Raw genomic sequence first — 144,179 nt, forward strand, 5'->3', positions numbered from 1 at the left:
ACATACAATAATAAGAAATATTAACTGTTGGAATTAGATATATGAATAACTTGCGATATGTATTTTAAAACGTGTTTTGAAAATATATATTTAACAATACGATAAAATATAATATTAACTTGGTTATAAAAACGAATTGTTATTATATATATATTAACAAATAGCGAGACGATGATTTATAGAAGTAAATGACCAAAATACTCGAAAGTTTAAGATATACTTTGAGTGTTATAGTTTAGGGATAATTTAAGGCTATATTTTGACAAAGGTACGTGACACAAAACGTAAAATGCAAGTTTTCTCAGCGTACGAAAGGACATTTAAAAAACCGGAACCGGGACATAAGTCGAGTGATGACGTACGACTTATCAAAATAAAAATTACAAGTCAACTATGCATGTGAATTTAATATAATATATAATTAATTATATAAATTAAATATATTATATATATAATATAAAATTATGTCGACAAACAAGAAGTTAAAAATTTGTGAGCTGTCCCAGGGTGTCATGCGATCGCATGGCCTTGAAGCACAAATCCCATGCGATCGCATGGGGTACTTTTTCAGAAAAGGTTCTATAATTTGATCGAGTTCTGGCTTAATTCATACACACACATATTTATCTATATTACTCCGTATTATATTTATTATTTATTATTATTATTATTATTATTATTATTATTATTATTATTATTAAGATTAATATTAATATTATTATTATTAATCTTAATCTTATTATTATTATTATTAAGATTAATATTATTATTATTATTAATCTTAATTAGTAGTATTAGTATTATACATAAAATATTACGACAAGGTTATGAGCGTGTCACTTTCAAAATGGGTTTTCAAGCGGGATAGAGCTAAGGAAATTATGGGTAATGTTCGGGGGTATATTTATGAATCAAACATAGTGTTTATCATCTCCGTTACGTCTACGTACTTTTCTGAAATATTGAATCACAATATTGATACGTAAGCATTTATATTTTATCTTTTATATACTAATAGTGTATCCATGTCTAGTGCTCGAGTATATATATTTATACAAGCTTGTATGCTAAATTTCGTCGTTAAACAGTTTATGATGAATCACGAATTAAATACATATATTACTGGTAAAAGGTATATGATATACATGTTTTTGGAAAGCTGGCGAAAAATCAATAACTTTTCTTTTAGACACCGAATAGTTTCGATAAACGGATTAAAAGATATGATCAACTGAATTATGATTGACGTTAATTGAAATTGCTTTTGAATCTGCAATTAAGATTTAAACAACTTGTTTACGAGATTGATAAAATGGATTTTTGAATATTACCAACCGAGTAAATGAATCCTTATATAAGGTACGTCTCGTTTTGTTGAACTACTGTCAAAATTGACTTTTTGAAACGACTTTGGATAACTTTTGTATGTCGATCTCGAGCATTAGGATTGTGATACACTATGACCTGACCTAGCTTGATAGACATTTATTGACCAACATATGTTATCTAGGTTGAGATCTACGATTATTTGGTAATCCGAGTTTCGGTCACATTATGATGAACAACTTTATGTGCTGCTAAGGTGAGTTTCATTTGCTCCCTTTTTAATTGCTTTGCAATATATATTTTTGGGCTGAGAATACATGCAATATATTTTAAACGCAATGGATACAAGTACATACTTAATTCTACACTGAGTTTGAACCGAAAATCCCTTAGCTTTGGTAACTAGTAACTGCCGGTTATAAGAACTGGTGGGCGTGAATAGTGGTATATGGATTCATAGGGCTTGACATCCCCGTCTGAGCTAGAGCACTAGCCTTTTAACGGACGTATGCTATTTGAGAAGCGTACACATTGGTTTGCGTGTATTATTAAGATGATTATACAAAGGGTACAAATTATATATACGTTAAGTTTAGTTACCAGGGTGCTCAATTTCGTAGAATATTTTGATAAACGTTTCTGGATGGAACAACTGAAATCTTGTGATCCACTTTTATATACAGATTATGCGAAACACTAAAACTATGAACTCACCAACCTTTGTGTTAACACTTGTTAGCATGTTTATTCTCAGGTTTCCTAGAAGTCTTCTGCTGTTTGCTTATAAGTTAGACAAGCTATGTGCATGGAGTCGTACATGGCATATTTTTCAAGGAAACGTTGCATTCACCAAATCATCACCATGTATCTTATTTTGACTGCATTGTCAACGGAAGTACTATTGTAAACTATTATTTACGGTGATTGTCTATATGTAGAAATCATCAGATGTCGAAAACCTTTGATTTAAATATTCATTTATGGTGTGCGTTTTCAAAAGAATGCAATGTTTACAAAACGTATCATATAGAGGTCAAATACCTCGCAATGAAATCGATGAATGACGTGTTCGTCCATATGGATTTGGAGCGATTGTCATAGTTGGTATCAGAGCGTTGGTCCTAGCGAACCAGGTCTTGCATGAGTGTGTCTAACTGATAGTTGTTAGGATGCATTAGTAAGTATGGACTTCGACCGTGTCTGCATGTCAAAAGTTTTGCTTATCATTTCTTGTCGGAAATTACCTGCTTATCATTCCTAGTCTAGACACGTTTTACTGCATTGATTGCATGAATAGTGTATAGACAAAATTCATATCTTAGCGTATCTGTTACTGTAAACTTTTTCTGACATCTTCCGAAAATTTCTCCGTGATTTATGGAATTTGGTATTATATATACATATGTAAATTATGTATTGAAGAATACCAAACTAAATTCTATAATCTAATTCATATCAAAAATCACCTCCCTAATTATACAAGATGGATCCCGTATCTAGTTCAAATTCCTTAAACTCTGACAGCTATTCCGATATGGATATTCACCTGAATTCTGAAGACAGTATAACCGGAATGGATCAACCAATTAGCCATCATCTATTCTGGATGAATTGGGGATGGGTTCGTAGCCTACTTAATTATTGGATACAAAAAGAAGGTGATCCCTTCCATCCACCACATTCACCTCTTGGTGAAGAACCTGAAGCACTTACCGGCGAACCCGTTCGTAACACCATTTTCACCCTCATTTCCAGAACAGCTCGCAACGACTACGTAATATCCAATATTCTAAATCTTATTCATCCGCTTGTCCGAACCACCAATCATCCAAGTATAATAGAAGAAGTCAACGAGCTTCGCGCTCGGGTAGTGGCTTTGGAGAATATGGTGCAAGGATTACAAATACCAGCAGTAGCACCAGCAGCATAACCAGTATCACCATCAACAACACCCACAGTACCATTACCACCACCAACAACAACATCCACATCACACGCTTCAACATCACAATCTGTACCTCGGATATCAACATCATACGCACCATAGGTACCAAGGAGTACCAACAATAATAAATGATGAAGTATTGATTCATAACTTCATCGGAGAAACATTCTACGACAACTATGTAATTTCTAAAGTTTAGAGATTATCTATTCTAGCCTTAACCATAAATCAGATAGAGTAGAAACCCTGATCGGAATGGCGTATGATTTACAAGCTAGACTTGTTATATCACAATATCAACAGTACCGTCAGCATCATCAGCACCGTCAGTACTGTCAACGTCGCCTCTAACATCACGAGCTCCGTCAGTTCAAGAAAGCACTGTGAACATCATTACGAATCAACAACGAGTATATCGTATCAATGAGTTATGAAGTGATAACTCAATTCCTCTAAAGAATTTATATGTATATCTTATATATATAAATTGTAAAACCATCGTAAATCTTTTCGTACTAAGCAATTATGTATGAATTGAAAAAGGGTAAATATTACTCGGTTAAATTCATATTATTAATATGCTATGATGTACATCCTTCGTTAACAACTTAACCTTCATTAACTACAATCTCTGTTTCAACTTAATGAATTCCATTTCATAATAAACCAAGTGTATTATTTAATTACATAATTGATTTTACATTTTCATTTTCAATGTACTCCAAACTTTCCAGAAAACATCATATGTGCCTTGTAAGGTTCACAATGATTCCACAAGCATCAACATCCTTCACCGAGAAATAAGAATAAATAATGAAGTATCGATTACATTAGCGAAATACTCCGCAAAGATTATGTAATCTTTAATGTTTTAGAGATTATTCATTTCTAATTCAAGCCAAAAATCAAATGAGCTTACTATGATCCGAATTACACCCGAAGAAAATATACATACATATATTTTCATAAAGACTGTAATGAAAAATTCTTTTGTACAAAATATTACTTGTGAAATCTTTAACGGGTAGGTAATACTCGGGAAATATATAAGTTCACAATTAATATGTTACACTGTACATTCTTCAACTTTGATTCAAAAATTATTAACAATGCTCGCAACGATATACAATCGTTTTCATACAAATTCAATTACATATTCTGATACTGACGGATCAGAATCCAAGTCATAACTCTAAACCGGTGACATCATTCTTAGATCTCTACATCTTTCAAAGCTATACTTTGACTTCAAAACTGTGCAAGATCCTTTAGTACTGTTTTTGCCGAAAATAACTTTGCAATCTCTTTTCAAAGTATCCAGTTTTATCACACATCCAAATAGTCAACTTCGACTTTTCAGATTAGTCTTATTATAACCTTGATATATACGTTTTTGTTACTGAGGAACCTTTTATGTTCCACCACATTAGCAGTAAATTTACCAACAAATTCATTGATCCTTGACCTTCCGAAAAATCCTTATACTCATTGAAACCCTATCATGTACTCATCTACATCTTCTAACGATAATTGTCATACCAACTACCGGGAATTAGCAATCAGTATTTTGAATTTCGCAGCAATTCTACGCCAACAGTTATATATAAACATATAATGTCTATCTCCTAGACTTATTTACTCCGAATGTGAAGTTTCTGAAAAACATCCCAAACTATGAACTAGTTCTCTGAAATTGGAACAATGCTGATGAAGTAGCAAAAAAACTGTAAACGACCTTAACAGTCAAAAGTTTGATGATAAAGAATAGTATGGTGGTAAAGCTGAGAAAAAGAGAAGGTTTGAAACTGGAAAACGGATTGAGCAAACCATAAAGGAGGCTTTGGACAAATCACAAGGACAAAATCTACCTTCAAAGGATCCAAATGATTCTGTGTCTGCTAAAATCGTTAGCAAACACCTTACTCCTCATTCTAAACCTTCACAGATAGATTTTCCGCATCATCCTCTGATATTAGAAATTCTAAGATATCATCGTATCTTTCATTATAAAAATCCTCGATATTTCTGGAGATATCTTCATAACTATTCTTATCTGAAATCATTCATCTCTTCGCGCTATCTGTATTACATCATAAAAGAAACTATTTTAGTTTCTAAATTCTGAAACCTTCAAGTTTAAAATATGAATGTTTTGAAGTAGTGTTGGGAACTGAAGCATGAATTAGTATAATATAATGACACTTGATCAACGTGATTATATTATAGTAAGTCATGCTGAATTTCTAATGGAACGTGATAAAGGTTCACAGATCACGCCCTCATCATGAACCATGTTACATAACTCTTTCATTCTATTTAACCTCTAAACATATCAAGAAAATATTTTCTTGATGATTCGGTCTTTTCCGGATATTCTGGTAATTTGACAAATCAAGATCATGTCATTACAATTCCCTTCTTAGAACATTAACTATGTTCATCCAAAACTCCATACCTACGAATTCTGGACCATTATTCGCTTGACTTGAAGGCGGGAAGAGAGAACGAAAGCATGAAGCTTCGAAATATAAAGGAGAATATAATCCCGATAACAAACCCGAAATTTACAAACCATGTATATCAATGCGTATAGCAATATAAAGATACGGGAGAACTAAAAATACTATAAAGCCAAGAGTATAGTAAAAGTGAATAGATTCCTCCGGCGGCAGATGAAAAAGAAGAATGATAGATATGAAAGGATCATTAGGAGTATATCAAGAATCAGAACTGGATGAAGCATTTTCACAATCTATTAAGAAGTATTAAATAAGGAACAAGATTATAGGAGTGATGAAAACAAATGAAACGGAAGAGGTCAATTTATAGCGAAATATCAGACATAACAATCGAGGCAGATTACGCATTTAATCAAAGAAAATCCTAATTTCCGCAAATTTCGAAGAATCAAATCTTAATTAGATAATGAAGATTTTCTATTCCTTAAATTCCGAAAATCAATCGTTACTACGTCAACAGTGATTTAACTTCAATTCACTATTTTACGATAACTTCCCTCATACGCTTCGAGTAATCGAATTGTTTTATCCATATTATTCAACGGTGATAAAAATTCTATTTATCAACTCATATTCATCATGAAAACATTTTTATTGTTAGCCATGACGACCTCACTCAAATTTCGGGACGAAATTTCTTTAACGGGGAGGTACTGTGATGACCCGGAAATTTCTGACCAAATTTAAACTTAATCTTTAACGTTTCTGACACGATAAGCAAAGTCTATGAAGTTGAATCCTAAAATTCTTGAACTATTCAGTTACCCTTCGATTGTTCTCAACGATTCGCGAACAATTATATGTAAATAGATACATATACTATAACTTGAAAACGTAACAAAGTGTTAAGTAAACGATACTGTGCATTAAACTTATTGGTTTGATTATCTGATTGATATATTCAACTACGGAGTTAAAAGATTATGCCAAACGATTGAATTAAAAGATATTTATTGAATCCCTTAAGAATTATAATATTATTACGAGTCTCTGTTGTGAGGTCCACGTTGATTTGGGAAATCATTCATTCTTAACGGTATTCGGAATAAATGGTAAAGTGTTTGTTTAAATAACGTAATTTGGACACATACAATAATAAGGAATATTAACTGTTGGAATTAGATATATGAATAACTTGCGATATGTATTTTAAAACGTGTTTTGAAAATATATATTTAACAATACGATAAAATATAATATTAACTTGGTCATTAAAACGAATTGTTATTATATATATATTAACAAATAGCGAGACGATGATTTATAGAAGTAAATGACCAAAATACTCGAAAGTTTAAGATATACTTTGAGTGGTATAGTTTAGGGATAATTTAAGGCTATATTTTGACAAAGGTACGTGACACGAAACGTAAAATGCAAGTTTTCTCAGCGTACGAAAGGACATTTGAAAAACCGGAACCGGGAAATAAGTCGAGTGATGACGTACGACTTATCAGAACAAAAATTACAAGTCAACTAAGCATGTGAATTTAATATAATATATAATTAATTATATAAATTAAATATATTATATATAATATAAAATTATGTCGACAAACAAGAAGTTAAAAATTTGTGAGCTGTCCCAGGGTGCCATGCGATCGCATGGCCTTGAAGCACAAATCCCATGCGATCGCATGGGGTACTTTTTCAGAAAAGGTTCTATAAATTGATCGAGTTCTGGCTTAATTCATACACACACATATTTATCTATATTACTCCGTATTATATTTATTATTATTATTATTATTATTATTATTATTATTATTATTATTATTATTATTATTATTATTATTATTATTATTATTATTAAGATTAATATTATTATTATTAATCTTATTATTATTATTATTATTATTAAGATTAATATTATTATTATTATTATTATTATTAAATTATTAATCTTAATTAGTAGTATTAGTATTATACATAAAATATTACGATGAGGTTATGAGCGTGTCACTTTCAAAATGGGTTTTCAAGCGGGATAGAGCTAAGGAAATTATGGGTAATGTTCGGGGGTATATTTATGAATCAAACCTAGTGTTTATCATCTCCGTTACGTCTACGTACTTTTCTGAAATATTGAATCACAATATTGATACGTAAGCATTTATATTTTATATTTTATATACTAATAGTGTATCTATGTCTAGTGCTCGAGTATATATATTTATACAAGCTTGTATGCTAAATTTCGTCGTTAAACAGTTTATGATGAATCACGAATTAAATATATATTACTGGTAAAAGGTATATGATATACATGTTTTTGGAAAGCTGGCGAAAAATCAATAACTTTTCTTTTAGACACCGAATAGTTTCGATAAACGGATTAAAAGATATGATCAACTGAATTATGATTGACGTTAATTGAAATTGCTTTTGAATCTGCAATTAAGATTTAAACAACTTGTTTACGAGATTGATAAAATGGATTTTTGAATATTACCAACCGAGTAAATGAATCCTTATATAAGGTACGTCTCGTTTTGTTGAGCTACTGTCAAAATTGACTTTTTGAAACGACTTTGGATAACTTTTGTATGTCGATCTCGAGCATTAGGATTGTGATACACTATGACCTGACCTAGCTTGATAGACATTTATTGACCAACATATGTTCTCTAGGTTGAGATCTACGATTATTTGGTAATCCGAGTTTCGGTCACATTATGATGAACAACTTTATGTGCTGCTAAGGTGAGTTTCATTTGCTCCCTTTTTAATTGCTTTTGCAATATATATTTTTGGGCTGAGAATACATGCAATATATTTTAAACGCAATGGATACAAGTACATACTTAATTCTACACTGAGTTTGAACCGAAAATCCCTTAGCTTTGGTAACTAGTAACTGCCGGTTATAAGAACTGGTGGGCGCGAATAGTGGTATATGGATCCATAGGGCTTGACATCCCCGTTCGAGCTAGAGCACTAGCCTTTTAACGGACGTATGCTATTTGAGAAGCGTACACGTTGGTTTGCGTGTATTATTAAGATGATTATACAAAGGGTACAAATTATATATACGTTAAGTTTAGTTACCAGGGTGCTCAATTTTTTTCGTAGAATATTTTGATAAACGTTTCTGGATGGAACAACTGAAATCTTGTGATCCACTTTTATATACAGATTATGCGAAACACTAAAACTATGAACTCACCAACCTTTGTGTTGACACTTGTTAGCATGTTTATTCTCAGGTTTCCTAGAAGTCTTCCGATGTTTGCTTATATGTTAGACAAGCTATGTGCATGGAGTCATACATGGCATATTTTTCAAGGAAACGTTGCATTCACCAAATCATCACCATGTATCTTATTTTGACTGCATTGTCAACGGAAGTACTATTGTAAACTATTATTTACGGTGATTGTCTATATGTAGAAATCATCAGATGTCGAAAACCTTTGATTTAAATATTCATTTATGGTGTGCGTTTTCAAAAGAATGCAATGCTTACAAAACGTATCATATAGAGGTCAAATACCTCGCAATGAAATCGATGAATGACGTGTTCGTCCATATGGATTTGGAGCGATTGTCACATGTGCAATGCTCAAAAAATGTTAGTTTTGAGCAAAAGGAACCTGTGGATAATGATGATGGTTTTAAACAAGTCAAAAAGAAATTGGGTAAAAGCATCGTGAAGGGTAAGAGTCAAAAAGATGGTTTTCATGTAGGAAAGCAAAAAGAAAAATGGGTCTACAAAACAATTGGAAAGAACACACTAGGTGTGGAACCTACAAGGAAAAAGAATGAAGTTGAAATAAAAAAACAAGGTTGAGACCTCCAACATGAATATGGGAACGAGCACAAAACAGGAAGGAACAAAGGTTAATAATTCGTTTGGAGTTCTTATTGATGAATCAAGCGATGTAGAATCTGACGAAGATGAAATGACAACCTTTATGGCAGGAAAAAAAATACTACCAAGACAACAGCCCCGTTTGGTATGAAATCGGGCTGGTTGTAGTTGGAATTATAGGTCCCGGTCTATGTGTGTCGTAGGTAATTTTAGTTTTGCTAGTCCTGTTTTGGTGGGTTCTAGCTTGGTTTTTATTGGTTGTTTGTGAGGTCTCAAGGCGAGCTTGTGATCGTTGTTCTTTTCTTGTATGTTTTTATTATTTTTCATAAATAATATTTACCGGGTAAAACCCATTACTAAAAAAAAAAAAAAAAAAGTAATGTGGTAATCGTATAACTAAGTATCACAAAGTAATGCTAAACTTTCCAAGAAACCAAATTATGTGAAACCCATTTAACCATTTGCATTAAAATGTTGCTTGTTTCACTTGGTTTAAAATAGATTTGCGTAGTTTAAAGTTCCATTAACTGCCATAAATGTTTGTGTGATGTTAAACAATCAAATTGTCGAATTTTGACATTTGCCTTCCAGATGTTTCTAGGCTTCCTAGCTTAGGAACCTCTATGTAGAAACTACCACTTAAAACATATCAATTATTATGTTTCATCTTTCACGTAGATTGATTAATAGGATGGACAGAGCGAGACTCGAACACATGACGTAAACGGCTAAACCCTAAGCCCCACACACCTTGTTGGAGGATACCACTGAGGCAAGCCGACTCTACTAACTTTACATTCACTCAAATTCCTTTTGTGTGAACCAAGACATCCATTCGTATAAAAACACACCTTTCAAACATATGATAGTTTTTCAACATCATGTTTCGATGTTTATTTTGAGTGAAAACACGAAGATCGGACAAAATCGCACATTTCAAATATGCGATAGTTTTACAACATCATGTGTCAATGTTTATTTTGAGTGTAAACATGAATTTCGGACAAAACCGCACCTTTCATAGAACAGTTTATTTGGTAAAAGCTCCTTGAGGTATCCAACTAATGAAGGAGTTAGATCATAACCGCCCAATAATATATATATATATATATATATATATATATATATATATATATATATATATATATATATATATATATATATATATATATAGTAGAGGGATCATATGAGAACTTTTTTTGTGTGTGAATCCTGAAAACTCCAAAAAACACCAAAATACACTGAAATTCGAGCAAAAAAAGTGGCGGGCGAGCAAAAAACAAGGAATTCGAGCTAAAATGGGGAAATTCGAGCTAAAATGGGGAAATTCGAACAAAAAAAAGGCGGGCGAACAAAAAAATGGCGGGCGAACAAAAATTGTGAAATTCGAACAAAAATGTGTTCTACATTTTTGAAATTCGAACAAAAAAATGTAGAACACGTGATAGTCGAACAAAAATGTGTGCTACATTTTTGAAAATCGAAAAAAAAAGGCGGGCGAACAAAAATTGTGAAATCGAACAAAAATGTGTTCTACATTTTTGAAATTCGAACAAAAAAATGAAGAACACATGATAGTAGAACAAAAATGTGTTCTACATTTTTGAAATTCGAAAAAAAAAAAATTTGCTCGACTGTGAATTTTTGTTCGTCCGTGTTTTTTATTTTTGCTCGAATTTCCTTTTTTTTGCTCGCCCGCCACTTTTTTGCTCGAATTTTAGTGTATTTGGAATGTATTTGAAGTTCCTAGAGTTCTCACACTAAAAAAGTTCTCATTGGATCCTCTCCCACATATATATATATATATATATATATATATATATATATATATATATATATATATATATATATATATATATATATATATATATATATATATATATATATATATATATATAGGATTTAGGGAGAACTAAGGGTGGGAGAGAACCCAAAGAACCAACACACGATCTGTAGACTGACCTTCGATCTGTAGGCAAATTGAGCTTTGATCTGTAGCAGATTGAACTTACAAATTGAATTTTTTTTTTTACTTGACACATTTATATCGGTCTGCAACATATTGGTTCAATCTGTGTACAGATTGCACAGACTGAACTCAATTTTTATACAGATTGAACCCATATTGAACACTCAACTTACGGATTGAACTCGATATTGAACATTCAACTTGCAGATTAAACTCCAGAGTCCAGACTGAGATGAAAAGCAGATGCATTTAGTAGATGCATCTCACAAAAATCAAGTCATGATCAAAATTAAAAACGCATATATGTTAGATTCTAACTATTAGATTCGAGCTCGAATTTGTGAGTCAAAGATGTGGAGAAAAAAAGTCAACAATTTCTTCATGATTCAAATTCATAATCTATATGATGTTTCAACTTAAATTGACGATTGGCGAGCATTAGATGCAACATTTTAAACAACTTTCATGTTGGAATCATCTAAAACGCCTTGGATTGATAAATCAAATTCATGTTCGTCGTTCATCATAGCGGGTTTATGTTTTTACTTTGTTTCGTTAAGTTCGTTGTTACCCTTGGTTCGCAAAGGAACCCTTCACTATCATTATACTCTATCCTTTATTTAGCATGTTTTCACTAATCAGTAGGGGTGCTGTGAGAATGTGTATTGCATAAATTATTTAATTCTTGTGTTTTTTAAATACATATAAACGTTAGGTGAAAAAGTGACAGTTACTCGAGAGAAAACACAGTTTTGAAAAGCAATGTTAAAAAAGAGATTGAAACACTTTCAAAGCACCGATATAAGACGGTAAAAACTATTTTAAAATGCAGTTTTAAACACCCTCTTACAGCACAGAAGTGTGTATATATATATATATATATATATATATATATATATATATATATATATATATATATATATATATATAAAGGAAAACTTGACATTCTTCTTAAAGTACTCCGTATTTGGTTACTAAAAGCTTCCCAACAACTTAATAATGACTAAAAATTAACAATGTGGATAGAGAACTCACGAGATAAGTTCCTATACTTTCATCAAAAATAAAGGCAAGGAAGACCAAATGGTTAAATTGGAAGTCAACAAATTAATTGCATTTGCATTTCTTTAAAGGTAACCAATCAGTGGTAAAAAAAGTGTCAATGGTAACAACAATTGCACCTTACAAGTAAATTTTGGTGCAAGTAAAACTCATCTACTGAAGCATACAAGCTCTCTAAAAGAGATAATGAAAACGTTTAACGCACCAAGGAACAACACAACAAAAAGAATTACCTATGAATGGTAAAGAATGGCCCAAAATGTTGGCGAGTTGTTAATGATTTCAGAATTAGCATCTTGTAAATAAATTATCAAGCGAGCTTCTTTGCACGACCAGTAGATGGACCCGTGTCTTCTCTTTTAGAACCAGCGGACTCGGGCTTCTTAGCCCAGGCTGGAGCCCTATCTGGTTCGTAACGGTAGTCGTAGAACAGTTCTTCCCCAGCACATATTCTTTCTTTAGCAAATATACCAACCCTGTGATCTCCAGCCACCATTATAACCTGACCAAAAACTGCTAAGTCCCCGAATAATACATATATATCCTTACATAATTTTGCATCATTTCACCAAATGGTATATATTTGTATATGTGATTTATAATTGTCCTAATTCAGGGAAAAATATGATCTTTAGACCCAGTTGAGCTTGTTAGTTATAGTTAATTCCTAATATCAAGTCAAAGAGCTGGTGACCCTTAAAGTCCAAGTATCTCTGTGTGTGTGTGTGTGTGTGTGTGTGTGTGTGTGTGTGTGTGTGTGTGTGTGTGTGTGTGTTGTAATACTGATAGATTTGAAGAAGATACCTTAGCATAACAGTTAGGAACCGGGGAATGATTAGCAAACTTCAATTTATCACCCTTACGATACGCATCAAGAACATACTGCATGATAAAAAACGATACACAATGTTTCTAAGGAATGATTTTGGGAAAAGTAGCAAACGGGTCAAATAAAGGAAGTTGTGTATTACTTACTTGGTCATTAAGGTTAAAGAGAAAGGATGAATTTTCACGATCATATATCTTTCCACGCTTATCAGCTTCACGATGTGAGATCAGTTCTCCGGTGTACTCACCCAGATATTCATGTTTAGATACACTATTCTGCAGACCAGCAGTTAAAGGTGAGTTGCTTCAAAGGACAAAACTATACCAAACTATATACCTATATATGGGTAAGGTTTATACAAGAACCATAAAAAAGGTGCAGAATTGCGAGAACTTTTTAATTGGATAATTTATATGCATTTAAATGCAACAAGTCACATATTAATGTTATTTAATTCTAATATCATTGACAAATAAAAGTTCAAAACCACAAATTACATGTTTTAATTGTAAATTATATGAAATGTTCTTAAACACATGACATGTGAACGATAAATTATACATTTGATTATTAACCATCAAGGGAGAATATCATATATCCCCCTACTAAACATTAAAATAGCATATTTACCCAACTAAACATTCAAATATCATATATACCCACCTTAAACCACAAATTTCCTCAAATTTACCCATTTCTTTATTTAATCATTATTAATACATTTAAATGCCTTTAATTCCAAATCCGTTTACCATTATATCATTCTCTTTGAGCCAAACAAATGTATGGTCATATAAAACATAAATATGCATATCCAGATCGACATCATGACACGGATGTTTCAACATAATGAATGTTTTAACGAAGAAAAAAATATATTAACAAAATGCTTTTTCATTTAATAAAAAGTATTAAATACAATTATATCCTTCATATCGATGCACTTGAATCATATCTTTCATTTGATTCATCTAAAATCTAAAACTGAATCCAATTGCATTTTGGTTCTTTCGTTTCACACATATACATACAATTATACTACCAGTAGGAATATTATTAAGTAATTTAATTTAATTTTCACATCTATCTATATCTAACTGTAATTGTATATATGTGTATTGTGTCTGTATATATGTACTTCATTTGTATATATCTATCTGTATATAACCATGAATTTGTTCGGCTCAAATGAAAGGCTATAATGGTAGATTAGTTTAGAATAAAAACGTTTAAATGTATTAACAATGATTAAATAAAGAAAATGGGTAAATTTGAGGAGATCTGATATTTAAGTTGGGGATATATGATATTTGAATGTTTAGTTGGGTAAATATGTTATTTTAATGTTTAATAGGGGGATATATGATAATCACCCCATTATGGAAGGTAAATTAGAGGTTTTCTCAAAGTATTTTATGTCCAATCTTGATCTCTATCAACATTCATAAGTGATTTATCCTAATCACATGTGAAAATCCTTGTAATTTATAAGTTCTAGCAGTTCTGCACATTTTTTGTTTCTCGTTTGAACTTTTGACACACACACACACACACACACACACAAAAACTAGTCTTGCATACCTTTAAGAACGCTCCCCAACCTGAGACATCTGACCTTCCAAGTAAAACCTGGGTATATAAGGATACCAAACACCATCATAATCAAGAACGTCGTATCAAAGTCATGTAAAACAACATAGAAACCTTCAAGATCAGGTATGGGAACAAAAGATAACGAAAAAGATAACTATTTAACTACCCGTTGTTGTTGTTTGAGAAGAAGCTTCATGTTTCTACATTCATAATTATCACCTCTTTGGCCAGGAATACCCAGAGTGCCATCACCACACCTGCAAAGTCAAACAAACATGTTTCAACGAAAGTACAGGGGCACCGTTTTGATCTTTGAAAATCCTGAAGTTATAACACAAAATGAATCTGTGGATATCAAGATTGATCGTTGTTGTTATTCACATGTTCCGGTTATGATTAATAACTCAATGGACTACATGTTTAAAACAATTTGTAGTAGAAATGAAAGTTCAATTGCATAATAAATGAAGTCTTGTTATGTGTATATGGTTGAACTATATCACAATAAAATAAAGGAAAACCAATTAAACATATCTCACCCAATCCAGCAATTCCGGCACACGTCTGGGTCACATTCTCTACCCGCAGCAAAGCATGGGCATTGACGACTTCTACACTGGCTTTTAGCACAATGGCATCCTCTAAAACGATTTTTGCACGTTTTTGGACATCTATACGACATAAATTCAATAAAAAAATAATCTTTAAAAAAAAAAAATTAAAATAAATTGTACAAGTGGTATACCCGCAGTACTTCTCACAGCAGGTCCCGCTCACAAGGCAAGAACACTCCTTACCACAGGCAGTTTGACAGCCACATGGATTGTATTGGCGACAAGGCAACTCTTTTTTATCAGAAATACGTTTTCGCATTGAATGGTATCCAGCAGACTTCCATGAATACTTTAACCGACGAATTTTCCCTCTTCTGCGCAAGAATCTTGATCTTCTTCGTAATGCAGTACCCTGATATATGCATATATTTACAGTCAGAAAAACAATCAATTGTTCTGATTAGTAAGTAATGCCATTGTCATTAAAGCAACATAAAGAACATGACATCACTAACCCCTTACTCATTATTAGATCTTCTGATCTACTCTATATTATAATGTTAATTACAGTTTTCGCAACAAAAAAAAAAAAAAAAAAAAAAAAGAACTGACCCCATTCTCATTGCTATCGACTCTGGATCCATCACCTAGAAAACTTGAGCAGTCTCCACCATTAGAAGATAACTTATTCTCAGAGCAATTCATAGCATGAAACACCTCTGCACATGTCTTCATACCGTTCATAAGATTCCTGGCTATTAGACAGCTGCAACAACATATGACACATATTATGAAAAATTACATGATGAAAAACAATTCATTTCATGATTAAATCATGATATCATCGCTACAAAAATTAGTATAACATGAAAGAAGGTAAATACAATTCTAACATAGACATGGAAAAATGGTGATTTAGAACATTTTTTATCCAAAAATTTATCTCGTTGCAAACAAATTATAGGTACATCTAACATGATTACTAGAATTATACATAATTAATCTTATTGCAAATTTTGTATTAAGCCCTATCCGTTTCCTATATAGCTAAATGTAAGAAACCGTATTCCTATACAGCTCATCTGTTAACTTTGTAATAGTTCTTAGATCATACAGTTATAGGTAAAACTGACCTGTTTCTCCCAAAAATCTCCAAACCTTTCTCAAAAAGAGATTTTTCAATGGTTTTCCAACTTTTGAATTCGATCACTTCTTGTTTCCCAATACTCTCGTCCACAAATTCTTCTTTCGAAGGATGGGCACTGATGATCTCCTTAGAGTCAGGAACCAATAACTTTTTTGGCCTACCCCTTTTGGCATTCAAAGGTTTAGCATTCAGAGAACATGAACTTGCTTCTTCATTTTCCTTATGTGAATTGGATCGGGCCCCGATATCTTTTGAACCAAGACTACCACTTGCAACAGAGTCGGAATCAGAAGCAGCTGTAGCCAGTTTCTTTTGTCTTTTTTTGACTGTAACCATTACATGATCGGCTATACGTTTGCTATTCCTTTGACGGGTCCCACGTTTTTTAAGTGGTCTAGTGTCTGAATCGCTACTTTCTGACATGTTTTTAGTGTTTTCACTCTGGGAAGACTTTAACCTCCTAAGTAAGGACCGACTAATGGATTTCTTTTTTGATGCCTGAACACAATTACCATCTGATGAAGGGGGATCTTTTTGTTCACTATTAGGCTGAATAGAAGATGTTAACATGTTTCCCTCCAGCTTTTGGACCTAATAAAAGCCATGTACAAGGTCCAACATTAGCTTTTTCTAATAACTAACACTCTTGAGATAATAATATAACCTTCAAAATATATATCGTATAATGATAACTAACGTATGCTTGTTTATAGCTCCTATGCATCCTTAAGGATATAATAGAACTGGTAGTGGTAGTTACCTGGCGATAACAATTTGGACCGCAGGGTACCTTCTCTTCATCAATGCGGTTCAAAGTAGAGTGTTTTTCGGCCTACATAGTAGATATAATTAGTTACTCATTGAAACCATAAATTCCTTAATCCCATATTTCCATTGAGAAGAAAGATAAAATTCTCCACTTTAAGATATAGATTGCTACCCAAACTCTAGATTCGTCTTAGCTTAAAATTTCAAAATGGGTTTGCTTTTGATGACAAAAAATTTGTTAAGTGGGCCTTTTATTAGAAAATGAGGTGTTGGAAGGAGTAAAGTGAACTTACAGGAAATATAAGGTCCTGAGAACATCCATGTAATTTACAGTCAAATACCTGTCGATAGAAAACAAATGAGCAGCTTGATGTGAGCCCACATGTCACATACATACCGGGATTTGCAAATTCTAAATGATTATAATCACATGAGTGGGTTAATCTACGCATGTGTCTATATCTACACGTCTAAACCGAAACTAACAATAAAAGGGGTTATGTTACAATCCATACATTAGAATTAAATTTAATATTAAGTATGAAAGACTTTGCCTGCTGGCTCACCCTATTTGGTTTTACTAAGTAAAAAATATATATATATATATTATCAAGGTGAAATAATCTCCCTTCTTGCACTCATGAAGCTATCCGTTATGACACTCAAATCAATAAACGTTATCTCTCCCAATTTTTCTACGACTTACCGAAAATTAAACTCCCACATCTCCCCAATTTCATATAATGTGTTCATACTGGAAAAATGAACCACAACTCAAAAATTTACAGCCTCTTAAAAACTTCCTATTTAACTACATAACCATGCACCCAATAAGTATGATAACAATGCTTACAAGACATCGGCGACAAAACAGGTTGTCAAACGAATCCAGTGCTGCTTCAAGGTCTTTATCGTACAATGAACTCATATCAAACTCAACATTTCCTGGTTTACAGCCTTCAACATCATTCTCTCTATTAACAAGGACTTCATATCTTGCCTGTATGAGATATTCGATAGTGGGTGAAATAAACACAAAGAAAAAGAATAACAAACCTGCAATAACATGTACACTATGCCTAGTCCCAAATAAATTTTTTTTAAAACACACACACATAACATTATAAAACAAAACAAAATGATACGTGAGTGTTTACCTTGAGTTCAGAAGGCTTTCTAGACAACCTCTGTGCCAGTAAGTCCGAAACAACATCAGATGAGCCAAGTTGTTGAATGGTCATTCTGGAATCATTGAAACATAAGAGTGTGTAATATTAACTACATAGTTATCAGATATCTAAAATTTCAATATCAATACTGATATTAAGATCATAATATAAGAAGGGTATGCATCATAAAAAACTAAGGCTGTTGGTAAACAATCAAACTACTAAAACAAAAACAACATATAAGTGATTGATTCAGGTGTGATTCAATAGTATTCACAGCTGGGAAATTCCTTAGTCAATAGTGAACATGTTTTTAAAACTGAAAGAAAAACTATAATTATGTATGCAATTGCACTGAATTGACTCAAGGAATGTTATATGAGTAAATGTTAGAAGGGTAACTGCTTCAAGAAGATAGAATAGTCTGTCAAACAATAACGTGAGTTGAAAAGATCATACGAATATATAAAAAAAGTGCACCAACCTGATGATATAATCTTCAGCTTCCAAAAACTCTCTTTTTTCCTCTTCTTCATCAATTGCTTCCTCTTCACTGTCACTAGCAATTAGTGCTTCACCCCCATTTTGATCATAATAAATTCTCCTGCGACCTACTACAGACTGGTCTTCGGTCATTCTTTGATTTCTGTATTGTTCAATTTTAAAAAAAGAGAACAATATTAATTTAAAAAATAAAAAAAAACAAAAACAAAAACAAAAAAAAACAAAAAAATAACTTATAAAGCAAAGTAGACCCATATGTTGGGTGTCACCAGATATGCAATAAGAATAGCAATGTACAACAAGTCCTCACCTTTTTAGAAGAACTATCGCCTTATAGCCAAAATAGAAAAACCTTAATACATAAATACGAACTAACTTGGCTACTCTCATGTTCACTTGCAGATTAGAAGCAGAAAACAGTAATGACTAAATAAATGTTCTAACTGAGTTGTCCGAATAAGCGATCAATGATCCATTATAAGGTCAGTGAAACCAAATTACACGTACAGCAAGGAAATCATCAAGAAGATAAGCTTTAAAAAAAGAACTATCAAACTGTTGCTACATCAATTTTTTAGCAGCTACTGTTACCAATTATTGGGGTAACAAAATTGCAAATATATAGACTGGGTGATTGACAAAGAGAGCACTATCAAAACACCCAACACCCCTTCACCAGTGGCCAGTAACCTTAAATAAACCGCCTGATAAATGCTTAGATATAACATCTTAGAGTAGGAAACATCTTGCAGTAAGGTGTTACCTAATTAAGAAGAAAATACTAATAGGCAAGTGGAAACAAGCTGTTACGCAATTAATTATTAATTAATATTAATATACTAATAAAAATCGAAAACATGTATCTAAATACAGAGCAAGATTACCTATCCAAGAAGATCCATGTGGTATAAGGAGGCAACTTCTTCACTTCTGGAAGCTTTATAGGCCTGACAGCATTTTTTACAGCAATGCTAGATCCTAACAGAACAGCTGAAGCATGTCCATCTTCCTGAGAACTCGTGCTGTCACTGTCACCATCGCTTGCATTGACACCATTTTGCATATCAATTGCATCTTTTTGCCGCTTTGTCAGCAAATCAACCGGTTGATCTGCACCAGTAGTCCTTAAGTTTTGACTCTCCAACGACAGCTTGTGATGGTTGTTCGTGACTTCAGCCAGCTTCATCCTGTTCTCTTCCATCCTTTTCTGTGAAAAAAATCAAATACACATGAAAGCCTAATGATGAACCAAGCCAAGGAAATTTTTGCATTATGCTGTTTTCAAATTAACCTTGATATAAACACAGCGATCAGCATCAACTTTCTTCTTCAACGAGTCAATAACCATCGTAACTTCCGACGGAGCAATAGCTGCTCCATGTACCACAATCTGAAAAACGAGAATATTAGTTCAGTTTCCAGCTTCTAATTTACGATTCAACAGTAACTAGTAAACTCAATGTAAAATCGACAACGAAAAACTTGTCCTGCTGCATAAACATTTCACTACTTTCACTCTCAAGGTGTCAATAGCCTCCTTATAATGTAAAATTTGTTCTAACACACATATATTCAGAAGAAGAAAGGAAACAGCAGGTTTAAAAACGCGAATCTACTTCCGAAAAGCTGAGAGAAATTGAGAGTGGTAACAAGTGATCAAAAGCATGATTTCTGCATCAATAATTTATACAATTCTCTATCTAACAACACAATGTTGCTACAAATTTACAATGCAAGTCCTCAAAACTAACAATTCTGCATCAACAAGAGCATTTGCAATACATTCCACAACATACATATAAACTATAGATACAGACAGAAGTTAAAAAGCTACAAACAAGCTAATAAAGAAACACATTAATATTGAACAAGGTACCGTAGATACATCAGGAGACTCCGATCTGACAGCGACGGCGGATGAATGATTAGAGACCTTCGGTGAAGACATTTACCGCCGTCGAGTATGAGCTGAGTAGAAGCACAAACCGGCGACAAAGGCTGTACGGGATCGGATTCATGCAAATGCGAAGGAGATTCGATTGAAAAAATTGGTGAATTTGGGGGTTTGAAACCCTAGGTTGGGTGATTTTGGGGGAGCGCGGCGTTAGTTAAGATAGTATTTGATTTGAACTAACGTGATTAATGAGGATAGAGCTGAATCAATCAAGTCACGAATAATTTATTATAGTCGTTAGCTTAATCTGACTGCATATAGAAAGTGAATGAGTGATTTCCTAATATAGTCGCTTTCTATTTCATTGTCACCATCGATGCATTTGTTTGTAACATCATAATCATTCATCACTAAATATTGAACTGGTTACATCTAATGCGTTTGTTTGTGACATCTTGTGAAATTATATATAAAAGTGTTGAGATATTAGAAGTTGAAAACCTTTTCACCCATAAAACAAGTCATGTGAGCTCCAAAGGATGCATTTCAGGTGTTGAACAAGGTTTTAGGTCCAAAGTTAAGAAGAATGATAAGAAGAAAGCGACAGGTAATGACATGCCGTTTATTTTGCGGGATCAAGAAGATGAGCTCAATTTCGGGGAGGCAGATCAAAATCTTTTCAGTGACGATCTTAATGGTGGTTCGTTTGCTGGATTGTCTGGTTTGGATCATGATGTGCGCACCTCAAAGACGATTCCTCTCGGATCGTCAAAAGTTTACTCTTTTACCTCAAGAATTAGCAAGGCGGTGATTTTCGAGCAAGTGGTAGGAAAACTTAAAGACAGATTTGAAAGTCGAAAAGCCTCTTTTGTGGTTGGTAAGTTAGGTATTAGCTGATTGATCGGTCCTTTTTATTTTGTATTGTTTGCGTGTTTGTTGACGTTTAGTTTTAGCTTGAGTTTTATTTGTCTAGGTTTTGTTACAAAGTTCGATCGGTTTTTGTGGTTTGAAAATGTCCAATTTTAGATAGCGTTTTGTTTGTTAGATTTGTTTCGTCAAGGCTTCTTTGTTCGTTTTCTAGCTTCTTTGTTCGTTTTCTAGCTTCGAGGCTTGTCGGGTTATCTCTTACATTTCGTTTTGATAGGTTTCTTTCATCCTTCGATTAAAGTAAATCTAGCTATGGATAAGTTTTTCGCAACTAAAGTAAAAAAGTAGTGATTCGAGACGTACCCGAAAACTAGTAACAGAAGCAGGAAGATCGATATTTAAATCATCGGTCGGGAAAAGCAATCACAAACGAAAAGTTTTCGAGGTTTACCCTCTAAGATTCTTTGTAACGGCCTAACTTTTTCGTTATGGTTTTCTATTAAGTAGTTAACTAAACTTAAACTTAGTATCGAGTCCCAAGCTATCTGAAGTAAACTATAAACAATACCAGTTACGAAACCGAGACTAGGTCACTTGAGAACGACATTAGAAGGTTAAGCGGGGGATGGACTTGGTGTGAAATCGGTTGCATATAACGCACATTATATGGAAATTGATAGGGTACTAAAAGGTCAAGGGTTTGTTAACAAAAAAGGAAATTGAACGAGATCGCGAATGTTGTTTCGGTGGTGGATGCTTTTCAACCGAATAGTTTGGAGACGAGTGGGTTGTTAAACAATTTGGCTTTTATAGCTATGGTTAATAGTGCGGGTAGGAAGTTTTGTATTTGTCCGGACACGAAGTGTGAAGTTTTTGTCGGGGTTGGTTTACACATTCGAGTAAATTTCGTGTGCCCGGAGTGAAGAGTTATGGTGCAGAAGATAAGGTGAAGGATAAAAAAAAAAAGATGATGAGTAAATGTTTTTGTCTGGGTTGATTAACGCATCCGAGTAAATTTCGTGGGCTAGGGGATAAATCGTTTAGGCTACGAGATACCATTGATGATGTTGAAGATGGGGATGCGATGCAAAATATTTTAAAGGTGCTCAGGAGGTCAGGGCTTGTAAGTGGTCTTACGTAGGTTCGAGTTCGAGTCACTCGTTAGTCAAAGGGGGCTTTTTTGATGAGTTTGCAAAGAATGGTTTTTCTAGAACTACCATTGGTGATTGGACCGGAAATGCTTCGTCTTTATCTTTTAAGGCTGATGCGGGCAATGTTGTTGACAACAGCATCGGAATTGAGGATTACTTTTTCTGTCGGTTAGTGGGTTTTGGTGTTTGTTATTTTGTAGATGTCACTATCTTTAGGTAGTGTGTTTATGTTCGTGTAGTTCAATGCCTTTAATTTGTTTGTCTTTTGATCGTTGATTTGTGACGAGACTCGGGTTTAGTTAGCTTTTGTTCAGGGTGTGTTGTTGGTTTTAGTTTACTATTTTCGAGTTTCGTCCGTGATATCCGTTTTGTATCTTGTTTTGTTCCTTTTCTTTTTCTTTTTTTTTTTTCCGAGAAAAGATTTAGTTATATAGTTTCTTTTTTTTAGGCAAAAAAAAAAAAAAAAAAAAAAAAAAATTTCGGGTGGAAGGCAGCCCGAGTCACTGTCCTAACATACTGCAATACATATATGCATCTTGTTTTATCCACAGGCGCCTTGGTTGTGGACTCATTTCTGCTTCAAATCAAACTCAAACTCTTAATTAAATATATTATTAATAATTAATTTATTTAATCCAAACCAATGAAAGCCGGTGGTGGATTGGTGTTCGGAGTTCCACGCGCCGCTGCTCTCCCCACTCTCTTCCTCAATCGCCGCCGCAGTACCACATTTCGATGCTACTCTTCTTCTTCTTCTTCTTCATCCGGTACTCTACTTCTACTCAGTGCTCAATTCATTCATTTACCTATCAATTATCATAATTAATTTTTACAATTAATTTCTCCAATGAATGTATACATATTGCTGTACGAACATTGAAAATGCATTGCACTATTCCATCCATAGATTTATTATAACCGCTGTTATTTTGTGTCTATATTGGTAATTATAGTCATTTATGATTTTATCCTAGGGCTTATTGCTGAAATAATTTTATCACTTCTTGTTGCTGCTGTATAGTTTATAAATATTAGTAATTAGTGAAAAACTGCATATTGGTTATATAGTTGCCTGATGCCTAATGGCTTATATAATAACATGTAGCGATATGAGATAATAATTCGATAAGTTTTCTTTCTGTATCGGTTTAATATGCAGATCACGTTTCGTTTATTAAAGATGTGGCTGTAGCTCAACCACCTGAGCACTTGCATCACCTTCTAAAGATGCTTCAGGTGAGAGGTAAAACCTTAATGGAATCATTAACCTGTTTCAAGTTTTATCATCAAAGTGTTTCATCGTATCTAAATACCGTCGTGTTGTGACAGGTGAATCGATAATCTCCCCTGCCATGAAGCAAGGGATGATTCCTCTAGCAGTTCCTCTGTCAAAAAACAGCTCAGGTTCATAATATCTGTTAATTTAGAAGTGAAAAGCTTACATACAGTTCATAATCTTGTATTCACTGTACTGGTTTTGTAGGTTCTGTCACAGCATTGTTGAGATGGCCAACTGCTCCACCTGGGTAAACAAGTTTAAACTTTTTCTCATCTTTGTGGGTAGAATCGTATAGGTGGAAAATTTGACCCATTTACCCATAAATGGGTTGATGTATACTAAGTTTGTTCTCTATGTGTCCAATGGGTTGAAAGTTGGTGTGATTTTCTAATGTTTAAAACTTCCTAAGTAAAGCTTATTTCAGTAAGTTGGATTATTATCTATTATTCAAGTTTTACAACTTCTGTAATCAAATCTAAAACTAACTAATTTTCGAACCCTCGCTTCGCGCCGGGGTTCGGTTTTCAATGTATTTTATTGCGTTTAGTTTGTAAAAGTGTTTCGTGGCTAACGATGATGTCGTTGAAGCGCAACTCGAGTCGAACTAAAAGGTATAACCCGTGAAATATTTAAATGTTATTTTAAATTAACAATATATGTGCATCTCCGTGTTTCGCTATGAAATGTCGACTTATAAAAATTTAACGCAAAATCAACGTGTATGAAAAGTACCCCAAATATTTAGCGTTTTTTAAAAAAGAATCCGTTTTGCGTATAGTTAGTGATGTTGTATTCGTAAAATTATTTCGAGTTTAACGATGATGCCGGAAAAGTTTAACTCGTTGCGAGCGAGAAGATATGACCTGTTGAATATTTGGGTGGAGTTTATTTAAGATTTTTTATGAAAATGTTGATTAGGCACTTTACGCCCTTGTTTGGGGGGCCGGTTTTAATGTTTGAATAAAGTGTGGGGGGGTTTGTTGGCAAAGTGGAAGTTAGTTAAAGAAAAAGAAGGCGAAATGACGAAAATACCCCTGGTACTATTCATCATTTTTGTCTAATAGTTAATATGATGCCGGAAAAGTTTAACTCGTTGCGAGCGAGAAGATATGACCTGTTGAATATTTGGGTGGAGTTTATTTAAGATTTTTTATGAAAATGTTGATTTGGCACTTTACCCCTTGTTTGGGGGGCCGGTTTTAATGTTTAAATAAAGTGTGGGAGGGTTTGTTGGCAAAGTGGAAGTTAGTTAAAGAAAAAGAAGGCGGAATGACGAAAATACCCCTGGGACTATTCATCATTTTTGTCTAATAGCTAATATGGTAATTCCTTCCAAGAAAAATAAAAGTTTTGGACAAAATGTGTTCTTGGTCGACCTGATATAACTTGTACCAACAATTACCCATTTTGACTATTTGACCCGTTACCCAACCCACCCGTTGTGCCTGATCTACTGTGGGGATTGTTCTCTTAGCATGATCTGGTTTCTTCTCTACAGGATGGAGATGCCAGTGGTGGAGGTTCGGAGTTACGGAGTGTGGCTTTTGGCCAAGAATGTGAGTTTTACAATTTAATATCATCTAAGTTGAATCTTAAACTTAGCGATATTAACAACCTAAATTATGTATGATGATTTCAGGTAGACCAATATATTCATAGAATCCTCGTCGAAGAGGATGCTAACATGTCTCCACAGGGCATTGATGAACTGTTTCAAGCTTCAGGTGACGCTGGTGAAAAACTGTACACAAAGGGTGACTTTGCTAAATCCGGCAAATCAAATTTGGACGTGTACCTACTCCAGAAGGTACTTGAATGAATCTGTGCTCGTTTTTGTTACATTATAGATCGTCTTATGAACATTACAACTATAAGGGCAAAGATGGGTGTATTAAGCAAGTTGGGTGATGAGTCAAAATGATTTCTCGTTAAAACTTATATATTTTAGTAAGGTTTCAGCCTTACGGGTCGACCCACTAATACCATTTTGTGCATTTATAAATGCTGTTTATAAATAATTAATTAATGCAACCCTCCCTGTTAATCTCATCCATTTACCCGTCTATATATAACTAATGTGGAAATAATCATTACAAAAATAGTTTCATTACCTATTTCTAATAATAACCACCTAATATATAATTGAATATAAATAGTTAGCAGTGTTCATTAAAATTAGACCTTGGGAATTTATAATCCGTTCGATCTGTTCCCCTATTAGCAATTTTTAAATTTAAACCATTTGATCTGTTTGTGACAGGTTGGTCTGTTTCCTGACATATTGGAACGCAAAGTGATGGACCATTTTAAGAAAGGAGACGATGTGAGATAACCTTAAACTTTTGGTCTTGTCTGCAATTATTCTGAACTGATTATGTTTGCCTAATTGCTAATCATCATCTACATATGTTTTTGAAAGGTTTCAGCCATGGTGACTGGAGAATTCTATACCAAAAAGGAGCATTTTCCTGGATTTGGACGGCCTTTTGTTTTTAACGCCAAGATTCTTCTCAAGTACGAAAATTTCTAAGTTTTAGTTACACAGGCTGTGTTTAAATTCTCGTGTTTTGCTTAAGCTGTTTGAGAAAACTTGTAGGGTTGGGCGTAAGCCAGAAGCTAAAGATGCTGCAAGAGGGGCATTAAAGTCGCCATGGTGGACTTTAGGTTGTCCATATCAGGTGTGTTCGTTAGTATTGATTATTGATTATCGATTGCACGAAATTAAAAAAAAACGATGTACATAATTGTAGTTTTATTGTTTTTTATTTAGGAAGTTGCTGATATGGCTGAATGGGACGATGAACAAATCGAATTTATAAAGGAAAAGGTGTCTGAAGAAGGGAAACAAGAAGATTTGTTGAAAGGGAAGGATGCTGCGCAGGTGATAATATCATTATCGATATCAGTTTACTGTGCTTATTCCACTGCTACTAATTTTCTTTCTTATTAATAAAAAAAACAGATTTCGTTAGATGAAGCTGCTTTTCTGTTGGACTTGGCATCGATTGAAGGGGCATGGGATGAACATTTGGAACGAATTGCCGATTGTTATGAGAAAGGTGGGCTCCCAGAAATTGCTAAATTTCTCAAATACAGTGATTGATGATTACAATTCAGAGGATCAACACTACCAAACAATCTTTGTAGATTTCTGTTTTTCGCATCGGAGTCTATAATAGATTGAGCAAATGCCCCAAATTCAAGTTTTTCGGAGCTTAATACGAAAACAAATCATGTGTTATTGAAACTTTCTATATTTAGTGCATCAGAAAATATTAAAAAAACTTTATGAAAAAGCAAATACCAGTACTTTTGGTTACAGTTATATATGCACAAGTCACATAGGCACAAAAATCCCTTTTTCACTCTTTTCTAAGGATTTGAATATTTACAAAAATCACATTATTCCCACACTACTACACATTTTTTATTGTTTTTTATTTTTATTTTTTTATACATCAAACCATATATGATCAAGAAGAAACATGTCATTTACTTGCTAGTACTTTTTTTCTTTCTCCAAAGCAATTTCCCCAACATTCCACCTTTTTTCTTCTTAGCCGGTACAATCGACAAGAAATTGACTAAAGCATCTTCATCTTCTTGATGTTTAATTCCATTTATACTTAAGAAAGTCACAGGGGACTTCACATTATGATCATTACCATCCATGATGTCACCGGGCGACATCATGGTACATGTAACCTCGTTAGTTTTAGTCGTTTGGAGATCCCGCGCTGCGTCCTCTGCCATCATTTTGTCGAGTAGAGAAATTCGCGGCTGTTTTGTTTTGTCGGGTACGGGTGATGTTGGAGATACACGTGCCGGGCTAGAAGTAGTTATGAAAGGAACATGTGTGTTGTTTGGTGAAGCTAATGCCTTAAACTGCTTCCCCAAGTTTAAAATGGTTTCTTGGCACTTCGCTAACTTTTCTGAAGCTGCAATTATCTCATGATCCTGCATACACATGTTAAGTAATAAATTGCAACACCCACAAAAATTGGATATGTGAATGTTAGGATGTATTTGATAAAACATAATGATCAAGCGTTGGATGATTCAAAATCTGAATGATTCTAAGGTTCTGTTTAACTTAGTTCTGAATGAAAATAACATGTTCAATGAACTCTAGGAGTGTAAAATTAATGTTTTAACCTTTAAATGAATAAATAAAATAATATAATTGTTTGATAAGTGTTCTGCATATAGTTTAAGAAAAATGAAGGTGTTGAATGGTTAAAAGTCTGAATGGTTCAACGGTTCAACAGAGATTGCTTAATGGTTTAGCATCATTAGATGTCAATCACAAACGCACCGAATGATGAATGATCAAAAATTCAGTGCCGAACGCCGAACCATTCAATTAAGACTTAAGAGGCAATAGTGAACGGGAACTTACATTTTGAAGCCTCTTTTCTTCATCCTCCACCTTGCACTCTTGTATATCGCGCTCTGTCACACTGAAATAATGGTAATTATATCTGAATATTTAGAACCCTTTTCGCTTTAAAAATATTACAACTACATGAATTATAAGCTATCAAAAGTAACAGTAACCATTACCTTTCTTGCAAAACAGTTTCATTAAGATCCCTGGCCTCCATTTCTCTACCAAAGCTACTGTTATTACTTCGTTGTTCCTCAAGAGACGATATTATATGCGCTTCACTATACTCACCAATCGCCTCAATCAGCTGTTCATCAAGATCTTCTTTCACTTTCATTCCAACTTCCATTTTATCTTCAAACATATGCTTCTCGTGTTTCAAAGATTCCACCTCCGTTCGCAAACCGTCAAGCGTTTTCTCTGATTCCTCAAGTCGACTAATCAAAGACTCACTTCTAGAAACTTCCAACTGCAGTTTCCGTTCCAAATCTAATTTTATCGATTCCATACTATCCAAATCGTCTGTCAGTTTCTTACCTTCATCCCAGTCGAAGTTCTTCTCCATTTCGCACCTCATGCTTGATACATCCTGAAGCGAAAAACAGTGGTTCACAATCCATTCAAAAGTCAAAGTCAACTCTTTAGTAAAGTTCTCCAAATCTGCCTTCTTGTTAACCAAATTAGTACAACTTCGAAGAAACGCATCTAAAACAGCGCCAAGTTCAGACGTTTTCCACTGAAGTACACGAACCGTGTAGCCCGTAGAAGAATTATCATTATCATCCTTGAAACACAATCTAATCCCTTCTATAAGTTGGATTAGCTTCTGTATCGATCCAATCATATCAGAATTCAACGTTTCGTTGTTCATTTCATAACTATTTGCATCGATTGTATCTGTAGATACACGAGGATTTTGGTTACCGTTTTGTGTCAGAGCAACCGTTATATCTTCCACTATGTCTCTAGAACGTCGTTGTGTTACTCTAGAATGTTCCGAAATCGCTTTCAGTATATTTTCAACCCAATCGGAGTGATTATCGGATACAGCTGTAAATGGTTTCTTTACTGAAACTATTGCCAACTTTTCCATTTCGACAAAATCGTCCATCAGATCGATGTCAGAAGTTCCAACCGTCTTGCAAGACGGGGCCCACGATTCAGCCATACTCGCCTTTTCATCGCTACCAATGTCAGACATCGTAAAATCATGACACGAAATAAGATTCCGAGGTGTTTGACTTTTTGACTTTTCATTTGTTTTTCGATTAATGAATTCCTTCAGAACTCTGTTCTCCTCTTCAAGTAAACACAACTGCTCGGTCAAAAAGTCAACTTGTTTCCCCAAAGTATCCTTTGAAGCAACCGGAAACGGGTTCGAACTTCTTCTTGAAGCTTCTGTCGGATCTCTTCCAAGCATTTCAACTTCACTCTTCATTTTCGCCAAGTCTGCGGGACCCGGGAGCCGTTTCTTAACGAGCAACCGCAATCTTTGCACCTCAGTTTCTAACTTTGCGATTTTTTTCACTCTCTCCAGGTGTCGTTTGTGTGACACGTCAGCAGTTCGTCGATTAAAATCTCTTTCTTCATTCCTAATCTCAAGCTCTTTCTCCAACACTCGAACTTCGTAACTCAAAGAACCGTTATCTCTTTCTATCGACTCCAATCTACTCATAACAGCCCTTAAATCAGAATCTAATCGACTCCTAACAGAACGTAGCTCATCGATCGTGTTTTCTTTCACTAAAAGAGCCTTATTCAATTGATTATTCTCGGAAGTTATTTTCGAGAGCGTTTTATTCGAATCCGATAACTTCTCTTCTAGAAGTATTATCGTTTTTTCATATTCTTGTGACGTTTTCATCACTGCATCGTGAATCCGTTTTTCATGTTCTTCACGAACAAAACGCAGCTGCTGCATGCACTCCTTTAAAGCTGCATCAACAACGTATAACCTCTCCTTGCTCGCTATTGTCTGTTGTGTACGTTTATCTAATTCTTGCTTTAACGATAAGACCTCTGCTTCTGCCTTCTCCCATCCTGTACAGTTGAAATAATTTTGGTCAAAATAAGTAAAAGTCAAAAGTCAACTTCTACTCAAAGTTTTAAACTGTAAATGGATCAAAAATGACCTTGAATGGCTTCTCGTGCAATGTTTGTTTGCTTCTTTGCCACGTCATCTTTAGCGTTGATTTCAGAAAGCGCTGAGGCAAGCTTCTCATTTGAGACATTCAAGTTCCTCTCCAATTCGGCTTCGTAAGTTAAAACTCCCTGCAACTAAAAGTAAGAGTACTGTTATAATTCTTGGTACACAGCTTCAATTATCAGTCCAATCCCCAAAAGAAAAAACGTTTTTTTTTATTTATGATGTAGCCTGTCCCGTTTCGAACAAAAACGTCAATAAGTCTGTCAACACTATAAAATCGGGTCAATGTCGGTCAAATTCGGTCTGAGTCGGTCAAAGTCAAGGTTGGTCAAAGTTACATCAAAATTTTACTCCCTCTGTCCCATATTGATAGTTCGGTATTCAATTTTCGGTTGTCCTAAAGTAATACTCCTTTCCATAAATAGATAATAGATAAGAATAATAATGTAAAGTTCTTTAATGCCCTTAACTTTATTGCATATAAGACAAAAATATAGGTAAAAAGTAAAAGAGTAAAAGAGTAAAACTGTAAACTGGACGGAAGGAGTAATATTTTTTATACGCAGATTTTGTGCCCTAAACATATGTTTGAAATATTACTAAAAGTCAACATTAGTCAACATCCGACTCGACCTTGACTCGAGCGACTAGTCGTTTCAAGGTCAACGTTATCTACCTCATCTTCATTCCCTCGGTTTGCCTTGTCTGCTGCAATCATAGTCTTCTCAATTGACTTTTTCTTCCAAATCCATGATTTATGATCCATTTATTATGTTGAATAATGTAAGGTAACTCAATACATATAGAACCTAGCACAATACAGATGGAATACTCATTATAAACCTCCATTAAGGATCTAATATCTAATTCTAATACAATTTCAAAAAAAAAGTAAAAACACTAAACTTGCTACCCCATAAACAAAAGGTAAACACACAAATTCAGAGCCAAGTATACAAAATATACACAAATATTGGTTACCTTAGAAAACACTAATTGTTTATAGCCCATAAAATACTAAACTTTCATAGATGCATTTAGAGGGTGAGTACAAAGTTTATTGTGTATTTGCTGGATCCAATAACCACTTTTTAAGTGCTTGGATAATGCTGCAGTTTAGCTTATTTTAGAGAGAAAAAAACACCTTTTTAAGCTAGTGGAGTGATATTTATAACAAACACATTTTTTAAGCCTTAATAAGTTATAAACTGATCAATGTGTACCCAACTAACTACATATACACCTGTTTCATAACTAACTTATGCACTAATTACTCAAATTCATATTCATACTAGGTACTCATGTGTTAATGGCTTCACTGCCAAATCACACTTGAATGTACCTGATAACAAAAATACATATATATATATATATATATATATATATATATATATATATATATATATATATATATATATATATATATATATATATATAGTGGTAGGATTAAGAGGGAAGTAACCATTCGGGGGGAAGCGGGGGGAAGCAAAAACTTTTTTTTTTTTCGTTTTTTGAAAAAACTTTATTCACGAACATTATAGATGAGATGAAAATATGAACATTTAGTAGAGACACTTTGTGATAAATGTTTTTATTTTGGCGGGAAAACGCTCGAAGAAGTAATATATAACAATTATCGTGTTTTTCGAGCGTATTTTGAGTTTTTAGCTATTGGGGTTTAGATATTAGGGTTTATAGGGTTTAGATATTAGGGTTTAGAAATTTAGGGTTTAGGGTTTAGATTTAGGATTTAGATTGAGTTTTTAACACGAACGGTTTAGAGTTTAGGGTTTAGGGTTTAGGGTTTGGTGTTTTGGGTTTATGGAATAAACCCAAAACACCAAACCCTAAACCCTAAACCCTAAACCCTAAACTCTAAACCGGGCTAAATTTTACTTCACAAAACATGAAAAAAAACCTTCATATTCTTCACGAACAATATTATCTTGAATGTTATTTTTGTCGATCGTTTTCCCGCCTAAATAATAACATTCATCACGAAGTGTCTCTTCTAAATGTTCATATTTTCGTGTGATCTTGATGCCGGAAAAAAAAAATTCAAAAAAAAACGAATTTTTTTTTTTTGCTTCCCCCGTTTCCCCCCGATTGGTTACTTCCCCCATTGATCCTGCCCTATATATATATATATAATTTAATCATTAGCATTAATTAAAAACTAGGTTTAAAGAGTAAAAAAGAATTAATTCAAGCTTCGGATATTAGCTTTTTTCCTCAATAGAATAAATACAGAAATAAATAGTAAGTTAACACTACACAGCAGAATAAAATAAAATCTAATAGAAACTATAAGTTACTGAAAAAAATAATGAAAGGATAACAGATCAAGCAAAAACATTCATGATCATCATAACTAGTAAAAACAATGAATCTTCATTCATCGATCATTACTTTTCCAATATAATAAAAGTTAAAGTTAAATCTGAAGTATAAAAATTAACAAGTAGAAATGAATTAGAAAATGAACATGCATATTGATTGAGGAGTATAAGCATAAACCTACTTAATAAATTGTAAATAAAATAAAAGTAAAAAAGTAATTACGAAAATAAAAGAAAATGTGAGAGTGAGTAGCGATGTTACCGACGGTCAGGAGACAGCGCACCGACGGGAGCATTAATTAATTAGTGAGGAAATTAATAAAAGCAGAGTGGAAGATAAGAATAGTGATAGTGAGAGTAAATGAAGAAGAAGCCGCAACAACTGGAGCTGGTTTCTGCATAAAAAGAAAAAGAGAAAGTTGCAACTTGATTTTCTAATAGACAACCACCATTCATTGTGAATGTGACCGTAAACGCTGTATTCTCGATTTTTTTATTTTTTTCGAGCTGAAAAAAATAAGAAAGAAAGGACCTGAGAGTTCTCTAAATATGAGCGGAGAGTGTTATTAACAAAATAGACAAAATTACTCAAGTCGTCCTTAAACTTATACCAAAATCGCTGGCGTCGTCCTTAAAGTTTTTTTTTTGCTGGGGTCGTCCCTTTACTTTAAAAAAAATAACGCTCGTCGTCCTTCCGTATAGTTGCCGTCTCTTTTTCCGTTAAGCTGAAGTCATGTGCCAAACATGTGAGGGTAATTCCGTCATTTAGTCTCCTTTTTAGTTTTCTGTCATCTGAGCGAACAACTTCAGATCTGGGAATTTTTTGCTTCTTTTTGATTCGGTTGAACGATCAAATAGATCGAACAAGTGATAACGAAAACGGATCTGATCTCAGATTTAACTTTGATCTTCAAAATAGGAGATGCCTAATTTAGAGCTTGAAGATGAAGAACGAAGGTGATGATGATGGTTCCATTTTTGTTTATAAATCTGATGCAGTTTATTATGATTTTGTAAGATTTGAAGAAGTTTGAATGATGTTGATGATTAACGATGAGAGAGATGATCGATATTGAATATGTTGTTGTTTGATTGTAGGTGATGGATAAGATGATGTTGTATTTTGGATTTTAATTTAATGATCATAGGTGGGGAAGAAAAGATATTAAAAAGAGTAAAAAAAACAAGAAAAAGACAAAAATATCCTCACATGTCTAGCACATGCTTCAGCTTAACGGAAAAATGGAAGGAAAGTAGACGGAAGGACGTCGAACGTTACTTTTTGAAAGTAAAGGGATGACCTCAGCAAAAAAAAAACTTTAAGGACGACGCTAGTGATTTAGATACAAATTCAAGGACGACGTGAGTAATTTTGTCTAACAAAATATTAATGTACTATCCTTTCTAATCATCCACTCTACTTTCCTTTCCGCTTAAAATAAAAAATTGAGAATCACTATTATTTTTTACTCCGTCTATTTCTTTTTCTTTCTTTAAAAAAAAAATCTCGAGAATGCAGCGTGAAAGACGAGTGATAGAAAGATAAAAAAAAGTGAAGTTTTTTAAATGAGCGTATCAAATTGAATGTTAAATTTGTAACGGATGATGTAAAACATTATTTATAATTGAGTATAAAATATATAAATTATTAACATATAAAAGTTATTGTAAAATCTGATTGGCTGGAGGGGATTTGAACTTTTTTTCCTCCACCCTTATAACTAACGCCTCATTTCCGTCAACTCTGACACCCCATTAAAGGTAAGGGGCGTCAGAGCGTGATCGGGTCTTAAACGCCGATCACTATTGATGTTAAGAGGTGAATTTTATGTGTATATTTGAGGTTTAAAAAGTTTTTTCATGAGGTTTTTATAATGAGTAACGATTTGGGACGAGAACGCGAAAACGGGGGTTAAAAACAAGAAAAAATGAAAAAACTGAAGCCCAGCCGCATGTAGGCGCCTGATGGGTGCCAAAAACACTTTCAGGTGGAAAACTGACAAAAGGAGGCGGCTGGTTTTTGCTTATTTTTGCATATCGTTACTCATTATAAAAACCCCATGAAATAATTTTTTAAACCTCAAATATACACATAAAATTCACCTCTTAACATCAATAATGATCGGCGTTTAAGACCCGATCAACTCCCCCACACTTATCATTGTTTGTCCTCAAACAATCTCAAACAAAATCTTCGACTCGAACCTTTAATTAAGCTTTTTAACAACTGATAAATCTTCAAAGGATTGTATAAAACCGCAACGTCTTGAACTCAATGTGGAACATAAATTCTTCCGACATGGCTCTCACTTAATCAACTTTAACTTCTCGATTATGTGAACATCTCGTCTCGAGCAAATACTTCAAAAATGTAACAAAACTTCAAACTTGGTGATCTTCAAATAAAACATAAGTCAAGTGAGAGCCATCCGCCATATGAACTAGAAAAAAGAACCATATACCGTCAATTTCATATTTTGTTTTAAAGGTTGGTGTGCCAGAGTGTCCGAAGACACCCCTTTTTGGTTCTCCCGGTGTTTTAGGATCACGACACTCATCTCATGCCCCAACAACTCCTCCGGTTACTCTCGGAGCAGGGTGGACAATCGACGAAGGGTCGTGGAATTTAAGTCCCACGTGACTTATAATGAGAAATAATTTTTATGGATTTAGCCCCATCTAGCTCTATTTTCAGCGGTATTATACGCCCCAACAAGGCTCTCGTGTAGGAATATTTTATCCAGCCCCTATACTGGCTGTTTTATGAATTTGGCTCCATCTAGCTCTCGTTTTGTGATTTTAGCCCCAAGCATGGCTCTCGTGTAGGAATATTTATCCAGCCCCTATACTGGCTGTTTTGCAGCGAACTGCGGGTATGGCTAGTGTCATCCACAGCTAATCCTGGTTTTGGATAGCGACACAGAACAAGTCCAAGCACTAGCATTTGTTCCCAGTATCGAAACAAGATGTGAATGAACAGGAAATGACATTTTGTACCTTTCACTTTCGTCAATTCATGGGTAAAAAGCTGCACTAAAAAGTGCCTGCGAAGCGTAAATTGAAAGACTTTACTTTCTTTTTGAAAACACCTTGATAACTCAACTAAGAAGACTTTACTTCTTAACTTGACCACTTTGAAACTTTTTTGTTTAATTTAGATGTTTACAACCAACTTTTTCTTAATACCCATTAATACCATACCACTTCACTTATTCTTTCAACTCTTTTTCACAAAAATCACACTTGGTTTGTTATAAAATTATGATAAAAATTTTGTTCAACTTTAATAACTATAATGTTTTACTCACTTTAAGCTTCAAACCAAGTAATGTATCCAAAAAAAAATTTAAAATTTCCCTTCTCCCCCACACTTGAAGCATGCTACGCCCTCGTACGCATGTTTAGAATATTACAATACTTATGTGAAAAGAAAAAGGGGGAAATTTAACGCATTACCGAGATACTCGCAAGTTCACCATCCAATAGTAACCATCGCACATCATTTTGATTCATCATCACGCATTCCATTCGATTACATTTATCCTTCCATTACAACTTAAAAAAAAAAACAAAAGAAAAAGTGTAAAATCTAACTAGCCCACTTTCGGAGGGATCCGCTTTAAACCACCCGATTCCCTCGGGTGGACGAGTTTTGTCTCGTGAGGGCTTGCTGTTGTGACGACCCGGAAATTTCCGACCAAATTTAAACTTAACCTTTATATGTTTCTGACACGATAAGCAGAATTTGTAATGTTGAATCTCAAAAAGTTTGGAACTACATTCATGTAATCAATTACCCTTTGACCGTGTTCGACGATTCACGAACAATTATGTGTATATAGATATGTATATATAATATATAATATTAACTAAAAACATTAACAAAATATTATATATATGATACTTTACATAAACATATTTGTTTCGATATATTTATCGACAGAATTAAGAGATAATATCAAATGATTGAATTATCAGATACATTATGATATGATTACGGGCCTATGTTATGAGGTCCACTGTGATTTAAGAAATCTATTTTTTTTTACAACTCATTACTTAACCAGTATGATAAAGATAACGATATTTATATTTTATTTTATTAAATATATATATATATATACTTAGTATTATTTCAAGATATTATTAGTATACATAAAATACTACGACGGAGTTATATTCAGACGATTTCAAAATAAGTTTTCAAATGGGATAGAGCTAAGGAAATTATGGGTTATAGCTATGAAGGTTATGGGTATTGATCGAGGGTATTGCTCGTGAGGTCAACCTAACGTTTATCATTTTCGTTGCGTCTACGTACTTTCCTGCAATATTGAATCACAATATTGATACGTGAGCATTCATATCTTATCTTTTATATATTAATAGTGTATCCCTGACTAGTGCTCGAGTATATATGATTATGCATGTTTGTATGCTTAGTTTCGTCGTTAAATAGTTTATGATAAATCACGAATTTGATACATATGCTACTGAGATAAGTTATATGATATGCATGTCGTTGAAAATCTGAAGAAAAAATTAATAACTTTTCATTTAGAAATCGTGTGGTTTCGATGAACGGATTAAAAGATATGGTCAACTGAATTATCATTAATTTTAATATTATTATTAAAACGATTATTATAACTGTTATCAGTTGATGTTATTACTAAAATTATCTTTATTACTAAAAATTAATATTTTTATTGAAACTATCATTTTATTATTTTTATCATTATTATTATTATCAATATTATTTTATCAAATAAATATGCGTACAAAGATATTTTTACCACACGTAATGTAATTACATTAATAATACATACCACTATATTTTTATGATATTAAGTGAATTTTATAAATTTTATTATTTGAGATATATAAAAGTATATTTTTATCATATATGAATTTTAATATAAATTTTTATTTATTAATAAATGACTTGTATTATTTAGTATAATAAGATCTGATAAATATATTTAAATATATAAAACTACTATATATAAGTTATATAATAAACATGTATAGATTTTGGAAGTCATTTTGGGTCAAGTTGACTTTTGTTGACTTTTGCATGTCGGTCTCGAGCATTAGGATTGTGATACACTACTACCTGACCTAAATTGTTAGACAGATATTGACCAACATATAAATATATATACTTAATATAGGTTCGTGAATCCGAGACAAACACTGCACTTGTTCAGTGCCGTCATATACATAATTGCTACGAAATACAGTATTGTGAGTTTCATTTGCTCCCTTTTTATATATATTTTTGGGCTGAGAATACATGCGCTGATTTATAAATGTTTTACGAAATAGGCACAAGTACTAAAACTAATTCTATGTGGGTTTAAACCAGAAATATACCCTTAGCTTGGTAACATTAAACTACTTGTCTATGTACGGTAGGCGCGAATCCTAAAGATAGATCTATTGGGTCTGACAAACCCCATCCTGACTATGGGATGCTTTAGTACTTCGAGGTTATTTTAAACACACCTGATTTGGTGTACTTCAGAGGGTAAAACATTAACGTTAAAGCTTGTTACCGGGTGCCTACAACTTATAGAATACTTTTATACACTTGCTAGTGTACGGATATTTATAGAAACTGAAATCTTGTGGTCTATTACTATTAGGGAAATGATGGATTATGATAAACTAATGAACTCACCAACTTTTTGGTTGACACTTTAAAGCATGTTTATTCTCAGGTATTAAAGAATTCTTCCGCTGTGCATTAGCTCATTTTAAGGATATTACTTGGAGTCATTCAAGACATACTTTGAAAGACGTTGCATTCGAGTCGTTGAGTTCATCAAGATTAATATTAAGTCAATTATATTTGGATGTAATATGAAATGGTATGCATGCCGTCAATTTTTGATGTAAAGAAAGTTTGTCTTTTAAAAACGAATGCAATGTTTGTAAAACGTATCATATAGAGGTCAAATACCACGCGATGTAATCAACTATTGTGAATCGTTTATAATGTATATGAACGGGTCCTTTCAGCTGTGAACATACCCACAAAGTTCATTTACCTACTAAATAAGAAAAAAAAAAAAATAAAAGAAAAGAAAAGAAAATTGTACATACGGATTTTATTACACACGGAGCACCGGGCCTGAATTGAATCAGTGAGGCTCATCCCGTCCTATGATCGGGACCAAATACACTTTCGAAGATGCTCTTGGACAATGCCGACATGTCAAACACACTCTTCCTTCCTTCCTCTCTAGCACGCTCCATATGGTCGGGAAGTGATTTCGGTTGTTGGAAAAACAATGGTGGGTCGATACACGGTGCGGGTGGTTCAACATACTCCGCTTCTTCAGGAAGAGATGAAGCATAGTTAATATAATCAACCGGATCATAATAAGGAGTAACCATACGGCCATTCATTACATCGTCATATTGTCGTCTACGATTATCCCGAACATAATCCCGTTGCCTATAATACTCGGTCAAATAAAGTTGAGCCCGGGCGGTCTCGAGAGCTCTAGCACTATTCTCTTCCATCCTAATCAACCTTTCTTCCTTAATCATAACATACCGGTTTCTCCTTCCGCTAGTACCTTCCTCATTCGGGTCGTAATCCTCGTCGCCCACGTCATCCGCTCTTGCTACACCTTCCCTAATACACTCCCCCGTACTCATTGAATGTGCTTCCTCATTATCCGATCCTAACACATAGTCATTCGCTAGCCCATGAATGTGAATCTCCTCATTATCCCGATCCTCAATTCTATACACATTCCCTTGGTGGTTAAAAGTCAACCCAACAACGTTATCCCTCATATATTGTATCTTTGCTACGAAGGGTATTGTACTTGCTGGAACTCCTTGGTTTTTAAACAAGAAAAACGACAAAAACCGGGCATATGGAATAATAGCCCTTGACTTCACCAAATCTCGACACTCCCAAATCCAGTACATCATCAATAACCTCAAGGATGGCACCACCGAATTAGTAACCATGGCATATAACAAAGGAAGCTCATACAACCGAACCTCGGTTAAGTCACTTCTTCGAGGCAGTATATTACTTGTAATCACCGTTAAGAGAAGTTTGGGCACTATCTTTAACCGCTTCTTTTCTAGCGTGAACCTATGCATTAGCGTACCCGATGGCACATGGTGTAGTGACCCGAACTTTTCCATGTTTATATATATATTAAATGAAATTGTTATTTACATGATTAAGTGTTTCCAACATGTTAACCAATCAAACTTGTTAAGACTTGATTAATTGAAATAGGTTTCATATACACAATTGACCACCCAAGTTGACCGGTGATTCACGAACGTTAAAACTTGTAAAAACTATACAATGACATATATATGGTTATATATATAGTTAACATGATTTTATTATAAGTAAGTATCTCATTAGGTATTTTAACAATGAGTTATATACATAAAAATGAGACTATTAAATTAAGAAACTCGAAAACGATATATATAACGATTATCGTTATAACCACGTCTTACTACGTACATATGAATCATATTAAGATATTGATACACTTGGTTAATTATGTTAAATGATAATTAAATATATCATTAAGTGTATTAACAATGAACTACATATGTAAAAATAAGACTACTAACTTAATGATTTCGAAACGAGACATATATGTAACGATTATCGTTGTAACTAAATTTAACTGTATATATATCATACTAAGATATATTATATATCATAATATCATGATAATGTAACAATTTAACATCTCATTTGATATAATAAACAATGGGTTAACAACATTTAACAAGATCGTTAACCTAAAGGTTTCAAAACAACATTTACATGTAACGACTAACGATGACTTAACGACTCAGTTAAAATGTATATACATGTAGTGTTTTAATATGTATTCATACACTTTTGAAAGACTTCAATACACTTATCAAAATACTTCTACTTAACAAAAATGCTTACAATTACATCCTCGTTCAGTTTCATCAACAATTCTACTCGTATGCACGCGTATTCGTACTCGTACAATACACAGCTTTTAGATGTATGTACTATTGGTATATACACTCTAATGATCAGCTCTTAGCAGCCCATGTGAGTCACCTAACACATGTGGGAACCATCATTTGGCAACTAGCATGAAATATCTCATAAAATTACAAAAATATGAGTAATCATTCATGACTTATTTACATGAAAACAAAATTACACATCCTTTATATCTAATCCATATACCAGCGACCAAAAACACCTACAAATACTTTCATTCTTCAATTTTCTTCATCTAAGTGATCTCTCTCAAGTTCTATCTTCAAGTTCTAAGTGTTCTTCATAAATTCCATAAGTATAGTTTCATAAAAATCAAGAATACTTCCAAGTTTGCAAGTCTACTTCCAAGCTTTCTAATCCATTCCAAGTAATCATCTAAGATCAAGGAACCTTTGTTATTTATAGTAGGTTATCTTTATAATTCAAGGTAATATTCATATTCAAACTTTGATTCAATTTCTACAACTATAACAATCTTATTTCGAGTAAAAATCTTACTTGAACTGTTTTCGTGTCATGATTCTGTTTCAAGAACTTTCAAGCCATCCAAGGATCCTTTGAAGCTAGATCCATTTTTCTCATTTCCAGTGGTTTTATCCAGAAAACTTGAGGTAGTAATGATGTTCATAACATCATTCGATTCATACATATAAAGCTATCTTATTCGATGGTTTAAACTTGTAATCACTAGAACATAGTTTAGTTAATTCTAAACTTGTTCGCAAACAAAAGTTAATCCTTCTAACTTGAATTTTAAAATCAACTAAACACATGTTCTATATCTATATGATATGCTAACTTAATGATTTAAAACCTGGAAACACGATGAACACCATAAAATCGGATATACGCCGTCGTAGTGAAACCGGGGGCTGTTTTGGTTTGGATAATTAAAAACTATGATAAACTTTGATTTAAAAGTTGTTTTTCTGGGAAAATGATTTTTCTTATGAACATGAAACTATATCCAAAAATCATGGTTAAACTCAAAGTGGAAGTATGTTTTCCAAAATGGTCATCTAGACGTCGTTCTTTCGACTGAAATGACTACCTTTACAAAAACGACTTGTAACCTGTAATTCCGACTATAAACTTATACTTTTTATGTATATATTCATAAATTTAAGTTCAATATGAAACCATAGCAATTTGATTCACTCAAAACGGATTTAAAATGAAGAAGTTATGGGTAAAACAAGATTGGTTATTTTTGCTTGTTGTAACTACGTGAAAATTGGTAATAAATCTATATTAATCATATCCTAGCTAACTTATATTGTATTATACATGTATTATAATATATTATGTAATCTTGGGATACCATAGACACGTATGCAAATGTTTTGACATATCATATCGACCCATGTATATATATTATTTGGAACAACCATAGACACTCTATATGCAGTAATGTTGGAGTTAGCTATACAGGGTTGAGGTTGATTCCAAAAATATATATAGTTTGAGTTGTGATCTAGCCTGAGACGTGTATACACTGGGTCTTGGATTTATTCAAGATAATATATATCGATTTATTTATGTACATCTAATTATGGACAACTAGTTATAGGTTACTAACAAGGACAGCTGACTTAATAAACTTAAAAAAGTAAAACGTATTAAAAATGTTGTAAATATATTTTGAACATACTTTGATATATATGTACATATTTGTTATAGGTTCGTGAATCGACCAGTGGCCAAGTCTTACTTCCTGACGAAGTAAAAATCTGTGAAAGTGAGTTATAGTCCCACTTTTAAAATCTAATATTTTTGGGATGAGAATACATGCAGGTTTTATAAATGATTTACAAAATAGACACAAGTACGTGAAACTACATTCTATGGTTGAATTATCGAAATCGAATATGCCCCTTTTTATTAAGTCTGGTAATCTAAGAATTAGGGAACATACACCCTAATTGACACGAATCCTAAAGATAGATCTATTGGGCCTAACAAACCCCATCCAAAGTACCGGATGCTTTAGTACTTCGAAATTTATATCATATCCGAAGGGTGTCCCGGAATGATGGGGATATTCTTATATATGCATCTTGTTAATGTCAGTTATCAGGTGTTCACCATATGAATGATTTTTATCTCTATGTATGGGATGCGTATTGAAATATGAAATCTTGTGGTCTATTGTTACGATTTGATATATATATAGGTTAAACCTATAACTCACCAACATTTTTGTTGACGTTTAAAGCATGTTTATTCTCAGGTGAATACTAAGAGCTTCCGCTGTTGCATACTAAAATAAGGACAAGATTTGGAGTCCATGTTTGTATGATATTGTGTAAAAACTGCATTCAAGAAACATATGTCGATGTAATATATTTCTATTGTAAACCATTATGTAATGGTCGTGTATAAACAGTATATTTTAGATTATCATTATTTGATAATCTACGTAATGCTTTTGAAACCTTTATTGATAAAATAAAGGTTATGGTTGTTTTAAAAATGAATGCAGTCTTTGAAAAACGTCTCATATAGAGGTCAAAACCTCGCAACGAAATCAATTAATATGGAACGTTTATAATCAATATGAACGGGACATTTCACATAGAACAACTCCCGAATCATTTCATCATTTCTATCCGCTGGAGGTTCAAACAGTTGCTCCCTTGTGGGATAATCATACTCAGTTCGGCCTTGCAAATCAATACCCGCATCATATTGCAAGTCCGAGTGTGCTAATTGGTTGAACGTCTCCATTGTTAGTGGAATCTCCCAGTTATTCACTTTCCCAACTAATCTAAGTGTCCTCGGGAAATCATCTCCTTCTTCCCATTTCAACGTGGACATCCACTTAAGGACATGATTCGGATAAGCTACATTATACTTGATCGGGATTTGATTGTCATCCCAACCACATATCACTGGCGTAAGCGCCGCCTCCCAACCCCACTTTTGAAAAACCGTAAAGACACCGTACCTTCTCCATGATACCTGAGTTAAATCCCTCTCATATAACATCCCTTTTAACAACGTGGTCTTTCTTTGCAAGTATAATTGGGCTTGTGCCTCATACGGTGCCTCTTTAAGCCTTGGAAAATCCACCAAGTCCAAGTTAGAATTTGAAGCCTCAACTACTTCTTTACCTTTACCACCTCGTGCTCGTTTCATTATTCCTGAAAAACAACACTTAATCACACAATTAGTATCTCAATAAACATTCACTCTACATATATTTACTTAAATAATAATCGTTCAAGTTACAAAGCAATACATGTATTTTTAACTTCGATCTTCGAATCTTACTTCCACTAATAATTACAAAATCATGCACTTTAACTTTTAAAACATCCCACTTCACCACTTCTAAACTCCTAAAGCCATATATATTTACTTATTCATGCTTGCTTTAAGAGACATCATACTAATGCCACTAACTTCCTTTATCATCCTCAAGGTATGCAATAAACACAAAAGAACTCACTTAACACAATATATAATTGATTTAGTCTTAAGAAGTCAAACCTAGTCAACTACTATCAAGTAATTTCTTAAGTTCACCCTAAATCATGAAACAATTATGTAAACATAACCTAACACATGTTATCAAACAAACAAATTCGAATTTAAACACTAAACCAACAAAACACTACAAATTTCGAATTTAGACATACCCTAAAACTTCCTATTAGACACACAAAATTAAATAAAATAAAATATGAACAAGCATACTAGTAAATTCGGACCTTTCACAAACCCTAAACATAATTAACATCAAAAATTAAAATTAAACAAAGAAAAAGAGAAAAGAACATAGGAATTGAAGTACCTTGAAGAGTGATTGAAACAATCTACTCAATTAGTAGTAAAATTGACCCAAACTTGAAAACCCTTGAATTTGGGTTTTTCTCAAGAACACCCAATTAAACCCAAAAATCTTTGATTTTGATGATAGTTTGATGTTTAGATGATGTTATGTTATGAGTATTTGATGGATTATGAGTGGATTTGGTAAATAAAAAATAAAAAATTTGAGTTTTTTTTTTTTTTTTTTTTTTGGGTGAACCTTCGACTAGCGGGGATGGAGTAGAAGTGGGTTTTGAAATTTTTTTTTTTTTTTTTTTATAAGTGGAAACCCGGCCCAGCCGCCTCCTTGCGGTGGGTGGGCGTAATGAGGCGCCCGGCTGCCAAAACAAACCGGCCCCATGCGCCACGTTTTTACCTGAATTTGTTTTGGAAAAGTCAACCGCAAATTGCGGCTGGCCACCGTAATTTGCGGCTGGGAGTGTTTTTTTTTTATATGCAATAGATGTCGGGATTAATTTTATCTTTGACCCCCTCCCACACTTAGAGCAAAGCATTATCCTCAATGCTCTAAATAGTCCATAAGTTTAACCCGACTCCCTCATAAATGTGGTCCTTTTTCCGCCTGTATGTACAAAAAATAAAAACAAAAGTAAAATCTTACAAACTTTACAAGAAGGTGCGATATTTATTTTGGAGTCGCGCACTCGACTCCTCTTCCATATTTAGCAATCGTTGGGATCCTCGACTCCGGTGGTGCTAGAGCCGAATCCATCTTCCATACGAAGCGTGATCATGTTATCTTCATCTTTAATTATCAAAGTCCCCGTATCAAAATCTAGTGACATCCTTGCGGTTGCTAGAAATCCTCGTCCCAATACAATTGGAGTGTTTGCATCCGGTTCACAATCCATAATGAAGAAATCTTCTTTGTAACCAATACCGTGGATAATGAAAAGAAAATCTTCTGCAACCCCGATTGGGTCATCAACCGTTTGATTTCCAAATCGAATACTTGTATTAGTTCGAACCAACTCCCGGATGCCTATTGATTTTGCAACCTTAGTTGGCATCATATTAACACTTGCACCCGAATCTAGCAATGCCCTGTAGGTCTTCTTCTTTTTAAATTGACACATAACCGAAAACTCGCCCGGATCTATATACTTAATGCGAGGTTTGAATTCACATTTTGGTTTGGATTCACTTTTTGGTTTGGACTCAACGTATTCAACTTCAATTGTCCAACCCTCATCATCAACAAAAGATGTTTTGGTGTTGTTCATGAATCTTTCCGTGTTTTCTTTTCCCCACATACTTTCAAGCGTCTTACGAATCTCCCCTACATCCACATCCGGTTCTTTTTCTACTTCGGGTGTTTCCGTAACTGTGTTAACACAAATGGTTTCATCTTTGCTCGAACCCTCATCACTCTTCCTCTTCAATTTTCTTTCCAAGTAGAGATGAAAAGACTTTTCTTCTTCAATTATTTCTAGAAGTACTTCACGTTCTTCCGGACTTAACTCGAACAACATCTTCTCGATTAACTTGTGGTCGCTCCTAGCTTTCTTGAATTCCTTATACTTTCGTTTCATGGAGTCGTACATAATTTCAGCTCGTTCATCTTCGCTTAACTCGGAGTCTAAGCGTTGATCGAAGCGAATACCCCCGCACTCAACACTTTGATAGATTTCGTCCATGTCTATAGTATCCTCTACCATTTCTTCACTAACTACTTCATTTATGTTAACCTCTTGTATCCCAAGCATCATACAATAACCCTCATCAAATTCTCTCTCAACTATATATGCCGAAGGAAAACGCATATTTTCCGAATTACAAAATCTAAAAGTTCCGTTTCCTCCTTCAAAAGTGATAGAACCTGCACCCGGGTCTATTTTACAATCCGCGGTTGCAATGAATCCACGCTCGACTAACAATGGAACATCTTCATCCGTAGGCATATCAAAATTGGTGAATGGTACTTCAAGGAAAACACCTTTCACACTAACCATCACATCACAAAGTACACCAAGTGCCTGACACTTAGTATTATTGCCAAGTGTGATGACCGCATCGGATTTAGTCAATGAACATAAAGAACATTTGTCATGAAATAATCGCTTGTACGTCTTATATGACATGATATTAATTGTAGACTCCGTATCGGCAATCACCTTGAATTCACGATGATCATTAGCAAAGTGGAGTAAGACCCCAATGAAACTCAATTCGAACAATACTTCCCCTGGATCTTCTTCTTGACGACGGAACTCCGGCCTTCCCTTAACATCTTCTTCCAATGACAACTTTTCATCAAACTCATCAAAACATTCATCTGAAATAACCTCGGACACCTCGTCCTCGGGCGCATCATCAAATCGCCCATCATCATCCCAAATGTCACAATTGGGCATACAACTAATAGTAACATTTTGATCAAGCCACGCATCAATGTTCTCTTTACTAACATAATTCTTTGATTCATTCACCCGAATTGTTCTAAGTTGATGGACTTTCATGGGTTCAAACCGAATTGTTTCAACTACCCTAACATCATCAAGCGACAAACCGGAAGCAATTTTCAATCGTTGCCCATTAAATAAGAACGGTTCCCCACCTTTTGGATCTTTTATTTCAATTGCCCCATACGGAGTAACCTTGGTAACCACATAGGGACCGTTCCACTTACTTCTCAACTTACCCGCAAATAACTTTAGCCTTGAATTAAACAATCACACACTTTGCCCCACTTCAAACGTCCGCCTTACGATTTGCTTATCATGAAACGCTTTTGTTTTCTCTTTGTAAATTTTTGAACTTTCATAAGCATCGCGTCTCAACTCATCCAGCGCCGATAGGTCTAACTTTCTTGCTTTTCCTGCCTCATCCATGTTCATGTTCACCTGTTTAATAGCCCATTCTGCACGATGCTCAATTTCAACAGGTAAGTGACATGCCTTCCCATAAACAAGTCGATAAGGTGAAGTACCAATAGGGGTTTTATAAGCTGTCCGGTAAGCCTAAAGCGCATCGTCTAGTCTTAAAGAGCAATCTTTGCGATTAGGATTTACGGTTTTTTCTAAAATCCTTTTTAATTCCCTATTAGATACTTCCACTTGCCCACTTGTTTGGGGATGGTAAGGCGTAGCAATTTGGTGATTTACCCCATAATCCCTTAAAAGTTTAGCAAAATACGAATTCTTAAAGTGCGAACCCCCATCACTAAATATGGCCTTAGGTACACCATGACGATAAAAAATACTTTTCTTAACAAACTTTAGGACAACTTTGTGGTCATTGGTCCGAGTAGCCTCAGCCTCCACCCACTTGGAGACATAATCAATGGCTACTAGTATATACTCAAACCCAAAAGAAGGTGGAAAGGGTCCCATAAAATCTATGCCCCAAACATCAAAGATTTCACAAACCAAAATTGGGTTCATGGGCATTTCATTACGCTTATAGATTCCCCCCATCCTTTGACACCTAGCACAATTTTTAACATACTCACATGCGTCTTTAAAAATAGTAGGCCAAAAGAAACCTGAGTCGAGTACTTTGTACCCGGTTTTCTTGACTCTGTAGTGTCCTCCACATGCAAAAGTATGACAATGAGCTAGAATGTCCTTATGCTCATCTTCCGCCACACATCTTCTTATGATTTGATCGGGTCCAATTCGGTAAAGAACCGGGTCCTCCCAAATATAATGCTTAACCTGCGATAAAAAGTAATCCCACTTGTGCTTGTTCCAATGTTCCGGTATCTTGTTAGTAACCAAATAGTTAACAATATGCGCGAACCAAGGTACCTGCACAACACTAAACAAACACTCTTCCGAGAAATTCTCCTGGATCGGTTTAGCAGGGTCAAACGGTGGCAGGGGTATCCTAGATAAATGGTCGGCTACCACATTCTCTATACCCTTTTTATCCCTTATTTCCAAATTAAACTCTTGTAGCAACAAAATCCACCTAATCAATCTAGGCTTAGACTCTTTCTTCTCAAGCAAGTGCCTTAGGGCACTATGGTCCGAAAAGACAACTACCTTAGACCCCCACAAATACGATCTAAATTTGTCTAAGGCAAACACTACTACTAATAATTCTTTCTCGGTTGTGGTATAGTTCACCTGGGCATCCTAGAATGTATTACTAGCATAATAGATAACAACCGGTTTCCTATCAACTCTTTGACCCAAAACAACCCCAGCCGCAAAATCACTAGCGTCGCACATAATTTCAAATGGTTTGGTCCAATCGGGTGATTGCAAAATGGGTGCTTCGGTCAACTTACGCTTAAGGGTGTTAAAGGCCTCCTTACATTGGTCATCAAAGTCAAAAGGTGCGTCTTTTAATAACAAATTATACAATGGTTTAGAAATAACGCTAAAATCTTTGATAAACCTACGATAGAATCCCGCATGTCCCAAAAACGATCTTACCCCCTGAACATTGGTTGGTGGAGGTAATGTGGAAATAAGTTGAACTTTTGCCCTATCGACTTCGAATCCCCGTTCAGACACAATGTGTCCCAAAACCACCCCTTCCCTTACCATAAAGTAGCTCTTTTCCCAACTAAGGACAAGGTTGGTCTCGGTACACCTCTTTAAAACTTTTTCCAACATACTCAAACACGACTCAAAAGACTTGCCAAATATTGAAAAACCATCCATGAAAATTTCTAAAGACTCGCCTATTAACTCTGAGAAAATACTCATCATACACCTTTGAAAAGTAGCAGGTGCATTACATAAACCAAAAGGCATTCGTCTAAAAGCATAAGTTCCATAAAGACAAGTAAAAGTCATTTTTTCTTGGTCATTAGGGTGAATAGGTATTTGATTATATCCCGAATACCCATCTAAGAAACAATAAAATTTCTGACCTGACAACTTTTCGATGATTTGATCAATAAAAGGCAAGGGAAAGTGATCTTTTGAAGTCGCAGAATTCAGCTTCCTGTAATCAATACATACCCGCCAACCCGTCACGGGACGGGTTGTGATCTTTTCACCTTCCTCAGTTTCCATTACCGTTATCCCAGCTTTCTTTGGCACTGTTTGCGTGGGGCTTACCCACTGACTATCTGAAATAGGGAAAATAATCTCTGCATCTAACCACTTGAGAACTTCCTTCTTTACAACTTCCTGAATATTCGGGTTTAACCTGCGTTGCGTATCATGAGCAGGTTTAACCTCCGGATCTGTAACTATCCTATGCATACACACTTAGGGACTTATCCCTTTCAAATCAGCTATCGTCCACCCTACTGCAGCCTTGTACTTATGAAGCACTTCCATCAAGGCTTTTCCTGCACACCTGTCAAATCTGAAGCAATAATAACTGGCAAAGTGCCGTCAGTACCTAAAAATGCATACTTCAAATGAGAAGGTAAGGGTTTTAACTCAAGAGTCGGTGGTGACTCTAGTGAAGATCTCATATTAGTATCAATGGATTTAGGTAGTGGCTCATATTTATGAGTCCACGGTGGCAACCTAGCATCCATTGTACTTGCTACTGCTAATTCTACTGCCTTAACCTCTTCACATTCAACATCCTCTTCGTCACCTAAGCAAAATATTTCTACTGGGTCATTGGTTATTAGGTGAGAAGTATGTTTTTCCACTAATTCATCAATCACATCTATCCGATAGCATTCATGGACATTCGGGGTGTGAAGAGAATTAAAGATATTAATTCTCATCTTGCGATTCCCGAAAGATATGTCCATAGCACCCATTCGACAATTAATGTGAGCATTAATGGTGGCCAAGAACGGGCGTCCCAAAATTATAGTGGGTTGGGCATCTCTATTTCTAGGTTCAATATCCAAAACAACAAAGTCAACTGGGTAATAGAAATCCTCCACTTTTACTATCACATCTTCTAATATCCCCCTAGGCGTTTTGATTGACTGGTCCGCTAGTTGAATAATTATGTCGGTTCTTTTTATTAAACCCAATTCAAATCGGTCAACTAGACAAAAATGTAAAATATTAATGCTAGCTCCTAGGTCCAATAACGCCTTTTTCACATTCACGTTTCCTACAGTCACAACTATCAACGGGGTCCCTGGGTCCTTAAACTTAGGTGGAAGTGTACCCGAAACAACCACACTTAGGTGCTCGGTTAGCTCCACCTTTTTGGGTAAAGTCGCCCATTGCTTCCTCTTTTGAGTGCAAAGGTCCTTTAAAAATTTAGCATAAGACGGGACTTGCCTAATAGCATCCAGGAGGGGTAAATTTATCTTAACCTGTTTAAACATTTCCCACATGTCCTCTGGTTGTGGTCCCTTTTTCCCATAAGGGAACTGGTTTGGGGACTCTAAGGCCTTGGGAAATGGGACGGATTTTGATTCCGTCTCCGCTTTCCCGGTCTCATTAGCGATTGGTTCGGTCTTCTTCACCCCCTCTCCACGGTTATCATTTTCACTTACCTCTTCCTCGTCAAGAACAATAGGAGACTTACTTGACTCTTGTTGCACTACCTCAATTTCACCAACCTTATTGTCATACTTCTTTCCGCTTCTCAAGGTACCTACCATGTTAATGCTATGCCCTTTTCCTTGATCCTTATGATTTGGATTTAGAACCATGTAGCTTGGAATTGTACCTGGTTCCCTATTTCCCTTACTTTCCACTACATTACCGATCTCCTTAGCCAATGCACCAATCGACTTATTTTGCACTTCTATCATTTTTCGCATTTCGGAGATGAACGCATCCATCTTAGCATCCGAGCTAGATGGTTGATTGGTTGAAGTACTGTTTTGATTTTGGTTTTGGTTTTGGCCTTGGTTTTGATAATTGTTTTGATTTTGATTTCGGTTGTTGGGATAAGGATTTTGATAGTTTCTTTGATAGTTGCCTTGGTTCTGAAAGTTACCCTGGTTTTGAAAGTTGTTTTGTGGTCTAAGTTCCTTGGTTAGCATTCAGAGCGTTGTTATTGCTCCAACTGAAATTAGGATGATTTCTCCAACCTGGATTATACGTGTTGGAGTATGGATCAAATCTCTATCCCTGAACCTCGTTAACTTGTTCTTCCACTATTTGCTGATTTACCGGTGGAATCCCATTTCTACATCCATATGCAAAGTGAGAAGGATCTCCACAAATCTCACATACTTCCTGAACCTGCGAAACATTACAAGCAAGACCCTGGTTTGGGTTGTTAAATATAAGCATTTTCAAATCATCAAATTCCTGCTCTAAGTTCCTAGATGAACCACCTGAATCGGAAACATGATTCACTCGGGAGGTACTAGGTTGTTTACGATCAACTGAAGCTTGGGTTTTTGAACCCTTGCTTAACTGTTCGAAGAACGTCCATTCATCATCACTAGACTGAATTAAGAATGCCCCACCACTAGCCGCCAAAAGAAAGTGCCTGTTTTGAGAATCTAAACTATCATAGAAAACTTTAACCAATTCCCACTTGGGTATCTCATGGTGTGGACATGCCCTAAGTAACTCCTTCAGACGTTCATATGCTTCATGAAATAATTCACCCGGTAATTATTTAAAAGATTTTATTTGCGTACGCATGTCTGAAGTTTTACTTATGGGGTAAAATTCCTCTAAAAATCGTTTTTTCATTTCCGCCCAAGTATTAATACTCCGGGCGGGCAAGGAGAGAAACCATCTTTTTGCCTTATCCTTAAGTAAATAAGGAAATAATCGAAGACGTACCTCATCATCAGTGAAACCGTTTACCTGATTAGTAGCACATATCCCATTAAATTCAGTGATGTGTTCATATGGCTCCTCATTAGCCATACCTCGGTAGGTTGGAAAGATCGAAATGAGTTGAGGTCGGACCTCAAATCGTCGGTTGTTTCCTCCTGCCGGTGCAGGATAAACAATGGGTGAATGATCCTCAAAATCACCCGGTTGGTAGTAGGTGTCTACTCCTCTTGGTCGTTCGACCATCTCGTCTCGTTGATCAAAAACTTCCTCTTCAGTGTCAGACTCTGATTTAGGAGAGTTTGGTGGAACAATCGGATGTGTCTCAATATGTGGTTGAGTGGATGCTGAAGCCACTGTCGAACCCTTTAAGATTCTTGTAGCTTTTCGATTAGCTTTTGCAGATTTCTCGATTTCCGGGTCTAAAGGCTTAAGATTTTGATCTCCCGAACTCCGAGTTTGCATATACTAACCTGCACTTCAACAAAAACAAGAACACCGAGCGTAAAACTGACAAAAAATAAACAAAACACTTGTAACAACCCGGAATTTTTCAACTTTTAATTAATAATATTTATTATTAATGCTTGCGTTTAATGAATGTATTTTTATACATCTACTTGCTACCGTACTTGACTTTACATGCCAGACTCATCTTTATGACACATGAACTTTTTACAAATAATATTTCGGATATTATTTACATTCATGATTAATTTTTATTAATCATTTTTAATTAACTAAGGTTACTAGTTAATTACTTGGGCTTTGTTTATTTAATTGTTACTTACTTACATACTTGGGCTTTATAAATGTACATGGACTTAGAAGCCCACCCTACACACTTAATGGACTAAGTTTTCCCATCTTTTATGCAAGTATTTCATTTAGACTTGAACTAGATTAATTAGTGAGTGAAAGACTAGTTACAAGTATCATTACAACACTTTCCATAACAACTTAACGTTATACAATTTTGAGCTAAATACATGCAAATAACTAGTGGACTTTTCCCTCCCCCTTTTGTGTTGAAAACCGTCGGCCTAGATGGGGTAAAGGGGGGTTCCAAACTTTTTTTTTTGAGTTACTTATTACTTGTATTCTCTTCATTGTTTTACACACACTTACTTGCAACTACTCATTTTCTCTTATTTGCTCTCTACTTTGTAAGTAACATGAGCTTTTTCTTCTTCTTTCTTTTCTTAAAAACCGAAATATATACATATACATCATCATCATTTGCTTGTTTTGATTACTTGTTCTTTGTTGTTGATTACTTACTTGTTGTTTATCTTTGTTAAAGATCAAGTTCTATAACTTGTATCTTCATCTAATCTTGGTTACTTTCATCTTTTGTTGTAAAGAACCAAGAACAAAGAATCTAAATTTTCTAGTTTATGGTTCTACACTTAATGTTTTAAAGATTTAAAGTTCATGAGTTGTAAAAACCATACTTGTATTCATGTTTGTAAACTTAAGGTTTACTTTCTTAAAGATCAAAGCCTTGGCTTGAATCTTTAAAGTATGAGCAACCATGAACTTGTTACTTGTAGATTTAACTTATTTCTTCATTTTATGTACTTTAAAGTTGTGATGTTGTTAATTTGGTCAAGTATTACTAGTTAATCTTGATCTCATATTTCTTGAAACTAAAAGTTAACTTTATAAGTTCAAGAACATAGAAGTATAACTTTCTAGTTATAACTTCATATACTTATGAAAGATCTAAGTTTCTATAGCTTATGGTCTTCTAATTTTGTTGTAAACAAGAGTTTATGAGCTTACATACACTTTACAAGATGAGAATCTAAGTTTCATAACTTATGGTTTCATTAAAGTAAAGATTCATGTCTTATAACTTAGGATTTAACTTAAGAACTTTAGATCTAGACTTTTGGGTCTAGGATCTTCAAGATCTAACTAAGAACTATGTTCTACAACTTAAGATCTTGATTAGTTAGTTTACTTTCAAGTTTGTAGCTTAATATTACTTTTGTAACTCATGTATGTGTCGGATCTAAGATCTTGATGTAACTTTGGTTCATCAAACTACATACAACTCTTAAGTGAGTTGTGCAACTTATCTTAGACTTACACTAGTGTTATGATGGTCAAAACTTGGCTAAGATGATGCAAACCTATCAACGAGTTGTACACTTGAAGCTATACGCATCAAGGATGAGAACCGTGATGAGCATCAAGCACCAAGAACCCACCGGAACACCTTTAACTACTGATTCTAGAACTGATCAGACTACCTGGGCTACTTTAAAGTTGATTTTCAGTTAGTTCGGTTCGAGTAGATGATTTTTCGTTTAAGACTCGTCTTAATCCGAGTTACGGTTTAGGATCTATGGCCCTCCGAACGTCACTATGTCCTTTTAGCGTTGTGCTGAAAATTCTGACCTACTCGCACTTAAACCGTGGCCACTGTCAAACGAAGATGAGTTTGGTTCTGGAATTTTTACAGCAACTAAAGGACTCACATACGGAGCCATGGCCACTGGTCCCACCTCAATTCAGTTTGTATAGAGGCCGTAGCGACTGATCGAAGTTAGCCTTTGTTTTAAACTATTTTCGAGAACGAAACTTACTTTATACTTTTTGTTTGATGATGAATGATGATGATACTTAAGACCTAATTTACATACATTTAAACCTATTGGGACGATTTAATGACTTAGTAACTTTTGACTTAGGTTGAGGACCTTTTGGACAAACGTACCTGCTTACTTTTCCCGAGTCAACTTTACTACTACTTTACCACTGTGAGTTATAGCATCCCTTTTTTACTTTAACTATTTTGGGAACTGAGAATACATGCGCATTTTACGTTTTACATACTAGGCACGAGTACTTAAACTTTATATATTTGTGGGTTATACAACGGCATAAACTTTCCCTTTAGCTCGGTAACGTTTAGTCATTGGTTTTTAAACCGGTGAACGCGAATCTTAGATATGGATCCATAGGGTTTGACATCCCCACTCGGGCTAGTAGCGCTAGCATTTAATGGGTGTTTAATACTTCGTAATCATACGCACTCGCCAAGTGTACTTTCAGGGGGTGATAAACGTTAAGTTAGTTACCAAGTGCCCACGGTTAAACATATACTTTATCATACTGTTTTGAAACGCTCTTTGTAGCACTGAAATCTCGTGGCCTACCTTACATTACTGTTATACTTAAACTATAGCTCACCAACCTTTGTGTTGACGTTTTTAAGCATGTTTTTCTCAGGTGCTTAAGGTTGCTTACTTCCGCTGTTGTACTAGTCATGCCTCGTAGACTTCCGTTGTGCTTTACTAGAGATGTCACCGCATGAAACACTTTATCTTGCATTCAAACTTTAATACTTTTGAAACAATGATTTGTAACGACCTAAGGGTCACGCACTATTATCTTTGCTTCTATTCATAGAAGCATACTTTTGATGTAAAACATTCGACGTTAGGTATGACGTCACCTTTTATCATGAATGCAAACTTGTTCTGAAAACGCATTTAGTGTTTGACCTTGTAATGATCCTGTTGTTGATGGTCCGTACATGTTGATTTAGTACGGGGCGTCACAACACTATTTTTGGATTTTTATTGGTTTTATAATTTTTATTGGTTTTATAGATTTCCATATCATCTGACGGAAGTTTTTTGATGCCCCATTAATGATGGTGTAAGGAGGTTAGGTTTGCAAAATATCAATTGAGTTTAATCGTCGATTATGTGCCTCCCAGACGTCTTCAGTTCGAGCCTTACACGAAGAAATTTTATCATACATGACACTCGTATGATGACACCCGTATGGATTCTAAGGGACGGTAAGAATGTAATGTTCGTATCAAGAAAATAATCGGGTGAATGAGTTCTGACATCACGTTTGAAACTCAACAGTGACTTTAACCGCGTGATAAAAAAGCACTCCCAAGGTGTACACTATATTTCAAAGTCGCACAGATACCAAGATTTCAATTTCAATGTATCGATCAAATATTAAATATAAAACATAAAATATATATGGGTACTTTCGATAGATTCATCATTTTAATGGATTGTATTATATAACACACTAATACATATGTGTGGCGAATCTATCAAAAATGTAGGTGGCGTTTGGTTTAAGAATTTGAAATCCCATGATTTTAAATCCCACGATAGTTGAAATACTACGGGATTTAAAATCCTATCATGTGTTACGTTGACGGATTTAAAATCCTGGGATTTGTAAAAACTTATAATGTAATAAATAAACGTAAACGTAAAATGTAAAACATAAAACATAAAACGTAAACGTAGATCGTAAAAAGTAAACGTAAAGCGTAAAATATGAAGCTTGCATAAACATAAAGCGTAAATGTAAAACGTAAAACACATAAAATCTTAAACGTAAAAATAAACGTAAATCGTAAACCTAAAATGTAAACGTAAAAAACGTAAAACGTAAAACATAAAAAATATATGTAAACCGTAAATCTAAAACGTAAATGTAAAACGTAAACGCAAAAGGTAAACGCAAACGTAAACCTAAAGGTAAATGTAAACGTAAACATAACAATAAAACGTATACATAACGCGTAACCGAAAAATACAATACGTAATGCGTAAAATGTAAACGCCATCCGTAAAACTTAAACTTAAACGTAAAATGTAAACATAAAACGTAAACGGAAAACGTAAAGCGTAAACGTAAAAATAAAGCATAAAACGTAAACCTTATAACATACGGAGTAACAATAAATTATTTGGAACATGGAATTTTAAAATACCTCACTAATACATAGGATATTGAAATCCCATGTCCATGAGATTTTTGAAATTTCTAGTAAATTCAAATCTCTAAACCAAACATAGGATTGGGTGAGTTTTGAAATGTAAATCCCACCAACTCCCTCAAAATCCCATTAACCAAACACACCCGTAGTGAATTAATCGTCATCCGTACTACATAAAAAATCAACCTATATATATATATATATATATATATATATATATATATATATATATATATATATATATATAAACAAGTAAATAAATAAAAATAAAGATATAAATATATATTGGTGTTTGGCTATCCTGGATTTCTTAGATAACAGTAACAATGATTATCGATAATGAGTTCTCTTTATTAATATTGAGATTGAGATTATCACTTAAATGCTCATATTTTTAACTTTTTCTGCCTCATAACTCATAAAAAAATTGTGGATTTACCCGCGCAAGGCGCTAGGGTGCAATGTGCCATCTTGCTGCTTGCTCACCAGTGGAATCAAGAACGCAAGGTGCTCTTGCATGTAAGATAAAAATAAAAAAATAAGAGATAAAATTATAAAATAAATAAAAAATAAAATGTAATAATAATATTTATTAAACTCCTTGTCTTTTGTACAAAGATGATTAAGTGGAACCGAGGGAGTATTGTATCCTAAAATATCATAAATCACGTATAATGATCCTTAAAAAATTTGTTGGTGTACGAATATATATATATATATATATATATATATATATATATATATTGTTTTAATTAAGAGGAAGCACTTTTTTGGGGGACTAATTTTTTTTTTTTTTTTTTGAAATTTCCTTTTTTGAGGCATTAAGATCACATGAAAATATGAAGATTTAAAAAAGACACTTTGTGATGAATATTATTATTTTGGCGGGAAAACGGTCGACAAAACAAATGATAACATTCACTAAAATGAATGTTTTGCTTCCGAGTTTTTTTGTTTTTTGTTTTTTTTATTGTTTAAAAATTAGGATTTATAGATAAGGGTTTAGAAATTAGCGGTTAAAAATTAGGGTTTAGCTATTAGGGTTTAGAAATTAGAGTTTTGGGTTTAGAACTTATGGTTTAGGGTTTAGATTGAATTTTTAACACGAACGGTTTAGAGTTTAGGCTTTAGGGTTTAGGTCTTAGTATTTTGGGTTTATGGACTAAACCCAAAACCCTAAACTATAAATCGGGCTAAATCTTAAAAAAACTTCACATATGATGGAAAACAAACGCTCGAAGAATAACATTCAAGAGTAACATTACGCATGATGCATGTTATTAGTTTTTTCTTCGAGCGTTTTCCCGCCAAAATAATAACATTCATCACAAAGTGTTTTTTTTAAATGTTCATATTTTCGTTTGCTCTTAATGTTGAAAAAATATTTTTTTCGAAAAAAACGAAAAAATAATTTTTTCTTCCCCCTTCCCTCAAAAAAGTGGTTCCCTTTAGATTATGACTATATATATATATATATATATATATATATATATATATATATATATATATATATATATATATATATATATATATATATATATATATATATAAAGGGAGAGATCAAAAGATAAACACCTTTTTGAGGAGAAGAGAATAAGTAATTTGTTATTTTTATAACATTAGAATTAGAGTTTAGAATTTAGATTTTTTTAATTTCGGGAGTCATTATTCATTATGTAGATTCAGGAAATAAATAAAAAAAATGTATTTTTAACAGCACGTTAACATACATCAGATATATGATAACCGGTAATCACACATCTGATCTGTGTATGATAACCAGTTATTATAAATCTGATACTCCTATATGTTAACGTGTTATGAATATTAACCTCTAATTTTTTTTAAAAAAAATCTAAACTCTAACTTTAATGTTTTAAAATAATAAATTTTACTTATCCTTTTAACTCTTATCTCTAAAAGGGATGTTTACCGCTAGTGGGGTTTTTCATTTGGACCTTATGGTAGGATGGTAAAATGACCCGTACATGATGGAAAACTCAAAACCCGTTATAATTGGGTCGGGTGGGGTCTGATCCGAGTCCGTCGGGTCATGGACCAGATATGAGGATGGTTACAAAAAAAAATCCGGGTTCTTGTATGGTTTCGGATACATATCCGTTTACCCGACCCACATACCCGTATACCCGGCCCGAGGTCTTAATCATAATTTTTATGTAAAATTTTAGTCTTAGTATTATATTGTTAATGTATGAAAGATTTCTCTTATTTGTTTTGAAAACGAGTATAATTTTATTCAATATAATCATATACAACAAGTTTTCGAGATGTGATATTTTATATACTCTGTGTATTTGAGTATTTTAGAAACTTTTTAATCAACGTTTTGTATGTGATATTTTATAATAATTTAAATATGAAGTAGTTAGGTTAAATTTCGATATTGTGATTTGGTAAATTATTAAAAAATAGATAGAGAATGACTAATCGGGTATACCCGTTTACCCGTGAGGAAACCCAAAACTCGATAGTATGTAAGTAAATGGGGACTCGATAAATTTCGGACCGGATTTGAGGCGGAGTTTCTTAATCGGGTTTGGATCCGGAATTAACTAAACCCGACCCAATGACATCCTACCGTATGGGACCGGTTTGGTAATTAGATATTAGTCTAGAAAACGAGACTTTGTGTTCAAGTTTGTTGTAGATTGAAAAAGGCTACCTCATGTTAGATTGGACCACTTATGTGTCAATATCATCAGGGTAGTTGAACAAGTGACTCGTATTGGAACTTTCTCTTTAACATTAATAAGCAAACTCAACAGAACATCATTGGCTCGTGTGATGGACTGATGGGTCTTATTCAGTTTTTGATTATAGCTCCAACCAAAACAAATCAATCATGTCGGTTTGCATAATAAACGCACATTCATTTTTATGTTATTTTACATTTCTTGTACTTTCGGTTGAAGACGTTTTCTTTTGGAAAACGTCTTCATTATCTATTTGAGTTTTCGTCTTTTCGCCAAAAATAAAATAAAATAAAAAATCACTTTTTATCAGGTTAATAATGGTTTAATTGAAAAAAATCTCCCGTTTTAATTCTTTAAATTTTCCATTTTAAATTAATTATTCGAAGTATCAAAATTTAAATAGTTTTACCTTTTTACAAATCTATACATTATTATAAAATGCGTGCCAATAATCATATGTGTCAATTTCTTAATTAATCTGAATTAAATAATCTTACATGTTATTTTTTTAATTAAACTGAATTAAATAATTATTAAAAGATATATAATTTTGAGATAACAAATGTTAATAATTAATGATGCAGGTCAAACCTTAGTAAAGGAAGACGGAATTATAAAAAGATGGGAAGAGTATTTCTCATCTCTCTTCGTGGGGGGAAGACCAGAGCGCCATGAGGACTTACAAGACTCTGATATAGAACAATCCCAGAACAACATGGATTACGAGAGGATTAGCCAAGAGGAAGTAAGATTGGCACTACGAAATATGGGGAGAAATAAATCAGTGGGACCGGATCAGATTCCTATCGAGGCGTGGCGGTGCCTTGGCGACGCTGGTGTTAGGTGGCTGACTAGCCTTTTTAACAAGACGTTTCGAAGCTCTAAAATGCCCATGGAATGGAGACTGAGTGAGACTATCCCCATCTATAAGAACAAGGGGGATGCTCAATGTTGCGGTGACTATAGAGGCATAAAATTACTTAGTCATACTATGAAGCTTTGGGAGAAAGTGATTGAGACTAGACTTCGACGCGAAACCAATGTCTCGGAGAACCAATTTGGTTTCATGCCAAAGCGTTCTTCGATAGAGGCAATCCATATTATTAGGAACCTTATGGAGAAGCATAGAGAGAAGCAAAGGAACCTAGAGATGGTTTTCTTAGACTTGGAAAAGGCCTACGATTGCGTGCCACGATACTTGATTTGGAAGACCCTTAAGGATAGAAGTATATCGAGTAGGTATATTAATGTTATTAGGGATATGTACGAAGGGGCGAAGTCTTGTGTTCGAACGCCGGTGGGAAATACTGAAGTTTTTTCAATAGAAGTAGGCCTGCACCAAGGATCGGCCCTTAGCCCTTTTCTTTTTTGCTTTGATCCTTGATGGGCTTTCTCGAGGGATACAAGAGTGCATCCCTTGGTGCTTGATTTTTGCAGATGATATTGTGCTTGTTTCAGATTCTAAGGAGGAGCTTAATAGAAGACTAGAGCAATGGAGGGTGGCCTTAGAAAGCAATGGCCTGCATATTAGTAGACAAAAGACGGAATATCTTAGTTACGATTTTGATAGGAACGATGATGAACTAGGTGATGGAGCGAACATCTGCATTGGAGACCAGATCTTGCATCCGCAAACTTCGTTTAGATACCTAGGCTCGATGCTTCACAAATCCGGGAGGATAGATGAAGATGTGTCACACCGTATTAAAGTAGGGTGGGTGAAGTGGAGAGCAGCGACTGGAGTCTTATGCGACAAGAAAATCCCCCTAAAGCTGAAAGGAAAATTCTTCAAGGTGGCAATTAGACCTGCCATGTTATATGGATCGGAGTGTTGGCCAATGACGAAGGTGCAAGAGAGGAGGATGGAGGTGGCAGAGATGAGGATGCTTAGGTGGACATGCGGTAAAACCATGTTGGATATGATTCCAAATAGTGTTTTAGGGAGAACCTGAAAGTTAGAAGCATCATTGACAAACTAAGAGAAGAACGGCTACGATGGTTTGGGCATGTGAGAAGGCGACCTCTGACTGCACCTGTTAGGAGAGTGGAGGCACTTACGGTTGACGGCGTTCGGAGAAGGGGTAGACCTACTCGTAGGTAGGAGGATAGAATAAAGCTCGACTTGAGGGAGCTTTTATTGACCGAGGACATGACTTCAGATAGGATTGCGTGGAGAACTAGAATTAGAATAGAAGAGTAGGTTTTTGTTTGTTTGGGTGTTAGTGTGTTTGTGTGTTGGTGTGTTCGTGGGTCTGTGTGTTTGTGTTTTTGTGTCTTCTTTTAATGGATTTTTCGTGTGTTTTGTTTTTGTTTGTTTGTTTCGTCATGTAGCGTGTTTTTCTGCGCTTTGTTTATTACCGGGCCCTCTTCTTTTTACTGGGTATGTCTGTGTGTGCCTGCATGTGTATGTTTGTTTTTCATGTTTAGGGATTAGGTTGTGGTTGCGGGTATGTTTGTTTGCATGTTTATTTGTTTGCTTTATGTATGTTGCGTTTGTTGTTTATGCGGGCTTGTTACGTTTGTTTCTGTATGTATGTTTGTATGCGTATGTGGGTCTGCTATTATGTATGTTTGTATGTATGCTCGCGGGTACATTTCAGGTGTTCATGTTTTTTGTTTGGTTGCGTACGGTTTCTTGTATGTATGTGTGTGTGTGTGTGTGTTTTTCTAGGTTTGTATGTTTTGTTGTGTTTAGGGTTGCTTGTTTGTGGTCATATATGTTTTTTGGTTTTTAGTTGTAGCATCTCTCGTTTTGTTAGAGCTTCGCCCTACTGTCTAAGGTACGTCTTCTTTTTCCCTTATATATATATATATATATATATATATATATATATATATATATATATATATATATATATATATATATATATATATATATATATTTCATACACGGTTCTGTTAAGCGATGCTTAGCAAGCGTCGATTTATTGGCGACTTGACTGCTGCTTAGAGCCTAAATTGAACTCCAGGTACGATGTAAAACCTATGAAAATTTGATTCTACCATTTTCATGGCGTCTCTGTTTATTTTATTTTATTTTATATTTTTATTTTATTTTATTTTATATTTTATATTTTATATTTTATTTTCTTATTTTTATTACTATTATATATATATATAATTGTTTTTTTTTCATTCTTTATGGCCGGAGGTTCCCCTTGAAAGCAATCTCTTTACCCGTCGAATAGAGAGAGGGAGGACTTTCTCCGCTCTTGTGAGTGTTTAACTCGGGGTGGAGAAATGATTTCTCTTTATTCTAGGATAGATGAAGGATTGTCTACATCTCACATCTCCCATACCCCACTCTTATGGGATTGGGTATTGTTGTTGTTGTTGTTGTAGTAAATGTTAATAATTAAATCAAATATTATATATTCCTTGTAATTAGGCACACATCATGAAATGAAATTAATATTATATAACATTACAAATCAAATATAATATTATACTTTTTACAAATCAAATAAAGATAACATTTACATTTACAATCTACTATATAACCGATGATTCCATTGTTATAATCTACTTTTCATAATAACTAAAGGATATCTAATAGTAGTTAATTAAGAAAAGGTGATACAAAGGGTGCGGGGAAGAGGAAAGGTAAAGAAAAGAAGGGTGATGCGAAGGGTGCGGGCAAGAGGAAAGGTAAAGAAAAGAAAAAGAATATAAAGGACGGGGCATTTTGTTTGCATGATTCGAGTGATGGGGACGAGATCGACGGGGAGGCTCAAGAGATTTCAAAAGTTGATCAAACTTGTGAGAGTGTTAAAGGGAAGCGTATTGGAGCAGGGGCGGGAGTGGAGTTAGACGGTGTTGTCTTCTTTGACGAATTTAGAAACTGAGGGTTCAGATGGGGTTGGGATCGAGTCTACTTTTTCGTTTAAGGCGACTGCCGAAGACGGCATCAACAATACAAACTATGGTACTTGATTAGGTTTTTTTTGTTTGTTCGTTGTTTGCTTTGTTTTTAGCTTCGATGTAAGTGTTTGTGGTTTTTTGTGTTGTCTAGCCCTCACTAAAGCTCGGGTTTAGTTAGCATCTCATGGTTGTTTTCCGTCCTCGAGCCTTTTTTATGGTGGTCATTTGTATTTCTGTTTTCTAGTCTCCTTTTCGGAGATTAGTTTTATATATAGTTTTTGTTTCTTTGCCAAAAAAAAAAAAGTTAAGATTGTGAGGATCATGAAATTTTTATCATCATAATATTATGAGTTTTGTTAATGTATGTTCTGTAAGATAATTAAGTTTTTATTTGAGATTTTTATATAATTAAATTAGTGTGTAATAAATGCTTATACAGAAAAAGATGTATATAAAAACTATTATTAACGATTAGTTTTAAAATAAAATTTTACGGGCTAATGTTTGATGTTTTATCAATTATTTGTCAATTAAAAGTTAAAATGGTTTCAACAAACGGACTCATAATTTATGCATTAATATATAATACTAATCCTTTCAATACAAAAGTTATCAGTAATAAAGGATTTTTTCAGTGAAATTATATTATACATTTGATAAGGGTTAAAGCTATAAATACGCTATACACTTTCCCTTTTGTTCCAATATAGCATATATATTCAATAAAATACCAGTGTATGCTATATACCTTCAAAAAGTGTGCTAACATGAACGCATTAAACTTTTTAACTGGATAAAAGGAAAATGAGCGAACTAAAGTGAAAGTATATAGCCTACATCGGGAAAAATCATTTTTATATATAACCTAAATCGGAACACAAAGTGAAAGTATATAACATATTTGTAGCCATATAAAATTAAATAAAAATGCTAAAAAACTGATTTTACCGGTTCAGCAGGTAACCGGTCACCAATAGCCTACATTAGAACACCCTTTGAAAGTATGTGACTTACACTGGTAATTTATTGGGTATATAACCTACATTTGAACAAAAGTAAAAGTATATAACGCATTTATAGCTTTAACCCATTTGATAACTATCAATAATAACGTTATCGAATACTAATTTATACAACTGTCGTGCAACGAACGGGCTCATAAAACTAGTATATATATATATATATATATATATATATATATATATATATATATATATATATATATATATAGTAGAGGGATCAAATGAGAACTTTTTTGTGTAATAACCCCGAGAACTCAAAAATACACTGAAATTCGAGCAAAAAAGGGAAATTCGAGCAAAAATGGGACACGGGCGAACAAAAGAGAGCAATTCGAGCAAAAGTGGGTCGAGGGCGAACAAAAAAGTGATATTCGAACAAAAAAAAAGCGGGCGAACAATTTTGTGTTCTACATTTTTGATAGTCGAACAAAAAAAATGTAGAACACACGGGTAGTCGAACAAAAATGTGTTCTACATTTGAAATTCAAACAAAAAAAACAAATTTTTTTTTTGCTCGACTATGAATTTTTTGTTCGTCCGTGTTTTTCATTTTTGCTCGAATTTCTTTTTTTTACTCGCCCGTGCACCCTTTTTGCTCGAATTTCACTGTATTTGGAGTGTTTTGGAGTTCCTAAAGTTCTCACACTAAAAAAGTTATCACTGGATACTCTCCCTATATATATATATATATATATATATATATATATATATATATATATATATATACACACACACACACACACACACACACACACACACACACACTTTACACACTTTAGAAGTCTGATCGTTAAACCCCTTAACTTATACTTCGTATTTTATGTTGATATTACCATTATCTATACATTATATAAAGTGCGTGATGATAATCTTATACCTCAACTCCTGGTTAATTCGTGACACGTGTCAACTCCTGATTTATTCATGCCACGTGTCACTTTATCAATTATTTTCACATATTAATCGAATTATTAGATTTTCTAATTTAATTTGATATACATATTTCATTACTTAAAATATTACTCCGTATATTATATTACCATATAGTAAGTATTATATTATATTAATATTATATATTATATTATAGTATTATTATTATAAAATTATTTTAAAAAATAATAAATATTGTTTGAAACGATACATGAAATTAATATAAATATTTATAATATTTATTTATATAAATGATCATATATTGAAAACCACTTACAATGTTTTTATTGAAATAAAAATTATAAAATTGATATTTTTTTATTAACATTATAATATTATTTATGAATGATATTTTATATAATATAAAATTAATTTGCAGTTTGTGCATAAATTTAAAATATTACGTTAATATAATATTTGTAGAATATTATATAAATGCATGGGCTCATGTTAGGTGTTTAATAAATTATTTGTCAATTGAAGTTAAAATGATTTCAACGGACGGACTCATAATCTATGCGTTAGTATCCAATACTAATGTTTTCGATATAAATGTTATTAGTAATAAAAGATTTTTTGTAATTGCATTATACATTTGATCAGTATCAATATTATTGTTATCGAATACTAATTTATATTAATGTCGTGCAACGATCGTGTTCATAAAACTAGTTAGTTTATATAGTTTGTTTTTAACTTTCAAAAGTTTAGCGGTTAAACCATTAAGTCAATGTAACCTCACAGGATTAAATCATTAGAAAAAAACTTGAATGATTAATAGTTAAAACGTTAAAATTAATCTGAGAGACTAAACCATTATTAACCATTTTCATTTTACCTTTTTAATTTTCCGCTTATAAAAGTTATAATGACGATTTACTCTTCAAAATTTTTCGTTTGTATTACGATTCAGCTAAATATTTGATTTGTCGTTTGTTCAAGCTATCAGTGTGACATTGTTTCCTTTTATGGCGGATCTAAAAGCTTTATTTTTTTGTGGATTTCTAACAGGTCAAATATGGTGCACGGAAGTTTCGAATCCTGGAGGTCTGACCCGAACAGTTTATGTGGGTGATTTGGTTGTTTTTAGTGGAGGTTGTGGTTCTATAGTTTTGTTTTTGTTGTTTGGTGTTTATTTTCTTGGTGGTTTGTATTGTTTCTCTTTTGATGTAGGCTCCTGTATTTGTTCTTTCCCCACACAGTGGCGAAACTAGGATTTTTTTTACCGGGGGCAAATTTTTTTTTTAAACCGTAGCAATTTTTTTGGAAAAAAATTGAAGATTTTGGGACAAAATTTGGAGATTTTGGGGCAATATTTGGAGAATTTGGGGCAATATTTGAAGGTTTTGGGGCAAAATATGTAGGTTTGGGGGAAAAAAAAAATTCCACCGGGGGCAAAGTCGAAAAACCTAAAACTTTTACACTGAAAAAAAAATCCATTGGGGGCGGCCGCCCCTGCGCCTTAACACTTTCACCACTGTCCCCACATCTTGTGGGTTCTTTTAATGAAATTTCTGAGCTTTCCAAAAAAAAAAAATAGTTTCTTTTGGAGGTGTTTTTTCAAATTTTTAAAAAAGAAACTCACGTAGCGTAGCGGTCATTATTGTGGTTTCTTCCGATCCTAGAAAATGTCCGAAAAAAACCTTACAATTAATTCATTTTCTTTTTTTCTTCTATATATCTTGTATTCTTACGGAGACCGGAGTTATGGTCATGATTGGACTACTTTGTATCGTCAATGCAGTTTAGTTAGTGTGTTAAACTCAGAGTAGAGTAAATGAATTCAAATTCAAATTGCTTAATAAAACAAAAAGTATGTGGGTGGTGTGTGTGTGTGTGGTGGGGGTGGGGGGGGGGGGGGGGGGGGGGGGGGGGGTGTTAAAACTTGACCATCACAAAAAAACAAATCAAGTGATTAGCAAAGCTAAACCTATTTTGGGTGGTTCATCATTTAATAGATACCATATGATGTTGTACTTGTTAAAAGTTGGCCTTTTTTTTAAAAAAATTTAAAAAGAAGTTTGTAGGTTCATATTATAAATTACTAACGTCAAATATTATGAATTACCAACGTCAAAAAGATGTGGAACTTTATAATTCACAAATGTCATTTCTACACTTAAAGCAAAACAGAAATTGGTACACTCGTGCTCTATTTTATGTACAAAGAATTTGTGTTTTGATAATTTTTGTAAGTCATGGGTTTTGAAATAAACAAGTACAAAGAGTTCGCGCGTTGCCGCTACAAAGGGTTACAATACGCGAATAGATGATAGACTACGTAAATAATTTCGCTCTAAATCACGTCGCCGATTGAAATAAATGATAATACGAACAATTATATAATAATATAATAGAGTAATAATAATATAATTTTAATTTTAATAATAATAATATAATAACAGCTAATATATACTAGTATAAGAAAGTGATTCTCACACATTACTTTTTGATCCATGTACAATTTTGTCTCAAAATGTAGTTTGTGAGGATCACATCCCATATATTAATGGTGTAATATTTTATTATCTAATGGTGTAAGTCAATATCATTTTGACAAATCAATGATAGTGTTGACTTACACTGATTAGATAATAAAATACTACACCATTAATATAGTGTAAGTCAGGGGCTGTTTACTTTTCTTTTCATTAAGTTTAATATGGATAAAAATGACAATATGGATATGAATGACAGTATGCAGTAATAACTGAATGAATAATGTTGTTTACTTTTTATGCTGAATAAATTATCTTTATAATTAAATTGACTATTTTGCCCCTAAATTAAATCATAATTTTTTTGTTTAGCAAACAACTTAGAGAGAAAATTATTAAGACAAAATTACGCTCGTCGTCCCTGAACTTGTATCCAGCCTTCTCAGGTGATCCTTAAACTTTTTTTTTTGCTGGCGTCGTCCCTTAACTTGTATTTTGTAACTCCGGTCGTCCCTCCGTCTATATTCCGTCTAATTTTTCTGTTAAACTGACTCATGTGCGAATCATGTGAGGGTACTTCAGTCTTTTTATCATTTTCTATAATAAATTAATTTAATTTTATCTTTTACCTTCTTTTCTATTTTTCCTTCACCTTTCAAAACCAGTATTTTCTCTCTCTTCCTTTTTTTTCTTTTTTTTTCTTTTTTTTTCTTTTTTCAGATCCTCATTTCTCCTTCACCTTTCAAATTAAAATAGGCAAGTTTAGATGTAATGAATGAATCAGTTTGCTCTGTTCAATTCGTGATTTTAACTGTGCGAACAAACCATTTGCTCTGTTCAAATTGATATTTTTGTTCCTAAATCTGACCCAGCTGCTGATTCCGCTTCTGTATCCATCGATCTTGTTTCTCATTCTGATTCGGTAATTCTTCTTTAAATTTGGCTTTTATTTTTATTTGTTTGTGGTGGTGTAAAGTTAGGGGTTTTTTTTTAACTCATACTCTGTATTAAATTAGGGTTTACCTCATATTGTAAAATATTACTATTCTGGTTGTGAAATTGAATTTTTTCGTTGTTGTAAATTATTATTTCATGGATATTGTGTCTGCATCTGGAATCTGTTGGATATTGGTTGAAGAGTATAGTTTTCCAGATTTAAGGTATGGAATTGAATGTTTTTTTTCTTAGTTTTCCAAATTGCAGTACAGATGTCACAAGATCGTAGGCCTAGTTACATGAAAGAAAAGATAAGGATTGAGTCATTAGGTGGTTTTATCAAGGGTGGTTATGCATGAAATCACCTATTGGGTTTGAATCATCATCACCTTTGACTGCAAGACCATATGTTAAAAACGGTTTTGACTGAAGATGATGAGTTTTTGACTATCGGGTGTGACAGGATTTGGGATGTGATGTCAAATCAAGAAGCGGTTGGGCTTGAAGGATGAAAAGGTAAGGTGGAAAAGAAAATAGGGTTAGGGTTTATGAAATTGGGGATGAAGATGAAGAAAAGGGAAGAAAGGATAAAAAGACAAAAATACCCCAACATGATATGCACATGATTCAACTTGACAGAAAAAATGGACTGAATGTAGACGGAGGGACGACCGGAGTTACAAAGTACAAGTTCAGGGACGACGCCAGCAAAAAAAAAAAAGTTTAAGGATGACCTGAGAAGGCTGGATACAAGTTCAGGGACGACGAGCGTAATTTTGTCAATTATTAATTCCGTCAAATACCTTATGAGGTGCTTTATATGTATTTATTTATATTTTATATATACACATTTTATTATTCTTAAATTTAAATTAAATCGTAGACAATATAGTAATTAACAATTCACAGTTTTCTTCACCGTCCTTATTATTTGATCTTCTTCCCTAAAATCAACTCTTAATTCCACGCTACCAGGTTATAAGTTCATTTACTTTTCTAAGTAATCAACGATATTAAGTATTCGGTTTCTACTCTCTTTCTTTTTCTCCTTGTGTTCATCGCCATAAACTCATAATCTTCTGTTATACTCTCTATCTCTATTAGTATCAATTTCAGATCCGTTCTAAAAAAAAGTATCAAATTTCAGATACACAATTTCTTTTATCACCAAATTAAACATCAAGATTTTTTTCACCCCTACACTTTCTTTTTTATTTGTTTTTTGATACGGGGTTTATCTCATATGAATTTGGATTTCTAGGTTTTCTTCTTAGATTATAAATTCATATGATTTTCGTCAATCTACTATTTTAGGGTTTGGTTTTGAATGTTTATATATGTTGCACAACTCGAGATGAGGTTATTTACAGAAATTGTGTATACCCTGCCTTTTAATTGATTTTCAATATGGAAGGGTAATATTGAGAAAAGTCTTGAAAATAAATGCCATATGGGGACAAGTGTGGTTTTCCACCTTAATTATTAATTCATGTATCCAGCATTTTCATTAATTTAAGGTGCAAGTAAACACCATCTCAGCTGACCGAATAAGTCTTTAATTCACCTCAGCTCCATTAATACACAAGTAAACAGGCCCTAAGTCAATATCATTTTGACAAATCAATGATAGTGTTGACTTACATTGACTTACACTATATGACTATATAGATAATGTATAAATATAAATATAAATATAAATACAAATATAAATATAAATAGTATATTTATATTTATTTATAGCAATCTTTTCATTACAATATGTTATCTGTTATATTGTTACTCTTATATTAATGACTTCATACAAAATATTAACATAAAATGTCTACTTTATTTAAAAAGAATACCTCTAGTTTCCACTCTTAAAGCAAAACAGAATTTGGTACTCTCGTGCTCTATTTTATGAACATGAAATTTTTGTTTTGGTAACTTTTGTAAGTCGCAGATTTTAAAATAAATACTCGTAGTAAATTTCAAAGCCGGTCCCGAGAACCTAAATACCTAGAACGATGTGAAAAAAGCCCTTATACCCTAACGGATTATATAAAGTTTATGACCATTGATATCTGATGAATCAAACGCACTGAATATACTAAATAATTTAGCATCCAACGCTAAACAATTAAACTAAGAGATAAACAAAACAAAAACACACCCTTACTTTATTAAGTTTTACTTATATATTCAAAGCCTAAGAATTAAAAATTGTTGTTTTCTTTTTCGAAAATACAAGAGTAAATAAATAAAATATTGTTTGTGTACCATTCCATGAAAGGTGTAAATTAAATTACTATTTGAAGTTGTACATATAAATTACACGCCTGGTTTATACGAATGTGAGTCATTTTTTTAATATGCATAAAATATAAATGAAGCTAGATCCCACAACGACAACCAACACAAGCTGCTCACTACTTTATATTAACTTCAATCAAATAAAATTACTGAGTACATTTCTAGCTGTTAAAACAGTAGTCACTAAAATAACTATTGGGCCTATTTTTAAACTGTAAACAAAATAAGGTTCAAGTTTTCTGGGCATTGTACTCTTGGGTCTAAAACTAGATTGATGACACGCATGGTGGATTGGGCCTTTGAAAATAGTGAGCCTGAGCAAACGATCACTTTGCTCTTGCGTTGGGCCCGGTCTGGTAAATTTATACCAATCTTTTCATTATAATTTGTTATGTTATTGTTACGGTTATATATATTTTTATTAAGATTTTATAATGATGATGTCATTATTAGAATAATTTTTTTGTAAAAAAAAATTCAAAAAACAAAAGAAAAAAATCTAGACATGATAGGTGATGTCATTAAACTAAATAATTTTAAATTAAAATAAAATCTTATTAATTAACTATTATTATTAAATCTTATTAATAATTATTTTAATTATTAAAATTAAATAATTTTGAATTATTTTAATTAATTATTTTGAATTGAGTACGAGAAGGTAAAAAAGATAGACATAAGAAAATCAACTCCAAATTTATATTTTAATTTACACTTTTAAATAAAATGACAACCAATATTATCTCTTATGATTGGATGTGGATTGTTTAATATGCATTTAGGTGTTTGATGCAATATTCAGCTGACGAGTTTCTTAGTCGGACTTTGTGGTTCCACGGGTCATTAAACTAAATAACTTTAGCATTTACGTTCACTTAATAACTAAAATATATCGTTAAAGTGTTTCGTTTAAACAAACTCGTAGTTCCACGGGTCATTTCACTAGTATAAATATAAATGGCTTTAAACAAAATATTAGTATAAGATTTCTATTTTTTAAATAAAAAAAATATTTCTAGTCATCTAAGTAATAAAAAACATAGCTGAGTGAGTGAATAAACGACATAAGACATGTGTGCGAGAGAGAGTGTGAGGAGTGAGAAAGTGAGGAGAGAGTTTTTTGCAGGTGGAGACGCGGCGGATCGACGGGATATGTACAATGGTAGACTACAAGATCGGTTGACAAGTATCTTCGGAACCCACTTGACATCCTACATGTTCTTCAATTTCCCAGATAGCTGGAATGCTGAGAATCTGTGGAGGTCATTCAAGCCCTTTGGGGACATAAGAGATGTTTATCTGGCACGTAACAGATTAAGAAATGGATGCCGATTCGGTTTTGCTATATATGGTAACGTGAAAGATAAAGATGTACTGTTAAGAAACCTGGAGAAAATTAGCTTCAATGGTAACCCTATCAGAATCTTTCTAGCCAGAGAAAAAGAATCATATGTCCGACCCCAATCCTTCAACCCTCCTCTTCATCAAATACCCATTGCGAGATCCTTCACCAACCCCCCTCATCAAAACTCCGGTCCAAACCCCAACCCAAGATCCTTTCCGAACGCCTTCAGGGATGACAGGCGTTTTTGTGACGTTGCTGGAAACCCTAATCGTGACCTTCGAGAAACCCTAAACCAAAAGAGAAGAGAGTTTGTTCACTTTGATCTCAGAGATAAACTTAACCAAAAACCTCGTTCATCTGATAACCAAAAACCTCGCTCCTCTGATGGTGTTGATAACCCTCACAAATACATTGATGGCAGAACTATTAACCTGAAAACCCTAGGGTTACCTAACAAGCATTTATTGGGTAAATCCATTAGATGTGAAGTAAAAGACACTGGGATTTTTTTCCAATTAGAAGAGCTTTGCAAAGCTGCAGGCCTTTCCAATTTCTCCCTCAAGTACTTAGGAGGTATGGATATTTTGATTATCTGTGATTCAATCAATATGACCAATGGTATTGTCTCAAACGTTAACCATCCAGTCCACAAATGGTCCAACAAAGTCACTATCCTCTATGCAAAGCATTGGTCCTCTGGACGATTAGTTTGGATCAATATTAGAGGAGTTCCTAGTATATGGTGGTCTGAGGATATTTTTAGAAAAATTGCAGGTTGGTGGGGAAGAATTATGGAGATGGAAAACTGCAGCCTTGACGACGACAATCAAAACCTAGATGTGGGGAGAGTTTTGATTCATACCAGAAGTAGCACTATAAAATTCGAGGGTGAAGTAAGTCTTATGGATAATGAGAACGTCATCTACATCGACATTAGGGAGGATGAATCTAGAGAGGTTCATTTTGATTTCAATCAGTCCACTTCCTTAGATGATGGTCAAGCTGATGCCATCCCAGAAGATGATGATGAAGATGATAGGTCCATAGATGACACTTATGATAGATCAGATGAGTATGAATCAGATTTTAACAATGATCTTGAGGATAATGATAATTTAATCAGAGATGGAACACCACTTTCCGACGGATCAGATCGCAATGGTGGCCGGAAAAATGTTTACTCCGGCGAACAGGTATGTGAGAAAGATTGGACCGAAGACGAAGAGTCGGGTTGCGGGAACCTAGGCAACCTATTCCAAGAAAACATTAATAATGATGGCACAGGTAAACAGAAAAGTGTAGAAATCGAAAAATCATCTGAATTCATTCCTGAAATTGTAGTGACCCGAACTATTCCATGTTTATATATATTAAATGAAATTGTTATTTACATGATTAAGTGTTTTCAACATGTTAAGCAATCAAACTTGTTAAGACTTGATTAATTGAAATAGGTTTCATATAGACAATTGATCACCCAAGTTGACAGGTGATTCACGAACGTTAAAACTTGTAAAAACTATATGATGACATATATATGGATATATATATATATATATATATATATATATATATATATATATATATATATATATATATATATATATAACATGATATTATGATAATTAAACATATCATTAAGTATATTAACAATGAACTACATATGTAAAAGCAAGACTACTAACTTAATGATTTTGAAACGAGACATATATGTAACGATTTTCGTTGTAACGACATTTAATGTATATATATCATATTAAGAGATATTCATACATCATATTATCATGATAATATAATAATTTAAAATCTCAATTGATATTATAAACATTGGGTTAACAACATTTAACAAGATCGTTAACCTAAAGGTTTCAAAACAACACTTACATGTAACGACTAACGATGACTTAACGACTCAGTTAAAATGTATATACATGTAGTGTTTTAATATGTATTCATACACTTTTTAAAGACTTCAAGACACCTATCAAAATACTTCTACTTAACAAAAATGCTTACAATTACATCCTCGTTCAGTTTCATCAACAATTCTACTCGTATGCACCCGTATTCGTACTCGTACAATACACAGCTTTTAGATGTATGTACTATTGGTTTATACAATCAAATGATCAGCTCTTAGCAGCCCATGTGAGTCACCTAACACATTTGGGAACTATCATTTGGCAACTAGCATGAAATATCTCATAAAATTACAAAAATATGAGTAATCATTCATGACTTATTTACATGAAAACAAAATTACATATCCTTTATATCTAATCCATACACCAACGACCAAAAACACCTACAAACACTTTCATTCTTCAATTTTCTTCATCTAATTGATCTCTCTAAAGTTCTATCTTCATGTTCTAAGTGTTCTTCATAAATTCTACAAGTTCTAGTTTCATAAAATCAAGAATACTTCCAAGTTTGCTAGCTTACTTCCAATCTTGTAGAGTGATCATCCAACCTCAAGAAATCTTTTTTATTTACAGTAAGATATCTTTATAATACAAGGTAATACTCATATTCAAACTTTGATTCAATTTCTATAACTATAACAATCTTATTTCGAGTGGAAATCTTACTTGAACTTGTTTTTCGTGTCATGATTCTGCTTCAAGAACTTTCAAGCCATCCAAGGATCCTTTGAAGCTAGATCCATTTTTCTCATTTCCAGTAGCTTTATCCAGAAAACTTGAGGTAGTAATGATGTTCATAACATCATTCGATTCATACATATAAAGCTATCTTATTCGAAGGTTTAAACTTGTAATCACTAGAACATAGTTTAGTTAATTCTAAACTTGTTCACAAACAAAAGTTAATCATTCTAACTTGAATTTTAAAATTAACTAAACACATGTTCTATATCTATATGATATGCTAACTTAATGATTTAAAACCTGGAAACACGAAGAACACTGTAAAACCGGACATACGCCGTCGTAGTAACACCGCGGGCTGTTTTGGGTTAGTTAATTAAAAACTATGATAAACTTTGATTTAAAATTTGTTCTTCTGGAAAAATGATTTTTCTTATGAACATGAAACTATATCCAAAAATCATGGTTAAACTCAAAGTGGAAGTTTGTTTTCTAAAATGGTCATCTAGACGTCGTTCTTTCGACTGAAATGACTACCTTTACAAAAATGACTTGTAACTTATATTTCCGACTATAAACCTATACTTTTTCTGTTTAGATTCATAAAATAGAGTTCAATATGAGACCATAGCAATTTAATTCACTCAAAACGGATTTAAAATGAAGAAGTTATGGGTAAAACAAGATTGGATAATTTTTCTTGTTGTAGCATCGTGAAAATTGGTAACAAATCTATATTAATCATATCCTAGCTAACTTATATTGTATTATACATGTATTCTAATATATTATGTAATCTTGGGATACCATAGACACGTATGCAAATGTTTTGACATATCATATCGACCCATGTGTATATATTATTTGGAACAACCATAGACACTCTATATGCAGTAATGTGGGAGTTAGCTATACAGGGTTGAGGTTGATTCCAAAAATATATATACTTTGAGTTGTGATCTAGCCTGAGATGTGTATACACTGGGTCGTGGATTGATTCAAGATAATATATATCAATTTTTTTTCTGTACATCTAACTTTGGACAACTAGTTGTAGGTTACTAACGAGGACAGCTGACTTAATGAACTTAAAACATCAAAATGTATTAAAAGTGTTGTAAATATATTTTGAACATACTTTGATATATATGTATGTATTTGTTATAGGTTCGTGAATCGACCAGTAGCCAAGTCATACTTCCCTACGAAGTAAAAATCTGTGAAAGTGAGTTATAGTCCCACTTTTAAAATCTAATATTTTTGGGATGAGAATACATGCAGGTTTTATAAATGATTTACAAAATAGACACAAGTACGTGAAACTACATTCTATGGTTGAATTATCGAAATCGAATATGCCCCTTTTTATTAAGTCTGGTAATCTAAGAATTAGGGAACAGACACCCTAATTGATGCGAATCCTAAAGATAGATCTATTGGGCCTAACAAACCCCATCCAAAGTAACAGATGCTTTAGTACTTCGAAATTTATATCATATCCGAAGGGTATCCCGGAATGATGGGGATATTCTTATATATGCATCTTGTTAATGTCGGTTACCAGGTGTTCACCATATGAATGATTTTTATCTCTATATATGGGATGTATATTGAAATATGAAATCTTGTGGTCTATTGTTACGATTTGATATATATAGGTTAAACCTATAACTCACCAACATTTTTTTGTTGACGTTTAAAGCATGTTTATTCTCAGGTGATTATTAAGAGCTTCCGCTATCGCATACTTAAATAAGGACAAGATTTGGAGTCCATGCTTGTATGATATTGTGTAAAAACTGCATTCAAGGAACTTATTTCGTTGTAACATATTTGTATTGTAAACCATTATGTAATAGTCGTGTGTAAACAGGATATTTTAGATTATCATTATTTGATAATCTACGTAAAGCTTTTTAAACCTTTATTGATGAAATAAAGGTTATGGTTTGTTTTAAAATGAATGCAGTCTTTGAAAAACGTCTCATATAGAGGTCAAAACCTCGCAACGAAATCAATTAATATGGAACGTTTTTAATCAATAAGAACGGGACATTTCAGAAATCGCCCCCATAAATGCACGTGCAAACAATTTGTCAACCAAGATAATCATTACAATAGCCGTTTAAACCACATCCCCAACAACCCAATCCCTAACCCTACTGATAATGAGAATATTCTTCACAGCCCAATTTGCCCACTCAACCTTAGCCCAACTCGTTCACTTACCCCCAATAAATCCCCATCGATGGATAAGTCCACTTCCAGTCCAATTATCTTAAATAAGCCCAATGACAGCCCAACTATAAAATCCAAAACACCCTCAAGCCCAACTATTCTTATCAAACAACCCAATAATGCTACTTCTAACACTGTACCCTCCCAATCCAGTCCAACAAAAATCATTATTCAACCCATCCAATCCAGTCCACCTGAAAACATCATTCATCCCACTATCCCCAGCCCATCGTCTCCCCTCAATCCCAACCCAATTAATCGCTTCTCCAGCCCAACAAGTAACCACTCTGATCCTAATCCCTGTAGCTCCAACCAGCCCATCCACCACCCCATCCATTCTGATCTTCAAAACCACTCAACCTCTCCCATCCACGCTCCTTCGCTACACCGTCCATCAGCCCCAATCGTTAACAATCTTCACAATCTTCCAAATAATCCCAAACCCTCACGAACCAAATCTTCCAAAACCCACTCTCGCCCTTCCAAACCATCTTTTAACACGAAACTGCCTAATAAATCCAACTCACATACAACCAATTCTGTAAATCCTATTCCAAGTTCTCTTGACGCAAATCATAAGCCAAGACAAAAAGGGGAATGTTGTTGGTCAAGCATAAGGCGATGGAAAACTTCTTCTCGCATGCTCAACATCAAAAACACTGCTCGGAAAACTAAATCTAATGACAAACCCATTCGATCTAGTTGCACCTCATGTGCTACCAATCGCTCAAAGGCAAACTCTACTCAGAACCATCCCCTGAACAGTAAGTCTTCAACACTTCCCCATAACCATGAAAAGAAACAATCTAATTCGTGCTCTTCTGGTTCCCTCAATTCAATCAATAACGATGGGATTTACGAGTTTGGTTACCGTTTAGGTCTCAAATGGCAGAAAAAGCCAACTACTCAGTAAGTCTTATCTCTCTTTCGCAATTCTTGTTTTCTATGAAGATCATCTCTTATAACATTAGAACGTTCGGGTCCGGTAAGGAAAGTAAATTCGGGTCCATAAAAAAGTTTATCGCTGTTGAAAAACCTTCCTTCTTTGCTCTTCAAGAGACAAAACTCAAGTTAGTTGATAAGTCTTGGATAGAGTCACTTTGGGGATCAACGAGTTGTGAGTTTATCCAACAAGAAAAAATAGGTAAATCGGGCGGGCAATTATTGATCTGGGACACAAACCTGTTTGATGCTTCTGATGTGATTAGGATTGATAGAGTGATAGGTGTTCGGGTTGTATGAAAAAATAACAATACAGTTATAAATATTCTCAACGTATACGATCCCCACGATGACAACGGTAAGTCCAAACTATGGGATTCTCTATCATCTCTAATTGGTAATAGTGACGAAGCCTGGGCCCTTTGTGGTGATTTCAATGAGGTAAGAAAAGACGACGAGCGGCTCAACTGTGTCTTTATAGAGAGTAGAGCTAAATGTTTCAACGATTTTATTAATTCAAACAGTCTCTCTGATATTCCTATGGGCGGTAGATGTTTCACTCGTGTTAGCGAAGATGGGCTAAAGTTCAGTAAAATAGATAGATTCCTTGTATCAGACAAATTCATGGCCTTGTGGAATAATTTATCTGCTGTGATTATGGACCGATCTGATTCCGATCACTGCCCGATTTCTCTCTTTGATGAGGTAAAAAATTTTGGTCCAAAGCCCATCAAAGTTTTCGACTCTTGGCTAGACGATCCAGAAGCAGAAAACATCATCTCATCTAGTTGGGCCAACCCCCCACAGTTCCTCCAGGCCCACGTAAAGACAGGCTCTTTTTAGCCAAACTCAAAGAAGTAAAGGGTGCACTTAAATCATGGAGTGTTTCTAAATTCAGCAAAATTGATCAGGAGATAGATTCATATAAAATTAAAGCTATGTCACTAGAGCTAAAAGCTGAATCGTCGAACCTAAATGACAGTGAGTTAGCAGATTGGAAATAAGCACGCAAGTGCTGGCTCGAAAATGAAAAAATCAAAACAAGTATGCTAAAGCAAAAGGCCCGGGTACGTTGGGCCCTAGAAGGCGACGAGAACTCAAAGTTCTTTCATTCGGTTATCAGGAACAATTACAACAAAAACAATATTCGTGGTCTCATCATCGATGGTTCTTGGAATGATAGTCCCGATAGTATCAAAACTGCCGCCGTAACTCATTTCTCAAACCTTTTCGCTGAACCCAACCATAACATGCCCTCTCTTGAAGACTTAACCTACCCTTCGATCACTACTGATGAATCGGCAGACCTCGAGAAAAACTTCACAGAAACATAAATCCATGATGCAATTTGCGATTGTGGTAGTTCCAAGGCCCAGGGGCCGGATGGCTTCAATCTAAGGTTCTTTAAAAAATATTGGAACATCATTAAATCCGACCTCATTGATGCGATCAATTGGTTCTGGGAGATGGGTGAGATCTCCAGGGGTTGCAACGCGTCTTTCGTCACCCTCATTCCCAAGAAATCTGACCCATTATGCTTAAATGATTATAGGCCGATAAGTTTAATCGGTAGTTAATACAAAATTGTGGCCAAGTTACTTTCAAACCGCCTTAGAAAGATAATCCCGAACATCATTGGTCATGAGCAAAGTGCTTTTCTTAAAGGGCATTTCATTCTTGATGGAGCGTTAATTGCTAACGAAACGATTGACTACATTAAAGCAAGTAACAAAAAGGGTCTCATCTTTAAAGTCGATTTCGAAAAGGCTTTTGATAGTCTTAATTGGAACTTCCTATTCGACGTCATGAAATGCATGGGTTTCGGTTCCAAATGGAGACAATGGATTCGTTCTTGCCTTACCACGACCTCGATCTCTATTTTAATAAATGGTTCCCCCTCTAATGAATTCATGCTTGGTAGAGGTGTTCGTCAAGGCGATCCGCTCTCACCTTTCTTATTCATTATCGCCGCCGAGGGTCTAAACATCCTCACAAAAGCGGCTATCGATCGTGATCTTTTTAAAGGAATCAAAGTGGGAAAAGATAAGGTGCTCCTTTCCCATCTTCAATACGCCGACGATACTATATTCTTTGGTGAATGGAGTCGCACGAATGCCTACAATCTTCGAAATATATTGAAGTGCTTCGAGTTGGCCTCGGGTCTTAAAGTAAATTTCAACAAAAGTAGCGTGTTCGGGGTGGGAGTCGATCATTCGGATATATATCCGATTGCACAACATCTTGGTTGCCAAATTGGTAATTTTCCATTCACCTATCTTGGTATTCCCATCGGGACAAAAATGAAAAGAATAGGCGATTAGAAAGCGGTGATAGATAAGTTTGAAAAGAAATTATCCGGGTGGAAAATGCGTTCGATGTCATTCGGTGGAAGATTGGTACTCATCAAATCGGTTCTTTCGAGTCTCCCATTGTACTACTTCTCGCTATTCCGCGCTCCACCATGCGTCATCAATATCCTTGAAAGTGTAAGACGCAATTTTTTTGGGGGCGGGACGGGTTCTAATAACAAAATTTCTTGGGTCAAATGGGAGGGTATCTTAAATACTTTCGAAAATGGGGGGTTAAATATTGGGTCTTTTAAAAAGCAAAAATCTTGCGCTATTGGCTAAATGGTGGTGGAGGTTTAGAACCGAAACCGATGCCTTTTGGGTCAAAATTATTCGTAGCATTCATGGGGTTAGCGGCGGCTTGGTGCCGGGAGGTGAAAACTTTCTGGCTGCCGGGACGTGGCATAATATTGTGTTAGCAGGTTTAGATATTGAACAGGTCCAGGTTGATTTCAAGAGTTATTTCCATAAGACGATTCGAGATGGTAGCAGCACTTTATTTTGGCACGAGCATTGGATCGGTGAAGACAAGCTTTTCTCACTTTTTCCCAGATTATATAGACTCGACATTGACCCTAATGCAACTGTTAAAGATCGTGTTGTTATTGCCAACAATGAAGCGGGTTTCGCAGGTAACTGGAGGCGATCACCTTTAAGCCGAGCCCTTGACAATTTAAGCTCGCTTGCATCCCTCATCGCCTCTTCTGATCTCCAGGTTGATAATACAGATTCTTGGTCCTACTCGCTAGACTCAGATGGTTTGTTTCGTGTTAAAACTTTATCTTGCACCATTGATGATCAAATTCTTGGGCCTTACAAATCAGCATTCAGCACTCTTTGAAATAATATGGTCCCGAAAAAGATCGAAATTTTTGTTTGGAGAACTCGTCTCAAAAGATTGCCGGTTAGATCGGAATTAGACAAACGTGGCATCGACCTCCATACCGTCCGGTGTCCATTGTGCGACGATGATATAGAGACGGTTGATCACTCCATAATTTTTTGCAAGCATGCGGTTGAAATTTGGGATAGAGTCTATAAATGGTGGAATATGGGTTCGTTCTGTAACATCCCGCCTTTTTCCGTCAACTTTTCCGTTTAACTATTTTAAACTTCGTTATATGTTTATAACACGTCTCGTTGATACGTGTTTGAATTATCTTGTTTAGGTAATCCCCACACCCGTTTTAAAGTTAAGGGACCAAACTTGCCAAGGGTTGAAACTTTTGACTAGGTCAAAGAGTCAACCCTCATCCTCATCCATTCAATCTCATCTCTTTCACTCTTACTACTTCAACTTTTCTCTCAACTTCCATACAAAGATTCATCATCCAAAATCGAGCTAGCGGTCATCTTGCCAAACAAATTACATATTTGAACTCCTCGTGATCTCCTCTTCGATTCCATACCGATCTCATCAAATTTGGGTAACTTTCTAAAACCACTAATTTTATGTGTTCTTGAGATTTTTGAATTAAAAGGTTGTTAATTAGTGTCTATGGCTCAAGTCTAGTTTGATTATGTGTTTTGTATGCTTGTTCTTGCTATTTTGGTGTAACTAGTTCATATTGAAAGAATGCTTGCTTAATCTTGAGTTTTAGGTGTTCATATGTTGTTGAATGATGAAAGTTCATGTTTTAATTGTGTTCCTAACATCACTAGCTTCAAATTGGTATGTAGGTTGACATGGATTAGTTTCATATGCAAGATTGTTGAATTTGTGATTTTGGGTTAGGGTTTGATAGAAGTAAATTGAATTTTTGATGCATTAAATGCTTGTTAATGTTACTTGTAAGTGTTAGGTTGTGTTGTATGCTTAATTACCTTCGAAACGGCATATCGTTCATGTAATTTGGTTGCCAAATCATTAAATTGCAATTTTGACTTGTATGCATTGATTATGGAACATTAATTGCGGTTTTTGGTTGTTTTAAGTGCAAGTTTGATTGATGATATGTGTTTAGTTTCATTCCTCGTCAAAATACTTTTCCAACGATGTATGATAGGCGTTATAAGTGTTTGCGGGTCAAGTTTTGTGTTAAAATTGATTTTGGCTCGTGCATAGTTTTACAAAACAGAAAAATGTCTGTACAGGTGGTGGCGCGGCGCGCCCCTTACCCGCGCGGCGCGCAGATTATGCTGGACAGATTCTGACCTCTTGGTCCCAATTCACGCGAAATGTTTGACTAGTTACCGACCTCCGATTCACATGAAACTTGTTTTAATATACTTGTATATGAATAATTAGCATAGAAAATTTGTCCGGGACCCGACCCGAACATGTTGACTTTTTCGTTGACTTTGACCCGACCAAGTTTGACTTTTTGTCAAACTTAACCAATTAATTATGCAATCTTCCTAACATGCTTTTATACTTGTATCTTGCATGAAACTTGACAATTTGCTTCACATGCTACATAATCGAGTCGTGTCGAGCCATAGGACTAATTGAACAACTTTGACCCTTCGTGACTATCGTTATTGATACAACCTAATTGTTTAGGTCGAGACTAGCGTTGTCCTTTGCGCACATTACTTGTTGAAGTACTTTTTGTTCGTGCATACAAGGTGAGATCATAGTCCCACTTTTTACTCTTTTGAACTTACTTTTGGGATGAGAAAACATAAACTATCCTTTTGAACTAAGTGAACACAAGAACGGGAAAACAAACATTCTACATACGAGTTTAGAACAAAAATCCTCAATCCGATTATCATTAGTTACATCAGATGGTGTAAGCGAGAACTTATGTTATATGGCCATATGGGTTGACAACCCTCATCTTTGACGGTTCGCTACCGTCTACGGATGAAATATATTTTCGGGAAACAGTGTTGTTCTAGCACTAATTTATGGGGTATTCAACGGACGGAATGTTAAGCTTTGATAATTGGGTGCTCGTGAATATTAACTTTTAGAATGTATTACTACTTTATAAATGTTGCAATCTTGTGGTTCGACTTACCTTTATTCACTTACTTATTTAAACCTATGATTTCACCAACGTTTTCGTTGACAGATTCTCTATGTTTTTCTCAGGTCCTTGAACTTAGGTGATATATGCTTCCGCTCATACTTTTTGATACTTGCTTTGGATGTCGAGTATAATTGCATACGTGGAGCGTCTTTTTGGCTTCTTTAAACTATGTCGCACGTGTTTTCATATGAACTATAACTTTGTTGTGTACTTGTCTTGGGAATTACTTTGTAAACGTTGAAACATCCTTTTATGAAATGAATGCGACATATTTTCAGTCAAACTTTGTTATAAATACTTATAACCATGTAATGGGACCGTAGGTAGCTGACGCCGTCATTTGACGATTTGTCGGGGTCGCTACACGTTCTCGAGCTTTAGTATTAATGAAGTTCTTGGGATCGAAAGCTGCTCGGGTTGCTCGGGTTTTGGAGAAAAAATTTGGCTTGCCGTTAGATGGATTAGTGCCTACATCCTTTGGAAAAATAGAAACAATAAAGCGTTTCGTTGCAACTTTTGGAGCACTCTGGTTGCGTTTAGCGAAATTCAAATAAAGTCATTTGAGTGGATCGCTTCTAGATCAAAAGGCAAAAGGCTCGACTGGCTAAAGTGGATCTCCAACCCTTCGGAATATTTGTACATTACATAATCGTTTTTTGTGTTTTCGAGTTTATTCGCATAGTTCTGTAGTTGGTTGTAATTTACCTTGCTTGCATTCCATTTCTCTTGGAAGTGCTAGTTTTGTACTCTTTCCTGTTTAATGAAAGTTGGCTTTTCAAAAAAAAAAAAAAAAAAAAAAAAAAAAAAAACATAGCTAACACACTTACAAAGTCAAGTAAAATCAACAACAATGTATTTTTAATTACTTCTTCCTCTTAACTTATCACATCGGCAACTGAACAAAACAATTACTAACTTCTAAAGAGAGTTTAGGTTAAAATGTATTCCTACCGAGCTTGGTAGTGCTTGTCTGCGGTTCAAGTGAGGGTATAAAGCTAGTTGGACTATAAATTAACTAAGTTTAGATTAGTCTTGTTGGTCCGTGAACTGGTTTGCCCGTTCTAACTTGTGAGTTGAACCATGTGGCTCGAGCGAAGGCTTGGATCACATGCTTCAAAGAGTTGGGAGCATACACAAGGCTGTTTTCACAGCTGAGAAGTTTCAAATGAGCAACCATCTTGTTATATTTTTTTCAGTTTTGTACACTAGACCCACAAAGTTAATTTGACTGGGGCTTACTGAATCGCTTGAACCAATAGCGAGATGGTTATCCTCATACTTATAAAACCCATTTGTTTTGGCGCGACTTAGGCTGGCCCAATTCAATATGGGCCGCTTGTACATTTAATTGGTCCAGAATTTGATCATGAGAACTGCCGCCAAGCAATAAAAACCGTCTTTTCCAATATTTACCGTCCTCATCGAATTCGAATTAAAAAGATAGTAAAAACAAAAAAAAATAAAAAAAATTATGAAATTCAGACCAAATAGCACCCTTATGTATGTATGTAAATCGAGTTACCATATCAATTTATCTCTATATATTATATTAATTATAATTATTAACATTAATATTATTAATTTTAATGTATAATCAGTTATTCAATTCAATTACTATATTGTGCGATTGAAGGAAGGAAGACACCTCCAATGGACCAGCCAGGCCAATCCATATTAAGGTTTTTTGCTGTCATCATTAGGATATTTTAATGTGATAGGAGTATAACTGTTTATAAAAGAGGAATAATCTTGTTAATTGAAAAGGCCGAAGTTGTGCAAAATTTTATGCTTTAGTGAGGCAACTGCATTTTTTCATTTTTTATTTTTATTTTTGTCATTGTTCTGTAGACGTTGATCGTGAAAGGTAATAATGTTCAATTTCATTGTTTTCAAGTTCAGATTGGTCACTTAAAGTTGTCTGATTTGATTAAACTTTTTCAGTTTCAGCAGTTGATTAGTTCATGTCATTGAACTCTACAAATTCTCTCGTTTTCACCATTTTCGAGTGCTTTTATATATATATGGGATCAACACAACTTCTCTGATTAATTCTAAGGGTAGTCCCAACGGTTTAGCCTTTCCACCCGTCCAGCCAACCGCCCACCTAGGCGCCGTTGGCAGTGATCCGCCCTGGGGGCCGCCCAAACCACCGCCCTCGAATTCGTCTGATGCATCGTGCGTTTGTGAAAATTTTCAGGACAGATGTATATGTATATGTTACATGTACTATTAGAATTAAAGCTTGTAAACTCTTTATTTAAATAATTTATTGGGTCTCAATTTATTTGAGGAAGTATATCACCGTTGGTAGTTTAGTCCAGGGTTAGTCCTAGGAAAAAAGTGCTGATGTGGCGCTGATGTGACAGCTAGTCCTGGAGAGGAAGTACGTCACTGTTTGGAGCACTCTAAGTGACCAATTTTCTTTTTTTCTGATCATGTGTCTGGCCTAGCCGCCTAGATGATTTTTCATGACTCTTTAAAGTTCTAATCTAGTCTTATATGAAATGTATAAAGTTTTGCATCATTTGAAGAGTTATTTGTGTTCTTAACTTTCAAATTTGTTCCAACACAATTCATTTTAGTTTATGGCTGTAGACATGCAGGCCTTTTATTCATTGGAACTATTTTGGGGTTAGTATTATCTTATAGAAAAGGGTACTGCAATTAACTTATAACAGAAAATAAAAACCTGTGACTAAATGGCTAGAAAAACTGGAGAAAAATAGATAACGGCTAAAAGAACATGTTTGTTAAAGTTGCAGATTCACCCTCATGTTTTTGAATTATTATTATATTAAATAAATTAATGAAGCTAATTGGTAAGTATTAGAATTAAAAGGCTTCAAGCCTTATTAAAATGTCTAGATCAGCAGCCCACTAGCAATGAGCCAATTTACAAGCAAAACACCCCATTATGTTTCTTAAATTATGCAAATAAACTTGTCATAGTGCATCAAGGGGCAGGGGCGGAACTTGAACTCGAATACAGATAGGACGAGTGTATAAATTTAATAAAATTTTTAAAGTCAGCAGGGCTATATACTTAAAAAACCTTATTTTTTGGTAAATTTTTTTTTTTTTTTTAGTGTAAATTTTTTTTCCCTGTTAAATCCAGGTGGAGCAGATACCCCCTTTGTGGGTGGCGCGGATACCCCCTTTGTGATACACTAAGTACCACCACTGTGCAGGGGCGGTGTCTCTATATGGCAATTGAGATCAGTCGTTCTCGTTTATCAAGTTTTTGTGATGTACTCGTATTTAGAGTATATGTGAGCACTTGTACTCTGTGAAATTGATAGCTAACCCAATTCACTACTGATATTTACACTATTAAATTTGATAAATTCACTATAATTAGATACGTAAAAAGGGGTAAAAGGTAAAAGATTTTCTGTTCGTGCTATCTGAATGAATGAGTAATCCGACTCCATACTCATATTCTAATGTACGTAGCTCCACATGATTATCCCATGATTGTTCAAATCCTTCCCTCAACACAAAATTATAGAATAGGAAAAATATCACAAACTCATATTATTTCGTGGAAACAAACAAACTTTCAAGTTATGATTATGTAATGTAATTGTTAACAACGTTTTGTCATTATTACAAAATACTCCATCTGACTTTACTTCTTGTGACTAGATGATACATACCTTTAACGTTAAAGGTGTAAGGATTATAGGACCCAAACAATAAGATTAATCACTGAGATTAATCATCCACTTCGAAAAACGAAAGACAATAAAAACGAAAATTAAAGAACGCGAGATTTGACGTGGTTATATGTAATCGAATGCCGATTACTTTAATCCACGGACCAACTAAGGAGATTTTATTGATATAATTCGTGCACATACATGAAGGTTACAATAGGATGCTTATATAGGCCAAAAACAACTCGGAGAACAAGAAAAATCTTAAATATGGAAACTGCCCGTCAGACGCTAGCCGCGCCGCGCCCATATGGGGCCGCGCCGCGCCTCCAAGGCAAAACCCCAGACAGTAGGTTTCTTCAATCTGATGCTCTGTTCACGTGTTAGGTCGCGTCGCGCCTTCCAAGGCCGCGACGCGCCTCTTCCCCGTTTCCATCATCTTATTTTGATATCCTTCACATCCAACAATCTCCCACTTCAAGATAGTCAAAATCATGACTCATTTTGTCAACCCATCGTATCATCAAACTAACCAAGATCGCCAAAACACCCTTTACCGCCAAACTCCATTTGTGACACGCACACTCCTATCACATACGCCGGATAAGCAGACTTTCGATACAAGGTCTTCAACACTTTTTGTTAGAATCGAATCATCATCTCTCTATCTCCCTAGTTTGTCACCTCCTTTTCATTAGTTCATGAGAAGACCCGTTGAGGCTATACAAAACCTCAACTTGTCCATTGACACCACCTTAGTAAACATATATGCGGGATTCTTCATACCAAGGACTTTCTCCAATATCAAAGTACAATTCTCAATACGTTCTCGAATAAAATGATACCTCTAATCAATGTGTTTCGTACGATTATGAAACACCAGATTCTTCGCGAGATTAATTGCACTTTGGTTGTCACAATATAAGACACAATTGTCTTGTCTTTTACCCAACTCACACAAGAAGTTCTTCAACCAAACAAGCTCTTTAGAAGCTTCCGCAATAGCCATGTACTCGGCCCCGGTGGTCAAAAAAGCAACACTCCTTTGTAATCTAGACATCCAACTAACCGCCGTCTTACCAACCATGAACACATATCCCGTAGTACTCTTACCCGAATCACCAAATCCACCCAAATTTGCATCCACATAACCTCTAAGTACAACATTGCCCTTAGTGAAACACAATCCCATACTAGAAGTACCTTTCAAATAACGAAGCAACCATTTGACCGCTTCCCAATGCTCCTTCCCCGGATTAGACATATAACGACTTACAACTCCCAATGCATGAGCTATATCTGGTCTCGTACAAACCATGACATACATAATACTTCCCACGACCGATCTATACGGAACTTTTTCCAACTCCGCTTTGTCTTCTTCTATTTTAGGTGATTGATTCTTTGATAACTTTATCGCGCTACCCAAAGGCATAGAACGAGCCTTTGCTTTATTAACATTAAACTTTTCTACTACTTTCTCAATATATTTGGATTGAGACAAGTATAGAACACCTTTAGCACGATCACGCACAATACTCATTCCAAGTATTTGCTTAGCACTACCAAGATCCTTCATCTCGAACTCCTTTGAAAGCATTTCTTTCAACTTATTGATCTCGGACATGTCGAAACCCGCAAGCAACATGTCATCAACGTATAACAATAAGATTATGTAAGAAGACTTGAATTTCTTCAAGTAATAACAATGGTCCGCTTCACATTTTATAAAACCGACCTTCTTCATAAACTCATCAAATCTCAAGTACCATTGCCGAGGTGCTTGCTTCAATCCATACAAACTTTTTCTTAACATACAAACCCACTTCTCTTTACCCTTTACCTCAAAGCCCTCGGGTTGCCTCATATAGATCTCCTCATCAAGATCCCCGTGTAAGAATGCGGTCTTCACATCTAGTTGTTGTAGATGTAAGTCCTCGGATGCGACCAACGAAAGCACCAAACGAATAGTAGTCATCTTCACCACCGGTGAAAATATCTCTTGGTAATCAACCCCTTTCCTTTGTTGAAACCCTTTAACCACTAACCGTGCTTTGTATCTTTTCTTGCCATCCACCTCATTGTTTATTCTATACACCCATTTGTTTTGCATCGCCTTTTTATCATGAGGTAATTTCACTAGTGACCAAGTCTTGTTCTTCTCAAGTGACCCCATCTCTTCTTTCATAGCAAGCTCCCATTGTATGGATTCTTTGGACTTACTTGCTTCAAAGTAATTTTTGGGTTCACCATTCTCGGTATAGAGCAAGTAGTTTGTTGATGGAGAATACCTAGGATTAGGTTTGGGCACTCTAGTCGAGCGTCTAAGTATAGGAGCAACCGGTATGGTTGGACCGGTTTCATTAGTAGTCTCCTCATCACTAGAATTCGCACTATGTTCGGAATTAATACCGTTATCCGAACCATCCCCATCATTGTCAAGATCCGACCCATCACCATTAATCGGTAATTCATTATTCCCCGAACTCCCACTAGAACCCGCAAGATCATCAAGAGAAACATGATCCAGTTTTTGACTCTCCATTACCGGTTTGCCACAGACCGAATCTTCATCAAAGGTAACATCACGCGATCGAATAACTCTTCTAGCTTCATTATCCCAACAACGATAGCCCATTTCATCCGAACCATAACCAATGAACGTGCACTTCTTTGACTTAGCTTCAAGTTTATCTTTATCAATATATTTGGTTTTCACATAAACGTTACACCCAAAAATTCTAAGATGATCATAACTAACCTTTTTTCCTAGCCATTCTTCCTCGGGAATTCGAAAACCCAATGGTGTTGAGGGTCCCCTATTAATCAAATAAGCCGTCGTATTAACCACATCCGCCCAAAACATCTTAGGCAAACCGGCATGTAATCTCATACTTCTAGCCCTTTCATTCAACGTACGATTCATACGTTCGGCGACCCCATTGTGTTGCGGTGTCTTCGGTACCGTTTTCAACATTCTAATACCAAACTTTGCACAATGGTATTTAAAATCAAGACTACCATATTCTCCTCCATTGTCCGACCTTAAGCATTTGACCTTTAAATTTGTCTCATTCTCAACCATAGCTTTCCACTTTACAAAGGTACCAAACACTTCGGATTTAGCTTTGAGAAAGTAAACCCATACCTTTCGAGTGGAGTCGTCAATGAAGGTGACATAATAACGAGAACCTCCATGTGATTCTACATTCGTTGGCCAAAAAATGTCCGTATGAACTAGCTCCAATTTCTTTAACTTAGGTGTATTCCCCGATTTAACAAAAGTCACCTTCTTTTGCTTCCCAAAAGTACATGGTTTGCAAAACCATAGCTCTATTTTTTTCAAATCCGGAATTCTCCCACTCGAACTAAGAACCTTCATACCCTTCTCACCCATATGCCCGAGTCTTCGGTGCCATAGAATAGAACTAGCCCCAACGTCAACCGTAGTAATCACCGTGTCTTCTTCAAACACCTCAACCATATAAAGAGTTCCCCTTTTATGTCCACGTGCCACGACACTACTACCCTTAATCACCTCCCATTGGCGATTCTTGAAAGTAACCTCATTACCTTCTTCATCCAATTGACCAACCGAGATTAACTTCCCTTTTAACTTAGGAATAAACCTCACGTTCTTCAAAGTCTAATTAGAACCAAGAGTAGTCTTCAATACAACATCTCCTATACCTTTAATCTCGAGACTTTTGTTGTTTGCCAATCTAACTTTACCTTGATACGACCGAAAATTCTTCATCACGCTCTTAGTGGGTGTGGCGTGAAACGAAGCTCCCGAATCGAAGACCCAAGACTCCACCGAACTTTCAATACTGCATAATAATGCATCCTACGTATCTTCCGCGGTCAAGTTAACATCTTTAACTGGATCATTCTTACAATATCTTTGATAATGTCCCTTTTGATTGCAACCCCAACAAATAACATCACTTCGGTCTTTCGATGGATACCTCTTCTTGAACTTCCCTTTACTCATCTTCACACCGCGATCAACTTTCCTACCACGGTTGTCGGTACTTAGCAAAGAACCGGATAAAAATTCCCCCGAACTTCTCCTACGAGTGTCTTCACTGAGAATTAAATCCCTAATTCCTTCATACGCAAGCTTAGTAGTACCGGTAGAGCTACTAACCGCGGTAACCGTACCCGACCAACTTTTCGGTAATGATGAAAGCAAGATTAGTGCTTTTAGTTCATCATCAAATTTAATTTCAACCGACTCTAAACTTGAAACAAGATTGTTGAATTCATTGATATGATCCGTTACACTCATACCTTCCTTCATCTTCGTGTTGAACAATGTCGCATGAGAAAAACCTTATTCGCCGCCGTAGGTTTCTCATACATGTTGGAGAGTGCCTTCTGAAATGTCCCATTCATATTGATTATAAACGTTCCATATTAATTGATTTCGTCGCGAGGTTTTGACCTCTATATGAGACATTTTTCAAAGGCTGCATTCATTTTTTTTAAAACAAGCATAACCTTTATTTTATCGATAAAGGTTTAAAAAGCATTACGTAGATTATCAAATAATGATAATCTAAAATATACTGTTTACACACGACCATTACATAATGGTTTACAATATGAATATATTACATCAAAAATAAGTTTCTTGAATGCAGTTTTTACACAATATCATACAAGCATGGACTCCAAATCTTGTCCTTATTTTAGTATGCAACAGCGGAAGCTCTTAATAATCACCTGAGAATAAACATGCTTAAAACATCAACAAAAATGTTGGTGAGTTATAGGTTTAACCTATATATTTATCAAATCGCAATAATAGACCACAAGATTTCATATTTCAATATACATCCCATACATAGAGATAAAAATCATTCATATGGTGAACACCTGGTAACCGAAATTAACAAGATGCATATAAGAATATCCCCTATCATTCCGGGAAATCCTTCGGACATGATATAAACGAATTCGAAGTACTAAAGCATCCGGTACTTTGGATGGGGTTCGTTAGGCCCAATAGATCTATCTTTAGGATTCGCGTCAATTAGTAGATTTCTTTACTAATTCTTAGGTTACCAAGCAAAAGGGGCATATTCAGCTTCGATCATTCAACCATATAATGTAGTTTCATTTACTTGTGTCTATTTCGTAAAATATTTATAAAACTGCATGTATTCTCATCCCAAAATATTAGATTTTAAAAGTGGGACTATAACTCACTTTCACAGATTTTTACTTCGTCGAGAAGTAAGACTTGGCCACTGGTCGATTCACGAACCTATACAAATATGTACATATATATCAAAGTATGCTCAAAATATATTTACAACATTTTTTAATACGTTACATGTTGTAACTGAGTCGTTAAGTCATCGTTAGTCGTTACATGTTGTAACACCCGCGTTTTGGGCCTAGATGAAATGACCATTGTACCCTTGGGTATGGCGTAATTAGTGACTTTTAATAATTATATGTTTATAATTATTTGGTTGTTTAGTTGAGACCAGTTTGTGACAAGGGTCACAAAACAGGTTCGTTTGTTGAATTTGGACTCCGTTAGGGCCTCCTAACGATGTACGAAAGATATTAGATAACTGATAAATACCCGTGTGTCATGGGGTATGGGGTTTAAACCCCTTAAGTGTATGTATCTGCTTCTTTCACCCATTTTCTAGACTTTTCCTAATTAAGAACGTACCTAACTCCTTCATCCTCTCAAACCCTAAAGATCAAAGCTTGTTAGTTTGTTGAATTCGAGCTAGTAATCTGTTACTTGTGTGTTGGTGATCATCACAAGGTAAGTGCTTCGTCGATTCATGCTTTGATTCTTGTTGAAATTGGGTTTTTTTGTGTTCTTGACTAAAAGTGTGAAATTGGGCTTGGATCTTCATGTTTGATGTTTGTTATGCTTAATTTATGTTAGAAATAGTTGTTATATGGTTTATATGATATTTTTCAAGTGGTTTTGATGTTAGAACTTGCAAAAATCATGATTTTGGGTCAAAAAACGCGAAAACAGCGTGCCGAAACTGATTTTCAGCACCCACACTTTTGACAGATCAACCATACGTGTGACCACACTTTTGATGGTCAACCACGCGGTTGAGGAGTCACTCGTACGTGTGATGTCTCAGTCACACGTGTGACAGCTGGTCAGATTTTGTGGAAACTTGTTTTGGTCATAACTTTCAAACCGTAGCTCCGTTTTTGATGAATCAAGTATCGTTGGAATCGTAATGAAAAATCCTATAAAATGGTAAACTTTTAAGAAACTGGATCAAACTTTATTTTGGTCAGAAAAAGGGGTTTTAGGGTTTATGCCTTGTTTTGCACGCATTAGAGTGTCGTTATGGGCTGAAATTATAATGTAGACTTATCATATAGTGAATGCATGTTGTAGGTGTTGATTTAGTGTATGTATTATTATCTGATGTTGTGATTTTAGGTTGAAACCCATATAAATAGATGTTGCTACTGTTCTTCATCACTCGCACGAGTGAGCCTTCACTCGTACGGTTGAGGTAGTCAACCGTGTGGTGAACCGTGCGAATGAGTGGTGATGGGAACTTATGTTTTGATTGTGATGATACGTACGATTGAGATGTGACTCGTACGAGTCACTGGTCACTCGTGTAGTGAACCGTACGGATCAGGTGAGTCATTGTTGGATGTTTGGTCATAGACCAAACGTACGAGTGAGTTGTCAACCGCACGGTTGAGTGTTCTCAAACGTACGTGTGATGGTGTTACTCGTACAGTTGACAGACCAGTTGTAAAGTGATTAAGTGTTGGTTTTAGTATTGTTGTGTTATTGTCTTGTTGTCGGGTTGTTATCAAGACATACTGACTGTGTTATGTCTATTCTCAGGTGATAAGGACAAAGAGAAGGTTCAGTAAGATTAGAATTCTGAGTTCCTTCTGTTGCTGGTAATCGGTGAGTGGGATTATCTCCGGGTGTAGTATAGAGTAGCAAGTTGTGCTACTATGTTATACTGTTTTAGTTGCTATGCTTAGTAGATTTGTTGTAATAATGATCATTGTAGAGTTGCCATGCTAGTCGTAGGGACAGTTGTTCATAGTGGTAGTTGCTTAACAGTTGTGTGCACAAATTGTAGTTGCCTGTTGGAACCTATTGTTGTTAGGTTTAGCGAAGGGAGGTCAACCTTGTTGTGGTTGGGTCCAGTTGGCTACTGTTTGTTGAGTATAGTGCTGAATGACGCATCACCTGCATGTGGATTTACTATACTGGGGATTCAGTAGTAAGGACTTTCGGTAGATGCTAGACTGATCAGCTAGTGGTCGTGTGCTCGCACAAGCCGCCGAGTCTCTAGTTGGAGCATAGTTGATAGTTGCCAGTTGTTAGTTGCCGGTTGCCTGTTATTGATTGTTGTAGCTGCTGTAGTTGTACAAGTTGGTACTGTATGCTAGATCTGTTAGATGATTCCATTCACTTAGCCTTGTGCTAACCCCCCTCACCTCCTCCTTTGCAGGTTTTGGATGTTACCGGGTTTCGGGATAGAAGTGGTTGTTTGAAGATATGTTTGACAAGACGAACTCTGATGTCTTAACTTTTATAAATTTTTAACTAGTTGTTTAACGTAACACCGGTGGTTTTCAATAAGTAACTAGCTAATGATTTGTGATAATCATGTTTGTAATTAACTAAGGGTATTTATACGAATTAAGACTTCCGCTGTGATTAAAAAAAATCAGGGTGTTACAACTTGGTATCAGAGCATAGGTTTGGCCGCATGTACATTGTGTTGAATGTCATGTTCCCAAACCTTGTGTTGTGTCAAACATATCTGAGGGGACGGGTTAAGTGAATGTAGGGATTACATGCGTTAGTTGATAGGTACTAACCTGTTTTTCACTAAGAGTTTGTGTGAGCTGTTGTGGTAGTACATATATGGCAGATAATACAGGAAACGCAACTGGTACGTCAGCCCCCCGGAACATTCAGAGCCCCAGATGAAGACGGATATGTGTCAGAAGAGGATCCGCAGGAACAGATTCTAGATTTGGAAAGTCGGTTAAAGGAAGCACATGATCGAATAAGGGAATTAGAACAAAGTCAGGTAATAGTGAATCCAAGTGGAAGTGTACCGAGTCAGATGTTTAGTGGGTATCCGGTGCAGCCAAATACGTATCAGCAAACTGGAAGTGCTTTCCAACAACCGCAATGGTTACCACCTCAGTATCAGTTTCCTCAGCTGTATCAGATGACACCCCAGTTTAATCAACAGTTCCCAAATCAGATGTGGGGTCCGTATCAGACGCTGATGTTTCAACAACCAAAGAAATGTACGTTCAAACAGTTTCTGAATTGTAATCCACCCGAGTATTCAGGAAGTTCTAACCCAATGGTAACCCTTAGCTGGTTAAGAGAGATAGAAAAGGTTTTTGAGGCATGTCAGTGCGAACCAGAATTGCAGGTTATTTATGCTAGTCGTATGCTGAAGAATAGGGCAATGGTTTGGTGGGATACGGTTATTTCTAGTATACTAAAAGAGCAAGTGAACATGATTACTTGGGAACAATTTTATAGTAAAGTTTGTGAGCAGTATTGTTTGTCTTATGACCTCAATCGAATTAAGACGGAATTTCTGGCAATGAAAATGACACCTCAGATGACGATAGATGAGGTGATTGAGCAGTATATGGATAAATTAAGGTTTGTGCAACAGTGGGTTCCAGATGAGCAGTCCAGAATTTAGCACTTTGTTAATATAATTTTACCAGAGTACAGAACAATGGTTAGGATGTCGACGACGTTATCGCAAGCGTTTGTTATGGCAAAGATGGTAGAGGATGACTGATAATGCTAAAAACGAACATATATTTCATAGCATTATTCCTCAAGAAAGACAAGCTTTTAGTTGCAATTGTTCTATTTACAAGTGATATTCGTTTAAATAATAAAAGGTGAAGACAAAAGACAGATTCGACGAATTGAAGACGCAAACGACCAAAAAGCTCAAAAGTACAAAAGACAATCAAAGAGGTTCCAATTATTGATAAGAAACATCTCGAAATTACAAGAGTACAAGATTCAAAACGCAAAATACAAAATATAAAATTGTACGCAAGGACGTTCGAAAATCCGGAACCGGGACCAGAGTCAACTCTTAACGCTCGACGCAACGGACTAAAAATTACAAGTTAACTATGTATATAAATATAATATAATATATAATTAATTATATTAATTATATATATATTATATATATATATTATAAACCGTCGGCAGAGAAAGACTCCAAGGGTGTGAGCTGTAAATACATTCTCCGCGACTCGCGGAGTTTGAAGAGGTTTTCACCGCGAGTCGCGGAGCCCCAAAAATCAACTCTGGCTATAAAGCAAACCGAATTCTGATCATTTTTCATAATCTATTTTTCTCTTCTCTCATATATACGATATATATATATATATAATTTATATTTTAATTTTAATTATAATTCTAATAATAAGGGTATGTTAGCGAATGTTGTAAGGGTGTAAGTCGAAATTCTGTCCGTGTAACGCTACGCTATTTTTAATCATTGTAAGTTATGTTCAACCTTTTTATATTAATGTCTCGTAGCTAAGTTATTATTATGCTTATTTAATCCGAAGTAATCATGATGTTGGGCTAATTACTAAAATTGGGTAATTGGGCTTTGTACCATAATTGGGGTTTGGACAAAAGAATGACACTTGTGGAAATTAGACTATGGGCTATTAATGGGATTTATATTTGTTTAACTAAATGAAAGTTTGTTAATGTTAATATAAAGATTTACAATTGGGCGTCCCTATAAATTACCATATACACTTGATCGGACACGATGGGTGGGGTATTTATATGTACGAATAATCGTTCATTTAACCGGACACGGGAATGGATTAATAGCCACTAGAATAATTAAAACAGGGGTGAAATTACATTCAAGGGTAATTGGTGTAATTGTTAACAAAGTAGTAAAACCTTGGTTTATACGTAGTTGATAACCTGGTGTATTCATTAAATAAAGTATTAAAACCTTGTTACAATTCGAATCCCCAATTAGTTGGAATATTTAACTTCGGGTATAATAATAATTTGACAAGGACACTTGCACTTTATATTTATGACTGATGGACTGTTATGGACAAAAACCAGACGGACATATTAAATAATCCAGGACAAAGGACAATTAACCCATGGGCATAAAACTAAAATCAACACGTCAAACATCATGATTACGGAAGTTTAAATAAGCATAATTCTTTTATTTCATATTTAATTTCCTTTATTTTATATTTAATTGCACTTCTAATTATCGCACTTTTATTTATTGTTATTTAATCGCACTTTTAATTATCGTACTTTTTAATTATCGCAAGTTTATTTTATCGCACTTTTATTATTCGCAATTTCATTATCGTTATTTACTTTACGCTTTAATTTAAGTCTTGTATTTATTTTATATTTTACATTAGGTTTTAACTGCGACTAAAGTCTTAAAATTGACAAACCAGTCATTAAACGGTAAAAACCTCCCTTTATAATAATAATATTACTTATATATATATTTGTATTTTTATAAAAGTAAACTAATATAGCGTTGAGCTTTGTTTAAAGATTTCCCTGTGGAACGAACCGGACTTACTAAAAACTACACTACTGTACGATTAGGTACACTGCCTATAAGTGTTGTAGCAAGGTTTAAGTATATCCATTCTATAAATAAATAAATATCTTGTGTAAAATTGTATCGTATTTAATAGTGTTTTCTGCTAAAATTAATAAACTATTTTATACCCCTCTGCTTTGACATCAAGTATTTTTGGCGCCGCTGCCGGGGAGCACTCTTAAACGCCGGAGGCGCAACGCTAATATAATAATAAAAAAAGATTTTTATTTTACTTTTATTAAAAGTCGCTTTTGTAAAAATACGTTTTAATTATTCAAAAATATAAAAAGAAAAACAAAAATATAAGTATTTTTAAGATTTTGTTAAATATTTAAGTTTTATAAGTTTCTTTATTTTTATTTTAGTTTATAAAAATATAAGTTTTATTAACTATCTTTTATATATAAAAAAAAAAAACAGAAAACAGAAAATAAAAATAAATAAATAAAGAAAAAACGCGTCGAAGATTAAATCTGTCAACTGAATTTCTGAACCCCGCGACTCGCGGGGTTTTCTTCATTAATTACCGCAACTCGCGGAGCCTTTCTGACAGGCGACAAAAAGCCCTAATTCAGCATTAATTACGGGTTATTATTAATTATAATTATTATTTAACCCTAATTATTATTATTATTATTATTAGTTTTATTTTTACTTTTACTTTTTATTTAATTTATGTATTTAGTATTAATTAGTTTACTTAAATTGTAAAATTAATAGTTTAATAAAATAAATAATATAAAAATAATATTTTTATAAAAATTGTAATTTTTACAACTTTTTGTATATTTTTATATTTTGTCCCTTTTTAATCGTTGTAGCGTAATATTTGTAATTTTAGCTCATATTTAATTTTAAACTTAGTTTTTGCTATAGTTATTTTTACTCCTAGATTTTTAGGCTTTGCCGTAGAATTCCTTAAGTGCTTTTTCTTTAGACTAAGATTTAGGTGCTTTAGAATTTTGCGACGCCTTTTTAAGTTTTAGTTTCTTTTTAAGTTATTTCCATTTGGGATTTAGTTTTTCCTGTAAGCTTTAATATTTTTAGACACCTTTTACTATGTATCAATTATCATTCCAATTAGTAATTTCAATTTGCGATTATAATTTTAAGTTAGTTGTAGTAATAAGATTAGGTTAGTTAAGTATTTTTAAGTTTTTATAAGTTTCTTTTATTTTTCCGTCACCTTTTATTTTTCAACCATTTTTTCTTTTTCGACCTTTTTCGACGAACTCTTTTTCTCTCTTATTTCTCGCTATTCTAGTTTTTAGGACTTAGAATTTTTTCTACTTCTTATCTAAATTTCTTAAAATTACGAAAATTTATTTTGAGTGGTTAAATTGATAGACATCAAAATTTTTTGGTTCGTAGTAATAGTTGGATTTGTACGTGGACCGGGTTATTGGAGCCAAACAGTCCTCAATTATATTGAGACCAAACGAATCCTGCCCCTCTGCTGCATCTTTTGGCTATTCGAAACGTGGGCAAAATCAGAAAAGTCTATTAATTGGATAACTTATTATAATTTTTCTTTCCTTTTAAAAACTAATAGGATATTCAGTGAATGCACCGAGCAAGACGTTCATCACCTTTTGTACGTTCACCACCTGTAACTAGATCAAGACATTTAGCAAATATAACCGCCGTTGATTTTTCTTTAGAATCGTCATCCAGTCGACCAAGTACTTCAGTTCAAATTTCCGATAATCCATTTTTTGAACCCGACCTCACAATTGAGAATCCGGAGAATATTCAGGAACGGTTCGTAGATCCTGAACCATTAAACTTTCCTCCAGAGCCACCAATCATTCAAACAGAGATTGTTGAGGAACGAACCATTAAATCAGAATCATCTAGTGATACCGATTCAACAAATTCAATTATGGAGAATCTGGAACCTTTAAGTATGGAAGACCGAATGAGAGCTAAACGCACTGGCCAAGGTCACGCAATTACTCATCCAGACATTAATGCGCCAGATTATGAAATCAAAGGACAAATTCTACACATGGTGACTAATCAATGCCAATTTAGTGGTGCGCCGAAGGAAGATCCAAATGAACATCTACGTACCTTTAATAGGATCTGCACACTATTTAAAATACGAGAAGTGGAGGATGAACAGATATATCTCATGTTATTTCCCTGGACTTTAAAGGGAGAAGCCAAAGATTGGTTGGAATCGTTACCTGAAGGGGCGATCGATACATGGGACGTTTTAATTGACAAATTTCTTAAACAATTCTTTCCTGCATCTAAAGCCGTAAGACTTCAAGCAGAAATTGTTACGTTTACACAGAAACCAAATGAAACTCTATATGAGGCGTGGACAAGATATGGAAAGTTGTTAAGAGGATGTCCGCAACATGGTTTAGACACCTGTCAAATAGTACAAATATTCTACCAAGGATGCGACATCACTACAAGGAAAGACATAGATATAGCAGCTGGTGGTTCTATTATGAAGAAAACCGAAACTGATGCTTACAAAATTATTGATAACACTGCTTCCCACTCACATGAGTGGCACCAAGAAAAAGACATCATTAGATCATCTAAAGCAGCTAGAGCCGATTCTAGCCATGATTTAGATTCCATTTCCGCAAAGATAGATGCTGTAGAGAGACGAATGGAAAAGATGACTAAAGATATTCACTCAATATGAATTAGTTGTGAGCAGTGTGGAGGACCACATTTGACAAAAGATTGTCTCAGTATTGAATTAACAATGGAACAAAGAGAGAATATTTCATACATAAACCAAAGGCCTGGAAATAATTATCAGAATAATTATCAACCGCCAAGACCGATTTACAATCAAAACCAGAATTATAACCGAAATATTCCATACAACAACCAACAAGGTCCTAGCAATCAACAAGTATCTAACAGTACTTACAATCAGCAAAGACCTATTTTTCCGATTAAACCACCACAAACCGACGAGAAAAAGCCAAATTTAGAAGATATGATGACGAAGCTAGTTGAAACTCAAACTCAGTTTTTCACATCACAGAAACAAACCAATGAACAAAATGCTCAAGCATTTAGGAATCAACAAGCTTCGATTCAAAATTTGGAACAAGAAGTGAGTAACCTATCAAGGTTAATAGATGAAAGAAAACCGGAAAGTCTACCTAGTGATACAAATGCTAACCCCCGGAATGAAACAGCTAAAGCCATTACCACAAGAAGTGGTACAACACTTAAACCACCTGAAATACCTGTAACTTCTGATGAAACTATTCCTACTCCACAAGAACCACAACCTGATCAAGATAAGGAAAAAGAACCGGTAGTTGAAAAGGTTAATGAAGATAACACAGTTAAGGATAAACCTTATGTTAAACCATACCAACCACCACTTCCTTACCCGAGTAAAATGAAGAAAGAAAAACTTGAAGCCGAGCAATCCAAATTTTTGGATATGTTTAAACAGATAAATGTAAATCTTCCTTTCATTGATGTGATTTCAGGAATGCCAAGATATGCTAAATTCTTGAAAGATCTAATCTCAAATAGAAAGAAAATGGAAGAACTCTCGGCTGTTACTATGAATGCTAATTGTTCAGCAGTGCTGTTGAATAAGATACCAGAAAAACTATCTGATCCAGGAAGTTTCACAATTCCATGTTTTCTGGGTAGTCTTAGTTCAATAGAAGCATTGGTAGACTTAGGTGCTAGTATAAATCTAATGCCGTATTCACTATACGCTAAACTAGACCTTGGAGAATTGAAACCAACCAGAATAAGCATACAACTAGCCGATAGATCAATAAAATATCCTAGAGGGATAATGGAGAACATGCTAGTTAAAGTTGGTACTTTAGTATTTCCAGTAGATTTTGTTGTTTTGGACATGGAAGAAGATTCTCAAGTTCCTCTCATATTAGGAAGACCATTCTTAAACACGGCTAAAGCAATGATAGACGTGTTCGGTAAGAAACTGACCCTAAGTATAGAGGATGAGAGTGTTACCTTTTCAGTTGATAGAGCAATGCAACAACCACAATCTGCAGATGATACATGTTATTATATTCAAACTATAGATGCACATGCAGAATTATTAAAAGAATTTCCAGAATTACAAGGAACAGGAGAATGTTCTTTAGGAGAAGGTAATGAACCAATTGATGAAGCTGAAATGTTAGCTACACTTATAGCTAATGGATATGAACCAACAACAGAAGAAATTCAAATGCTAAAAGAAGAAGACAGATATCGATATAAATCATCGATAGAAGAACCCCCGAAATTAGAGTTAAAGCCACTTCCAAACCATTTGGAATACGCTTATTTACATGGTGAATCTGAATTACCTGTAATAATATCGTCTTCTCTTACTGAAAATGAGAAATCACAACTCATTTCTGTGTTGAAAGCTCATAAACCAGCCATTGCATGGAAGATTCATGATATTAAAGGAATAAGTCCTTCGTATTGCACACATAAAATCCTTATGGAAGAAGGTCATAAAACGTATGTGCAACGCCAACGAAGACTAAATCCTAATATGCAAGATGTAGTTAAGAAAGAGATTATTAAACTGCTAGATGCAGGTTTAATTTATCCAATCTCTGATAGTCCATGGGTAAGCCCAGTTCAATGCGTGCCTAAGAAGGGTGGCATGACTGTCATTACAAATGAGAAAAATGAGCTTATTCCTACTAGGACTGTAACAGGATGGCGTGTATGTATTGATTATAGAAAATTAAATGACGCCACCAGAAAAGATCACTTTCCCTTACCTTTCATAGATCAAATGTTGGAAAGATTAGCCGGAAATAGTTACTATTGTTTTCTAGATGGATTTTCCGGATATTTTCAAATTCCAATAGCACCCGAAGATCAAGAGAAACCCACATTCACGTGCCCTTATGGTACTTTTGCTTACAAACGCATGCCATTTGGACTTTGTAACGCCCCTGCAACCTTTCAAAGGTGTATGATGGCGATTTTTCACGACATGATAGAAGAATGCATGGAAGTATTCATGGATGACTTTTCAGTCTTCGGTGATACATTTAAATCATGTCTAGTTAATCTGGAACGAATGCTAATTAGATGCGAACAATCAAATCTAGTACTTAATTGGGAGAAATGCCATTTCATGGTTAAAGAAGGCATCGTTCTTGGACATAAAATTTCAAAAGAAGGAATTGAAGTGGATAGAGCTAAAGTAGATGTAATTGCTAAACTTCCACATCCCACCAATGTTAGAGGAGTTAGGAGTTTTCTAGGGCATGCCGGTTTTTACCGACGTTTCATAAAAGATTTTTCTAAAATTGCCACTCCTATGAATAAACTCCTAGAAAAGGATGCGCCATTCATCTTTTCAGATGAGTGTATCAAATCTTTTAATATTCTTAAAGAAAAACTCACTAATGCGCCGATCATGATAACACCAAATTGGAATCTACCATTTGAACTAATGTGCGATGCAAGTGATTTTGCAATGGGAGCCGTTTTAGGACAAAGGATTGAAAAACGATTTCAACCTATATATTATGCTAGTAAGACATTACAAGGAGCACAAACGAACTATACAACTACTGAAAAAGAACTCCTTGCTATTGTCTTTGATTTTGACAAATTTCGATCATATCTCGTTCTAGCAAAAACGGTGGTCTATACTGACCATTCTGCTCTTAGATACCTATTTTCAAAACAAGATGCTAAACCAAGATTAATCCGTTGGATCTTACTCTTACAAGAGTTTGATATTGAAATCCGAGATAAAAGAGGAGCAGAAAATCTCGCCGCTGATCATCTTTCTCATCTTGAAAATCCCGAATTAGAAGTTCTAAATGAATTAGCCATACAAGACAACTTTCCTGATGAATATCTATTGAAGATAGATTATAAAGAAATTCCATGGTTTGCAGACTATGCAAACTACTTAGTTTGTGGATTCCTTGAAAAAGGATTATCGTACCAAAGACGAAAGAAATTCTTCAGTGATATAAAACACTATTTCTGGGAAGATCCACACCTGTTTAAAAGTTGTCCCGATGGAATAATACGCCGATGTGTATTTGGAGATGAAGCTAGTAAAATTTTAAACCATTGTCACACAGGACCAACAGGAGGGCATTATGGGCCTCAACTAACAGCAAGAAAAGTTTATGAAGCTGGATTCTATTGGCCTACAATTTACAAAGACGCACACCTTCTTTGCAAATCCTGTGATGCATGTCAAAGGGCCGGAAAAATAAGTCAACGTGATGAAATGCCACAAAATGTCATCCAAGTATGTGAAGTATTTGACATTTGGGGTATTGACTTTATGGGTCCATTTCCAAAATCTCATAATAATCTATATATACTCGTAGCCATTGATTATGTATCTAAATGGGCGGAAGCACAAGCTCTCCCAACTAACGATGCACGAGTTGTAGTCAACTTTTTAAAACGTCTTTTTGCAAGGTTTGGAACACCGAAAGCTTTAATAAGTGATCGGGGTACTCATTTCTGTAATAATCAACTTGAGAAAGTTCTTAAAAGATATGGAGTAACTCATAAAATCTCCACCGCATATCATCCACAAACAAGTGGACAAGTTGAAAACACCAACCGAGCTTTAAAACGTATTCTAGAGAAAACCGTAGGATCAAATTCGAAGGAATGGTCCATTAAATTGGAGGATGCACTCTGGGCTTTTAGAACAGCCTACAAAACTCCAATTGGAACCACACCTTTTAGACTTGTTTATGGAAAAGCATGTCATCTTCCAGTAGAAATTGAACACAAAGCATTTTGGGCTTTGAAGACATGTAATCTTGATTTACATGAAGCCGGACGTCTACGATTAAGTCAACTAAACGAATTAGAAGAATTAAGACATGAAGCATACGAAAATTCGTTAATCTATAAAGAAAGAACGAAGAAATGGCATGATAAAAGAATCAGAAGTTCAAAAGAATTTAAAGAAGGAGACAGAGTTCTTCTTTTCAATTCACGATTCAAGCTATTTCCTGGAAAATTGAAATCAAGATGGTCTGGACCATTCATAGTCAAAAGAGTTTTCCCATACGGAACGATAGAATTAATAAATTCAATTGGGATTGAATTTAAAGTTAATGGTCACAGAGTTAAACATTACATACATGGTCCGATGGAGGTCGACAACGAAGTTAATCACAATTTCGACACCACAGCTAACTAAGTGTGGGGAGAATCAAGTCTTTAAAGGATAATATGTATTTCTGTTAGAGTTAGATTGTCTGTTTTCGTGTAGTTCTCGAAAATGGAACCCGAATGGTCTTTCCCTAGCAGACCCTAAAGAACTAGTCTTCTCCCCCCATTCTGAATTTTTATTTTTTTTTTAGGTTTTTACAAAATGAAGACTGCCTGTGAACTAAACCATGGTCTAATGCTACACGCTTTGATCACTAAACGTAATAATGACATACTCCCGAGTGAAATTGTATCAGTAATCAGAGAAAGAATGGACGGAGTTAGAAAAGAATCCAGATGCGAAGATAATAAGTTACAATTTGGTAAAGGAAAATCAAAATCCGCAGTGAAAAGAAGAGCACGACACCTAGAACGATGTCACAAATGCGGAAAATGGTCACATGGAAGTAAATGTTCCAATAATCAAACCTATTCAAATACCGAATTTGTTACTTTATGCAGAGACGGACCGTTCATATGTTTAGAAGAAAAGACACTGAATGCTCGAGGTTACGCCTATGTAGCCATGGAAAATCAATTAAACCGACTATCTTATGAATGGGATAGATCATATAACTAAGAAATCTATTTCACAGGTATGTCTGTACAGTTTTTATTTTTATTTTTAACCTTTTGATAATAAACGCTAATTTGTTTGCTAAAAAGTATTAAATTGGTATTGAATAAAATTAGGTTTGGCGACCGAAATTATTGATATCATTCAAAAATTTATTACATCACTGCGAAATTTAACGTTTATTCTTAAGGTATAAATATCTTTAAACAATCAACCCAAAATATTTCAAAAATTCGTCATGAGTTAAATTAGGTCTTGGAACCGAAATTACTTTACCGAAAAGAGGGGCGCATATTTTTGATAATATTTGATTGATTAAAGTGGGATAAAAAGACAAAAAGATTTTTAATTTTATTTTTACCATATTTTTTTAAAATTAATATTTAAATCTTAAATTAATATTGTAAACTTTATAAAAACAATATATTTAAAATTGTAAATATTTGAAAAATTAATATAAGTTTGATATGAATTTATAAATTTTTAAATTAAGTTTGGTGTGAATTTTTAATTTTTAAAATATAAATTCTTAATTTTATGCATTTTAAATTCTAAGTTTGGTGTGAATTTTTAATAATAATTTTGAATTTTATATTTAAGTTGTGTGAATTTAAAAACAAAAATTTACTTTATCTCATTAAGTTAAGAATATGATTTTTAAAATTCGTCGTAAGTTGAAGACTAGGTCTTTGAACCGAAATTGCTTTACCCGAGGGAGGGACGAGAACTTTTATTATCATTATTTTTAATCTTATTGAATTAGAGTATGCCAAAAACATTGAAAAAACCCAAAAATCTTAGCTTTTAAAACAATCGCTACAAAAAGACAAATTTTAAAATTTTGTCGAAGGACGGACTAGGACATCGATCCTAAACGACCTCGTCCTAATTAACAAGGGAAACAAAATTTTAAAATTAATTTCTTAATTGTTTTCAAAAGTTAATGATTATAAAAAAAAAAAAAAAAAAAAAAAAAAACAAACTCCGCGAGTCGCGGAGTTTGAAGTGTATTTTGCCGCGACTCGCGGAGGGACCGAAAATCAGAAAAAAAAAAAGAGCTGAACGATCAGTGCACCACACAACCCCAAAACAGAAAAATAGCTGCGAAAAACCCACGAAAAACCACCCAAAAACACCCCAAAAATCCCAATTTTTAACCGTTAATCACCAAATTTTTTGCTAAAATCATGTTGAGAAGGATGCTATCTAAGAATTACTCAAGAAAAACGGTAAATTTCTACACCTAAACACCATTTAATTCGAAATTTGATGTTCTTGAGCAAATTTTTCCCCAATTTGATTTTGATGCTTTTTAGTGTAATTAGGCTTAAATTGTTTATGTATTATGCTTGTATAACCTAGATTGATGCTGTTTAACATGATTAGAAGCCTTAAACTTCAAATTTTTAATAATCTAGGGTTTGTGTTCTTGAGCAAATTTGGGGCTTTTTGATATAAACAGGTTATGGCCGATTTTTGTCATGAATTGTTGCTAAAATAAGTAGTGTAACATGTCTAGGTAGTTAAATGATCAAACTTTGAGCCTAAACATGATTTTGAGAATTAAAGTGGACTTTTTCAAGTCTAAAATTCATGAACTTGATTTTTGAAAGATAATGCCATTTGAGACTTGTTTGATTGTTAGTAATGATTATTTTGACATGTTATTTGAGTTGAATGCTTATGAACTTGGCGAAAATTTTCGTATATGCTTATTTGAAAAAGTGTAGATTTGATAAAAATGTGAAAATAAGCTTAAGTTTGATATAAATTGATAATGTCATTGTAATTATTTTGATTGATGATTTTGCTGACACTAATGCATATTTGGATGCACAAAAATTGTGTTTGATGTGTTTTGCAGAATGAAAGGGGTGAATCTTCATCCCAAGCCCGCAATGCTCCTGCTGAGAATTTGGAACAACAGGAGGTGGATAACTACTACAAGCAGGATGTACCTCATCCAGTCATGACCTTTTCCGATATGCATTTGGAAGAGTTGCACCCGAACCTGAGATTTGACAGACTTTGGATAGATTATCCAAAATATCAAAGGGGTTTGCATACTCTTCATTCTAAGGTTGTTGAGGTACCGAGGGTCATAGAATGGAGACCCTTAGAAGCTGTAGAATTGGCCGGGCCAATTAGGGAATTACTTGTACAGAGATATGGTAATTCTTCTTTTAATGACTGGATATGTTTATTCACCATACGTAGACCTGTATATAAAGTATGGTGTGAAGAATTGTTATGTAGTATAGAGTTGAATGATCGGGTAGCTAGTTTAACCGATCGTTCTTTTATTAGATTTTTGTTAGGCGGTTCGATGCGCCACATGTCTTTACTGGACATGGCTCAGGCTTTACGTATATATACGCCTGAGGAGTTAGCATCTGCCGATTGTAGAGGATTGATACTAAACGGTAGAAAGATAGATGAAAATTTTGATACACACGGTGGGTGGAGTCAAATGACAAGCCATCACCGTTTCAAAGGGGGAAATTACTCTTATTTGGATATAGATAGAGCCGAATTAAGAGTGATACATAGGTTTTTAGCTAATTCGATTACACAAAGGGGTAAAAACAAAGAAAAGGTAAATGAACAAGATTTGTTTTACCATATGTGTATTCGAGACCCACAAAGCGCTGTAAGTATACCATATTGTGTGGGTTATTATTTATCAGCTATAGTTCGGGGGATGCGACCACATAGCATAATAGGAGGTGGTATTTTTATTACTTTGATTGGTGAATATCTCGGTGTGGATATAAGTCGGGGGGGATTATTACTAGAAGAGCCGGAACCCCGCGATACTATAGGTTTAATTGTATACCATGGTGCGAAAGTTTTGAAGAGGCGAAATAACGCCGCAGTACGATACCATGGTAGACATCCACAGGTGGAGAGAAACCAACAACAAGGTAATGTAGGAGGGGGGAATGAGATGCAAGAAATGCATAGGTTTATAGCTTCTCAGGAATACGAAAATGCTAGACAGAGAGCATTTGAAGATTGGCAAGTTCATCAGAACCAGATCATAGCTCATTGCCAACATATAGGTAGAAACTATATTCCTACACCGAAACCCATCTTCCCTCCTTGGTCTATAGAGATGCAGCCACCATATCCTACGTATAACCCTGCCGAAGCATTCTATAGCACTTATGGTTATGCCTGGAACCCCTATTGGTACCAATATCATCCTTAGTTTACTTATTATTTTTTTTTATTTTGTAATTTGTAATTATTGATACATTTAATATTTTTGTTAATATTGTAATCATTTTTATAATTATCTAACTTTTATTCTTAGATTTTAATAATTTTTTGAATGTGGGGTAATATACCAAACTTCAAAAAAAAAAAATATGTATATATGTTTGCAGTTTATCTTATGTACACAACAGGGTAAAACAACGCATTTTCAAAGACTGGCATTAAGTTCAGCAAAAGCAACTAATTTTGACGACAAGATGCAAAATATATGCGAAATAACAACAAGACGGAATGAACAAATGATGTGCACCATTTATCATTCAGCAAACAAACGCCAATATATTTGGAAACTTTGGTAAAAATTTAATCATTTTCACACAAATCACCCTCAATAATTTAAATTGTTACTGATTTCTTGCAAATGAGGGCATTGCAAGATCTTAAGTGTGGGAAGGGGTTAAATTCTTTCGGATTTTAAAATTTTTATCTTAAACACTTGGTTACCATTAAAAATACTAGTAAAGCAGTAGTTGTATTAGAATCTAGTGCTCTCTGATAAAAAAGAACAGCCCTAGTCTTATATACTGACTACCCAATTCTAGTAAAATTTTTCAAAATTTTCAATTAAATGAACTCAAAATCATGTTTATACATATTTATGAACGATAAAACTAGGTTTTAACACCGAAATTATTGTTACCTCGGAAAGGACATAAATTGAGAAACAAACCAAAATGTTAAAATTCATTTAAAATGGAATAGAGGACGATAAAAAGGAAAATAAAAGCCAAGTGTGGGAAAATTTATCAAGTTATCTTAAACATATGTCACATATATCTGTAACAAATAACTGAAAATACTTTTGCTTTGGACTAAACTAAACTGTTTTACCCGATGAAAGAAAAGAAAAGATGGATCTACACGATGAATCAATTCCATCATTAAAAGGAAGTAAAGTCTTCCGAAAAAGACACGCGCTTCTTGATTTAGGTCATGAAGTTGTCGTCCAGACCAGCTGTAGGTTGACGAAAAATCTAGAAAAGTCATCACTAAAATCAGCAGGAAATCCACGGACCTCAGCATTAAACAGGGTCGCCAAGTGGTCAGATTTATCCTAACCATGAGAAGGATTTATCTCGTACAATGGGGGGGGCACCATGCAAATTAGCTGGATAAGACTAATGAATCAGATCCCCAGAAAGGATAATCTCCTTAAAGATTAAAAATCAGCTTTTAAGACTGATATTACTCAATCCTAGAGATTGACCTTAAAGATTGAGAATTACAAACTCATGGAATTCGATGATATCTAAACTCGAGCTTAAACGAGAAAATATTTTGATCAAAATTACAAACCGATTTGTTTTCTGAAAACCCTATTTTCAATGCGTTCATTACCATTGAACGTAAAATCCTAGGAATTCACCTGGAATTCATTAGGTCACCTGAACTAAATCGGGTGTCAACCGTAAGAACGGTGGTTGCATAGTGGTCAAAGACAGGACCTTGTGCCATACCGAAAAATTATAAGGGTGAGCTTTACTATTGCTCCTACCAAGGATAGTAATTGCGTCCGACACGTTATAGACCATAATCAAAAGCATGTCACGGGACATTGCCTTAACAGTTACTTGTTCAACGCTTTCCTTTACAACCGGACGGTAGTTTGCCGAAAGGTAATATACGGAACAAGTAAACTGGACGTGTTGCTTTCCAAATACAAGGTTAGCAAGTGGGTGACACAAAACAGCAAGTTTTGAGCTAAAATTTTCAATTCTGAACCCCACTAAACCCACAAAAATATTTTGCAAACACCGGTAAAGGGTTATCCCGGAAAACTTATCTAGGGTAAAAACTAGATTTAATTTTCAAAAGATCAAATGTTTTCATAAAGATCCAATTTCCTTAATGGATCTAAATTTTTATAGTCATGTGGGACTGTAAACCATATCGTTACTACCATTGTTTATACCGCCGTATAGAAATCACTGATGTACAAAGAGTGAAGAATAAAGAAGTGATTCTAGTATTTCAAGACAATATTGCTTGAGGACAAGCAACGCTCAAGTGTGGGAATATTTGATAATGCTAAAAACGAACATATATTTCATAGCATTATTCCTCAAGAAAGACAAGCTTTTAGTTGCAATTGTTCTATTTACAAGTGATATTCGTTTAAATAATAAAAGGTGAAGACAAAAGACAGATTCGACGAATTGAAGACGCAAACGACCAAAAAGCTCAAAAGTACAAAAGACAATCAAAGAGGTTCCAATTATTGATAAGAAACGTCTCGAAATTACAAGAGTACAAGATTCAAAACGCAAAATACAAAATATAAAATTGTACGCAAGGACGTTCGAAAATCCGGAACCGGGACCAGAGTCAACTCTTAACGCTCGACGCAACGGACTAAAAATTACAAGTTAACTATGTATATAAATATAATATAATATATAATTAATTATATTAATTATATATATATTATATATATATATTATAAACCGTCGGCAGAGAAAGACTCCAAGGGTGTGAGCTGTAAATACATTCTCCGCGACTAGCGGAGTTTGAAGAGGTTTTCACCGCGAGTCGCGGAGCCCCAAAAATCAACTCTGGCTATAAAGCAAACCGAATTCTGATCATTTTTCATAATCTATTTTTCTCTTCTCTCATATATACGATATATATATATATATAATTTATATTTTAATTTTAATTATAATTCTAATAATAAGGGTATGTTAGCGAATGTTGTAAGGGTGTAAGTCGAAATTCTGTCCGTGTAACGCTACGCTATTTTTAATCATTGTAAGTTATGTTCAACCTTTTTATATTAATGTCTCGTAGCTAAGTTATTATTATGCTTATTTAATCCGAAGTAATCATGATGTTGGGCTAATTACTAAAATTGGGTAATTGGGCTTTGTACCATAATTGGGGTTTGGACAAAAGAACGACACTTGTGGAAATTAGACTATGGGCTATTAATGGGCTTTATATTTGTTTAACTAAATGATAGTTTGTTAATGTTAATATAAAGATTTACAATTGGGCGTCCCTATAAATTACCATATACACTCGATCGGACACGATGGGCGGGGTATTTATATGTACGAATAATCGTTCATTTAACCGGACACGGGAATGGATTAATAGCCACTAGAATAATTAAAACAGGGGTGAAATTACATTCAAGGGTAATTGGTGTAATTGTTAACAAAGTAGTAAAACCTTGGTTTACACGCAGTTGATAACCTGGTGTATTCATTAAACAAAGTATTAAAACCTTGTTACAATTCGAATCCCCAATTAGTTGGAATATTTAACTTCGGGTATAATAATAATTTGACAAGGACACTTGCACTTTATATTTATGACTGATGGACTGTTATGGACAAAAACCAGACGGACATATTAAATAATCCAGGACAAAGGACAATTAACCCATGGGCATAAAACTAAAATCAACACGTCAAACATCATGATTACGGAAGTTTAAATAAGCATAATTCTTTTATTTCATATTTAATTTCCTTTATTTTATATTTAATTGCACTTCTAATTATCGCACTTTTATTTATTGTTATTTAATCGCACTTTTAATTATCGTACTTTTTAATTATCGCAAGTTTATTTTATCGCACTTTTATTATTCGCAATTTCATTATCGTTATTTACTTTACGCTTTAATTTAAGTCTTGTATTTATTTTATATTTTACATTAGGTTTTAACTGCGACTAAAGTCTTAAAATCGACAAACCGGTCATTAAACGGTAAAAACCCCCCTTTATAATAATAATATTACTTATATATATATTTGTATTTTTATAAAAGTAAACTAATATAGCGTTGAGCTTTGTTTAAAGATTTCCCTGTGGAACGAACCGGACTTACTAAAAACTACACTACTGTACGATTAGGTACACTGCCTATAAGTGTTGTAGCAAGGTTTAAGTATATCCATTCTATAAATAAATAAATATCTTGTGTAAAATTGTATCGTATTTAATAGTATTTTCTGCTAAAATTAATAAACTATTTTATACCCCTCTGCTTTGACATCAATGACGTCAGAGCAGCAAGGAATAGAATAGTAGGTTATGAGATGCCACAACAAGATCAGGTGATGAGTCATTCAGACTCTAGGTCAAAGAAGTCTGTTAAGTTGAAATAGAAGAGTAGGTCAGAACATAGTGGGTCAGCATTAAGTCAGAATTCTTGGTGCTATAGTTGCAGATCATCTCATAGTGGTCCTTGTTCAGATTCAACCAAAAGATGTTTGAGATGTGGTATTGTGGGACACGAGATTCGGATGTGTTCGTTCCAAGAGGATGTATGTTGGAGATGTCATCAAGTGGGGCATAGGTCAGCTCAGTGTCCGTATGTAAGAGGATCAGGTTCTGGGGCGGGGCCAGGAGCGCAGTCGGGATCAATAGGTGGATCTTCTGGTTCTCTAGTTGGGCAGAAAATAAAGAATCCACCTACGTCAACAGCAAGAGCTTATCAGATGGTTGCAGATGCAGATGTTGAATATGATGTGAATACAGGTATGCTTCAAAATCCTCGTATTGTTTAGTTATATATATGTGTATATGATTGTGTATATATATGTGTGTGGAGATTGGTAGATCTTGATTGTAGTGTAAGACTTATTTTGTTGGGTTATGTTGTTTATGCTTAGTTGCGACCCTTATGTGCCTGGTTGGGTAAGGGTGACCTTTAGGTTAATTTTTTGAGATTGAAAACCGTGACTTTGATAGAGATGTGTTGGGTACCCTGATGTAGTGGACTTTTGTCGACATGAGATTACATGATAGTAACGATGTTGTAACTGATATGATAGAAAGAGGACTGTGCTGATTGGATAATTCCTTTGCTTAAACAGATGTATGATACTGCTAGTTGAGCGTATTTTTGACATTGATGAACATATGTTGCGATTTCCTATGCTTGTTAGATGTGTATTAATGTTGGTAGATTATATTTGAGCATTTGATGGATAATGTTTTGAGTAACTATGATTGGACAGATGTTGTGATTGATTAGTCATAAAGTAGTTAAATTAATTACCAATGTTTATTGAAGAGATTGATTGGACATAAGTCAGTGAATGAGACAAGTAGAAATTTTCCGTTACGAGCAACTCAGAATGAAGGTATGATTTAGGATAATATGCTTGTATCTGGCCAACAGAAGTATATTGTGATAAATCATACGGAATTTCTGAGAAGTTGAAGGAAAATTAGATGGCCTGTGCTATATTGGATTGTGATGAGACTGGACATGAGACGAATAACCTGTGAAGTTCTGTTGACATAAGAGACAATTTCGTGAATATAGGTACAGATTTTAACATGATGACTAATTCTATTGCCTAAGCTTGGGATAATTGGGAAAAGTGGACTGTATAAAGAGTTGAATTGGATGACAGATCTTGAAATTTGTGATACAGAATGGGGTAGAAACATGAATTTGACTCTGATTATTTGACTTGATCGTGTAATTTGTGAGTTTAAGTGGATTAACGGACGTTGATCGATGAAGATTGTGACAAATTATTTTGTATCAGGAGTGTATTGACGTCAAGAATCTCATTTCCCTATGCAATTGTGGTGGATATTGTCGGTACCGGGGATAAGATCGATAAAGTTAACCGTGTGTTTTGGCGGTTCGAGTAACAATTTTTGGGTTTGTTGACCATAGTTGACCCGATTCCGAGGACGGAATCTCTTTTAAGGAGGGTAGATTTGTAACACCCGCGTTTTGGGCCTAGATGAAATGACCATTGTACCCTTGGGTATGGCATAATTAGTGATTTTTAATAATTATATGTTTATAATTATTTGGTTGTTTAGTTGAGACCAGTTTGTGACAAGGGTCACAGAACAGGTTCGTTTGTTGAATTTGGACTCCGTTAGGGCCTCCTAACGATGTACGAAAGATATTAGATAATTGATAAATACCCGTGTGTCGTGGGGTATGGGTTTTAAACCCCTTAAGTGTATGTATCTGCTTCTTTCACCCATTTTCTAGACTTTTCCTAATTAAGAACGTACCTAACTCCTTCATCCTCTCAAACCCTAAAGATCAAAGCTTGTTAGTTTGTTGAATTCGAGCTAGTAATCTGTTACTTGTGTGTTGATGATCATCACAAGGTAAGTGCTTCGTCGATTCATGCTTTGATTCTTGTTGAAATTGGGTTTTTTTGTGTTCTTGACTAAAAGTGTGAAATTGGGCTTGGATCTTCATGTTTGATATTTGTTATGCTTAATTGATGTTAGAAATAGTTGTTATATAGTTTATATGATGTTTTTCAAGTGGTTTTGATGTTAGAACTTGCAAAAATCATGATTTTGGGTCAAAAAACGCGAAAACAGCGTGCTGAAACTGATTTTCAACACCCACACTTTTGACAGATCAACCATACGTGTGACCACACTTTTGATGGTCAACCATGCGGTTGAGGAGTCACTCGTACGTGTGATGTCTCAGTCACACGTGTGACAGCTGGTCAGATTTTGTGGAAACTTGTTTTGGTCATAACTTTCAAACCGTAGCTAAGTTTTTGATGAATCAAGTATCATTGGAATCGTAATGAAAAATCCTTTCCAATGGTAAACTTTTAAGAAACTAGATCAAACTTTATTTTGGTCAGAAAAATGGGTTTTAGGGTTTATGCCTTGTTTTGCACGCATTTGAGTGTCGTTATGGGCTGAAATTATAATGTAGACTTATCATATAGTGAATGCATGTTGTAGGTGTTGATTTAGTGTATGTATTATTGTCTGATGTTGTGATTTTGGGTTGAAACCGATATAAATAGATGTTGCTACTGTTCTTCATCACTCGCACGAGTGAGCCTTCACTCGTACGGTTGAGGTAGTCAACCGTGTGGTGAAATGTGCGAGTGAGTGGTGATGGGAACTTATGTTTTGATTGTGATGATACGTACGGTTGAGATATGACTCGTACGAGTCACTGGTCACTCGTGTAGTGAACCGTATGGATCAGGTGAGTCATTATTGGATGTTTGGTCATAGACCAAACGTACGAGTGAGTTGTCAACCGCACGGTTGAGTGTTCTCAAACGTGCGTGTGATGGTGTTACTCGTACAGTTGACAGACCAGTTGTAAAGTGATTAAGTGTTGGTTTTAGTATTGTTGTGTTATTGTCTTGTTGTCGGGTTATTATCAAGACATACTGACTGTGTTATGTCTATTCTCAGGTGATAAGGACGAAGAGAAGGCTCAGTAAGATTAGAATTCTGAGTGCCTTCTGTTGCTGGTAATCGGTGAGTGGGATTATCTCCGGGTGTAGTATAGAGTAGCAAGTTGTGCTACTATGTTATACTGTTTTAGTTGCTATGCTTAGTAGATTTGTTGTAATAATGATCATTGTAGAGCTGCCATGCTAGTCGTAGGGACAGTTGTTCATAGTGGTAGTTGCTTAACAGTTGTGTGCACAAATTGTAGTTGCCTGTTGGAACCTATTGTTGTTAGGTTCAGCTCAGGGAGGTCAACCTTGTTGTGGTTGGGTCCAGTTAGCTACTGTTTGTTGAGTATAGTGGTGAATGACGCATCACCTGCGTGTGGATTTACTATACTGGGGATTCAGTAGTAAGGACTTTCGGTAGACGCTAGACTGATCAGCTAGTGGTCGTGTGCTCGTACAAGCCGCCGAGTCTCTAGTTGGAGCATAGTTGATAGTTTCCAGTTGATAGTTGCCAGTTGTTAGTTGCCGGTTGCCTGTTATTGATTGTTATAGCTGCTGTAATTGTACAAGTTGGTACTGTATGCTAGATCTGTTAGATGATTCCATTCACTTAGCCTTGTGCTAACCCCCTCACCTCCTCCCTTGCAGGTTTTGGATGTTAGCGGGTTTCGGGATAGAAGTAGTTGTTTGAAGATATGTTTGACAAGACGAACTCTGATGTCTTAACTTTTATAAATTTGTAAACTAGTTGTTTAACGTAACACCGGTGGTTTTCAATAAGTAACTAGGTAATGATTTATGATAATCATGTTTGTAATTAAGTAAGGGTATTTATTGTGATGACCCGGGAATTTCCGACCAAATTTAAACTTAATCTTTATATATTTCCGTCACGATAAGCAAAGTTTGTAATGTTGAGTCACAAATATTTTGAACTGTTTCACATATTCGTTTGACTTTCGACCATTCTCGACGATTCACGAACAACTATTTATAAATAGATAACATATATATATTTAAATAGGTATATATATATATATATATATATATATATATATATATATATATATATATATATATATATATCCTGTACACAATTATTATTATATGTATGTTCTAAAATATAATATTTATAAATGTAAGTATATATATAATAGTTAGAAATAATAAAACATAATTTAAATATTTGTAAAATAAGATAAAACAATTAAGTGTAATTTAAAATGAATCTATATATATAAATATATATGATCTCTAGGAATAATTGTTATATTTATATTATAGTATATATATAAAAAAATTATAAACCATAAATATTCAATAAAAGTTACTATATAAAATATTATATGATTAATAAATATTACCTAATAAAATATGTAACAAGTTAAACTATAATTATTATATTAAAATTATTGTTACCTTCATTATTATTATCAATAACAGATTTGATACATGTGATATATTATATTATTATTATTATTATTATTAGTATTATTATGTTTATCATTATTGTTATTGATAAAATTATCATATTATCATATTATCAAATTATCATTTTTATTATTATTTTTATCAATATTATTATTATTATTATTATTAAGAATTATTATTATTATGATTACTAAAAATTCTCATTTTATTATCATTATTACTTTTATCATTATTATTAATTGGTAGTATTATTCGATATTATTATTATTATTAATTTACTAGTACTTTTATAATTAATAACAAGTTACATCGTATTATTATTAATCTAATTATATCTATATATCAGTATATCTAAATAAAACCAGGATTTATTAAATAGATATAACCACGATTAAGTTAGCTATCACTATCAAATTTTCTTTCCTTTTCTCTGAATATTATTCTCATATCTGTTGAAAGCAATTGTGTCTATCTTTAGCATACTACCAGACGAAATATGTTAGATATCGTGAGCTGTTATATGTATTTTTTTAATTATTTATTTCTTCCAGCTCGTTCTCTGTATTGAATGACAAAGACCACGTACTTTTTTTTTTATATATAAACAATCGATCACTCTATGATAATAATAAAAATTCATTCACTTTCTACACCCTCAAGTTCAATTACAAATTCCTGTCATCAATACATGCTGTAAATTAAACGTTTTTTTTAAAACATACAATACCTCTGTTTGTGAACCTTAAATCAAATGTGTCGAATTTGAGTTCAATTGCAAAACCCTTTGTTGCAGTCTTGATAGGAATGCTCTAAACAAACTTTCTACAGAGTCTTAGCTTCCAATTCTTCAAAACGAATTTAAATTTTGGAGTCAAAGTTTATTGTCAAAAAGTCAAACGAATTGTTCATCGCAAAATTCGAGTTTGTTTTGAAGTTTCTAGTTCAATTGATGGTTCAAACAGATTATAGGAGTGATTTAGGATAAATTTCATGAAGAAGTCTTGGGCTAAAAACATCTTAATTTTAAAATCAATTCTTGAGTCGTCGAGTTCAAAAACAGTCGCTGTATCTTTCATATTATTATTTTTTTTTCTGTTAATTATAAAACTATATTTATAAATGACTGTCATTTTAATTATATGTATAAAAAAAATAAACAAACAATCAAACGATTAATTATTGGGGTTGTTACTTGGTCGATACAGTTGTGCAGAAAGAAGATGAGGAATGTATAAAACGGGTTAAATAAAACTGAACTCTGTATAATTTAAGAAAAACAGAAAACAGCTTAGTGGTCATTGGCGTTAGCGAGTATGCGAGAGGTCCTGGGTTCGAGTTCTGTTGCGGGCAGTATATTTTTTTGCCTATTTTGAGGTAGTTATTTATCATTATTATTATTATTATTATTATGATTAGTATTATTTTTATTATTATTGTTGATATTGATATTGTTATTGTTATTATAAATTATGATTGATATGTTATACTAAGATTAAAAAAAAAAATACAATTTATATTATCACTAATATTATTATCATTACAAGTATTATCCTTAAACATTATTATTTTGACTCTGGTTATGATTATGAATTGAATATAGTTAGGTTAATATATGAAGTGAATATAGATATAAACATAGGTAGTAATAAAAGATAATATTTTGAATACGAATATTAACAATAAGGATAAAGGATATTAAAATAAGTATAATTATATGTGACTCTTTTATCAGTATGATTATTATTATTATTATTATTATTATTATTATTATCATTATTATTATTATTTTAAAAACAATACAAATTATTATTATTTTCATTAATATTAGTATTTTTTAAGTATTATTAAGATTATTATAAACTGTACCCTTTAAATATTATTATTATTATTATTATTATTATTATTATTATTATTATTATTATTATTATTATTATTATTATTATTATGATTATGATTATGAATATTATTATTATTACTATTATGAAAATAATAAAACTTATTAACATATTCGTTAATATTAGTATTAGTATCATTTTAAAATTATTAGTATTATTAATATTGACGTAAGTGTTGTTATTAATTTTAGCACTTTCGTTAACATGAATATCATTAACAAGTATTATTATTATTGAAAATTAATTATCACTAAAAGTATCATTACTTTAAATCTATATTTTTATAAAAACTATTATTAATACTATCATTAATATTATTAGTACTATGAAAATTATTATTATTATTATTATCAGTATAATTATTCTAGTGTTATTATAACTAGTATTTTTCTAAACAAAAGAGTAATTTCATAAAAATATATTTAATATATAAATTTAATTATAATAATATTTTTATATACAAAATGAATACATTTAAATAAATAATGAAATATATATAAGTTATTAATATAAAAATTATATCACTAATAATAATATATATATTTATTCAATTACGATTATATATATATTAATGAATACACAAATGATATAGGTTCGTGAATCCGAGGCCAACCCTGCATTGTTCAGTTGTTCAATATAGTCATATGTATTTTTACTACAACATACATTAGGTGAGTTTCATTTGCTCCCTTTTTAAATGCTTTTGCAATATATATTTTTGGGCTGAGAATACATGCGCTGCTTTTATAAATGCTTTACGAAATAGACACAAGTAATCGAAACTACATTCTATGGTTGGATTATATAATCGAATATGCCCTTTTTATTAAGTCTGGTAATCTAAGAATTAGGGAACAGACACCCTAATTGATGCAAACTCTAAAGATAGATCTATCGGGCCCAACAAGCCCCATCCAAAGTACCGGATGCTTTAGTACTTCGAAATTTATATCATGTCCGAAGGAGGATCCCGGAATGATGGGGATATTCTTATATGCATATTGTGAATGTCGATTACCAGGTGTTCAATCCATATGAATGATTTTTGTCTCTATGCATGGGACGTATGTTTATGAGAATTGGAAATATGAAATCTTGTGGTCTATTAAAATTATGAAATGATTATTTATGTTAAACTAATGAACTCACCAACCTTTTGGTTGACACTTTAAAGCATGTTTATTCTCAGGTACGAAAGAAATCTTCCGCTGTGCATTAACTCATATTAGAGACATTACTTGGAGTCATTCATGACATATTTCAAAAGACGTTGCATTCAAGTCGTTGAGTTCATCAATATTATTATTAAGTCAATTATAGTTGGATATATTATGAAATGGTATGCCTGCTGTCAACTTTTGGTGTAATGAAAGTTTGTCTTTAAAAAAAAACGAATGCAATGTTTGTAAAATGTATCATATAGGGGTCAAGTACCTCGCGATGTAATCAACTATTGTGAATCGTTTATAATCGATATGGACTTCGTCCGGACGGATTAGGACGGGTCTTCACATTTATGCGAATTAAGACTTCTGCTGTGATTTAAAAAAAGAAAAAAAGAAATCAGGGTGTTACACATGTAAGTGTTGTTTTGAAACCTTTAAGTTAACAATCTCATTTAATGTTGTTAACCCATTGTTTATCATATCTAATGAGATGTTAAATTATTATCTTATCATGATATTATGATATATTAATATATCTTAATATGATATATATACATTTAAATGTCGTTACAACGATAATCGTTACATATATGTCTCGTTTCGAAATCCTTAAGTTAGTAGTCTTGTTTTTATGTATATAACTCATTGTTAATATACTTATGGAGATACTCACTTATCATAATCTCATGTTAACTATATGTATATCCATATATATATCGTCATGTCGTTTTTACAAGTTTTAACGTTCGTGAATCGCCGGTCAACTTGGGTGGTCAATTGTCTACATGAAACTCATTTCAAATAATCAATTCTTAACAAGTTTGATTGCTTAACATGTTGGAAACATTTAATCATGTAAAAATCAATTTCATTTAATATATATAAACATGGAAAAGTTCGGGTCACTACAGTACCTACCCGTTAAATAAATTTTGTCCCGAAATTTTAAGCAGTTGGAGGTGTTGGCGTATCTTCTGGAAATAAGTGCGGGTATTTTTTATTCATCTGATCTTCTCGTTCCCAGGTGAACTCGGGTCCTCTACGAGCATTCCATCGAACCTTAATAATTGGTATCTTGTTTTGCTTAAGTCTTTTAACCTCACGATCCATTATTTCAACGGGTTCCTCGATGAATTGAAGTTTTTCGTTGATTTGAATTTTGTCTAACGGAATAGTGAGATCTTCTTTAGCAAAACATTTCTTCAAATTCGAGACGTGGAAAGTGTTATGTACAGCCGCGAGTTGTTGAGGTAACTCAAGTCGGTAAGCTACTGGTCCGACACGATCAATAATCTTGAATGGTCCAATATACCTTGGATTTAATTTCCCTCATTTACCAAATCGAACAACTCCTTTCCAAGGTGCAACCTTAAGCATGACCATCTCCCCAATTTCAAATTATATATCTTTTCTTTTAATGTCGGCGTAGCTCTTTTGTCGACTTTGGGCGGTTTTCAACCGTTGTTGAATTTGGATAATCTTCTCGGTAGTTTCTTGTATTATCTCCGAACCCATAATCTGTCTATCCCCCACTTCACTCCAACAAATTGGAGACCTGCACTTTCTACCATAAAGTGCTTCAAACGGTGCCATCTCAATGCTTGAATGGTAGCTGTTATTGTAGAAAAATTCTGCTAACGGTAGATGTCGATCCCAACTATTTCCGAAATCAATAACATATGCTCGTAGCATGTCTTCAAGCATTTGTATCGTCCTTTCGCTCTGCCCATCAGTTTGTGGATGATAGGCAGTACTCATGTCTAGACGAGTTCCTAATGCTTACTGTAATGTCTGCCAGAATCTTGAAATAAGCCTGCCATCCCTATCAGAGATAATAGAGATTGGTATTCCATGTCTGGAGACGACTTCCTTCAAATACAATTGTGCTAACTTCTCCATCTTGTCATCTTCTCTTATTGGCAAGAAGTTTGCTGATTTGGTGAGATGATCAACTATTACCCAAGTAGTATCAAAACCACTTGAAGTCCTTGGCAATTTAGTGATGAAATCCATGGTAATGTTTTCCCATTTCCATTCCGGGATTTCGGGTTGTTGAAGTAGACCTGATGGTTTCTGATGCTCAGCTTTGACCTTAGAACACGTCAAACATTCTCCTACGTATTTAGCAACGTCGGCTTTCATACCTGGCCACCAAAAATGTTTCTTGAGATCCTTGTACATCTTCCCCGTTCCAGGATGTATTGAGTATCTGGTTTTATGAGCTTCTCTAAGTACCATTTCTCTCATATCTCCAAATTTTAGTACCCAAATTCTTTCAGCCCTATACCGGGTTTCGTCTTCTCGAATATTAAGATGTTTCTCCGATCCTTTGGGTATTTCATCCTTTAAGTTTCCCTCTTTTAAAACTCCTTGCTGCGCCTCCTTTATTTGAGTAGTAAGGTTAGTGTGAATCATTATATTCATAGATTTTATACGAATGGGTTCTCTGTCCTTTCTGCTCAAGGTGTCGGCTACCACATTTGCCTTCCCTGGGTGGTAACGAATCTGAAAGTCATAATCATTCAACAATTCAATCCACCTGCGCTGCCTCATGTTCAGTTGTTTCTGATTAAATATGTGTTGAAGACTTTTGTGGTCGGTATATATAATACTTTTGACCCCATATAAGTAGTGCCTCCAAGTCTTTAATGCAAAAACAACCGCGCCTAATTCCAAATCATGCGTCGTATAATTCTGTTCGTGAATCTTCAATTGTCTAGACGCATAGCAATTACTTTCGTTCGTTGCATTAATACACAACCGAGACCTTGCTTTGAGGCGTCACAATATATCACAAAATCATCATTCCCTTCAGGTAATGACAATATAGGTGCCGTAGTTAACTTTTTCTTCAACAATTGAAACACTTTTTCTTGTTCATCCTTCCATTCAAATTTCCTCCCTTTATGCGTTAATGCAGTTAAGGGTTTTGCTATTCTGGAAAAGTCTTGGATGAACCTTCTGTTGTAACCAGCTAGTCCTAAAAACTGGCGTATGTGTTTCGGAGTTTTCAGGGTTTCCCACTTTTCAACGGTTTCAATCTTTGCTGGATCCACCTGAATACCTTCTTTGTTCACTATGTGATCGAGGAATTGAACTTCTTCCAACCAAAATGCACACTTTGAAAACTTAGCGTACAGCTTTTCCTTTCTTAACAACTCTAGCACTTTTCTCAAATGTTCTTCGTGCTCTTGGTCATTCTTTGAGTAAATAAGTCTGTATGGAGCACGAGCTATTGGTGTAGCTCCTGGTACAAGATCTATCTGAAATTCAACAGATCGGTGCGGAGGTAGTCCCGGTAATTCTTTCGGAAATACATTGGGAAATTCTTTTGTGACGGGAACATCATTTATGTTCTTTTCTTCAGGTTTAACTTCCTCGATGTGTGCTAGAATGACGTAACAACCTTTTCTTATTAGTTTTTGCGCCTTCAAACTACTAATAAGATTTAACTTCGCGTTGCTCTTTTCTCCGTACACCATTAAAGGTTTTCCTTTTTCACGCATAATGTGAATCACATTTTTGTAACAAACGATCTATGCTCTCACCTTTTTCAACCAGTCCATGTCAATTATTACATCAAAACTCCCTAACTCGACTGGTATTAAATCAATTTTAAACGTTTCATCCTCCAGTTTAATTTCTCTCTCCCGACATATATTATCTACTGAAATTAATTTACCGTTTGCTAATTCGTGTAAAAATTTACTATCCAAAGGTGTCAATGGGCAACTTAATTTAGCACAAAATTCTCTACTCATATAGCTTTTATCCGCACCCGAATCAAATAAAACATAAGCAGCTTTATCGTCAATAAGAAACGTACCCGTAACAAGCTCCGGGTATTCCTGTGCTTCTGCCGCATTAATATTGACAACTCTTCCACGTCCCTGCCCATTAGTATTCCCCTGATTCGGGCAATTTCTAATAATGTGGCCCGGTTTTCCACATTTATAACAAACAGCGTTGGTATTACTTGCTCCGACACTATTCATTTCGGCATTACTTGTTCCGACATTATTTGTTCCTTTAGTTCTGTTAAACTTTGGTCCGTAGACCTCACACTTTGTCGCGCTATGACCATTTCTTTTACACCTGTTGCAAAATGTCGTGCAAAACCCCTGATGATTTTCTTCACACCTATGACATGGCTGTTTTTGGTTTTTATTGCCGTTGTTGTTATTGAGGTTGTTGTTAGGGTTGTTATTGTTGTTGAAACGGTTGTTGTAGTAGTTGTTGTTGTTGGGATGTTTGTTGTAGTTATTGTTAGGATTGCGGTTATTATTGCGATTGTTGTTGCGGTTGTTGGGATAGTTGTTGTGATTGTTGTTGTAATTGTTGTTGTTGTTGTACTGGTGACTCTTGTCACCGTTTTCCTCCCACTTCCTCTTGAGTTGTTTCGTGTTGGCTTCTTAGGCCGCCTGCTCTTTAATTCTTCCCTCAATCTGATTTATGAGTTTATGAGCCATTCGACTTGCCTTCTGTATAGAAGCGGGCTCATGTGAACTCACATCTTCTTGAATCCTTACTGGTAACCCTTTTACAAACGCGTCGATCTTCTCTTCTTCATCTTTGAATGCTCCCGGACACAATAGGCACAACTCTGTGAATCGTCGTTCATATGTGGTAACGTTGAACCCTTGTGTTCGTAACTCTCTAAGTTCTGCCTTGAGTTTATTGACTTCGTTTCTAGGATGGTACTGCTCGTTCATCAATTGCTTGAATGCCGACCACGGTAGTGCGTAAGGAGCATTTTGTCCTACCTATTCAAGATAGGTGTTACACCACGTTAACGCAGTACCTGTGAAGGTATGCTTAGTGTACTTAACTTTGTCCTCTTCAGTACACTTACTTATGGCAAACACCGATTCGACTTTCTCGGTCCACCGTTTCAATCCAATTGGTCCTTCGGTTCCATCAAATTCCAAAGGTTTGCAGGCAGTGAATTCTTTGTAGGTGCATCCTACACGATTTCTTGCGCCGTTAGCTGCATTGCTAGATTCAGAGTTATTGTTGGTATGTAGCGCAGCTTGTACTGCAGCTATGTTTGCAGCAAGAAAAGTACGAAATTCCTCTTCGCTCATATTCATGGTTTGTCGAGTAGTCGGTTCCATTTCCTTCAAAATAGCCAACTGAATCGAGTTAATCATACAGAATATTAAGAGTAGTCAATAGTATTTCGTAGCATAATATGAACTTATTTATAAAAGATTTTTCTTCATATTAGCGTTTTATAAGTTTAAATTCGGGTACTACCTACCCGTTAAGTTCATACTTAGTAGCTAATATACAATTCAACTACTACAATTCCACATGAAAAACTGATTATAATAATATATCACATACAAATATTCTTTAAACTTACAACTTCGCTATATTACATATAACATGAAATATATTACACTTTGATACATGACAATTTTGAAGATAAATCTAGTTAATACGCAAGTTGTTCAGCAAAGGAAATAAAGACACGTAATTCATAAGTCCAGAAACAAGTCATGCATTCTAGTTTTACTAAGACGACTTCCCATCCTCGGTCTTGTGGAAAATAACCGTTATGACCATTGGCTAGGCAGCATGTTGTAATGTCGTCAAAAGGACGAGGGTTTCGTAATGTCCAACAGCCCCGTAATAATCTAAAAACCTTGTTTCTCACCCCAACTACTGAATCCGTCACTTGTGGAAAAGTTTTATTTAAAAGTTGTAACCCGATATTCTTTTTCTCACTTTGGTAAGAAGCGAATATCACTAACCCGTAAGTATAACATGCTTCTTTATGTTGCATGTTAGAAGCTATTTCTAACTCACGAAATCCTATGTTGGGATATGTTGAGTCAAAATAGGTTCTTAACCCGTAGCGTAAAATTGCATTTGGGTTCCCCGCATTTAATGCTTTAAAGAAAACACGACGTAACTTATGGTCTCCCCAATGTGATATACCCCACCTATCAAAGGAAAGCCTTTTATAAACTAAGGCATTTCTGGAAAGTCTTTCAAATGTTTGACAAGTTAATTTCGCCATAACTAAATGTGCTGATGAACTCTGATCGACTCTAGACAAGATTTCCTCAATCATATCCTCTGGTAGGTCTTCTAAAATATTCGGTTGTCTACCCTTAACGTCCATTTTGTTTTTATACTGTAAAATAGACAAGGATTAGATTCATAAAAGATAATTAACAAATAATACAAGCAATTTTTACATAGAACATAAAAGTACAAGCATACTATAATACATATAATACACAACATGATTACAACTCCCTAATCTGAATCACTGGTTTCTTCTTCTTCGGACTTGGTTCGCTTTCCTAATTTTCCAGGGATATATGGTGTTCCTCTAATACGAGGCGTCGTTTTCCACAATGGTTTAGAAAAACCTGGTGGTTTAGAGGTTCCCGGGTTATTGTTACACTTTAGGAAATACGGATGTTGCCGATACATATAAAGCTCATCAGGGTTGGAATCGGGTTTCTTTATTTTTATATCTTTTCCCTTATTATTTTCTTTTGCTATATTAAATTGGGTCGAGATGATTTCTATAACATCATCAGAATCCTCATCGGGATCCGATTCATCGGAAAATTGGTAATCTTCCCAATATTTTGCTTCCTCGGCAGAAACACCATTGACCATTTTTAACTTTGGTCCGTTGGTTGAGGATTTTCTTTTATTTAAACGATTTACTGTAGGTATCACTATTTCTTCCTCCGGAACATCTTCTTCTTCTGGTTCCTCCTCTTCCGATTCATCCTCTTCTGGTTCCTCTTCTTCCGGTTCCTCCTCTTCCGGTTCCTCTTCGGGAATTTGTGAATCTTCCCAAAATATATTCGACTCTTCATTATTATTAGGTGAATCAATGGGATTTGTATTAGAGGGAGACATCTATCACACAATATCAAACATGTTAAGAGATTAATATATCACATAATATTTACATGTTAATAATATATAGTTTCCAATAAAAGTGTTAAGCAATCATTTTTTTAAAGAAAACACGGTCGAAGTCCAGACTCACTAATGTATCCTAACAAACTCGATAAGACACACTAATGCAAATTTCTGGTTCTCTAAGACCAACGCTCTGATACCAACTGAAATGTCCCGTTCATATTGATTATAAACGTTCCATATTAATTGATTTCGTCGCGAGGATTTGACCTCTATATGAGACGTTTTTCAAAGACTGCATTCAATTTTTTTAAAACAAGCATAACCTTTATTTTATCGATAAAGGTTTAAAAAGCATTACGTAGATTATCAAATATTGATAATCTAAAATATACTGTTTACACACGACCATTACATAATGGTTTACAATAAGAATATATTACATCAAAAATAAGTTTCTTGAATGCAGTTTTTACACAATATCATACAAGCATGGACTCCAAATCTTGTCCTTATTTTAGTATGCAACAGCGGAAGCTCTTAATAATCACCTGAGAATAAACATGCTTAAAACGTCAACAAAAATGTTGGTGAGTTATAGGTTTAACCTATATATTTATCAAATCGCAATAATAGACCACAAGATTTCATATTTTAATATACATCCCATACATAGAGATAAAAATCATTCATATGGTGAACACCTGGTAACCGACATTAACAAGATGCATATAAGAATATCCCCTATCATTCCGGGAAATCCTTCGGACATGATATAAACGAATTCGAAGTACTAAAGCATCCGGTACTTTGGATGGGGTTCGTTAGGCCCAATAGATCTATCTTTAGGATTCGCGTCAATTAGTAGATCGGTTTACTAATTCTTAGGTTACCAAGCAAAAGGGGTGTGATGACCCGGGAATTTCCGACCAAATTTAAATATAATCTTATATGATTCGACTCGATAAGCAAAGTCTATTAAACCGAGTCTCATTATGTTTGAACTATTTCATGATAACATTTGACCTTTAACTATTTCCGACGATTCACGAACCTTTAATTGTAACTAAGAATGTAAATATAAATAATTATATATAAAACTAATTATATTAGTATTAATGAACTATTAAGTAATTTTGTTATTATAAAAGATAACATTTAATAACTAAAGATTTTCATTTTGAATATATATAGTATATTGTATATAAATGATTCAAACATATTTTACCAACGTTATCAAAATATTAAATGTACAATGTTATACTTTGTAGTTAATTGTTTAATATACATAATTAATCATCTACTCAACATTTAAAACATGATTTTATATATATGGTAGTATACATATATACATAAATATAACTATATATATATATATATGATTTTATACATAATTATTATATTATGTATATGTAGAAATTTATAATATATCTATGATGAAATAATGTACTATTTTAATAAATATATATAATACTTACATATATAAAACATTTATATTTTTCATAATTACATACATAAGTATAATATAATTAGTATGTAAATATGTAAATAAATATTATAATATATTTATATTAAAATGCATAAATATATAATATTCAGTATATGTTACAATACATATTACATAATTATTAAATATTACATAATAATAGATGATATTAATAAATTAAATTTAAATACAAATATAGTTGTTGTATTAATGTTATTTGTATCGTCAAATATCAATATTTGTATTCATAATATCACTTTATATCATATAAAGATGAAATTGGATGTATATATTAGATTATTATTACTAATATTATTATTATCGATAAAATATTAATATTATCATAATTAGTATGGTATTATTATTATTATTATTATTATTATCATTTTTACAATTATTATTATCATTAATATTATATTTATCATTATTATTAATTTTATTAATATTATTAGATATTAATAGTATTGTTATTATATATTATTATTATTAATTAAAAAAAACAGTAGGGATCTATATTATACGCGTGACCTCTGTATCCTTTATCTCTATTATTATTATTTTTTTTGTTTCTTTCCTGCTCTCAACTCGTGAACCTGTGTTGACATTTTCTCCATTTTTTATCAACCGATCTCTATTATTACAACATGATTATGTATAATTGCAAATCAAATAAAAAGGAAATCCAATGGGATTAAAGAGCACATCGATATTATTTTTTTTTCTTCTTCTCTGCACGCTCCAATTTTTTTTCCTCTTAATTCAATTTCGAATAAAGTTTCAAAATCTAAAAATGCAGAAAGGTTAGAAATCTTTCTTTGAATCTATCTGCAAAATCTCAACTCTCAAATCTTTATATCGATCTTGAATTTTGAAGTCAAAGTTTAGTTTAAAAAAAGTCAACAATTGTTCTTGAGACAAATTCGCGTTCGTGTATATGTTTCTGATCAAATTGACGATTCCAGTAGTTTTTATACATGTTTAGAAAACTATTTCGTGTTATAAACATTATCTATAATGTTATCTATTACGAAATCAATTTTTTTTGTTTTGTTCCAAGAACCGACGCTGCAGTAGGCCTTTAGTATTTTTTTTTTTTATTTTAGAACCCAAATTATTTTTTTTTTCTGTAATGTTTTGAAGCTTTAAAGGGAACCCCGATTTTGTTTTTTTTTTTTGGTTATTGATGTTTTGTTGAATCCATGAGACTTGTGGAGAAGAAGAGGAATAGAAGAAAAACAGTTTATATATAAAATTTAAATTCGAGGTAGTTTTCTTTTCTAATTTTATTATTGTTCTTATATATTAATTATTATTAGTATTATTATTATTATTGTGATTGTTTTGATTGTTATTGTTATTGTTATTATTAGTATCATACTTGTTATCATATTTGAAAGTATTATAGACATTACTATTATTATTATGATAGGTATTAATAATATTATTATTAGTAATAAACTTATCATTTTAGTATTTTATCATCATTAGGATTATGATTATCATTATTATTATTATGAAGGAAATAAAAATATATTATTATCATCAATATTAGAATTTGTACCGGTTTATAAATAATAGTATCATCAGTACATTTACAATTAATAATATCATATTTATCAGTATCATCATTAATATTTACTAGTATTATTATGATTATCATTTATCATTTTATAAATATTAGAACCCTTATTATTAACATAAGTATGGTATTAGTATTAGTATTAATATTATTTTAGAGTTATTATTATTAGTATCATTAACAGTTATCATTTTCATTTTTTTTGCTATTAGTATTATCATTATTAATAAAATTATTATTATTATTAGTAAATCATTATTATCTAAATTATTATTTTAACAAATAAATCTTTTGTACACTATATATATACTTATGGTATATACTAGGATTGTATTAATAATTCACATAACAAACTAATAAAATTTCATAAATACAATACTAACCACAAATATATGTATATAAATATATTAATGTCACTATTTATATAAACGTAAATCATTATAGATATATATACATAAAATCGATATATATATAAAATATAACTTAAAATATAATATAAGTATACGTTTAAAATAAAGGTTAGAATAAATTCTATAAAACTATAATATATAAATAATACATATTAATAAATGAAATTTTGTAACTTACATTATACGTATTAATATATACACAATTGATATAGGTTCGTGAATCCGAGGCCAACCCTGCATTGTTCAATGACGTCATATGTATTTTTACTACAAAATACAGTATCGTGAGTTTCATTTGCCTTTTTACCCTTTATATTTTTGGGCTGAGAATACATGCGCAACTTTTATAACTGTTTTACGAAATTGACACAAGTACGTGAAACTACATTCTATGGTTGGATTATCGAAGTCGAATATGCCCCTTTTTATTAAGTCTGGTAATCTAAGAATTAGGGAACAGACACCCTAATTGACGCGAATCCTAAAGATAGATCTATCGGGCCCAACAAGCCCCATCCAAAGTACCGGATGTTTTAGTACTTCGAAATTTATATCATGTCCGAAGGAGGATCCCGGAATGATGGGGATATTCTTATATATGCATATTGTTAATGTCGGTTACCAGGTGTTCAATCCATATGAATGATATTTTTGTCTCTATGCATGGGACGTATGTTTATGAGAAATGGAAATCTGAAATCTTGTGGTCTATTAAAATGATGGAAACGATTGTTTAAGTTAAACTAATGAACTCACCAACCTTTTGGTTGACACTTTAAAGCATGTTTATTCTCAGGTACGAAAGAAATCTTCCGCTGTGTATTTGCTCATTTTATAGATATTACTTGGAGTCATTCATGGCATATTTCGAAAGACGTTGCATTCGAGTCGTCGAGTTCATCAAGATTATTATCAAGTCAATTATAGTTGGATATATTATGAAATGGTATGCATGCCTGTCAACTTTCGATGTAATGAAAGTTTGTCTTTTCAAAAACGAATGCAATGTTTGTAAAATGTATCATATAGAGGTCAAGTACCTCGCGATGTAATCAACTGTTGTGAATCGTTTATAATTGATATGGACTTCGTCCGGATGGATTAGGACGGGTCTTCACAGTTGGTATCAGAGCGGTGGTCTTAGCGAACCAGGTCTTGCATTAGTGAGTCTAACTGATAGTCGTTAGAATGTATTAATGAGTCTGGACTTCGACCGTGTCTGCATGTCAAAAGTTTTGCTTATCATTTAGTGTCGAAAAATTATTTGCTTATCATCCTTAAAGTCTAAGACACGTCTTACTGCCTTTATTGCATAGACAGTGTATAGTTAAATTCATATCTTAGCGTATCTGTTATTGTTACCTTTGCCTGACAGCTTCCGTAGATTCCTCCGTTGCTTATGGGATTTAGTATTATATATGCATATGTAAATTATGTATTGCAGGGTACTAATCTACATCCTATAATCTATTTCTTATCGAAAATCCTTCATCTGATCGTACGAGATGAATCCCTCAACCAGTTCGAGTCCATCAGATTTCGATAGCTATTTCGATAGTTATTCCGACAGCTATTTCGATATGGATTTTCACTCGAGCTCCGAAAGCAGAGTAACCGGAATGAATCGATCAATTAGCCATCATCTATTCTGAATGAATTGGAGATGGGTTCGTAGTCGACTTAATCAATGGAAACGCGAAGAAGGCGATCATTTCCACTAACCAAATTCACCTCTTGACAATGAACCTAAAACGTTTACCGGCGAACCTGTTCGAGACACCATTTTCTCTCTCATTTCCAAAGTATCTCATCACGATCATATACTATCTCAGATTCTAAACCTCATTCATCCGCTCGTCCGAACCGACAATCATCCCGGTGTAATAGAAGAAGTTAACGAACTTCGCGCATAAGTTGTAGTCTTGGAAAATATGGTGCAAAACGTACCAGCTTCATCCAAATCACCGGCACCAACAGTACCACCAACAACCCAAATTTCAATATCACATGCCTCAACATCTCAATCTATACCTCGAGTATAATCATCATTCTACATGACATTCTACATCAGTTATCTTCGTTCGACATGGTGATTATGTAATCTCTAATGTTTTAGAGATTATTTATTCTAGTTCCAACTGAAAACTAAATGAGTTTAATATCATGTTAACTCATTAAATTCATGATTACATCTGAAGAAAATATATATGTATATATGTTTTCATAAAGATTGTAATTAAAAATTCTTTTGTACAAACTGTTAATAATAAAAATATTTTAACGGGTAGGTAATACCCGAGGAATATTTAAATTTCACATTAATAAGTTACACTGTATATTCTTCGAATCTGATTCAACAGTTATTCACTATCCTATTTACAACCACCGGGATACTTATCCGTTCACCAAAGAATAACTATTTTCATTCAAATTCAATTTCATATTTGAATTTTGACCTATCAGAATCCAACAAGTGGCATAATGAAGAAATAATGGACACAATAAAAATTGATTAGAAACAGACTAATTAACAATATTAAATTTTATTAGGAAACCACGCTAACAAAATCCTAGCTAACTGTTCCTAGCTAACTGTTAATTCCGTATTACATTTTATTTATCGCAATTTATTTATCGCAATTTATTTTATCGCAATTTATATTCTCGCAATTTTATTTATTGTCATTTAATTTCTGTTATTTACTTTACGCACTTTATTTATCGTCATTTAATTTCTGTTATTTATTTTACGCACTTTAAATATCGGGACACGTATACAAGGTTTTGACATATCATATCGACACATCTATATATATTATTTGGAATCACCATAGACACTCTATATGCAGTAATGATCGAGTTCTCTATACAGGGTTGAGGTTGATTCTATAATAATACATATACTTTGAGTTGTGATCGAGTCTGAGACATGTACACGGGTCACGATACGTATTAATTAATTCAAATATTATATATTAAACTATATATGAATGATTGCACTGTCAACTGTGGACTATCGACTGTGGACTAATAACATTGGACAATTAAAATGAATTAAAATATTGAATATAACATATGAAACTAAACAATTCTTCAAGTTTGCCACTTGATTTTGTCTTAAACCTCATTTGTATCTTCACGATTACATTCTGCGTTCAAACCTTTCATGATTCTTGAAAACACCTCAATCGATAGGATGAATCAACCGCACTTCATCTACGGAAGGAAAGATTTATGCATATAGTTATGCACCTGAGAAACTCTCGGCAATTGAGTAAAAGTTCAACATGTAGCCGCGTCAGATCCTTTGGCATTTATTAACAAAAACAACTTTGCGATCCCTTTTCAAAATTAGCCAATTTTGTCACAGCTCCAACAAGTCAACTTCGACTTTTCGTACGAAACAACCTTATTATAACGTTTATATATACGCGTGCTCTTTTATTGTTACCAGGTAACCTTTCATATTCCATCATATTACCATCAGCGTCTAATCATCTAAAAACACAATTCTCCTGAAACCACCTCGGATTAATAACCGATGATTCAGATATCATAGCATTAAATGCAGAGGAAACAGAAAAATGGTAGATGGTCTAAACGGACAAAAGTTTGATGATAAAGAAAGGAGTGTTAGGAACGCTCGATAGAAAATTGGGTATTGAAAAACATATTGAGTTACCCATGAAGGAGACCAAGGACAAATACAAGGACCAAATCCTATATTCAAAGGATTCAGGTAATTCTGGATCCGTTGAAATCTTTAGAGAATATCTTGCTCCGAAGTCATGTTAAAATCTTGCGGAAAATCTTTCTCCATCAACCGTCGAACTTAGAAATTCCAAAATATCATCATCAATATCTTTGATATTTCTGAAGATATTTTCATAAATATTCTCGTCCGAAATTATATACCTCTTCGTGCTTCCTATGTATCAATATATTGGAAACATTCAATAGAAAATATAGTACCGAAAAGCAGATTATGCGAAACTATGAAGAAAGCCGTGGATAAATCACAAAGAATAAGTTTGACTTCAAAGAATCCAAATAATTCAATGTCTGCTAAAGTCTATAGTGAATAACTTGCTCCTTACTCTAAACCCTTGCAGACAATAGTTTCTATCATCCTCTGATCTTAGATATTCTGAGATATTATCGTACCTTTCATTATAAATATCCTCCATATTTCTGGAGATATTTTTATAACTATTCTTATCTGAAATCATTAATCTTTTCGTGCTATCAGTATTACATCATATAGAAACTGTTAGTTTCTATATTCTGTAAATTTTCAAGCTTAAAATATGAATGTTATTGAAGTAATGATGGGAACTGATGCATGAGTTAGTATAATATAATGACACTTGATCAACGTGATTATATTACAGTAAGTCATGCTGAGTTTCTAAATGAAACGTGATGATTCACAGATCATAACGTCATCATGTGCCATGTTACATAACTCTTTCATCCTACTTAACTCCGTAACAAATCAAGAAAATGTATTCTTGATGGTTTTATCTTCCGTGATGTTGATAAATTTGAAAATCAAATCGTGCTATCACGTTCCTTCATGCTTAGAACATTATAATCATTCGAAACTCTATATCTATAAATTCTGGACCATTATTCGCTTGACTTGAAGTCGGGAAGAGAAAACAAAAGCATAGAGCTTTGAAATATAAGGGAGAATATAAAGTCCGATAACAACACATAAATTACAAACCGTGTATATCAATGTTTATCGCAACATAAAGACACGGGAGAATTAAAAACATTATAATCCTGAGGGCGAAGTAGAAGAAAGCAGATTCCTCTGGTGGAAGTTGGAAAAGGAGAATGATTGTTGCGATAGTAAGGATGAGGACAAGGATCAGAACTGGATTAATCATTTTTAGAATCTTTTGGATGTATGAACTAAGAAAGAAAGTATAAGAATGGTGAGAATAATGGAAAGGAAGAGCTTAATTTATACTGGAAATATCAGACGTAGTAATCTGGGCAGATCACCGTATTTAATTAAAGAGATCTTAATTTCCATAAATCCCGAAGAATCAGATTTTATAGATCTTCAAGATTTTCTTTAAATCCCTTAAATTCCGGAATTCAACCAAGGCAATGTCAAAAGTTAAGACGCGCCTTATTTTCTAAATTCAAACCTGACTACGTCAAAAGTTAAAAACAAATCTTTGTTTCTCATTTCATCCTTTTGTGAATAGCTTCATTCGCACTCTTCGAATAATCGAATTATTTTTATCCATATTACTCAATGATGATAAAACTCAAGTTATCAACTCATATTCGTCGGGAAAACATATTTATTGTTAGCTATGACGACCTCACTCAAATTTCGGGACGAAATTTTTTTAACGGGTAGGTACTGTGATGACCCGGGAATTTCCGACCAAATTTAAACATAATCTTATATGATTCGACTCGATAAGCAAAGTCTATTAAACCGAGTCTCATTATGTTTGAACTATTTCATGATAACATTTGACCTTTAACTATTTCTGACGATTCACGAACCTTTAATTGTAACTAAGAATGTAAATATAAATAATTATATATAAAACTAATTATATTAGTATTAATGAACTATTAAGTAATTTTGTTATTATAAAAGATAACATTTAATAACTAAAGATTTTCATTTTGAATATATATAGTATATTGTATATAAATGATTCAAACATATTTTACCAACGTTATCAAAATATTAAATGTACAATGTTATACTTTGTAGTTAATTGTTTAATATACATAATTAATCATCTACTCAACATTTAAAACATGATTTTATATATATGGTAGTATACATATATACATAAATATAACTATATATATATATATGATTTTATACATAATTATTATATTATGTATATGTAGAAATTTATAATATATCTATGATGAAATAATGTACTATTTTAATAAATATATATAATACTTACATATATAAAACATTTATATTTTTCATAATTACATACATAAGTATAATATAATTAGTATGTAAATATGTAAATAAATATTATAATATATTTATATTAAAATGCATAAATATATAATATTCAGTATATGTTACAATACATATTACATAATTATTAAATATTACATAATAATAGATGATATTAATAAATTAAATTTAAATACAAATATAGTTGTTGTATTAATGTTATTTGTATCGTCAAATATCAATATTTGTATTCATAATATCACTTTATATCATATAAAGATGAAATTGGATGTATATATTAGATTATTATTACTAATATTATTATTATCGATAAAATATTAATATTATCATAATTAGTATGGTATTATTATTATTATTATTATTATTATTATCATTTTTACAATTATTATTATCATTAATATTATATTTATCATTATTATTAATTTTATTAATATTATTAGATATTAATAGTATTGTTATTATATATTATTATTATTAATTAAAAAAAACAGTAGGGATCTATATTATACGCGTGACCTCTGTATCCTTTATCTCTATTATTATTATTTTTTTTGTTTCTTTCCTGCTCTCAACTCGTGAACCTGTGTTGACATTTTCTCCATTTTTTATCAACCGATCTCTATTATTACAACATGATTATGTATAATTGTAAATCAAATAAAAAGGAAATCCAATGGGATTAAAGAGCACATCGATATTATTTTTTTTTCTTCTTCTCTGCACGCTCCAATTTTTTTTTCTCTTAATTCAATTTCGAATAAAGTTTCAAAATCTAAAAATGCAGAAAGGTTAGAAATCTTTCTTTGAATCTATCTGCAAAATCTCAACTCTCAAATCTTTATATCGATCTTGAATTTTGAAGTCAAAGTTTAGTTTAAAAAAAGTCAACAATTGTTCTTGAGACAAATTCGCGTTCGTGTATATGTTTCTGATCAAATTGACGATTCCAGTAGTTTTTATACATGTTTAGAAAACTATTTCGTGTTATAAACATTATCTATAATGTTATCTATTACGAAATCAATTTTTTTTGTTTTGTTCCAAGAACCGACGCTGCAGTAGGCCTTTAGTATTTTTTTTTTATTTTAGAACCCAAATTAATTTTTTTTCTGTAATGTTTTGAAGCTTTAAAGGGAACCCCGATTTTGTTTTTTTTTTTGGTTATTGATGTTTTGTTGAATCCATGAGACTTGTGGAGAAGAAGAGGAATAGAAGAAAAACAGTTTATATATAAAATTTAAATTCGAGGTAGTTTTCTTTTCTAATTTTATTATTGTTATTATATATTAATTATTATTAGTATTATTATTATTATTGTGATTGTTTTGATTGTTATTGTTATTGTTATTATTAGTATCATACTTGTTATCATATTTGAAAGTATTATAGACATTACTATTATTATTATGATAGGTATTAATAATATTATTATTAGTAATAAACTTATCTTTTTAGTATTTTATCATCATTAGGATTATGATTATCATTATTATTATTATGAAGGAAATAAAAATATATTATTATCATCAATATTAGAATTTGTACCGGTTTATAAATAATAGTATCATCAGTACATTTACAATTAATAATATCATATTTATCAGTATCATCATTAATATTTACTAGTATTATTATGATTATCATTTATCATTTTATAAATATTAGAACCCTTATTATTAACATAAGTATGGTATTAGTATTAGTATTAATATTATTTTAGAGTTATTATTATTAGTATCATTAACAGTTATCATTTTCATTTTTTTTGCTATTAGTATTATCATTATTAATAAAATTATTATTATTATTAGTAAATCATTATTATCTAAATTATTATTTTAACAAATAAATCTTTTGTACACTATATATATACTTATGGTATATACTAGGATTGTATTAATAATTCACATAACAAACTAATAAAATTTCATAAATACAATACTAACCACAAATATATGTATATAAATATATTAATGTCACTATTTATATAAACGTAAATCATTATAGATATATATACATAAAATCGATATATATATAAAATATAACTTAAAATATAATATAAGTATACGTTTAAAATAAAGGTTAGAATAAATTCTACAAAACTATAATATATAAATAATACATATTAATAAATGAAATTTTGTAACTTACATTATACGTATTAATATATACACAATTGATATAGGTTCGTGAATCCGAGGCCAACCCTGCATTGTTCAATGACGTCATATGTATTTTTACTACAAAATACAGTATCGTGAGTTTCATTTGCCTTTTTACCCTTTATATTTTTGGGCTGAGAATACATGCGCAACTTTTATAACTGTTTTACGAAATTGACACAAGTACGTGAAACTACATTCTATGGTTGGATTATCGAAGTCGAATATGCCCCTTTTTATTAAGTCTGGTAATCTAAGAATTAGGGAACAGACACCCTAATTGACGCGAATCCTAAAGATAGATCTATCGGGCCCAACAAGCCCCATCCAAAGTACCGGATGTTTTAGTACTTCGAAATTTATATCATGTCCGAAGGAGGATCCCGGAATGATGGGGATATTCTTATATATGCATATTGTTAATGTCGGTTACCAGGTGTTCAATCCATATGAATGATATTTTTGTCTCTATGCATGGGACGTATGTTTATGAGAAATGGAAATCTGAAATCTTGTGGTCTATTAAAATGATGGAAACGATTGTTTAAGTTAAACTAATGAACTCACCAACCTTTTGGTTGACACTTTAAAGCATGTTTATTCTCAGGTACGAAAGAAATCTTCCGCTGTGTATTTGCTCATTTTATAGATATTACTTGGAGTCATTCATGGCATATTTCGAAAGACGTTGCATTCGAGTCGTCGAGTTCATCAAGATTATTATCAAGTCAATTATAGTTGGATATATTATGAAATGGTATGCATGCCTGTCAACTTTCGATGTAATGAAAGTTTGTCTTTTCAAAAACGAATGCAATGTTTGTAAAATGTATCATATAGAGGTCAAGTACCTCGCGATGTAATCAACTGTTGTGAATCGTTTATAATTGATATGGACTTCGTCCGGATGGATTAGGACGGGTCTTCACAAGGGGCATATTCGGCTTCGATCATTCAATCATATAATGTAGTTTCATTTACTTGTGTCTATTTCGTAAAATATTTATAAAACTGCATGTATTCTCATCCTAAAATATTAGATTTTAAAAGTGGGACTATAACTCACTTTCACAGATTTTTACTTCGTCGGGAAGTAAGACTTGGCCACTGGTCGATTCACGAACCTATACAAATATATACATATATATCAAAGTATGCTCAAAATATATTTACAACATTTTTTAATACGTTATAATGTTTTAAGCTTATTAAGTCAGCTGTCCTCGTTAATAACCTACAACTAGTTGTCCATAGTTAGATGTACAGAAATAAATATAAATTATCTTGGATCAATCCAAGACCCAGTGTATACAAGCCTCAGGCTAGATCACAACTCAAACTATATATATTATTTTGGAATCAACCTCAACCCTGTATAGCTAACTCCAACATTACTGCATATAGAGTGTCTATGGTTGTTCCAAAATATATTATATAGATGGGTCGATATGATATGTCAAAACATTGTATACGTGTCTATGGTATCCCAAGATTACATAATATATATTAGAATACATGAATAATACAATATAAGTTTGTTAAGTTATGATTTGTATAGAATTGTTACAATATTTCCCATAGCTACAACAATCAAAAAATATCCAATCTTGTTTTACCCATAACTTCTTCGTTTTAAATCCGGTTTGAGTGAATTAAATTGCTATAGTTTCATATTGAACTCTATTTTATGAATCTATATAGAAAAAGTATAGGTTTATAGTTGGAAATATAAGTTACAAGTCGTTTTTGTAAGATGTAGTCATTTCAGTCGAAAGAACGACGTCTTGATGACCATTTTGAAAAACATACTTCCACTTTGAGTTTAACCATGATTTTTGGATATAGTTTCATGTTCATAAGAAAAATCATTTTCCCAGAAGAACAACTTTTAAATCAAAGTTTATCATAGTTTTTAATTATCAAACCCAAAACAGCCCGCGGTGTTACTACGACGGCGTATGTCCGGTTTTACAGTGTTTTTCGTGTTTTCAGGTTTTAAATCATTAAGTTAGAATATCATATAGATATAGAACATGTGTTTAGTTGATTTTAAAAGTCAAGTTAGAAGGATTAACTTTATTTGCGAACAAGTTTAGAATTAACTAAACTATGTTCTAGTAATTACAAGTTTAAATCTTCGAATAAGATAGTTTTATATGTATGAATCGAATGATGTTATGAACACCATTACTACCTTAAGTTTAATAGGTAAACCTACTGGAAGTGACAAGAAATAATCTAGCTTCAAAGGATCTTGGATGGCTTGAAAGTTCTTGAAGTAGGATCATGACACAAAAACAAATTCAAGTAAGATTTTTACTCGAATTAAGATAGTTTATAGTTATAGAAATTGAATAAAAGTTTGAATATGATTATTACCTTGAATAAGAAAGATAACCTACTGTAAATAACAAAGGTTTCTTGATCTTAGATGATTACTTGGAATGGATTAGAAAGCTTGGATGTAAACTAGTAAACTTGAAAGGATTTTCGAAGTGTTCTTGAAGTGTTCTTCCTAAGATGATTATAGCTTGATTCTTGAAGTAATTTTTGATGAAGATGATGATTAGCTACTGGAAAAATTTGTTCATAAGTGTGTGTGTGTGTGTGTTGAGAGAGAATTAGAAAGAGAATTGGAGTGAATGATGAGTGGTAAGTGGTGAGTGGTGAGTGGGGTTAAAAGGAGTTCTAGTTAGTTGACTAGTTCATGGTAGAAGTTAAAATTGATTAGTCATACATGACATAATCAAGAGTGGAATCCCATGCTAGTTCCTATTGGTATATACCCACAGTAAGTACGTCTAGAAGCTGTGTATAATACGGGTATGAATACGACTAGAATTCTTGATGAAAAAAGAATGGGAATGTAACTGTACCCATTTTCGTTAAGTATTAGTGTTTTGATATATGTCTTGAAGTCTTCCAAAAGTATATTAATACATCTAAATACACTACATGTATATACATTTTAACCGAGTCGTTAAGTCATCGTTAGTCGTTACATGTAAGTGTTGTTTTGAAACCTTTAAGTTAACAATCTCATTTAATGTTGTTAACCCATTGTTTATTATATCTAATGAGATGTTAAATTATTATCTTATCATGATATTATGATATATTAATATATCTTAATATGATATATATATACATTTAAATGTCGTTACAACGATAATCGTTACATATATGTCTCGTTTCGAAATCCTTAAGTTAGTAGTCTTGTTTTTATGTATATAACTCATTGTTAATATACTTATGGAGATACTCACTTATCATAATCTCATGTTAACTATATGTATATCCATATATATATCGTCATGTCGTTTTTACATGTTTTAACGTTCGTGAATCGCCGGTCAACTTGGGTGGTCAATTGTCTACATGAAACTCATTTCAAATAATCAAGTCTTAACAAGTTTGATTGCTTAACATGTTGGAAACATTTAATCATGTAAAAATCAATTTCATTTAATATATATAAATATGGAAAAGTTCGGGTCACTACACCTTCAAACAATTAAACATTGTCTTTTCATTCATAATATTTCCAACAACGTTCTTGGCGAGTGCAAGACGAACCGCACCCAAAGCTTGACGATCCAAGAACATCCAATTGGCATCGTTCATGCCTTCGGGTTTGGTCTCCAACAAAGGTTGGTGAAGTTTCTTTTGATACAAGTAGTCTTCTATTTGCATCTTCCAAAAGGCGAAGTCTTTGCCATCAAACCGCTCAATCTTCAATTTACCGTCTTCCGTCATCGATCCCAACTCGAACCTTGAGCTCTAGATACCAATTGTAAGGATTATAGGACCCAAACAATAAGATTAATCACTGAGATTAATCACCCACTTCGATAAACGAAAGACAATAAAAAATGAAAAATTAAAGAACGCGAGATTTAACGTGGTTATATGTAATCGAATGTCGATTACTTTAATCCACGGACCAACTAAGGAGATTTTATTGATATAATTCGTGCACATACACGAGGGTTACAATAGGATGCTTATATAGGCCAAAAACAACTTGGAGAACAAGAAAAATCTTAAATATGGAAACTGCCCGTCAGACGCTAGCCGCGCCGCGCCCATATGGGGCCGCGCCGCGCCTCTAAGGCAAAACCCCGGATAGTAGGTTTCTTCAATCTGATGCTCTGTTCACGTGTTAGGCCGCGTCGCGCCTCTTCCCTGTTTCCATCATTTTGTTTTGATATCCTTCACATCCAACAAAAGGTGTTGTATATATGTGGTGACCTGACTTTTTTTTTTAATTGTATTGAATATATAAACATCATTACAAACGATTGGGATTACTCGCTCATATCATGGATTTAAGAGGTCTCGGACATATTGCGTTCAAGTCTCACCTGAAGGGATTTTATCACACGCGATATCACCCGTATGAAATCGCCGTGGGGGTTTCTTCCTGAGAGGCGATATGACTATAATGTTTTTTTTGAACGGCAAGCTTGCATCAGTGTATCATTTATTTCCACGACCCTCATCATTTGCAC

At 33.6% G+C, this 144,179-nt stretch overlaps 4 protein-coding genes and 1 pseudogene across 6 annotated transcripts; 2 read left to right on the plus strand and 3 right to left on the minus strand.

Annotated features, from left to right (window-relative positions):
- Positions 1 to 12,711: 12,711 nt before the first annotated feature.
- LOC139865817 (histone-lysine N-methyltransferase CLF) lies at positions 12,712 to 21,326 on the minus strand. 2 transcript variants are annotated; one of them, XM_071853915.1, is made up of 17 exons: positions 21,073 to 21,326; positions 20,488 to 20,586; positions 20,081 to 20,398; positions 19,177 to 19,338; positions 18,681 to 18,765; positions 18,377 to 18,523; positions 17,817 to 17,864; positions 17,516 to 17,587; positions 16,742 to 17,346; positions 16,221 to 16,374; positions 15,800 to 16,020; positions 15,594 to 15,725; positions 15,221 to 15,311; positions 15,043 to 15,090; positions 13,608 to 13,736; positions 13,437 to 13,514; positions 12,712 to 13,134 (listed from the first exon to the last, which is right to left on the minus strand). In XM_071853915.1, exons 2-17 carry the CDS (start codon positions 20,511 to 20,513, stop codon positions 12,943 to 12,945), a joined length of 2,508 nt encoding a protein of 835 aa, XP_071710016.1. In that variant the 5' UTR covers positions 20,514 to 20,586; positions 21,073 to 21,326; the 3' UTR covers positions 12,712 to 12,942. The 2 variants fall into 2 exon arrangements, with proteins under 2 accessions (XP_071710016.1, XP_071710015.1); XM_071853914.1 differs by having other exon boundaries at positions 20,081 to 20,403.
- A 2,302-nt stretch (positions 21,327 to 23,628) lies between these two features.
- On the plus strand, positions 23,629 to 27,781 carry LOC139868050 (protein IN CHLOROPLAST ATPASE BIOGENESIS, chloroplastic-like). Its single transcript, XM_071856388.1, has 11 exons — positions 23,629 to 23,875; positions 24,268 to 24,351; positions 24,438 to 24,512; positions 24,592 to 24,634; positions 25,886 to 25,943; positions 26,027 to 26,194; positions 26,648 to 26,710; positions 26,807 to 26,901; positions 26,984 to 27,065; positions 27,158 to 27,268; positions 27,350 to 27,781. The coding sequence occupies exons 1-11, from the start codon at positions 23,752 to 23,754 to the stop codon at positions 27,488 to 27,490; spliced, it is 1,044 nt and encodes a 347-aa protein (XP_071712489.1). The 5' UTR covers positions 23,629 to 23,751; the 3' UTR covers positions 27,491 to 27,781.
- On the minus strand, positions 27,698 to 33,687 carry LOC139868048 (filament-like plant protein 7). Of its 2 annotated transcripts, none has more exons than XM_071856387.1 (6): positions 33,522 to 33,687; positions 31,597 to 31,729; positions 30,907 to 31,045; positions 28,951 to 30,814; positions 28,787 to 28,847; positions 27,698 to 28,344 (listed from the first exon to the last, which is right to left on the minus strand). In XM_071856387.1, the coding sequence occupies exons 2-6, from the start codon at positions 31,684 to 31,686 to the stop codon at positions 27,880 to 27,882; spliced, it is 2,619 nt and encodes an 872-aa protein (XP_071712488.1). In that variant the 5' UTR covers positions 31,687 to 31,729; positions 33,522 to 33,687; the 3' UTR covers positions 27,698 to 27,879. The 2 variants fall into 2 exon arrangements, with proteins under 2 accessions (XP_071712488.1, XP_071712487.1); XM_071856386.1 differs by having other exon boundaries at positions 30,907 to 31,051.
- Positions 33,688 to 50,373: 16,686 nt separating this feature from the next.
- On the minus strand, positions 50,374 to 51,801 carry LOC139868794 (uncharacterized). Its single transcript, XM_071857138.1, has one exon. It carries the CDS (start codon positions 51,799 to 51,801, stop codon positions 50,374 to 50,376), a length of 1,428 nt encoding a protein of 475 aa, XP_071713239.1.
- Positions 51,802 to 52,514: 713 nt separating this feature from the next.
- Positions 52,515 to 52,628, plus strand: LOC139869563 (small nucleolar RNA R71; annotated as a pseudogene).
- The last annotated feature ends 91,551 nt before the right edge of the window (positions 52,629 to 144,179 follow it).

Source organism: Rutidosis leptorrhynchoides, chromosome 9, assembly GCF_046630445.1.
Source record: "Rutidosis leptorrhynchoides isolate AG116_Rl617_1_P2 chromosome 9, CSIRO_AGI_Rlap_v1, whole genome shotgun sequence".
NCBI classification, from domain to species: Eukaryota; Viridiplantae; Streptophyta; class Magnoliopsida; order Asterales; family Asteraceae; genus Rutidosis; species Rutidosis leptorrhynchoides.

Bases quoted from the DNA above. Each gene is read 5' to 3' on its own strand.
- LOC139865817 (XM_071853914.1), bottom strand. From the start codon at position 21,144: ATGTCTTCACCGAAGGTCTCTAATCATTCATCCGCCGTCGCTGTCAGA. The intron at 18,766-19,176 runs GTTGGTGCACTT...CAATGATTCCAG, and splicing joins GCTGAAGATTATATCATCAG to AATGACCATTCAACAACTTG. The intron at 17,588-17,816 runs GTAAGTTCACTT...TCTACTATGTAG, and splicing joins CTCAGGACCTTATATTTCCT to GCCGAAAAACACTCTACTTT.
- LOC139868050 (XM_071856388.1), top strand. From the start codon at position 23,752: ATGAAAGCCGGTGGTGGATTGGTGTTCGGAGTTCCACGCGCCGCTGCT. The intron at 26,711-26,806 runs GTGAGATAACCT...TGTTTTTGAAAG, and splicing joins ATTTTAAGAAAGGAGACGAT to GTTTCAGCCATGGTGACTGG. The intron at 27,066-27,157 runs GTGTGTTCGTTA...TTTTTTATTTAG, and splicing joins CTTTAGGTTGTCCATATCAG to GAAGTTGCTGATATGGCTGA.
- LOC139868048 (XM_071856386.1), bottom strand. From the start codon at position 31,686: ATGGATCATAAATCATGGATTTGGAAGAAAAAGTCAATTGAGAAGACT. The intron at 30,815-30,906 runs GTCATTTTTGAT...TCAACTGTACAG, and splicing joins TGCACGAGAAGCCATTCAAG to GATGGGAGAAGGCAGAAGCA. The intron at 28,345-28,786 runs GTAAGTTCCCGT...ATGTGTATGCAG, and splicing joins AAGAAAAGAGGCTTCAAAAT to GATCATGAGATAATTGCAGC.
- LOC139868794 (XM_071857138.1), bottom strand. From the start codon at position 51,801: ATGGATGCGTTCATCTCCGAAATGCGAAAAATGATAGAAGTGCAAAAT.